The sequence below is a fragment of the Centruroides vittatus genome, unplaced genomic scaffold (genome assembly GCF_030686945.1).
Source record: "Centruroides vittatus isolate TY-2023 unplaced genomic scaffold, ASM3068694v2 contig_549, whole genome shotgun sequence".
Classification (NCBI taxonomy): domain Eukaryota; kingdom Metazoa; phylum Arthropoda; class Arachnida; order Scorpiones; family Buthidae; genus Centruroides; species Centruroides vittatus.
The window spans coordinates 5707576-5839557 of record NW_027122325.1 but is presented as its reverse complement, the minus strand read 5'-3'; the positions used below and the strand labels follow the sequence as shown (position 1 = coordinate 5839557).

General features: G+C 25.6%; 1 protein-coding gene across 4 annotated transcripts; it reads right to left on the bottom strand.

Moving 5' to 3' along the window:
- Positions 1 to 13264: 13264 nt before the first annotated feature.
- Ih (hyperpolarization activated cyclic nucleotide gated potassium channel Ih) lies at positions 13265 to 110954 on the bottom strand. 4 transcript variants are annotated; one of them, XM_067274547.1, is made up of 11 exons: positions 110755 to 110954; positions 100398 to 100934; positions 84154 to 84317; positions 81997 to 82061; positions 81787 to 81927; positions 77943 to 78026; positions 28467 to 28616; positions 16516 to 16734; positions 16291 to 16437; positions 15795 to 16038; positions 13265 to 15214 (listed from the first exon to the last, which is right to left on the bottom strand). In XM_067274547.1, exons 1-11 carry the CDS (start codon positions 110904 to 110906, stop codon positions 14757 to 14759), a joined length of 2361 nt encoding a protein of 786 aa, XP_067130648.1. In that variant the 5' UTR covers positions 110907 to 110954; the 3' UTR covers positions 13265 to 14756. The 4 variants fall into 4 exon arrangements, with proteins under 4 accessions (XP_067130648.1, XP_067130649.1, XP_067130647.1 ...); XM_067274548.1 differs by having other exon boundaries at positions 81787 to 81924; XM_067274546.1 differs by having other exon boundaries at positions 81787 to 82061.
- Between the last annotated feature and the right edge of the window lie 21028 nt (positions 110955 to 131982).

Sequence of the window (131982 nt, the reverse complement as noted above, 5' to 3'; positions counted from 1 at the left end):
ATTCAGAATGTATTAAATACTTGCGTGAATTTTAGTGTTTGTCATTAAAATAAACTAAAACATGTAAAAGAACATTTGATTTCTTGAGATATGTAAGTAATACTGTGTACTTAGAGTGATTATATTGTTTATCACCCAAACGAGGATAGCTTTTAAGAGTGAAAAAAGCGTCTAAAATAGCTAAACTTAGATTCTTTTCTAAATAATTATATATATATATATATATATATATACACTCTTAAAACTTGTATTAGAAGACATGTAAAATGCTTTTATGTCTCGGACATACTGGGACATAGGGCCACTGTCACTCTATACTTGTTGGGTTCAATGGCTTAAATTGGATGTACAGTACCTTCCGGAACAACTAGATATGAAATTAATATGAATTGTGATTTATATGAATAGAAAATATTGTTACACGCAACTAATATTTTTATTTATTTATTTCATATTAAACACCATTTTGTTTTAGTTACAATTTATACTCTCAATGAATAATAAGTTAAATTAATTTATATTTATTTCTGAATCTATATATAATAAATATATCAAAATTTTTGTGTTAAAATATTTACGCAATTTTATACTTTGTTTTATTTTGTATTTAGTTTTATTAAATTTCATGTAAACAATTGTATTTAGCTACAAAAATGTTGTAAATAATAATAATACGAATGTCTTTTTATACTGCTGCCCATAAAACTATCTTTGAAAAACAATTGACTAGATTTTTTCGAAATCGTCCACTTTTACGTTCTTTACCCTTTATATTATTGCTATTTTAATTACAGTAAAATTGTAAACCGGAGTAGTATAGTAACAAATTTTTTTCCGTTTCGGCAGGGTTCTATTTTATTTTAAATAGGTGTTATAGTACGGTATCCCTCGTATAACACGGTAGATGTTCCAAAAAAGTGTCGTGTTATGAGAATCCGTGCTAAACGAAACAAAGGCCAAATGCGAAACACAGGGTTCCAGAAGTTAGCAAAAGTATACTATTTTTTTTTATTACTGAGAGAAATGTGTTGACTAAAGCAATCGATAATTTATTTCTAATTAATAATTAATTAACAAACACAATTAAAAGTACTATTAATGTTAATTTTAGTTAAACGAGGGCGTTTTTCCTTTTATCAATTTACGTCATCTTCTGAGCTTTTTTGTTGATCTCGATCAGAAATCAACAAAAAAGTCTTTATTTTTTTATTTTTATAATTTTTTATGAATGACAGAATAAAACTATGTTATTAATTGATAATTTGTTCTAGAAAGTCGCGTTTGTTCAGTCGAGTACCAAGAGATTTTTTCCAGAATTTGTGTTCGAATACTGAGATACAGCTGTATTTCGTTCGTCATTTTTACTAATCTACGATTAAAAAAAGTTTAATAACACTTACCTAAAAACGTTTGAATAAACTTTATTAAATAGGTAGATTAATCTATAAAAACAAAACACAGTGACAGTCTTACAGGCTAAAATCTGAAAGAAACCTAGTTGATAGGAAAGCTAGGACAAAGAAGAAAAAAATTCTATTTTTAGTTTTCATTAAACCTGACGAGAGGCACAAAACAAATTGAAAATTTCAATATTATAAAATCCGTGGGCAAATTTGAGACAACACGCCGTGCTTACTTAAATATATAAAAAAAAAAATATCGAATAATGAAGTTTACACTTAAAAATTGTAAAATTGTACGGAGGATTCCAAAACCGTGTTATAGCGGACTGGAAATCGTGTTGTACGGGAGATATCCACAATTTTCAAATAGTATTGTAAGTGTACTGTGTTGTACGAAGGATCCCTGTACTAGAAGATATAGATAAATTTTTAAAATGATGATGCAGGAATTGTAAAATTTTAGATGACTTACACTATCGTTAGAAAATTATAAATATGTATATTAAATATTTAAGATAATTAATAAATTTTTATATATGTTATTTAATTGATTTGTATTCATCTCTATATGTTTAAGTGTATGGATTATTTATCTTGTACTCACACTCTCTTTGATTTAGTTACCAAAAATAAATAAATAAAATAATTAAAAACACGTTAATGACACAGAAAAATATTTTTAAAGCTTAACTAACATCTAATATGCGTAGTCCGTTAAAAAAGAATAATATAAAAATTTTAATGTCTCTATGCTATTGTTTAATATTAAAAACGAAACGATGAATAATACACTAAGCTGTAAAATATAATTTATAGACCAAGTAAATATCGATTTTTAAATAATAATAAGGTAAGTAAAATTACCTTGTTTGTAATGGAAATTATTCAGTTATATAGTCTACTGTTACTTTAAATTTACTGTACGATAAATTTAAATTTTGAATAAGTCAGTAATATATTTAATTATATTTGAGAAATAATCAAGTAGATGGTTTGTCTCTCTCTTTCTCTCTCTCTCAGTAAACATAATTACAATTAAAATACATACTTTTATGGGAAATTATAAATTATAAATGTCCCTAATAAAAGTATATATGACGCAAGCAGATAAAAATGTAAACGTATTTGATCTGAAATGAAAATCTTAATTACATCGTTTAGATTCTTATGGAATTTCTTTGCTCTGAAACACGAGGATAGATTAAAATACGAGCCTTAAGTAAACACTAGGATCATATAAATTTTTTATGCGTTTCAATTTTTTTTCGAATGAACAGTATATTCCTCCAAAGAAAAATCATCTAAAGTAATAAATTTTTGTACAGGTCTTTTTGATTCCGAGCAAAAATTTATGCGTTATATGCTATTCGTTTACGTAGAATAATCAATCAAATATTAGTATTTTCCCGAACATATTTATTTTTATCACGTAATATGCAAGCATCGTTTGTGATTTATAAATACATTTATCATGAAAGCAAGTTTACATACTAGAAATATATAATAAATTATTATTTTTTATATAAAATATTGTTATTTTATTGATTATAGAACTGAGAATTTTCATTCACTGAATTGGGTTCGAATTAACGTTGTCTTATTTTGCAGATATTTTTCAAAATAAAATAATTATAATAACAACAATAAATACTGTCTATAAATAACAATATTTATTCTTTTGCGAAAATAAGCATTATTTCTTATTTACTGTGAAAACTTTAAAAAATGTAAAGTAGATAAAATATATATGCCTACAATGTTAGTATAATGGTATAAAATATTGGAATAAAATATTATTCAGAGTTCAAGAATTATGTTTTATCGATAGATCATTTTTTAAAACCTTTATAGATACTATATTCAGCTTGAAATTTATAAAGTATACATTGTATATTTATTACTAATAGTTATATAATTAGATTTTACACACATTATGTTAACATAGAGTAAGATTAAGAGAGAAAACTCCCAGTGTGTGTGGAATTTAAAGTATGCTCTCGTTCCATTCCCCATACAACTAAATATTCTTTGTTCCTTCTTTTTTTTTCTATTTTTTTATGGTTAATTCGGCTCTGTGTTAACATATTTTAACACTTTAAAATTTTATTTGTTAATTATCTTTTCAGATTGTTACGAAACTAGTGACGCCATCTGTATTATAAAAAATTAATTTTTCTGTGAGAATAAATATTTTTAATTTGAAAAATAATAAATAAATTTTATAAAAAAATTAAAAAATAAATAAATATTTAAATTTATAAATTTATTATACATTCTGGTATAAAAAGATGAAAAAGGTAAGCCTTTGTAAAGTCACTGTTTTAAAACAGTTGATTAATTATTGGTAAAGATAAAAATAAAAACCCATATTTCTAAGTTATCAATCATTAGTAGAAGCGAGTTGATTATTATAGCTGATCAATCATTAGAAAAGCGAATGTTGATCTTTAATTGACCTTGAATTGATCAATTATAATTGAAGTAAGTTGATCAGGCAGATCAGTTACTACAAAAAAAGTCTAACACATTCTTTATTAAAGTTAATTAAATGAAACTTGTTTAAAAAATGTACATTTTAATCTTTAATGGTTATTTATTACATCTACAATGTTATTAAATATATTCAAACTTAAAAAGTTCTGAAAAATGAGAAAAATTTTCCAATTTTACTATGAAAAACATTTGATATTTTTTAGTTTTATTTTGAATATAACTGAGTAATTTTTTAATAAAAAATATTTATTTATTTTTAGATTATATAACAAGCCATTCTTAATTAAATTTAAGATTAATTTGTGTAATTACAAGTTTGTCAATTAGATATAAAAAAAATTATATAATTTGTTTATCTCTCTTCTATTTTTACATTCAGAAATAAAAATAAAAAAATTCACTTAGTTTTACTATAAGAAAAATTGAAGGATCAATGTACTTAGAATCATAAAGCCATTTATAACATGTTTTATTTGTATCTATGAAAGATTTGTTAAAGTACTCGACAGATTTTCTATAAATTTTGATAACTTACAATAACATTATCATTCTAGACACTTGAAATTTTAATATTAAAATGTTGAGTTTCAGAAATTTTTTTCCAGAAGAAATAAATGGAAAAATGGAAAAATTTTTAAAGTTATATAATTTCATATCATTTTGAAGATAAAATTTCATTCAAATATTAAATAAATCGATATTTCATTATACATAATCCACCAGTTTTGATTTTCTTTTAATTAATTATTTTAAATAAAAAATGTTAATCAAGAAATTTTAATTAATTCATTAAAAGTATTTTAAAAATGTAGAACAATGTTGATGGAACAAAGTTTTTTAATTCTATATTTTGTTAATGAAAATTTTTAAATTACTTATGTATTATGAACTTACTGAAATTTTAATTTGTAATTTTTGATATTTTTATATATTTTTTTATGTAATTAAATATTTGTAATATTTTTATAATGTGAATAAATATTTTTAATTGTATAATCTCTTTCTAATTATACAAATATTTTTATTACTTGTGATAATGTGGAATCAAAATTAAGTTATTTTTAAAACAACAATAAGACATTTTGATATTTGATTCTACGAAATGTATTCGATATGCTCAAGATACATATTGAATTATTTTTCTAATATACTGTACTTGATATTGTCGAATGTGAAGTTTCAATTAAATAGAAAGAAAAGTTCTAGCATCCAATTTGTATTTTAATTTATTTATTATTTCATCTGATATTTTAAAATAAAGAAATATTGCTTATTATATATGTTATTTAAGACTCGATGCTTGAAGTTTCTGTTGTAAACACTTGGTTTACCATTTTTTTAAAAACTGTATTAGGGTATTAATAGGTTTATTATACAAAAATTAAGTATAAACATTGCATTATTGAATAAGTTTACTTCTTTAATACTGTAGTATGAAATAGGATATGGATCTACGTAATACATATGGATATGGATATGGATATATCGTCATACATATAGGCCTATATATATGCATAACTTTTCTTATAATAATTTGATTGTATTTCAATCATTTTCATGTCCTAAGGTAGGTTTATTTTTGCAGAATGTAATTCGAAGAAGTAAAAAAATTAAAGAAATATTCATATCATTAATATAGCATGAATTAATGTTGCCAAATATGAAACTTCATATTTGGCAGTTTGAAGTTTTTCATATTTATAGTTTCATATGAAGTTTTATTGATGCTATCATATATCATGTCTATAGTTCATTTGACGTGATATATGACTCAAAATTTGATAGTATTAATTTTGCAGTGAATACAAAGAGTGTAAAATGCAAATAAGTCTTTACGTGATTTATATAAGTATCATTCGTATTTAAGAAAATACATTTCATAAAATTAAATATATAATATAATAAATATTAAAACAATGTCACACAATATAATAAAATATTATAAAAAATCGAAATTAGAACAAATTATACTTATAAAAATAAATGCCAAAGATAATTTATACTATAACAAAATAAGGATTATCACACCTTCATATACTACTTATATAAGCTATAATTGGAGATATTTTTTGAAATATCAGATAATATACTATAATATAACATGACCTACATGGTTCTATATTTAAAATGTTTAAAATAAGGTAAGATAGATTTATTATAATAGCTATTAAAGTGATATTCAAATCAGTTATAGTATATTGTAATTTAATCATTCGTATTGTCCAGTACAGTTGTTAAAAGTAATATAGTTATTGTAAATATTCATAATACGATAGTAAATAAAAATACAATTTAATACTACATATTTTAGTAGTTTTACATGCTTTAATGTACTCAATTAAGCTATAAGCGTTGAAAAATGAAAAGTTTAGAGTCTTATATTACAAATACATGATATAAGAAGAGATGTAAAGAAAAATATTTGAGTAATCATTATGATATATTAGTATAATTAAAAAAATAAAATGTATTGGCGATGCTTTCATATATCACGTGTAAAGTTTACTTAAGTGGTACACATAATTTCATTCGATAAAATTCTTTATTAGACGGTAGCTGATATCAAATATTTAAACTACAGAAAAGCCAACAAACTAAACTAAGCTTTTTCAATAAATATAATGCATTTTTATGTTGGACGTTTCTTTCTATCAATTACGATGCGGCTACGTTACCATGTTATTGAAGAATTTTGTTTGATCATAACAGATAACAAGAGTAAATTTAGAAGTTTTATACTTTATTCGTTTCTTTCCGAAAGTAATTGATTAACTTATTAATTTATTGAATGAAAAGATAATTAAAAATTTTAAATCATTTCTTTTGTGAATAATAAAATATGTAAATTTTAATCATAGTTTTCGTAACGTGAAAGCTTTAAGATAATTAAAATATATGATGTTGGATTATTAAAATTAATTTTACAAATGATAAAGTATATTTTTCGTTTTAAAACATTCGTGGACAGTATTATACTATAAATAAACGTTTATAAAGTAGAAACTTAAAGCTATTTTATTTATCTTTCTCCAATAACATCTATTAACTAAAAATGTTTAGAAAATATCCATTTCCATGTCGTATTGTTTGAATATTCTAGTTTAATGATACTGTATCATTATTATTTTATTAATTATCGATATTCCTTTGTCTTTTCATAAATATATTTGTAATGTAATCAAAGTATTATGTTTATATATTTTTAATATATATGTCATTAAATTTTAAAATTTTATTATTTTGTACGGATATTTCTTGAAAGATATTTTAAATTTTAATTTTTTATTACGTTATTTTCCTTCGTTTTTGTTTTTATTGTCTTTCCAACTTGGTTACTAAGACGACCACTCGGAAGAAGGGTAATGTCTATCCTAGACAGGAATCCAGATAGAAGCATGAATCGCTTCTTAATCAACACCCCATCATTTCTTTGGAGACAATAATCAAAGGTCACGGAGTCAACTTTAAGTAGACTTTCTTATTATGTTTATATGATTTTTCGATTAAATAATTAAAAACTTAAAGTCCTTTGCACTTTTCGATATTATAAAAAATGCAGAAATCTGGATGGATTTATTTTAATGAACTTCATTAAATCTCTTCTAAAATATAACGTTTAGCCTACACATTCTATTTTACCTTAATGCTACAAAAATTAAAAATCTATAATTCTTATTTCAAGAGTCATAATGTTAATTTCTGTAGTATTAAGTGAATATTTTCAAATTAATTAATAAGAGAAAATATAAATGATTAGATTGTTTTAGCATTAATTAGTTTTTCTATGAACCTTTCACATAAGAAACAATGTATGTTTATTCAGAATTTATCACAAAATTCATTAAAATTTAAAGAAACTACTGAACCGATTGGTTGTTATATAAATAAACTACAAAATACGAACTTAATGTATTTGTCTCTGATTATTATTATTTATTTTCTAAATTCAGAATATTTTATGTATGCCATGATATAAATTTTCTAGTGATAAAAATTATTATCGAAAATTTTCTATTCTACTGATAGCTAGCAATTTGTTTAACGTTGGAATTGTATACTGTTACTTAAATATGTATAAATTTGTTATTCTATATCTTATCGAGATTGTCGGTTTAATTATATTTCTCAATAAGCTAATCAGACATTCGATGTCAGAGTTCAACAACAACCATGTCATTATTACACTGTTAAAATTGGAGAATAAATTATAAAGAAATTTTGTTTAATTCGAAATATTCTGAAGAATTTCAACTTCAATTATATACATGCATTATTCTTCTCCTAAAATAAGTGAATAAAAAAATTACTTCTTAGATTTTTACCCATAACTGTAGCATCAGCATATTAATTATGCAACAAGGAAACATCAAATATAAATGATTTAAAACATTAAAAACCATTAGTTTTTTAAAATAAGTTTTAATTAACTAAAATCTAAGATATATAATTTTTTTATAATTTAATAAAAATGATGGTTTAAGTAAAGAATATGAAATGATGTTAATTAATATAGACCTTTCGCTAATTAAAATTATAAAAAATATATTAAATTAAACGAAAGATATTGACTTTTTACATCCAACAATATGTGTAAATCAATTACTCAAAATTCATTGCAACCCATTAAAATCAATGAACAATTTTTTTTATCCCTTAATCAGTGAAATACGAATCAAAATTAAATGTTATATTTATTTTACAGAGTTTATAAACGTGATAAAACATTCTCAACAGAAACAAAAATTCGAACGAAAAACTGGAATACTTTACATGTGAATTGAACTAATTAAGCTACGATTTTTAAAAATGAAACTTCATATTTTAGAATTTAATAATCAATAAATATTCTTAAAAATAGTAGAGTAATCATATAAAACAAATAGGTATGTTTTATAAGAATGAAAATAGGATATTCTTCGGTAAATGATTCTCGTCTCACTTCGTTGTCTCACAATTACGTTGTTTTTAATTAAATATTCATTTATTCATGAGAAACAGTTCTTAACTCGAACCATAAAATATAAAGAATATTATTTTCGTAGACAAATTGAAAATGTAGAGAAATCAAAAATGTCTAAAAATACTTTAAAATAATCAGGAAAATATTCTCAATAGTAAATCACAAAATTTTCCAGTAATAAGATAAAAAGATATTCTAGTAAATAGTATTAAATAGATAAGTTGTATACAATTCCAATTGCACATCTCACAATATTCTGATATTTTATATTAGGCTATACTTTTACTGAAAAATATTTTTTCATTTATAAATAAAAAGTATATTATAGAAAAAATTTCTGAAAAGTAAATTACTTATATTTACAATCTTTATCTGTCATTTTCATTTGTGTTCATTATTTTAATATTTATATAAAAAATAAATACGTTTTGTTCATAAGTATAGCATACATTAGCCTATACAACTGATTAAATGCATTTGAAAAAACTTACAAACAGAAGCTTACATTCTCATTTTATAAATGAAAGCTGTTTTTGATAAATTTGAATGATGTCAAAGATATTGCAATTACTTATTAAGAAACTTGTTTGTTTAATCAAATATTTTATGGTCTATTGTTATTTTTGTTTTATTATATTTATAAACATGCGTGCAGTTTGCAATTAATAGTCAACGTTTCTGAATCATCATTGTTAAATTAGTTGGAATAAATGAATCGGAATTGAATGTTGAAATTTACGGATCTTGCATAAAGTTAACACTACAAATATAAAGATTTTTAATTTAGGTCTCATATTTAACACATATTCTTAAATAATATGTGTGTTAAATGAAAAAATATATATATTAAAAATAGTAGATAAAGCGTAATAGTATTTTAATGGTCATAGAAAATGGAATTTTTAAATTTGAAATCAATCCTTTTTTATATCTTCTTATAGTAAAAATTGCAGCATTAAATATTCTTAAATTATTCGACTTCAATGTTATTTAAGTTTTCAGATTGTTTATAACAATTCAGAATTCTTTTTATTAGAAAATTGTATTTAAATTCGATACTTTATCGAATTTGAAGTAATATTTTAATTAATCAATCCAAAATTTCATAAGATTCAATGAATATTACAGTTTCTTAAATGAAAATCAATTTAATCTGAAGAATACTTTTTCTTTATTTTTATCATGTATCTTAATATTTATCTTTCGTGTATTTATAATACATGAATATTTTTTTGTAATGATTTATAAATTGAATTGGAATATCTATTCAAAAACTAACATAGCTACAGGAAAATTTATAAATACAATTTCATTAAAAATATTAAAATATATATATATATATATATAAATACTTTATTATTATTATTCTATTCAAAGAGCACTAAGAGACTTATTCTTAAATTTTATATTTTATAATTTCTGGTTACATATGAGCATTAAATAAACTAAATAATCAAACACTTTAAATTTACAAATTATTCATTATTTCTAAACTTTTATTGTAACTAATGCCATTAAAGACATTAACTTCTAAATATTTGAAGTATTTCATTAATTTCTTTTATTTTTCATTATATCAAATATTTCTTAAACTCCAAACAAAAATAATTAAATTTTCAAAGTTTATTATAAGTTTTTACATAGTAATATCATAATTTTTACTCTATAATTCAGTTATATAGTCTAAAATTTATCAGATTTCATCTTTATTCTGTAATTTTTGCTGTAAATTTATGAGTATTGGCTAAGTCATTTAATAGGAACACGTATTTTCAATATAAATACAATTCATTTTGTAAAAATACGTAATAATAAATACTTTTCCTTCCATTTAAAATCTAAAATGAAGGAAGAATATTTAGAATGTATGTTCCCTAATGTCATAATTGAACAGACATTCAAGTTTATATATGGTCAATTAGTAACCATTGATATTATCACAATTGTCATATTCATAATATATCCATAAAATATTCATATTATTATATTATTAATAATCATTACACGTCGTATAACTAATGTAGGTCCTAGAAATGATACAAAAAAACTGAAAATTATGAGATTAAACTAAATATTAGAATATGACAATAAATTTTTTATATTTTTAAAATATATCTAAAATAGATGATTTTCACATTATATTTACGTTAATAAATTGTATTTTATTGTATTCATTTTTGCAATAATTATTATTTTATATCCCCCATAAATGGGAAGATTTTGATTGTCCAATAAAGTAAAATCGAATTGAATTACATTAACATTAATTTTTAAATATTTATATTTAAATTTATACTTTATAAAAATACATTTACTTTCTATAATTAGAAAATTCTTTTATTGTTTTAATAATTTTTCTGTTTTCCTCGGTAAAGTTTTATTTAATTTATATATTCTTAATTGAAGTTTAGTTAATTTTGTTTAGCGTAAATTAAAACGTGTAGATTTATATTTTTATTATTTTTCAATATTACTTTTTTATGTAATAGCATTTATTTTTTAACGGTAGCACTTACATGCATTAAAGAATGTTTATCGACAAAATAAAATTTGTTATATCCTCGTATATAAAAGCATCTATGGCCTTAGAAATTGATAGATAAACGAAGCAAAGCAACGACTTCTTTTCTCAATGATCGTTTTGTTTGTTGTTTTCACTAATAACGAACAAATGATTTCAGTTTTTCATTGGAAAAAGCAGAAAAAATCTAAGTGTTACTGATGTAATAACAGCAATATAAGCTTATAAGTGAAAAAAATATACTATTTATATGGTTTTTTTCTATTAAATTTGAATTTAAGAAAATGTTATTTAATACTTTATAAAATTCATTTTATATTAATAATAATAATAATTTATTTCCTTAAAATTTTTCTATTTAACAACACCAATTTTGTTAAATGTAAAGCTTAATACTGTATTATTTTTTAAAGTTATAAATGTGATTATTTTAAAAATAAATTTTCAAAATTAGAAAATGTTAAATTTAGTTTTATTGTAAATTTCATTCGTTTTAATTCTGCCAAACTTCTCAAATTTCTTCATATATATTCAGGAAGATCTTGGTATATCTACAGTTGTATTAGATTAACTCAAACAAAATAATAATAAGATTTAACAATCAGTAATGTAAAATTACTAGAAAGATTATTTTTCCTTTCAATTTAAACTTTTGTACCTCATAAAATCAATGTAGAATATTAATTTAAATTTTTTTCTAAAATATTTTATTTGTAATTTTTACTTTTTAAATGAAATTTTAAGTTAGAAGTTAATTAGTGCTGAAAATGATCATATTGAAGACTTTTAGTAAGATTATTATCCCTGGTAATAATTTGAGTGGAGACATAATCCTCATTAAAACTTATTATCATTTTTGCAATATATTTTATTCATAGACTATTTCATAAATAACAAAACTTTAATTTCAAATATTTTCAGTATAAAATTTTATGGAAAATTGCATAATTATTCAAAAAACATTTTAAAAATTCATCAATGAAATATTAATAGTTTATTACAAATTAAATTTATTCTTCATATATGTTTTTAAACATCAGATTTAATTATCGTTATTTTTTGTTTAGCCTATACAGATTACAAAAAATAATAATTAAAAAAATTAAACGTTTTGAAAATACATATTCATTTATTCACCATTCAACACCTATTTTTTTAATATAATATATATATATATATATATATATATATTTTTTTTTAAATATATATTTTTATATATTACATTCCCTGTTAGTGAACAAACCACAGAATTTCTTAAAAAATAATTAAATGGCAGGTTAGGTTTAATTTTGAAGATATTACTTTCTTTCTTTTTAAAATGAAAAGTATTTTAAAAAACAAAAAATTAATGAAAAAATGTAATCAATCAGACAAAAATGAGTAACACATTCACCCCAATTTTCATTTTTAAATAACAGCTTTTTATTTCGTGAAGCAATTTCGTTTACATAAACGTTATTATTTCCCCTTTGATGCAAAAATAATTTTCCCGCCGACACATAACTAGGAAATGATGACGTTAACATGACGTATTGCTGACGTTGCTGACAATTAACATTTCCTGCCATTAGAATTAAAACAATGCTTAGTAAATCAGTTTGAAATTCGAAAAACTGTTTTACAAATGTCCCTTACAATGTCTTCGTGTTATATTCTCTTTCTCAATTTAAAAAATAATACTTAGAATGTGCGTAAATGTGCATTTCGGTATACTATGCAATTTTTTTTTTTTTAAAACATTTTCTAGCCTTATCTAAATTTTAAAATCGTTATTATATCATAAACATTTTTATCATCGCATACATTCTAATTCCACTCGAAAATATTTATCTTAAAATTTTAAATTTCTAATAACCTGTTATTATAAACTTTTTTTTATTTTACATATATATATATATATATATTATATATTACTATTTATACTATATAAATAGTGATTTATTAAAATACTTAATATATATATATATTTTTTTATTTTCGATCTGGATATGAATATATGTAATTTAAAACAGCAACTTAAAACTCTAAGGGCATTCGATTACGTCAGAACGTCAGCAAAGTCATTACGAGGATGATCATGTATGACTTACTTAAGACATCCTGCTAACAACATTCATTTATCATAAAAGTCGAGATTAAAAACTAAAAATTATGAGTATTTTCATCGTATTTTAGCTACTCATTATAGTTAGTTTTTTCCTCTTTTTTCCCCTTAAAAAAGAATAGACCCAAAAATTTTGTGCTAAATAAAAAATAAGATATGGGCAGTGCACAAGATGAAAAATAACAGCTCATTTCATGTGCAAAAATGAACAAATGTGAATAATAATATCCTTTCTAATGTATCAAATGGTTATATGATTTATAACTACAACGTTTTCTAGTATGTACACTTTATGAAGAACTGCCTTGGATTTTTGTATTTTTTTGTTTTTTTTTTCTTGTTTTATCATAGTTATCATTTACATAGCACATCACATAAGTACATTACCTATTTCTATGTACTGTACATCTCCTATGCTACTGCAGAAGGCTGCAAACAGCCTTGCACTGGCAAGACTTTGAAGCAGTCCTTTGTCTATATTCAAGTTGTATTGCTTTATTGCTTGCTAACATGATCCAGGGACCAAAGGGAAGATTGAAAAAGTTTGCATGTTAAAATTAGTCTTTTTAAAGAATATAAGTAATGCATTTTTTCTCCTATCACATTGTCATTCATCTTTAACAATCATTGTGCATTACAAGCAACTGAACTATACTAAATATGTACTTTTCCCTCGCTTCTTATGTTTACAAATTATAAAATAAAAAAACTAATTTAATATTCTCACACCCCTCTTAAATTTTATTTTTCTTCACTAATATCCAAATATTCCTGTCTTAATTTGATTAGTGAAAGCATAAAGGCCTCTGGGGTAATTAGAACACACTATGATGCCTAGAACAATATGACTAGAATAGCATACGATAGAATGATGTGTATCTATAGGTGCAGGAAATACATGAGTTTATGTCATACGTTGGCTAATATGTTTGTTTTGCAGTTAAATGCACGCTAAAGAATTATTTTCATTCCCTAGGGTCATTACTATGTTACTTAAGCAATGCTGCTTATACCAATTGCCTCGCCTTTTAAGTCAGCCTAGAGATTAAGGCTTTTGGTAAATGTGGCTTCTCGTAGAATATAAGTTCGGTCGAAAGCAGTAGCCTTGATTCTTAGCACCAGGAAGATGATAATTCTAAAGTTCAACAGTTTGTGTCGTTGGTATTAGACACGACAGCTTGCACCATTTGTATTGGGCATAGCCAGTTATAAGAATTCAACCAGCCATCCTGGCAATAAGACACCTAAGCCACCACTCCCGCCGTTAGGTGACTGTCAGGCATGAAACGTTGTCTCGGCTGGTGTACTGCTGCTAGATTGATAGAATGTTTCTGATCGATGAAGTGATGGAGCCTGCTCGGGTCTACCGAGGTCCATACGTGGAAAGCAACTTTCCGATTTGGGCCTGGGTATCGTGTGCTTCAAACCTTTAGCAATGGTCAACGTATTCTTGTCGTTACTTGAATCTTCGCTACTCTCTGGACTCTGGGCAGATTGCAAGAGTGCATTGAATGTTTTCAGATCATGCTGTAGGTCTTCCCGGTTGCTAACGATGCTTGGATTCTTGCCAATTTTGTTGAGTCGTTCGGCTGCTATCGACTCCATTGTTCTGCGCATGAGCGGATACAGATCAAGGACGGCGTTGAAGTGTTCCACCGATAAGGAGAAGAGATTGCAATATGTTTCTGCTCGCACGCTGGCAACTCTCCTAGCATTCGTTAACAAACAGATTTCTGAAATTAAAATGCATTGAACTTCATTATCAATCATTCCAATAATTACTATCGTGATAAAAAGTATCTTTACATTTTTCATCTACCTGCAATCTAACTAAATTGCTGCTGTAACGAATTCTACAAATTATCTTTTTCAAGTTTTGCAAATGGTTAATAGGATTCAAAGAACATTTCTTTCTTCTTCCATCTCTACTTTCCTATTTACTTATAAAATGACTAGTTTAATTGGGCGAAACTCTATGCGATCAGAAAGAAATTTCTTATACAAAATAAAAAAAATTCTCGTCTTTATATAGATTAGGAAAATAAATTATTAACATGATTTTATTTTTATGTGTTTTCTTTTTGCTTATTTTAATCGTTCCCTAACGCAACAACTATAAAAATTGATACAAAATATTATTTTGTGTGAGTAATAACTAGCCTCTGAATTAAATCAAATCTTTAAAACATATTAAAACAATACCGAATAGAATGCTTAAAGCTCTTGAACTGATATATTTTAAGCTTAACAATAAATATTATTTGCCAGCTAAATAATATTCTCCCATAAAAAGTATCGAATATCCGTACAAACCTCCAAAGTAAGAACCGTCGGAAAGACTAGTTGCCACTTCTCCATTAGTCATGACGATATCGACGATTCCTTCTTGGATGAAGTACATCTTTGTTCCCAACGTTCCTTCCTTAATAATGATATCACCTGGTTGGAAGACTTCATATTTTAACTTCGTTACCACGTCATTCACAAAATTTGGATCTGCATTGGCAAAGAAAGGAACGGAAGCAACAAGTGAACGGCAATTATAATTTATAACATCCTGAAAATAGAAAAAAAATGAATATTTAATGAATAATTTATTCACATAAAATAAAAGTATTCATATTAAACATTTAATTAAGCTATTTGATCAAATTATAGCAGAAGCCGTGTTCTATGAAAACACATGAAAAGTAACTTAGATTTCAGTTAACTACAATTTTATATTAAGTTACAATGCATTTTAAATAATTATTTCAGCAATATTATTTGATATTATGTAAATAAAATACGTATATAATTATTTTATTACTTCTCTTAGCCTTTCCGATAATTCTCCAAGGATCATCTCTTCATCGAAAAACTTTCCTTGGTATCGATGTTCGAAATAGTCAGTGATTCTTTGCTTCAAATCTCTTGGGAGCTTTCTGTAGGTCATGTACTCTTCAACTTGTTTTAACTTTTAAAAAATTGCATATAATTAATTATAAAATTATCGGGAGGAAGAGAGAATAAAAAAGGCATTTAAAAGTCTTACTTTTTCGCGGTATTGTCTCCTGGAAGAATCCAAGGATTGAATAAGATTGGTTGTATGGCCCAAAAACAGAGCGTAGCAAGTGGCTCCACTAATCATACTGAGTAACGTTAACCACATATCAGTCAAGCTCTGTGGTGGATATCGGCCGTAACCAATACATAACATGTGCGACATAGCTTTAAACAATGCCCAAGAGTACTGCTCTAACCAGAAGGCGTGCTAGAAAGACAAAAGAAAACTTTTATTTTAGGAACGGTCTCTGTAGTCCTTAAGAAAAATTGTCCCTGACAATAACCAATCAATGTAAAAGCAAGCTAAGCAACTTTTCATACTTTTAATTTAGATTAAGACTCAGAGGTGCGAAGAAACGATAACAACTGATTAGTTAATTAAACTTTATCAATAATTCTAGATATGATTAAATTACTCTCATCAAAAACAAAGATGTTGCTGTTTTTAGAACAGCACTGTTGTTGTCAGTTCAGTTGTATATGGAGCTTATATGTAGCCCGGAAGGAAACATAAATGATTTTGTAGCTCCTTTTTATCACCCACAGAGCTCTCCAGTTATCCAGAGGGCAATCGACGTCAACCGCGGGTGTACGAACTTCCCCAGTAAGATGTAAAGGAAAATTTATGTGTTATTCTTCTCAAATTTCAATGGTATTTTTATTTTTTATAAATAGAAAATCTTTAAAATGTTTTGAATAAACCAGATAAATTTTAGGAAATGCAACTATTTTATAGGCTGAAACTATCCGCACGTATCATGTTTAACCTGTTATATTCAAATGATATTTATACAATTATACAAGCTTATTTGAACATTCTAAAGTGTCAATTATTAATACGAAAATTAACTAATTGAATTTTTCCGAGTAATATAGCAGTGTAAATTAATAGTCACCTCATCAGATCATATTACTCCCCGATGAATTTGTTAATGCTTATAGACATCTAGAGGAACGTAATCATCACTCACACTCTTAATGTCTGATAATGATATTATGTTTGAATAAGTAAACCGAAACAATGATTATCTTAACTTTTTCTGATATAGGGCAATGCACTGTAAACATTTTTCTTTTCTAAAGCATTAACGATGAAAAATAATCCTTTGTAGTTCTTAAAAGAAACGAAGTCCTCATGTTTTATAAAAGAAAACATGGAAAATATTCTTTGTCAGTTGAGGAAAATGCTTTATACCTATGAAACTGCAATTCGATACATAAATAAAAATTGTAATTTTATAAATTCTTTAAAAAACTTGGAATTATTCGAGTAGAATAAACATTTATATTTATTCTGCTTGAGAAGTTTAAGCTTTTTAACAATTTACATTGTGCGATTAATTCTTTTGCTTTCGTTTTTATTGTGCACAATTCCATATTAAATTTAATAATCGATATTTATAAAATGAAAATTATATGAGAAAATTCGTGTTTTTATTATTCTTCTGGAAATCTTCGAATATCTAATGAAGCAAATTTTTAATACGTTTAATAATCTCTTTAAACCATTCTCTTAACGTTTCTTTAACATATATTAATTTTGAAATTTACGTGAAAAATTTAATAATTGTCATTTTATACCTGGAAAAATATATATTTTAGATAAAACCTTAGACATCGGACGAGTTTTTTCCGGAGATGGTTTGAATTGATTATTTCTTGCTCGCTGAATTATGAAGCATTCGGCATACATTCGGCATAATCGGCATTAATCGATAAATTAAAAAAAATAATATAAATATCATAAAAAAATCATTAATAAAAAATGCCGATAGATAATTTTTCTACATAAATATTACGACAATATAATACTGTCAAAATTGCCGTTTCATAATTTATTGATGTTAAGACACGTAAAATTAAGCAAGCTTTTTAAGATAAATTCTTAAGCTTTAGATTAATGATGTCTTTAATGTTTAACTTTTTTACTAAAATATAAAATTAAATAAGATAGATAGTATGATATTAAGAAAAGCATTACGGACAGTTATTTCATTAAACTTGTTTTTCTACAGTAAAATAAAGTAAACGTGCTTCTAGCTGGATTCGGTTCATTTATATTTACTGTGATCATTTTTTATAATAATCAAGCATTCAAAAATATTTATTACAGCTGAACAAAATTTTAGTTAATAGATTTCTCTGTATTGACTTAAATAAATTAAAATTTAACCGTTATTAATCTGTAAATTATTATTTTATTTATAATATAATTTTTCTCTTTTATTGTATACATATATATATATATGAGATTATAAGTTGGCGTGACTAAAAATACTCGAAAAATAATTTATATCATGAAATACCGTGATTATTTCTCTTATTAAAAGAAATATCGAAATTTCTTTAATTAAAAAATAAATAAATAAAAACTTGGTTTAGTAAATATTTGCAAAAATACGATAAATTCTTTCGAATGAATAATTTTGTTTAAAACAATTTAAAATATTTTCAAATTTTGTATTCAAATAAACGATTTAATAACATTTTTTTTCTATTTAATAAACAATTATAAAATTTTATAACAAACAAATTTATTATTCTTATAAAAAAAAGTATTTTTATGACTTAAAAATACTTTTTTCTTTATGTTTTTATAAAAACTTAATTAATAAAACTATATTTTATACATCATATGTATAATTTTGATAATAATTTCATTTTACCTACTGTATATGTCTTTATCTATATATATAATCGAGACGAGTTGATAATAATAATAATAATAATCAGTGCAGAGCCCAAACGGTTAGGAGTTGAAAGTTGAAGTTTGGTACACAGTTAGGGTACGTCACGAGAACGCACGCTAAGAAGGGATTTATCGAAATTCCTCCCCACGGGGGAGAGGGACAGGATTAAGTCTTAACACTTCCATCAACAATGGAAATGTCAAGTAACAATGTAAGGGTTAAGTAACAATGGAAGTGTTAAGTAACAAGGGAAATGTCAACAATGGAAGCGTTAAGAATGGAAGAGTCAACAATGGAAGTGTTACGTAACAATGGAAATGTTAAGAGCACAAACGGTTAGGAGTTGAAAGTTGAAATTTGGTACATAGGGTACGTCACGAAAACGCACACTAAGAAGGGATTTTTCGAAATTCCTCCCCACGGGGGAGAGGGACAGGATTAAGTCTTAACACTTCCATCAACGATGGAAGTGTTACGTAACAATGGAAGTGTTAAGAGAAAGCGAAGTGCAAGACGCAGATGCAGTTTTTTTCGAAATCGAACATATTTTTAGACCTATCTAAAAATTCTGTAATTAGTCTGGAAACAGGGAGGACCCAATTCTTGCATTCTGTGAAAACGGGTAAAGTTGACTATAACGTAATAATCTTAATATTCGCTAAAACGGTTAGGTGTTGAAAGTTGAAATTTGGTGCACAGTTAGGGTACCAGATATAAGTTCCGAAGTGTTAAGTAACAATGGAGAACAAGACAAAGCGACGTGCAAGATTTACGGGCTCTGGAAAAAAAGAAAAAAGAAAAAGAGTAATATGTAGGAACATATTCGACTTTCAAATTTAAACAGATTAGTTCGGTTTTTCTCGACCTTTCTTCTTTAGAACATTCGATGAAAATCGAAGGATATAATCAGAACACGTCGTGAAAATCGAACAATATTAGAACATTTGATTTTCAAATTCGATCTTTCTTTAGAAATACTTAATTCGTTGATGAAATTACTCTCTTTTTTTGTGACTATAATGTCTATAGTGACTATCTTAATCTTCGCTATCGTTACTTTTGCCCGAGCAACGCCAGGCCTACTTGCTAGTTTATATATAAGCCTAAATGTCAAAAGATAAACGACAATAATTACTTTTCTGGTCGATTCTATCATCTCGTACAACCCTCTATTAGGAAACGATTGCATTTTTCCAAATTGTAAACTATTGTCTTGAAGACATTCTTGCAATGAGATAAATGTTTCGAATTCGTTACATAGAAATGATAATAGTTTTTTCATGGTTAATGGCTCACCTGTCATATTATTTGTTCTAATATATCTTCTTGACAATAACAGTTGCAATAAAGATGAAAAATTATCAATCACAATGGAATATAATCTATACAATACTCTTTATCTTAATTAATCTGTTTTTCTTAAAATTTGTGCTCCTTGTTTATTTTTATATTTTATTTGTCAATGTTTTGTCAATTACACAATTGCACATATTCTTAATAAGGATAAATTTTTGTTTGTTGTAATACTATTGGCAAATAACTGCATAATTCCCGTTGTGTTATCAAATTTTTACATAGTTTCTTAGAAACTCGTATAAAATATGTCAAACAAATATAAATTATTACAGAAAATTCAATCATATAGGCATATTTCTAATTTTCTGTTTTGAAATATCAGTTGTCATTGTTATAGAGACTGTTGCTATTGTCGTTAGAAAGTGCATTTATATCATTGTTACAACTAGAATCCAACAAAAACTCGTTAAAATCGCCATATATAGCCTATTGCTTTAATAATTCTTATAACAGAACATTTATTTGACCATTAAATTGCAATTTCAGTTAATACCAATGGGGAACAGTTATTTCAAATAAAAAAGTTATTTATTTTTAAATCTATATAAACTATAACCCTAAAAAATATTCTTGGAAATATTAAAGATTTTTGTTTAAATAAAAGAATAAAAGTAATTTAATTATGTTAATTTTCATGATTTGAAGAAATACAGTATTTGTAGGAATAAGTTATTGTTAGCGTATTAATAATACTAAAACAGTAATAAATTCTTGTATATTGTATATTATTTATTTTATTTAGTGTTTATTTCATTTATCGGCCGTATACAGTATAATAAAGGGAAACTTTATTATACTGTATATGGCGAGCGATCAAAAAATGCACCCGAATATTTTTATATTTTGGGACTCAGGGGACCTTGAAACGTTGAGAAATGCAAATAATTTTGAGGATTTTTTTTATATGTATGGATGTTATTGTGTGTTTGGGTACACAATTTTGATCACTCACTTTAAAGCGTAATAACTTGTGCCTTTTGTCGAAAATTTCTGAAATTTTGCGGGGAGGTTTGTATATTAAGAGATTGAGGCTATTAAATTTTGGTGAATGAAGGTCGAGAGGATGGAGAGATGGATGGGGATATTGTGTCATATCTCAAACAAGGACGGACTTAATAAGATTTTACTTGTTATCAGCATTTACGATTTACTTTTTAAAGATAAAACTTATCTCTACTATCAAATTTAAGCTTTTTGCCATTTCATAATAATTAATAATATAAAAAGCTTTTGTAAATAAAATATCATAACAGATGGCGGCACACACAATTTCAACTCTTGCCGAGAAAATTACGCAACTCGTTGCTGGAAATTTTTATAATGCAATGTATTGTTTAAACTAGTGCAGAGATGTACTTGTAGCTTGGTTTTTGTAAAGTTGGAATTTAAACCCATACATTTTTAGCCAACTGTAATATAAATACTTAACACTGTCGGTATCAAACGTATTGCACAGTTGTTACTGCTTAATTCATATTAACTAGAAAGCCAATTTTCATTTCGATGGGAAATTGTACAAAATGTCAACTACTCTAAACTTTCCCCGAAAATGGGCAAGAGCGTACCTTTGAGTTAAAAATGCTTTGAAGCCTTGTTTCATATGCTATGGAACAAGAGCACAACTATTAACAAGTCTGCTATAAAATGCTTTTTACTGCATTAAAATATGTTTAATTTTATGGTTATCCATTTTTAAACAAACATAGACTTTTTGCTGAAATATAAAAGGGGGTAACTTAATATAACCTTACATCAGTATTCTTTATACTTACTAAAAGTAATTGCACGGAAAAACTAGTGTCTTTCTCAATAAATTAAAAAAAAAAAACAAAATAAACTGCTTACTCAATGCAAAATTACATCAATATCCTTTAAACATACCAAAAGTAACAACACAGAATATAAAATTAACTTAAGAACTATTCGTGTTAAGGGCAACCTCAAAGTTGTGTATGTATGTACTTTACTGAGCCTATGTAATAATAAGTTATAAGAATAAGTTCTTCTAATAACACCATTGTAACTGTTACTTCAATGGTAGTGTGAAAAGAATTAAAGATAGACTCAAAAAATATTATATTTTTTCGTAAATAGTCTAAACTTCAAAATTGAAAAGTTATAAGTTTATTAAGCCTTATAGCTTAATTAACTGATACATTTATTTTATTAAATATTTTTTTATTGTACGTTATTTTATTACTGAACTCTTATGTTGTTTTAAAATTTAATGCAATGAGTACTTTTCTTATTATGACACATGACTTATATTTTATAAAATATTAAAATATGTTATAATACCGTTAAAATCTATTTATAAAAGTTTCCAAATTGATTTGACTTTAATTGTTATGTTATCTCATTTAACGTTCATACAATGAATGGTTCCATTTCTATCGATATCAAAACTTTTAACGGTTATTGCTCATTACATTTCGTTAAATTTGAAAAAAAATTAATGAAAATTTAAATAAATGCTATGTAATGTTTATGTAATCTAGGTAATATCAAATCTATATCAGCTTGAATTCAGATTTCATTCAGAAACCTAAAGTTTTTCTGGACAGTTTAGTTTTAGTTTACTTACTTTCTTAGTATATAATTCACACAAATATCGTAAAGTGAGAAAAATTCACAATCGGCAAATAATACTTGGCATCAAAATCAAGTAAGTGCTACTCCAATTTCAATGGTATAGAAAATTTTATCCACATTAGCTGTCTCTTTTCTGGCATTTCCTCCTAGTATTTCTTTCATAGAAGAAATGTTACGAAAGAGGTGATTTATCTTCTTAGAGAATGTTAAAGAAAAAGCGTCATCTTATTTTTCTATTGCGTTTTTTCACCTTGTGAGTAGTATCTAAACTGTGGTCAGATGGCCAAGTAACTTTTCAATACCCATTCTGTTTTTACAGTAAATAACTTCATTGAAAAAAAAACTAAGAAACTGGAATATCGTTTCACTAAGAAAACAGCAAAAAAATTCAGTTTCTAAAGAATGAAATATTGATTTCATTATAAACTTTATTATTAAAATATAAAAATAAATTTAATTTAAAATTAATATTAAAACATTTAGGTTTTTACTTATTCTTCATAAAATATAAATATTCGTTACGATAGAAAAATTACATCATTATTAAAAAAAACAGAAGTAATTAAATGTTTAAAAGAAAAATGATTAAATCGATCGTAACACAATTTAAAGTTAAAAGAAAAATTTATTTTTTTTTTATTTATATACTTTGGGATAAAAAAGTTTGGAAAATAAAACTATCTACAGAATGATGTTCTGTTAACTCTAGCGATAGTTATTCCGAGTTAAATTGATCCACTGATTCCAATTGTTTCCACGAGAAAAGAACTGGATGAAGTTTTATTTTCCCCCCTCCTCGGTGATATATACGTATCACACAACATTTCTAAACTTTAAATGAATATTTCGTGTTTCAAAACTTATTTAAATTTTGTTGTGAGGCGATGATGATGATAATAATTAAAAATTCATTAATTTAGAATTTGAACAAGTCAATTTAGTTGCATTCCACGCCAACAATTCTGAACGCGCAACTCATTTTAATTTATCACTCTCTGTCGAACACTAGAAGCGAAATATTGTAAGAAACGGAAGAAAAGTGGGTTACAGCTGTTACTTTTCCGTAACGGTTAATCATAACATAATATATTTTTGATTTTATATTTTTAAAATGCGACATTTATTCTTGAAATATATATATGTATAAACCATTTGTAGATATTTACAGATTAACATTACATTGCTGTTGTTAATACGAATTAAGAGAACAAGAACGGCAATGATTTACAGACATCTTGATGATCTGTTGCGGCTGGGAACTAAACATTTGGAACAGTAATCAAGCTTTTAATTTTTTGTTATTTGTTGGATAATTCTCTAAGAGAGTTATGTTGTTCAGAATGCATTTAATTGATTGCTCGATGTCATAATATTACGTATTTTATAGCTAATTTCACAGTTAATAAAGTAATATCCGTTGAATAATCTCTGAATTGTACAATAGTAATATAAGACATTAAGTTATACATCATATAGATTTATATAACTTTGAAAGGACTTATATCTTTCTCATGAAGGATAACCAACTTGTTCCATGCTGCTTTATGAAAGCAGCTCCATTAGTCTTTCGGGCTTTATGAGAGCTATGTTAAGCATTCACATTTATAACTTAAGAGATTTCTTTTATATATTTTGTTTTTATTTTAACTCATAAAATAATACCGTAAATTACACTGGATTCATTTTATTTATAAATTTCTTTCATTGTATCTTAATTTTAAATTAACTAATAAAATTTTTAATTGCCGTGTATACGAGCTATTCTTTTAATAATTCTATTTGCAATTATTTTATGAAATTATTATTCTTTTTTGGAAAATTTTACATTTCAATATGACAAAAATAGATTGTTAATTACTAAAAGAATTTTTGTGATATTAATAATAGAAGTCGTACAAAATCCAATCAAGTTTTTTTCTTTCTCGTTGAAATTATATCAAAGATAATGTAAACATATGCAAGTATTTCATTTCAAAACTATTCTTTCTCCTTTTAATTTCATAGAAAAAATTAATTTTTTTAAAAATAAATTTTGAAAATATTCTATAAGGTGATTAAAAGTAAATATTTACAACATTAAATAATTCGTATACAAATACCTTTGCATATAACTTATTTTAATTTTTGAAGCTAATTAAAAAGTATTAAAAAGTTTTTCAGATATATTTTAAACAAGATAATATAATTTTTTAATAATTTATTTTCTAAATATGATTGAAACAAATTATAGAATAATAAAAATTTACAACATAACGTATCATTAAAAAAAGTGTTAATAAAGTATTAAAATACAGAATAGTTTATTACTAAATTAATTTAAATTATTATCTATGCAGTAAAGAATAAATTAGATAACTTAAAATATTTTAAAAATTCACAAAACTTTATTAAAGTTATTAGAAAAGTATTTTATTACTTGGCAATAAATTTGAAGCATAGAAAATAGCTTAAGCAATAAAAAAAAATCTAATGTCACGATGATTCGATCAAGGTCATATTAAATCCCCTTCAAAAAATAAGATAATTAAATTTAATAAAATCATTTTTAAAACCTAACTCTAATTATAACAACAGTAATGTCTGCACCATTATTCTTCTATAAATGTATAATAAGAAAATATCCTATTAAAATAATTAATTACAAGATTAGATATCTTTATAGTGAAAATCCCCCAATTCTATAAAAGAATAGCAATTTAATCAAGAATAATTATATTGAAAGCATATTGATGTGTGAAACATCTTTCATTCTATTTCTATTTTCATAAAATAGAGGTTGAGTGACCTTGTATTATTGAAATTTCTCCTAAAAATACGACTGATGTATAATTTATAAAATTAAAGTAAGAACTCGATATATATATAATATATATATATATTTGTAAATAATTTAACAACTGTTCTCTGCTATAGAAATACTGAGAATAAATCGATCTACACTGTCGAAATTCCCAGTCTCAATTCGCTGATGAAACAACTTTATTGAATACCGTACTGATTGGCATGCAGCACAATCTCAACTTCACAGCTTCGTCTTCCAGTTCAAACTACTTTCAGATAAATCCTATAAAATTCAAAACTATAATTTCCAAAAGAAGAAGGGGGAAAAAAACTAAATTTAAGCAAACTTTCATCAAGAGTTTAATCAAAATCTTAGCGAATCAACTCAAATTTCATCTTTTTCAAATACTGTTTTAATATTCGCGAGTTAAACCGAATTTTTCAATGTAAATATGAAATGATAAAATATATGTATATATTTAAATTTATGTAATATAGATTATATGCAATAAATAGGTGTAAAAAATCAGCTTTGAAGCGAACTTATTTGAAAAGTACATACAGTTAACAATAAACAATGATTGTCTGTACTATCGTTACATAAAACTACTGGGAGTAGCATTAAACAAACATGTAACAGGACAACATTAATTGGGGCTCAAACGACATTTAACCGGCCTATAATCGCGATTAAGTAACAGATATACTACTGTAATTAGCGTTTATGTATATAATGAAAGTTTCATGTGTAAAAAGTTTATTATTTTCTTATTAATTTATAGCATATTATTATACTATTACTATTAATTGTGTCTTCATTCTTCTGCTTTATGTAATTTCTTTCATTTAAATACGCTAATCGAACGTACGATATAAAAAGACAATGTATTTACACAATATACAAGAGCAATGAAATATATCTACTTTATATATTATAATAAACCGTCGTATAACATATAACAGATCTACTATAAATATCAAAGGTTAAATTGTGTATTAGTCAAATAAATTGATTTATAAGAATTTTATTTTTCTTTAAATTTAAACAATTTAAAATGTTTAAATTAAAATTTATTGATTGTCATTACAAGAAACTTAGAAATGAATTTGGTGAAAACTTAATAAATTATAAATTCCAGTTGAGCAAGCAATTTTCATTACTTTTATCAAATTTTTAAGTATAATTCCGGTTTCTATAAATAAATAAAAGCATCCCCCCAGAGAATTTAAAAATTCTAATTTCTGGTGACGTCATTCTTCTGATAATTTTAATGAATTTTTATTTTTTTCCTCCAAGTTTTGCCCTTTTTTTTATTAATAAAAGAATGCCTAGGTTTAAAATTAATCGATTTTTTACATTAGCGGAATCAATTAGCAACGCAAGATATACGTTAATATAGATCTATAGTAATTATTTCTTTCACTATCCATATCGTACAGAAATAATTAGGAGAAACAGTTTATTGTAAGGAATATCCATTATCCAAAATTTCTCCAACTATTAAATAAATGTTGTAAATTAAATTTAATCATCACTCCATACGAATTTCAAAATGTATCAATCATAATCGTTATCATTATCATAACAACACAATTCGAAAAGTAGATTTATTTATTATTATTTTAATTTCTAATCTACGAATTTTGCAATATACGAGACAAGAAAATAATCATGAATATTTAAAACTATCAAATTTGAATAATTGAAAAACTTATTTACTATTTAAAACCTAAAAAATGATCGAATCTTTAATTGTATAAATGTTGGAAAAAGTCGATTTTTTATTGGCATCAAAATAAAATATCAAAGTATCTTACAAATAATATTGATCGGCTTAAACACGATCTATTCATTTAAATAATTACCCATGATATACTACAATGTTGACAAGCTATCTACTAAATCAAATTTTATTAAAATAATGTTACACCAGCAAATACCTATTTATATAATATAGATATATATATGTTCCTTCTTTCCTTTTTTATAAGTCATACCTTCCTTGTAAACATATAAATTTTTAAAATATCACTAAGTTAGTTTACATAAAAGTAAAAATAATGATAATATAAAAAAACTATTCTTGGAATGAAAAATAGATTTAAGTAAACGAGTTTTTTAATACATATATGTATATACATGTATATAAAACCTTGCATGTGTTAAGCATTAAATAGACTACTTATACACATGGCTTCAAAAAATGTATTTTAAATCATTCTTAAAGCAGTAAGTGGATTTTCATTAAAAAATCTATAAATGATAAATACTGAAAGAGTCGCCAGACTATCTGCATTAGCCCTAGAGAATATACAAGTCATCTATAAACCGCATTACTTTCTACTTGTTATTTTTAGACGGGGAAGTACATGTGATAAAAATCGATGACATTCTACAGTATAAACAGTCAATGTATGAATTTACGTATGAAAAAAACGATTTAAAAATTATTTCAGTGTAATTCTATAAACTAATGCTTACGTTATAATTTATGCATGTATTAACTATATTTGTTCTTACCTGTAATTCATTTACTGCAACCCAAGAATTTGTAGGAAAGCCTTGTAACATCGGTACTAGGAATTGTAAACAACCGCTCCAGTGTCCAATTAGTAGCATCATACAAATAAGATTAAATATCTTCATGAAGACGCTTGCCATGTTAAAGAACTATGAAAAATAAAATATAAAGCAATCACTAAATTTTATTATATAAATAATAATAATAATAATATCTATTCAAACTAAAGTATTATTATGATTATTATTATTTAAAATTTTGTAGTATTTGCCATAAATTACTTTCTTTTATTTATAATTGCTTATATAGAAAGTCACTTTCACACGAGAAGTTTCCAATATCTGCTTCGTAAATCGATACATAAATATCAAAATCACGAATGAAAAATTATGTTTTTGTAAATTTAATATTTAAAAAAGAAAAAAATAGCAATTTTTTTCAAGAGCTGTTAATTTTATTCGTATCACGAATCCACTTTTTATTAATATGACTTTATATTTTCTATGATAAATATAAAATAAATTTTCACCATATAAATTAAATCATAAAAAAATCACAAATTTAAATATTAGGTGATGAAATGTTAAATTATTTTCTAACAGTTTGCAGTAATTAAATTAACCCATAAAAAATGTTTCTTATGCAAACAGCGTTAAATAGAAAACACGCATTAAAAATTTAATTTATTAAAAAAGAATAATTTTAATTTTAATTTTAAAGGATTATTTTTCGAACACGAGTATTATGATTACTTAGGAAGAGTAATTCGAGTTAGATATTATCGTAAGATTAGAAATTAAATAAAAACTGCCGTTTCATCTTATGTCATTCCACTAAGATAAAGAGTAGAGTTATAAACTAGATTAAGTCTACAAATGATAAGAATTAAGCTTCAAGAGAAAGAAATATCTCAAAGAAATCAAACAAGTCCTTGGAACAAGCTGAAACCAATTCAACTTTCCTATGAAATATATCAAACATTAAAAAATAATAATAATATTTGTGAAACTTTAAATTATATCTTTATTGAAAAATATATATTTGAAACGAATTTTTTCTAATTACAATTAGAAAAAACAAAAAAATAACGTCAAATTGTAGGAGAAAACTTTTAACTCAATACGACGTGACGCATTCGTTTCGTCAGAATAGTGAACACTTTTACGTCAGTTTGATGTCATTCCTATATATATATATATTTTTTTTTTGTAATGGGGAAATACAAAATGACGTCAAATTGACGTAATACTGAGTATTATTTTAACAGAATAAATGTGTCTAAGATAATTTTATAACAGTTACTCTATAGTATATTGTAATATAGAGTAGTTGCTTGATAACGCTTCATTTAATAATAAAAAATTAATAAATAAATAGTATGTAAGAAATGTTTCCTCCGTATCAAATTAATATAATTATATTTATATTATAAATATAAAAAATGGAATTTTAAAAATCGTTATTAAACATAACACTTAATGATCTTCCCGAAATTTATAAAATATTCCTAAAATAACGCTTTTCGGATGAAATTATCTTTCTAAATTAGAAATATTTTGCAGTATTTTTTAAATTCTAAATTCGTATTTATTATCAAAACCGTAAATTAGTGTAAGTAAAAATGAAAATTTTCTTAATACAAAAATTATTTTCGAATTTATATCACGAAATTTCTTTATTTTTAATTTGAAATGACTTTTTAAGTAGTTTCCAAATTTCAAAATTAATATGAAATTGATGAAATTTTATTAATACCAAGAAATGTATTCGCCTCCCTCGAAAAGAATTCATATTTCTGGAAATTCCGAATGCAAAATACTTAAATAAAAACTTGAAAATAAATAGATTATTGTCATAATACACGCGCGAATAATAAACGGTAATTAAGCCATTTATAATGTAATTAATACAACAACAGTATATAATATTTTTTGATAAATTATAAAAACGCGTAAAGCTTAAAATGCAATTAAATTTGCTTCATTATTGAGACGCTAGAGATAATTGGAAATCTTAATACTTTTCCTTGGAATATTCATTTTCATAAAACGATCGATATTCTTCGTCTGTTACAAGATGGAAATCGAGACTAAAATAACTACCGCTTTACACACTCAGCTACGAGGTTGATTTAGTCCGGTCATTCGTATAGTAATAAGAATATTCATTGCTTTAAATAATGAATATCCACCGTCATCGAGTCACCGTTTGAAGCATCTTGCAAGAAATTTTTATAGTTTTAATCTTGGTCGAGACGATATTATTGCTATTTATATCACATGCAACTTTTTATCTTCGTTTATTCAAAATCAATTTGAAAGAAATTAATAAAACAAACGATGCATTTTATGGTCTTATTTTAAAATATTCTAAGTTTTAAATTTTATAAAACTTGGATTTTTTTTTTTTTATATTCGAGGCTTTTAAACGCCGGATTAAAATGAGTTTGTGTAAAGTTTTTATAGATTTAGGTAAGCTGTACTAAGGAGAAAGTACTAAACTTGATGACATTATAAATTTTTCCCCTAAATCTATGCAATTATTCTTTTTTAAGTTTTAAAAAACATTTTTAATTTCTACTCTCGTTCGTGCAGAAAGCACTTAATGATTTTGCGAATAACCGTTCGCTTGAAAAAATCAATATGTTCTACTAAAAATTTGATATTATATTATGACCTTCAGTACAAAATTTCACAAAAGCTTTAATATTGAACGCAACAAATGTGATTGGATGAATCTAAATGACGTAAAGAAGTGTCGATTTCTTATTTAAAATGTCAAATTCTTGCGAGTGAACTTCAGATTTTATTTTCTTACTTATTATTATTACAGATTCTTAAAACGAAAACATTCTTTTCTTGTCTAAATCTGTACGTAAAAATTGTTAAAGATGCCAAGTCTTTAGAGATAATAATTTCGTTTATAAATATTAAAAATATATTTTAACCGAGATAAAAACAATAAATATACATCTTATCGAAATTATTTCTTAAACATTTTAAATAAAAAATGAATTACTGATTTCTTTCTGTTTAGATTTTTTTAAAAATATCATGATGATAACACGCAACGATTTGAAATTAGCTTCTGGTTTGTTTTAAAATAGGCAATAAAAAGCAAACGAATAAAAATTTTTATTTTTGTTCTCTTTTTTTTAAATAATAAAAACAATATGAATTTCATGCATATGCTAAACTTATCAATTTATAATCTAACTCTTCTGTATTATTGCAGATGGAAACTTGTCTATTTAAATACGTAAAATCTAAATTGTTAAATTATCTGAATCCCTTAAGAGTCGTGTGATTTTTAAAGTTAACGATAGAAAATACATAAGATCAACACTAAATATTAAAGAGTACAATAGTATAAATATGTATATTTTAAAAATTTTTAAATTTTTATTCGTATATCTTTGAAAAAGTCGTATATTTTACCGTCCAATATCATATAATTTAGTATTTTAATTATTAGTTTGTAAACTATTTATTTATTAGAAGTTTTGTTAAATCTGTCCTTTCAATCAAAACTTTCTTATATATTTTTAATCAGCTGAACCATTTCTAATTACTAGTAACAAGAATAACTTATTATTACTAAATCGAATGAAAGAAATTTCAATACAATTCTTTTTTAAATTAAAATTTTGGAGAAATCTAACAAGTAAAAAAAAATTATTTTAATTATTTCTTTTTAAAATCGATCATCAGATTTTAATTATTTTTTAAATTTTAATCGCGCTTACATTTAACAAAACGTATCATTCAATATATATATATATATTTATTTATTTACTTATTTAAAAGCTAGTACTTTACAGTGTTATAATTGAAAAATAATATAAATTCAAACAACGATCCCGTGTTCATTAATATTTATGAAACTTTTTTGAAAAATCTACAGAAAATACAAGATTAAAACAACGTATATATACAAGAAAAACAGATTGCAACGTGTAGATTTTAAAAAGGAACTCTAAACAATGTACTAATCGTGCTTAAAAATTTTTCTTGAAGAATTCTTTTTAGAATATAACGAACTTAATTGGCATTCTTTGCATTCGTTTGGTAGAATTTCCGATACAGATTTTCATCGCATCAAAGTGACATAAATTAAAATATTAAGAAAGATTCTTGGTTGCGTGACTTAAAAAAGGAGAAGTACTGTACCTTTGACTTGCTGCAAATCAGTCAGGTACTGTACACGATATACAAAACATCTGTTCAAATAGCGTTTAGCGTGACTAGAATTCTCTCTTAGAGTTACAAAGTTTTCAAGCATTGTATTAACTATGACAGCTTAAATCGATAAAGATTAAATAACAAGATTCTTTTTACTTAATTATATACGAATTAGATTTTGTTTGTTACTATACAAAATAAATAAATATCAAGGATTGCAATACAAGAAGGTATCAAAAAAAAAAGATAATTTTTTGTAGTGTCAATTGGAAAAAATATATCACTATAACACCCACGCTCAAATCACTAAAGGAAGAAAAACTCTTTCAATTTTCGAACGCATTTCTGTTCAATTGAGGTTGAGATTTGCCAATACTTCCTTCAACAAAACGATTTTCTGTTCAATGTCTATCAATGGCGATCGTTATTCTCAATGGTTCCTTACAATTGAACAAACATTTTTCAAATGTGCGAACTAACCTTCATATTGATTCTTTACAAAACAGAATATGTATGTCTGTATATATACATATTCTTCCAGAAATATATTCGACAGAACGTATCATACATATTGAATTATTTATAAAAGAATGTAATTTTTTTAAACCCATACTTCAAATCTTAAAAATCTTAAATATACACACTATCCGCTTAGAATAAATAATAGGTAAATATCTGTTACGTATATTTATTTTTACTATTATATAGATATCATTAAAACAAAGAAAAGTCAATATGAAAGAATTTTTGAGATAAGCAGAAAATCAATTATAAATTAGGCAACACCATGCATTCCTAAAACCTAATTATAAGATTTGACGATAGAATGCAATTTTTTTTTTTTTTTAATTTCATGCCCATTACGTAAATGATAAAACACAATAGTAATTTTATTAATAAAATTATTGTAGCCTTTAAATAAAAGAATGCGTATTAATAATCGGTTGATCAAATTAAAATTGATTTTAGTATCAGAAATTTGTAATATTTTTGTGATGAGACTTATTGATTTACTGAACTATTCAACACCGGAAATGGAAGTTGGTATTTTTGTCTTTCATTCGCGTCGTATTGCCCGCATCCAGTTTACGGTTAGTTATGTCTCGTCTTATGCGCAATTCTCTTCCTATTTTTTTTTTTTTTTTTTTTAATATTTAAAAATTATTTTAACTATATTTAATTACATAAAATTTAAAATTTTATCCATTTTAAATAATATTTTTATAATCGGGTGAATTTTAATAAAATCCATATTTACAAAATAAAATCTAATTGAATTTAACTAAACGTGTTAAAGAAAATTAATTTTATTTAAAAATTTTTAAGTTATAACGTTTTAAAAAGTATATTATTAACATATGAATATATTGATAATATAATATTTCATAATATTGCCTACATAAACTATGCTATAAACCTTTACTGCGTAGAAATTCTTTCGGTTTTCTTATTGATTTTATTCAATATAGATGTAAAAATTTAATGCTGTTGATGTAATTAATTTAAAGTAACTACTTATAAATTCGTATCTCTATTAAGAATTCAATTAAATGCTTAATAATGTATTTACTAATGTAGTTGTACCGATATTTGACTACTGAAAAATTTCGTATTCCGGATAACAAATATACAGCATTAGAAATTTTGAATTCTTACGGTTGTATCGACAGATGTAAATTATAGAAATATAATTTACTATAAATATTCTAAATTTATTTATTAGGATTATTTTAATATCTTGATAAAGATTAAGATATATCTTGCCGCTATATTTTCATACTATTGCTTGTGAGAGCAAAGTATTTTCTTCCTTAAGGATATTTTCGACGTAGTTGGTTACTTGGGATTTCTGATTTAGATATTACTTGGCATCATCAAATGCACTGGCTTATAGAGACCTGATTCTTGTTTTATTCATCACACACGGTCAAATGAACTAAGTTAATGTTACACATCTAAGAACTTCATGTCACATGTACAGTACAAGGTAATGCTGTATTTATAAATTCTAACATTCCAGAACTATGATTTAAAATAATAAAGGCTAATTATTATAAATTTACGAATGTAGATGTTGTAGAAATTATAATTTTATATGTAATTCTAAAACTAATTAAGTAGATATATATAAATTTATAAATGGTGTACATACACTGTTTTTCACATCGATAAATTTATCCTTTAGCAGTTACATTATTTACAGAAAATAAATTATTTAAACTTAGTTGTAAATAAGATACTTATATGTAAAATTATTCGCGTACAATAATATTTTTCATAAATAATTATTGTTAAAGGATTAAGTTTAGAATAAATTAAAATTTAACGTTTTTACTTATAAGAGATAAACGAAAACATTGGTCTAATCTAGAACACGAAAACAATTAATATGTCGTAATCTCTGTATGTATGAGTAATCCCTCTATAGTAATTTCAGCAAAATTACTTCGTATTGTACGATCGCAATACAAGTTAATTTGACAAAAACGAGTGAAAAGCGTATTGTCACAAAAATTACTCCTTGTGATGATAGCTAATAAAATTACCAATGGGGGAATTGTTCCGAAATTCAATTTCTGTCAAGGACTGCATGAACAATTACAAAATCTTTACTATCCGTTCAATGATGGCCAAAGGGAGTTTTAAAAAGTTGTATTTTCTTGGTAATTTTGTCTATGTAATTTTAGATCTTTTGCATATTGAATTGTTTTATCAAGTGGAAAGACTTTCCAATTTATCATACTTGAAACTTGAACTAAATGAATGGCATTCCATGTGTTTCGTAGGCCTATTGTAAGTAGATTATAAAATTATTTTGATCATTAAGTGGGTTACATCCATTAAGACGTTGGCGTACATAAATTTAACGATTACTTATATTTATTCATATTAAATCATGCATAAAATTATATGTAATAATTACTTAATTAATATGTTTAATATTTTTTATAAATGTAAATCAAAATTTATAAATAAGGAAATAAATGTAAATTATGCAATAGTTTTTGTTGAGAATAATTAAACATAATTAAAAACATAAATTATTATAATGAATGTTTATATATTCTGCTTAGTAATAACCTTAACATACTGATTAAGCATCATTGAGAAGGAGTAAAAGAATAAATGAATGAATAAATACGTTGAAATTGAGAAAAATACACTGACAATAAAACGTTTTCAAAATAATTATTATAATAATTAATACTTAAAAAATTCTAAAATGCAAATAATAAAATTACAATATACCTCCCTATACTTTGTACAGTACATAAATTAGTCGATATAAATGATTAGAATATACTTTATGTACAGTATAAATGTATATAAATGCCTATATTTACAATTGATTTTAGTTTTTGTTATTAAATATATATCTTCGTTCTGAAGATTTGTTATCAAGATCTTTTATCTATTTCCACTTGTAGGAGGTCTGGGAAACGTACGTTGGTCCATTGAGAAATATTATCCTTCTATCTCAATCCGGATTGTCTACTTCCTCCTATGTCATTTATTTTCTCCAATAATGTCATCTATTATTACATCTATTAGATCAATTACATCACTTGGACTTAAAGGCCGTTTTATTACCGTGTCATTAAAAAAAATCCCATAATCAAATTAAGAGAAAACATGCAATTTTAATATAGTCGAATGATGATAGCAAACAAACGAAAGAACTGAACGAATTCAAATTGAAAAATCGTTAAAATGAAGTGTGTTGTAAGCTAATTTGTATCGATTATATAAACAATGTTCTTGAAAATAGTGAAATTGTTATGTTACCTTTTTTCATTACAGATCTTTCTTTGTAAAATGATCAAGGGAAAAACTTAGTAAATTGCTTAGTTTAAAATAGAAATGAATCATTTCATCATATTTAAGTAAAACTTTTTTAAAATTAATGAAATAAACAATTTAAATTCAAAAATAAGTTTTACTTCTAAATAATCATTAGAAAAATTTTTCAGATTCTTAAAAAAATATTTCACTTTTTATTATTTATCAATAAAAAACAGATTTTTCTATATTAAAATGAGCTAATATATTTCTAAAATATACAATAGTTGTAATTAAATTTATTTTTATTTATGATTTATTTATAGAATATCCGAATAAAATATATTCTATGTCAAACCCAGATTATCTATATCGCACCAATAACAATTGAAAATTTAAAATAAAAATAAAAAATCTCACAGAAAAGAAATTTTCAATATTATTACTGCCATTGTGAAGACATAAAAATCTACGTATAGTGGCAATAGTGCCATCACACGTCTTCCTTACCACTCTCGAAACAAATTTGGCAATTGAAACAACTATAAAATACCAATACAGTAGCATAGTGAATTCTTGCCAAGATGAAACTGGTGTCATATATTCATTATTCAATTTATTCATGGGGCTTTAAAATTAGAGTATTCTAGTAGTGATAAATCTTAAATGTTTATTTTTATACGGACGGAATACATAACAGAAATTCATAGCGATATCAATAAGTATTGCATGAGAATCGATGAGATGGAACTAAATGATGAAAACATAGAAATAAAATTTTCGCTCAATTTCCTGTCAGCACTCAATTGACATAATTTAAAAAGTTTATGAACCAGTTAAAAATATTTTTATTCTTATTATTTTTTTATTTAAATATATGATAAATATAAGAAAAAAAATTATTTAAATTATTAAATAAATTTCTATTATTCGTAGCATTATTTTGAAAAGCGAGATTATATGATAAAATTTTATGCGTTATTCAAATTATTTTATTTCAATAAGAAGCTAATTTACGGGATAATTTTACGTCTTTTATTATAGACATTTGGAATGAATTGTTATCGTTATCCGAACGAAAAGACGATTACTTGATATAAAATAAATAGAAAAACATTCCATAACATTTTTACTTTTGATATCGAAAATGTCATCTTTTGTACAATATAAGGGTGTAATTTTCTGAATACTATAATCTTCAGTTTCAGAAATAGTCTGACAACATAAAAAATTTATTAGAGAAATATTTTTATTGGCAAAAAATGGCTGGGAAACAACAAAAAAATCTAAAGTGAATAAGTTCTGAGCCATTTATTTAAGTACGAACTAAATCTTGCACAAGATAATTTTGTAGTCACTTCAATTTTTGTAGTGAAAATGTATTTCATGTACAGTTAAAAGTATAAAAAAATTACTTTTAGAAATGTTTATTACACAAAAAATTATTAATTTCTTTTAAGAACATTGATTAAAATACAAATTTCTTCCTACAACTAACGACTGATAAAGAGAATGCTATTCAAAATAAACCACTTTTTATAAGTAATTATAGTTAATTAAATTATTTATTTATGTGTATATTTTTATCCGTATTTTTTGAGTATCTCCACTGGTAGACTGGAAAAACTTTTATATGATTAAAACGTACCAATGCATTGAAAAGTGATAACTTTTAAACCACGTGTAATGTTTTTTGCACAATTTATCAGTAAGACGTCTATATAGAAAAAGATTTTGCATGTCAGCTACTAAAGTTACGTTCATTTTTCAAATAAAGATATAGGCCTATTCTTTAGTTATATTTAGAACTTATCATTGCGATACTCTATGAATAATATTGAGCAACTAAATTAAGTAAATATGATAATGATTTATCATTTCAAATATAGTAAAAACTCCAAGCTAACGATTTAACAACAATTCAAGACAAATTTGATGCTTATTTAATAAGTGCACCCATTAATGTGAGTTTTCATATGGAACCATGTATTAAAAAATGACTCTTAAATTAATTTTTTGACGTATTGGCTCAATCAATTTGAAGAGATGCCAAATATGAGAATGCTTAAGACTAGTTGGAAAACTAGGGTAACAGTTATTACTGGCAATTTTCCAAATACTCAAAAGAGCCACGTTGCTCGAGACAATATTAAAAATATGATCTTCCAGTTCAAGTGACCATCTAATGAGAGGATAACCCCGGTTCAAATATAGTAAAGGAATGTTGCCAAGGTTTCTTCGTGTTTCTCGTTCATGCAAATCGACTTTAAAAATTCGAATTTTAACTGACATCTTTATTCATGCTTCCAACGCAACACTCCTATCGCGTTATTGTTTATTATAATAGAAACAGCTCGTTTCCTAAACATTTTATACTGAATTACTATACTAATGAATGTAAATTTCCGAAAAGATTTATCATAAAATACGAATGACGTCAATGCAAATTATGTAAATCATAATAGTATTCAAAATAATATTTTCGTGTTATGTATTTTTATTTATATTAAGCGCATTCTTTAATATCTCCGTCTGAACAAAACCACAAGATTAAAATATCATTTAGAACTTTTTACGATGTACGAAACTGGTATCATAAAATCTTAGAAGCTCGTTTTTTCAATACAAATGTCTAAATCAAAGAATATTACGAAACATTATCAATTTAACTTCACAGAATATCGTTTCATTTCATCTTGTGCATCACGTGTAAAGTATACTGTAAACATTTTTTATATCTACAATATTAAAGTATTGTTGCATTTAGTAAAATTTAATAGACTCTTCGCTTCTTAAATTAACCATATCCACCTTCTTCATTACAACGAAGACATTAACATTAATAGAATTTCAGAAGGATTATTATATCTTATTTTTATTAAATATTAAGAATATCGTTTTATATAAATTTTTGTGAAATTTTCTATATTTAATATTCAATAAAATAAGACTTGAATATCTTTTAAAAATTAGTTTATTACTTACTAAATTAAATAACTAACTTTCTTATTTACAATTATTAAAATTTTCATATGTAATATAAAAAATGATGTTACGTATTTGAATTTTGTGTATTTTTATCATTTATAAAAATAATTTATATCAGAATAATAAATTTTCTTTTAAATTCTATTTTTTCCTTGTTATTTTCAAATCATAAATAAAAGCCAAAAATAAAATATTAAATTTAGAAAACTTAGAATGTTTAAATATAAAGATTTGAAGCAAAAAATAAGATTTTCGACAAAACTAACGTAGAAAGAATGAAGATTTTCGATTAAATTTGACATTATAAAATAGTCAATTTAATCTTTTTTTCACTGTATATACAATTATGTAAATGGCTTGAAAACTAATAAAATACTATTCAGTGAATGAAACAAAAAATTACACATAAAGTATTTAATCTACAGCCATGAGGAATCCGCGTTCAAATCCTATCCGGACTTCTATGATTTTACATAGAGTTTGACTAAGATGTCTTCCATCTCTCACCTATGTCTATCCGATTACGTATGGCCAAAATTGACGTCATCCATAAATACTCAGGATACTTGCATGAAAACTTCAATCTAATCCAAATTAATACCCACCAGTGGTCGAATGGATAAAACCATTGAATACTGGTAGTCGGTCGTGAGTTTACGCCTAGCCAATGGGCTAGCCATGTGGGTTTACTGGGTTTTCTTTACGTTAGTAACACTAAATAGGGCCAATTTTCCATAAAAGTCCTTTCGGAAATATCCCCCTCAGCAGATCGCCCAAGTGTCGCGTTGCCGTATACGAATAAACGAAACCAAATAATTTTTTTTAAAAAACGACAAAATAAGAATTATGTATATAAAAAGAAATTGTTATTTTTTATTTTTACTCGTAAAAATGATTTGTCAGCCAAACAGTCGTGCGATAAGCTAGCAGCCTACTGTTGTATAGACACAGGTTCGAATCCAATCTAGACTATTATAATTAATCACGAATAGTATGGGTTGGGATGCCGTTCCGTATCCCTCACCTATGCCAACGTTATTATTGCGGATATTATACTCTGTATGCTAGTAATTGGCCAATAAAAAATTAATAATTTTGATTTTATATCAAAAATAATAATATTTTTATAAATGACTTCACGACTAGCATCGATAAAAAAATTAGTAAGAGAAATACTAATGTTATAAAAAAGATGGTAGATATGTCTCAAAAATTCTTACCCAAACATGAGTCTATGGTCATCACCTCCATCGTATTGTTATTAGTAGGGCAATAAGTGTTAAAATTATTACTATTAATGGTATAGTATTATTATATTAGTCAAATATTATTTAATGTGGTAGTTAAAATCACTATTTCTTTCTAATACTTCTTTAGAGAAAGGAATTGTTGGGAAATGGTAATGAGCTAGCAGTTCAGAAGTTCGAAATGGGATTAGTCTTTGTATACTCTGGTGTTCTGTTTGCTTAGATTTATTATCTTATTTTTGTTTTTAATATACTTTTACGTAATTTTTTAATATTCTCATACAGATTTTGATACTTTATTTATGACGAGCAGTTATGATTAATACATTAATCAAACAATGAAATATTTTCATCATCAGTAACCTAACTAATAAATATTAGTTAGGCTACTGATGTTGAATAGGTTATGATAATGATGAAATAGAAAAGTTAGGTTATTATTATTATTAAAGTTCAAATAGTATTACAAATCCATTATAAAATGAAAGAAAGTTGGAATAAAAAAATAAAATTAAAGAAGGAAAAATTCTCTTTTAGTTCAGGCTAGAATCTCCAAATTAATGGGAAGAAAAATAAAAAAAAAGGAGAGGCAAGTATTTATTTTATTTTTGGATTTATTTCGTTGCAAAGTTCTTATATAATAGAAACAAACAGAAATTTTAACTACATAAAATTACAACGAAGTATAAATTTCTATTTTTAATCTTTATTCCTATGACAGTTCTATCCTCTACTATTATGTAACTATTACTTTTCACAGAAAAAGCACTTACGAATTTGAATAACTACTTTCAAAAGAATATTTATATTAAATAGTTTTTGATCCCGGCCACAAATCGAAAAATAATTTCATTTCGTAATTAAAATCTACAAAAAAATGTACCTAAATGACAAAATATTTTTATGGCGGAAGACATTTCCCTTCTAAGCTAAAGTAAGGATAAATGTTACGAATAAGTCATTCCAAATAAGAGATTTTCATTTTAATTCATTTCCACGTAAATATTTCTTATGTTATTTATGAAATGCTTTGACAAAACCGAATAAAATGACTTTTATCAAAAATATCCAATTTTTTTCTGAAAAATCTTTATAAAATAATTTTTGATATGAAGAGAAATTAATTAGAATATTGTTTTAAGCTAAAACTAAAAAATATTGATTGATGTAATACATGTGTTTTTCGTATTTTGTTTTTAAGTATACTATAATACATATTTATTCACTTCGGTTAGAAGCGAATAGACAGACATTTCATAATTAAATTCGTAAATTCTAATTTGGCAATTTTATCAGGTTTATAACACTCCCCTCAAACGATTCTAATGTATTTTCATATTTAATTTCATCGAGGTTAGTAAAGTTTAAGCAATTGTATACTAATTATTGTTTTTAAATTAATGATTGTTCAAATATTCAATATCGTTGCTTCTCTATAAGGGGTTAATTATTTTCTGCGAAGTTTTTTCCTCAACTTTACTACTACTTTGAAACTATTTTCATTAAGAAAATGAAGTAATTTAGTTAAGTGAATTCTTCACTTATTTTGTATTTATTTTATTGTCATACCAAACAAACACACGATATTTGTTTTTATTTTACGAGTTAATTATAAGACAATTAAGAATTTATACAAACATTGTAAATTGAATACAACTAATATTTTGACAGTCGAATTAGTTAATCTGTTGGTAAAAATTAAAAATTAATATTTAAAATCCTTGTCAAATTTTTATTTAGCTTAACAATCTGCAATATAATATAATGGATTTGCAACAATCTTAAATGATGGCTTTAACAGTATTTAAACATTTCAGTAAAAGTCAATTAAAGTTCAAACACACGAAATAAATTTCGTAAAATAAGAAAATAGTATATAAAATAAAACTTTCACTTTTCGAAATTAAATTTGGTATATTTATTTGCTAAAAATAATTAATATTTCCTAAGACTAAATACAGTATTATTGATTATTTTCAACTTTTTAAAAATTAAAATTTAAATTGTTATTGTTTATTTCATTTTAGTTTTTAAGAAATGGAAGAAAAGACTACGCCGTGTTTCAAATTTATATAAAAATTTCATTTTTTGATGAAACATTCGAAGAGGGAAAAATTAAGTAAATGACTCTCACTCTATTTGATATTAATATTTAGCCAAGATATTGTCCTTCTTAGAAGAGAACAACCGATTTGAACTAGAAGTGTTTTTTGGAAAAAATCCTGGCACTGGCTCTGTTTTTGATTACATTTGTTTTATTAAAGATTTTTTAAAATAAAATATATTTTAAAGAGAATTTAGTAATCTAATTTCAAATGATATTTAAAGTTGTTGAATATTTTATGGATTTTACTATAATATTTGCGGCTAAATTCATATCGTTAACCAGCTACCTCATCCAACTTTTCAAATGATCTTTTTATTAATATAAAGAGAATATATGTATTTTGTAAATCAAATTCGTGTTTCTAACTGTATAATTTCAATTTATATTAAAGTATCATGTTAATTCGTCAACTCGCATTAGAATAACAGCATTTTGATTTCGAAGAATATCTGTTATCAAAATCAACGAAATAAAATTTTCTCGGCAAATGCTTTCATTTATATTTGAATTCAAAATAAAGCCAAACAGTTAGATAGTCGGGAGAGGGAGACAAGTTTCTGTAATGGGTTGAAATTACTTGTGTGAGATTATCTAAAGATTACAAAATTTTATTCTTGGAGTATAAGTTGAGATGAAAAAAAAAATTTTCATATAAATTTACAAACATTGGAATATTTACATAACATATGAATTAAAAAATTCTTTTAAATAGTGACATATAGAAAATATTTACTATTAGGAATTTTATGTTAGAACATTATTATTAAGTAAATATAAATACAGCAATTTTAATAATTATATTAATTTAAAATTAAGTATCAATAAAGGAAACTTTATTTTAATTTTTTTAAACGATAATAATTCCATATTAAAAAATATTATCATGTGTAAAAATGAATCATTTTATATGGAAACAGATACAAACCAAAACACTCTCATTAAAATTGCCAAAAGCATTTCACCAAAACATCTTTAAAATCTTTCCAATATACCGATTGCCGTTTACACAGGCTAAATAAAGGTTATTAAGCTAAAGTATGACAAAGTGAAAGTATTGCTAATGAACTGGAAATTAAGATTATTTCTGACACCAACTGATAGAACACCGTTTAGTCTTCTCTTCTTTAAGCATGACTCCATGCAAATAACATAATTATGAAACCATTTAAAGAGCAAGAGTTCAGGATCTATGAACCAGAAAGTTCAATAAGCATTTAATAGCATTCAAACGGAAGAATTTGTTACATGTCCTAAGTGATTAGAGAAATTTATTTAAACGACACAAAATTTATCGTTTTGGTATATAGATAAGTATTTTAACATCGTAAAAGGATTGTAATTATTTTGAATTTTAACACTTAATTATAACATAATTTATACTAAAATTCTATCTAGGGAAAGTTTTTCTGAAACAATATTCGTTTCATATTACTCTTATTCAAAATTATTTAAACATCTCTTAAATTTAATATTCTTAACCTATTTACTAAATTAATTTGTATTTTTTAATGCGTCTATTCTCATTAGTGTGTAGATAAATATATAGTTAGTATATTATCTCTTATTACATTTGTATGTCAATTATTTATTAGGTAATTCTTTTTCTATGAATAGCCTAATCGTGTAATAAAGTATTCCTTATATTATTATAAGCACTTTTAGAATCTCTAATTCAACATAAAATATAAATAAAAATAGATTTTTCAATATGCAGAATTATAAATAGAATTATAATACAAAATGTAGTTATATCTTTGTATAAAAAATTATATATAGAAACAATAGATTGAAAATAACGAGCAATTATTTATTGTGACAGCGCCACAATGCCGGATTGCAATTTTTAATCATATTTTTAATTTATTTAATTTAAAATATATGTTCTCCATCTCAAATTAGTAGTGTCTTGTCCCTGTACCTCATACTTTTCCGTTAGCTTTGGAGTCGTGCCGGTCATCTACCTAACTCCTTTCAGAAGAAAACATTTAAATTGAAATAACGTGACTTTTAGTTTGCATTAAAAGTTCTTATATAGTTCCTCGGGGCCTCCTGCTTCTACGCTTTCCATACTTGTCTCGTCTTTCATCTATCAAACTATGTTCTCGAGATTACGGTAGGACAGACAAACAAACGGACGGACGGACGACAATAGAAATTTATAGGTTTACAATTTTTTTCAAATTGCAGCCTAATTAGGTTATAGAATTTAATAGTTTTTGATCAATTAATGTTTAAAGTTTAAAATAAATCAGGAGAATAAATACAAATTTTATCTCTATAAATCTTAATAATTGTGTAATTCCTTATTTAATCATCAGACATTATTATACTTTATGCATAACCAATAAAAATATAGTCGAATATTTATCTGCAAACAGAGAAACTTATTGGTAAAAAAAATTTTATACATTATTTCGAACATATTATTTTGAATTAGAAAATTTTACTTTCTTTTATCAGTTGATACAAAATACTAATAATATCAAAATTTTACATTAAGAAGCTTTCAAGAAGTTTCAGCCAAAATATACTAAATTATTTTATCGACAGATTGACATAAATCTTCAGTAAAGATACAGACAAAAATATATTACTAATAACTGGAAAAATGTTTTAATAATTTATAAGAAGCAGATTATCCAATAATTATTATTCGGTTGCTTTATTGCTTAGGCTATATTGAGAAAAATTCTCTCACGTTCTTCACATTCGTACTGATCAGATTTATATTTGAGTAATTTTAATCTATTAATCTGTTATAAAATTTATTTATAAGGCCGCAATCGGTTCAAAACAATAAAATTGAAAATATAATGATTATATACTTTTTGTACTGAATATTAAATATTTTTCTGAATATATTGTTCCCGAAATTTCAATAGAAACTTAATGTATAATACAAAAAACTATTGATATTAAAATAAAAAATTCTAGAATACACTGATTGTTATTGATAAAATTTATCTAAAAGGCAATATCCCTTAATGTAACATCATTAAAAGTAATTTCGAAGCTAATGGAAAATCATGAGCGATATAGAATATATTATACAATAAATATATACTGGGTGTCCGAGAAAAATCTTTATTATTATATAAATTCATAATACAAAAACGAAGCGGTCTATTGAAATGTCGCTTGAGATAAAAGAAATAATAACTTAAAAAAATTAGTGCAAATATTTATAACGGTTCTAGAGGTTTGAAGAATAGAAAATGGTGACAATACAGGAAAAAGCGCAACGTGTATTGTTGTTAGCTGAAACAAAATCTCTATAACTGTACAAAGAATGTATCGCAGGAAGTACGAAAAGATGTCCCTTCCATTTATGCTTTGAAGCAGAAATTTAAAGAAACTGAAAGTGTTCAGAATTCGAAAGATACAGTAGACCTTCGACATCTAATGAATCTGTAGAATAGATTAGAGAAGCATTTTATAGAAGTCGTGGAATTCAGAGGTTTATTAGAAGTATGCAAATATAAACATTTTCAATTATTCTTTCTTTTATGCAAAGAGCTGTCGAATTTAACGAAGCTGTCTATTGAAAAGCCGTTTGCGGCTTTTCAATAGACAGCTTCGTTTTTGTATATTAATAAAGACCTTTCTTGGAAATCCTGTATAATAAATATAATTTTAAAACTACTTATGTTATATTATTCGTCTTAAAATATTATTTATTATAAGTAATGAGTTAATGCCAACCGATGTTTGCAAACAAAATACTTCAATTGATTATATATTTAACTTTCAAGAATTGATGTAACGAACAACTTATCGAAAGTAATAGTATTTCCAAATAGAGCAATAACGATCCAAATTCGTGAAAGTAATTTCTATTATCCTATTGAAGTCCATTGACAAAAACATTTAAATGTTTTATAAAAATAATGAAGACAACTAAACAATTACAAAGACAATACTTAAAACAGTAATAGATTATTACTTTATTTGTTTTGCAAAATGTCAAGCAATTTATTTTAATAATAAATATTAACCGATAATTTTGATTGAACGAAAGAAAATTACATTAATACATGAGTATTGTAGATGACATAAATCTATGGCTATTTAAAATACATACAAATGCATAATTATAACTTACGTAAATAGAAAAAAAGCAACAAACAGCCGAATAAATGACGATATTTGAATTAGGCCTACGTGAACAGTCAAAGTTAAAACAGAATAATAATTGACAGTAAAGATGAATAATTAATTAAATAAAACTTTATATGATAAAAGCGTACAGAACAGATAATACAGTTATTTAATTGATCAGGTTAAATCATATAATCACTCGAAGCAATCAACTGAATGGGAGTCGAATAAGTTTCATTGGTTACATTTATCCGTAGGCAATATTGAACTATAGGCTTTATGCTCCTCCTCAGTTTGGACCGTTACAAATAAACCATTATCCACAGCGATGTCATCTATCATAAGTGAAGGACGGAATACAACACCCAATTCGAACTATCCATGAAAAATTATTCTGGACTGATTCAAACTCCACGATTTTTCACGGAGATTTTTTTTAGAATAAAATGATAATCTAAATTAATAATCTTAATTCACTGCTACAATGAATTAACAATCTTTACAAAGCAAAAATTATTTTCTTTAAAATTTTCAATCTGCATCAAACAATTTACAACCGCAATTCATATAGGCTATACCTAATTTGGGATCCAAAGAAAGGTGTTTTAATTATAATACATATAATACTTAAAATATACGTATAATATAAAATATAAGTATTATAATACATATAATACTTAAAATGTTAGCATTATAATAAAATATTCAATTAAACAATTATATTTTATGAAATACTGTGTTTTGAGTTACAGTTAATATATCTACTTGCAAGTTGCATATTGGATATTGGGCTGATGCAGTCTTCATTAAGCGAAAATACACGAGCTTCAGATTTCTCTTAAATTTTTAGTAATGGAGAAATGTATACAATAAATACATATGTAATTGTGTATTGATAATATAAACGCATATATTATTTATACGCGTTTAAAAGCCTGTAAAATATTCACAAAACCATTGGCATTATTAACCACATTGTATTGAAAACTGCTTAAAATAAGGTTGATACCATTTGCAGTTTGTGATTCTGAATAAAAATATAAAAATATGAAAAGAAATTTTGAAAACGTTTTTGACAGAATACACGATTCTATCTGTTCATCAAATGGAAAAATAGCTATCGATAAATGTTCAACATATATAGTTGTCTAGAGAACAGTAAACCGAAACCTTATCAAAAAATAAATAACTATGCTTGAAATGTTTTCCTAAAAATATGAATTAAAAAGCTTTTATACCACTTAAATTATAATAAATCATTAATTGTAGATATCGGATAACTTTAATATAACGTAAATTGGATATGAAGTAATATTTTCAGAACTTACTATGGAAAGTAAATCTTATTTTCGGGACTAACGGAGTGGACTTTAGAACAATGGACTAGAAAGCAAAAAAGGATAATTATCTGATAAAATTTTAAAATTACATTTAATAGACGGACTGTATTAAATAGTACATATCTTTAAAAAGTAAAAGAGAAATTAAATCAGTTTGAACATCGCTTTTTATATTCATTATTATAATTATTCTTAAAAAGAAATAATTTTTTTTTAATTTGACCATGTAAAAAATTAGAATTGGAATTAAGGTATTGTTCGTATTCATGAGCAGCAATAAACTTTTACATATGTTTGCATAATTCTAGATGTCAGTAGTAAAGTGTATCTTGTCAGCAATGATACAGAAATATAATTTTAAAATATATCTATATTGATCGAATTTGTCAGCTGTATCAATCAATGCATCAATTACATCAGAGTTGATAACTGTTAACAATATTTCTTCTTCATTAAAAAAGCTAAATTTATTAAACCAAAATGTAGATACTATGCTATTATAGTATTAATATATTATTGCCATTTATTTTTTCTTACATGTTAATTGAAATTTTAATTCTATCTGGGTAGTCGGCAAGATGATCGCGCAATAAGATTCCAGTCTACTACCATAAAATTCTGAATTCCAATATTCGTTATATATCTACAATAGTGCAGGTCACAATATTGTTCTTCATTCTTCACTCACCGATCACTGTAGCCAGATCCGTACAATAGGTTACGTGTGGTCAGTTTATAGCTTTAATATACTTGTGCTTCGCAATAACAAATCAATTAGCGCATACAAATATGTTCGTATTATTCACTATAAATAATTTCTTAAACGAGTGAACAAACCGTCCATCAAATTTCTCAGATTCAAATTTCAACCTTTGGAATGTTATGAATTAATCAAATAGCAATGAAATCAACTATAAAGCGTGCAAGTATGTAATTTTGGATTATTTACATAACAGGTTCAAGTTCCTCTATAACATCATCATAGATTCCGAAATAATGAAAATGATATCATCAATCTGTTAGCATTATTAAATTTCAAGTTGTTTTTCTGCATTATAATCTTCCATTAATTGCTATAAAATTCATTTTCTCATGCTCCAGAACTTATCAAAGTTTAATTTATCCGATAATCAATCATACCGAAATATATCAACAATGATAATATCTGCTATCAAAAATATATTTAAATGTTTATATGACAACGTGACTCTAAAATTTATGTCTTGGTGTAATGTTTTATCATTGCACTTTACTCTTATTTATCATCAAGTACAGTATCATACAAAAATGCATTTAAGAAAAAGTATAACTAAATAGTTTATATTTGCGACTTTTACAAAATTCGTGTTGGGAAATTCTTCTAGGGAATAGTAAAATATGATTAAACGAGCAGCGTGTTAGAAATCTCTATCCCAAAAGATTATAAATGCAATATTTGAAAGACTTTTTCGGCTTATTTCTGTAATATTTAATACAGTTACATTTAATAATTAATGTAATTATTAACAGTAATTTTGTAACAGTTAAAAATTGCAGTTTTATTTCAATTTATTTAAGATGAATAAATAAAAGTAGTTTTTTAATTTTGTGACTTTTTCCAGTTATTATTAGTGAACTGTCTAAACATTCTCGAGGCAAAACATCGAGGTATGAAATATCACTGACAGAACGTCAATGTGAGAACTTCGACATTCTCATAACATAGCTATATAGAATATCATTGATTAAAAAATAAATAACATTAAATGATCAAAAATATCTTCAATAAGACATCGTTAAAGAAAACAGCTAAAAAAATTATATGATGCAAAACATCTCATCAAAACAAAGAATGCAAACTAAGCTAATTTATTTATTTTAAATTCTAGATAACTGATGATATATATATATATGTTAGCATCATTACTATATTGGGTGGAGCCGGGTGGTCGGAGTGGGTTAAAGAGTAAATCTATCGCTATAGGAACCGAATTCTGGAGATCCATCCCAGTAAGTCCCGGATATATCAGGCCCATTCCTTACTACCTTATCCCACTTTGGATTGACTTAATCGATAATGGATATAAAAAAAGGGCCTAAATTAGAGAAGAGCCAAAATTAATAAATATTCAATCATTCTGGTATTCTGGTATACATATATATATAAATTCTGGTATAAATGTACCAGGATACAAAAATGATTGTAATTAAACTACCACTATTTAATGTCTAAAGCTATATTTAACAGTCCAAATGCAACCAAATCTGCTATGTTATGGTATCATTTCAGGACATGTAGGAGACATTTCCGTAAAAATAAATTAGTACTAAAACTCAGTTCTATGCACTTTTGGCGCTAAAAGCAGAAAAAGTAATTTTCTTTGAATAAGTACAGGTGTTGCAGCCAAGTTCTAAATATAAAAGTAGTCACAACTGTTGTCTATTATTCTTATAAGCTAAAATGGATATCATCCTTCCGGAATGCGCATTTCTTGTCAAGCTATTTTATAAAAACAATGGTAATGCTGTGGCTGCACTTCGCAAAATTCGTCGTCGTAAGAATTTACATCGACAACCTTTCACTTCACTAGCTCTCGGGAGAATGAGCTCTCGATTATAGGAAATTGGATGTCTGGGAGTTTAACCCTGTCCAGGGCACAAACATATCACTTCACAAGTCGTTGGAGATCTTACCACAGCTGTTATTGAACAGGTAATGAATAATGTTGGAGGTTCCAGTAGTGAACGAGCCGTGTCACGACAGTTAAGTGTATCCTATAGTACAGTGGAAAACACTAAAAAAATTGGTGCGTTTTATAAGATCAGCCACAACAAGTAGTTGCTTGTTGCCGACAGACAAACTCGATTAACTTTCGCGTTGATCTCTCTTGACAAAATGAAAATGTATCGTGGCCCTGGAAAATCCTGTGAAGTAACAAAGCATATTTTCACTGTAATTGTCCGTATATCCGTAACTGTCGCATTTGGGCCACGGGAAATCCCTTTCCAGCAGATTCCACTGTACTTGCGTAAAGTTACAGTCTGGTGTAGAATCGGTGCCATTTTATCCTTGGATTGAAGAAGTTAGTCCCATTGGGCCTAAGACATGATCTGTGACAGCCCAGAGACATCGAGAGATGCTCAACGTCGTATCCAAATTGTAACAGCAAAATGCCTTGAGTCAATCACATACAAGATGGGTCCCCTCTTCATAATGAATGCTGCCTGTAGCAATTTCTGTAACATGTTACCAATAATAAGAAATTAGTCCCGCGTTTCCTACCGCCTGGCAATCTCGTTCTCCGAATTTTACTGCCCGATTTTCGGTTATGGAGACACTTAACTGTAGTTTATTGAGGACATGTTGCAAATTTGGAAGTCATATGCCCATGAAAAACATCAGAGAAGATCAATTACGGTCGGCCTTTAAAAACAATGTTCATAGTCTTTAGGTTTTCAGAATGGGAGCATATTATACAGTATCGCCTACATCGCTAAGCACGAGTGCCTTGTACAAATAGAATGTTTGTTGCTTGTAAGATCAAAAATGCCATAATGGTGAGTTCTGGTACTAATATTTTATGGAAATGTCAGATTTTGTTGCATTTGGACTGTGGACAGCATTAAGCAGAGATATTTTAATTACGATCACCTGGCGTGTCTGTTTTGCGAAGAAAAATATTTGATTATTTTTAATCCAAAAACCTACCATAAAAGTGGAAAACGCTCCTACATCTGTAGCTAATTTTTTCAAATTGTAGTTTTATATTTGTGAATTTCATATCTTAAGAAATAAAAAATTTTAATATTTTTATTTATTAATTAAAATGTTTATATATATATAAACGTTTAAAGTATTGAAAAATATCTTAGTTTCGGAAAAATTGTACTTTGAAATTTTATTAAACTATATTTTGAAGAATAAGAATAAAACCAATGTGCTAAATCTTGAATGTGTATCACCGTCTCCATAGCTAAGCAATGAAAATTCTTTGAAACACCGTCATAAGTCGTTGTGTAGCTTTATTTTTTATAATCTCAAATTTTGCAAAAATGAAATTTCAAATAGATTACAACAGTTTAAACATAATTTTCTAATATATGTTCTATACATGTTATGTTCTACTTCGTAATGATCACAAAACTATTTTGCTTTGTTTGTCAATTGGAGAGATATTCGGCAATTTTTGATAGAATATGAATTGTATTGTAATAGAATAAATATGAGCCATATATTTACTAGAAAATACGATGATAGCCAAATTCATGATATTGTTGATGTTTGTTGTTGCTTTGTTGTTTGTCTTCAACAAACACAAAGCTTTTTTTTTTTTTTTTTATTGCTATGTGTAACGACTTTCCCAATCATAGCAATAAGAATTATGGTAGCTTTCTCAATATATACTGTTTATTTTTCTCAGATGATTTCTGATCAATGTTCGAACCAGAATTGATATATTCTGGTTAAAATTTTGTCATTGTCAGAATCAAAATGACACGCTAACCTTCAAATGACTTTAAATACAGAGTACTGAAAATGTATGTAATAATGAATGAAAATAAGAGACAGACACTTCAGCGGTTTTGAGAATCCAATTCTTCTCTTTCGAATGATCAGTAAAAATGTAAAAAGTACAGCATCACTTCAATAACTAAAAAAAGTTGATCTCCCTGCCAAAGTCATTCATCAAATCTGCTCGTGTAATTTTTCATTCGTGTAAGATTTAGCATTAGATTTTTGATTATTTATGCACTCAAATTGAAAGACTAAGAAGAAAAATTCATATTCATAAAAATTGAAAATTCACTTTCCTATTCTTCCTATTAACATATACCATTTGTTTAATAACTTGAATAATATAGAATAGCATAAGAAATTTGAATAAATGATATAGTTTACCATAGTTCGTGTGGATATTAATCCAAGAAAAACATTTATTAACAAAAATTCAAAATTCAGTGTTTTTGTATAAAGTATAGAAATTTCAGCTGTAGAATTAGTTCACGATTAATATTGTGCGTTTTTTAAAATGTTTTATATTCCCTCAAAAGTCAATAATTGCTACCCTCCCTCTAAGCATTGTCAGTCACATATAACGAAATTGCACATCACGTTTATGTTCCAGCTTTTAGTTTCTCTGGTGTATGTAATTTAACATTTTTTGTTTTTAAATTAAAATCTTTAATTTATATTAGATAATTATAGAATATATACACTGCAAATTTGAAACATTTAAAAGTATACATTAAGTTATAGGCAATAATACAAACTACAGTATAGTCTTGTCATTGGCCCCCCAGTAGCTGAGTGAATAAAACCATTTAACACTGATAACTACGAGTGCTCAGTAGTTTCGGATTCGCAACTAGCCACGTGATGTTTTTCTAGTTTTATTCAAGTGTCTAAGGTCGCATTTATGCAGACGCAAGAGGGGAAAACAGGCGAAAGAGAACTTTTGGAATCGGAATTCGCACTCTCGATACAGTTTATGCAAAAAAGAGAAACGGAGTTCTCGCCTGTTACGTGCAAACACCGTTTTCCTCTCCTCCTGCTTTTCTCTTTCCTCTTGCATTTCTCGTGTCTGCATAAACGCAGCCTTAACAGGGGTCAGTATCCCATAGAAAGTCTTCCAGAGAAGCATATCTCCTTGGCAGATCGCCCACGTGTTGCCTTACCCATCAAATCAAATTGTCTCATGTCATTAATTTCATTAATTAATAATTATAAAAGCTTTACACGCAATACATTCATTCGCCGCAAAACATTATGTAGGCCTATATATGCATGTTTGTGTGTTTGCAATATTCTCAGAGAGTTGGGAATAGTAATGCAAGGAAAACAACTATATAGTTAGAATTATTAATAACTATCTTATAATAATTTTTGTAACCTCATAATAAATTTGTTCGAATATCCACTTTTCAAAGGAATAAACCGTCTTTGCCTGTAAGAATTACTACCACAAATGAACTTTATCTTACTAATCCTAGACACTAAAATTTAGCAATACAAAAGTCAACGTCAGTTACAGTAATGAATTGTTATAAATTGCAATGATTTTGAAAATAAAACAAAGAAAAATGTAGAGAAATTTAAAAACAAAATAATTATAATTACTAACAAATATTTCAAATCTATAGTCTATTTAGATACAGTCCGAATAAACAAAAAATAGGAAATGTCAATATTCAGTTCGGCAACTAATGTAAAGTCTAATCATCAATGAAAAAAATCCAGCAAAGAGTTGCTTAACTTTTCCGGAGACATTTAGTGGCGCCATCTGTTATTATACTTTATTTTTAGAAACTTTTTGTATTTTTAGCTATTATAAAATGGCAAAAGTTTAATTTTAAGGGATGAGTTTTATAAAAAAAAAATTGTAAATGCTAATAACGAGTAAAATCGTCATTAAGTCCGATCCTTCTAGAGATACACACGACCCTTTTTATATATCTATCCCCTCGACCTATAATCACTAAAATTTAATAGCATCAATCTTCCTAATAAACAAACCTCCCTGAAAAATTTCAGAAATTTTCGATAGAAAACACAATAGTTATTAGGATTCAAACGGTGAACAAAATCAGTTTTTTTGCATTTCTCGACGTTTCAAGGTGTCCTAAGTCCAAAAATGTAAAAATATTGGGAGGTGATTTTTTGACCGATTGCCATACTTTCTCTCTGTTATATATAACAACCGGGAAAATAATAACATTAGCGAATAGTCCATGAATAAAAATTAAATAATAAAAACTTACAATTAAGTAAATTGTCGGTGACAAAATGTTTAATTGCGTAGAATATGCGTAACGATATTTATTGCCAATAACTATGATTCTAAGAATTAATGTTTCATTGAGAGAAATTATCAGTGTCTGTGTTAGTTTTTGGAAAGTGTTCAAACAACTAATCATCAGTATTTTCGAGAAGCTATTTCAAAATATTCTCGATGTGCCAATTAGAGAAATTATTAAATATAATTGGAAAATTCATTGAAATATTTCGTTCTATCGTGTTCCAATTTAAGATACAAATTCCGGTTAAAAGTACATTATCAGTTCCACGTAAAAAAACAAAAAAAAAAAATTACAAAGGTTGAAAGAAAAGACGAATGAATTTATAAATTTGCGAATTTTTTCTGTAAAACCAATATTTACAATAAATAAACTAATATCATGAAAACATGTTTAGGAAACACGAAGGTAGTACTTCCCACCAATTATTTCTCAACATTGACGGATATATATACTATTTCAAGTTATTCAGTTTGATAAATAATAATCTAACACCTTTATCGTTGCCGAGAAAGGTGTTAGATTATTATTTATTATATTTTGCTGAGCACGTTCTATTTCAAGTTATTCAGTTTGTTTACTATTAAATTTATTCTTAACCCAAATAGACAATAGACTTAAAATACTTAAAATTCAAGTAGACATTTTATATATAATTCTCAATCACATCAACGGTTTAAATCTAAAATAAAAATGAAAATGTTTTATTAAGTTGCTCCTATAGAATAAAGTTTAATCAATTTTTTCGCAATTACTTTTACAAATAATATTGCATTATATATTGTATTATATGACAAAGAAACTGAATCCTTAAAATCCATTTTACACCTCTATCTATATAAAAACATCTTAAGAAGGATAAATCATATTAAAACCTCTTATGGAAAATATTAAAAATAATATAACTCATAGAAAAATAATAATATATATTAAATATTTATTATATATTATATTGTATATTAAAAATTATATAGTTTATAATACATACTATACATTGTAAATAGTAGATATAGCTCTTTTATATATATATAAAAGCTAATGAATATTAACTTTCTATGCTTGCAATAATATCTACACACAAATAATATCATGTCTTACAGATATTTTATTTATATAGTATAGATTTTTTAAATAATATTCCTATAATTTTAAGAAGAGAAATGAAATTATTTTTGTCTTATAAAACTCATAGAGCAAGTCCTAAACTTTACTAAAATATCATTAATCATATTTCCATTTTATATTTTCATTACGTCTTTCTTTTTAGTAGTTCCATAAAGATTCTTGAAATTTACTTAAAAACATACTTTAATATTTGAAATTTGATTATTCTCCCAATATATTAGTTAAATTACATGAAATTTCATTCCATTAGAATAAACGTATATTTAATTGAAGAATATGCAAATTTCTATTTTATTAATCTTTTGTAAATAACGAAATTATATAATTACTGCTGCTTTAAAAATATCATCATCAAAATACAATGTAAATAAATATAAATAGAAATTATAATTCTAAATTTTGTAGTTATTAGGTTTAGTTATTGGCGATTTGTTAAATTATGTAATTTATTTTAAAAGAAAATTACAAAAATATTTTATTTTCTCTAAATAAAATAAAAATTTATTCAGCTACTTTAAATTAAATGAATTAGTTTAGTTCAACAATTATGCCCTTTTTTTTAGAAAATATACTTATTAAATTACTATAATATTCTTCCTCGAGAGAATTTAATTTTTCAGCAGCTAAAACTTTCCTAAATCAGATAAACACAAACAAACAAGCGAAAATGAGTTAATAAAATTGAAATATATTGGCTTTTGAATATTTTAACGTGAAAGTGTACATACTTTAACCCTATTTGTCTATTATTTTTGATTCTGTTCTTTAAAAAGGAACTAAAAATTTTGAAACTAATATTAGATATTTGTCCTTGACTAAGTAAGGACAAAATGTACAATGGATCTTTTAGATTTGTTTTGCCTGTACAATAGGGACAAAACTATTTTGACCCAACTTCTAAAAATCACGAGAATCTATATCAATTAAATTTTAAAGTTTTCTGGTAAACTATATTCATCGAATTGTCTAGGTTTTACTACAAATCTTAGTAAAATTACATTTAAAACAAATGAGTAATTATTTAAAAAAGAATAATTAATCACAGTAACAACAGAATGTTTTCAAATTTTCTGTCTACTTAAATAGTATTGATTTATTATTTTGTTTTTTAAATAATATCTTAGTAATGAATTATATTCCTTGATGAAAAACATTTTCATTTTTTCACTAAAGTTGATTTGGATTATTGTATATATTGAAAATTAGATTACATATAATCGATTTTCTCTAATTTATATATTGGATTTTTCTTATATATTAGTTTTTAAAGACAGATTCTGTTTTAAAATACACGTAATTTTTAATAATTTTAATAACATTTTCTATCGTCTTTTTTTTATTTTTTTTCTGAAATATATATTTTAAATAACTGCGGTTATTCTAATGGTTATTTAATGGAATTATTAAGATATATTTATATGAAATGTATGTTTATTATAAATATAAATATTTATTTGATATGGCGCTTACATCAAAATATATTAAATATTATTGAATTATTATATATACATAACAATATCCTGATATACATTATGGTAGAAAGTTAACCATAATTCTTGTATATTTTCAAAACTAACATTTGCATTTTCTTAGCGTTTGCCTTTAATTTATATTCATAACTAAGTACTGTACAGCACAGTACATTGATGAATACTGTATGCAATAATTTCTCGACTTGTATCTTAAGTTCAATATTTTTGATAATAAATATTTTGATGTGATTTACGATATTAATTAGCTATTCATCGTTTGTGGAATGAATTACAATCTGATTATTGAATGAGTATAGAGGTAATCAACTGAAGATGTAAATGTATTTAATAAATAGAGATCAAGGAAACCAAAATAACAAAATATTGTATATGCAATGGTTAACTTGTTAACTTTTGCTAATGTATATTTTGATATTGTTCCTTCATTAGAATTCCTGAATGATTTACAATAACAAAAATCTGCTTCTTTACGATTGACTTTTCAAAATTTATGTAAAATTTGTCATGGCTCAAAATCATTCACACTTATGGTTTTAACTCATAGTTTCGACTAAACCTTTCTGAAGATTATAAATTGAATTCATGAAAAATTAATGCAAATGTAGATTAAATAATTTATTCTAAATATTCTTATCAATTTACATTTTTAATTTAATATATTCGAAAGAGACAGAGTTTAAAACGATCCACAAAAGCATTTTAAATTATTGTAATAAATAACATTATATGAAATTAACCTAAGACATTTCCCGAGATCTTTTACCCAGTCTCATGCAATATAATTTTTCTGCAATTATTATTTAAAATGTTTTCTAAATTGATAGAGAAATTTTAAATTAACTAAAGGATGCAATTGTTAAAATTGTTTTAATGCATCAACGTTTCATTTCATACATTATTAGAAGCGAACTATATAATTGCAATGTAGAAGGCAATACTATTGAAAAGATTAATTTTAAATGTAGCAATGAATTATTCTCGAGTTATTAGCTCCCAGATTCTACAAATATATCCAATAATTTATTTTGCCGAGATAGACCAAATTACATTGAAAAAATGACATGTATTTCAAATCTTTATTACAGTTCGAAAATAACGAAAAAGACTCGAGAAATGCATCCTATCCATATAAGTCGGGTGGACACAGAATAGAATAACTTATAATAAGATCATAACTTAAATCAGCTTATTTTTCATAGACAGTTCAGCTAAGAGTTTTGCCACGCCCTACAACTGTCACTCACTCTTCCAGCATATTAGAATATTAGGGTTGTTTCTAAAAAATAAAATTTAAAACCGAATGTTATAATCCATAATATGCCAATAACTGCCGAAAAATTCAAATCTGTCCGACCAGTCGTCAGAAGCTTCGAGTTGAAAGAGTAAATACATTATACACGCATGTAACTGCCGTAAACTATGTATAACAAATCGAATGCAATATGTCATACATTTTATGTAAAAAACTGAAACTTGATACAGCAAAATGAAACCTTAATACTGCAATCATCCAGTAGATCTTAGAGGTTTCTAGAAAACGTAACTTAAAGTACAATATTTATCACAATATCATAGCTATATATCGTCTCAGTTTACAAACCTTCACGCCTCACACCAATTACATTAAGAAAAAATTCTTATATTAGCACGAGTGACCCAGATTTAAATATAATTCTCGTGATCTTTTTATGGGTAATTTGTAAAAAATAAAATTTGTGGGGTGGGGTAAAATTTATGGGTAATTTGTAAAAAATAAAATTTAAAACCGAATGTTATAATCCATAATATGCCAATAACTGCCGAAAAATTCAAATCTGTCCGACCAGTCGTCAGAAGCTTCGAGTTGAAAGAGTAAATACATTATACACGCATGTGACTGCCGTAAACTATGTATAACAAATCGAATGCAATATGTCATACATTTTATGTAAAAAACTGAAACTTGATACAGCAAAATGAAACCTTAATACTGCAATCATCCAGTAGATCTTAGAGGTTTCTAGAAAACGTAACTTAAAGTACAATATTTATCACAATATCATAGCTATATATCGTCTCAGTTTACAAACCTTCACGCCTCACACCAATTACATTAAGAAAAAATTCTTATATTAGCACGAGTGACCCAGATTTAAATATAATTCTCGTGATCTTTTTATGGGTAATTTGTTCTTTCGTGCAATACAATGTTAGTAGAATTGTTTTTTTTTACTCTTTTCGTCTTGTATTTCGTGCCTAGTCGAGGTCATTTGTAATTAGTAATTGAATCTGTCTAAATTTTACTTATTACAGACATTTGTCGGAATGCCTGTAATGGGCAAAATTTCTCTGTAATTTTTTGTAATGTCTGTAATCGTAATCATTATACTGTAGACCAGTGATTCTCAAAGTGGGGGTCGCGACCCCCAAAGGAGGTCGTGAAAAATATTTGGGGGGTCGCTGAAAAATTGATGCCAGATCAATTTTTTCAAATATTTTATAAATTTACTGGTATGTATAATATGGATTCATAATTTTATAATATGGATTCATAATATGGATTCATAAAATATGGATTCATGTTTAGAGATAATAGAAATAAAAAATATATAAAATAATTTTTACTTAAATAAATTGCACATATAAATAATAAAAATAATATAAATATTTAAATACGAGCCTAACCCCCTCCCTCCGGGATGTTTTTTGACACATACTTATTCTTCGGGGGTCCTTTGAAATTTTTAAGTGCAGAAGGGGGGTCGCGGTCCAAAAAGTTTGAGAAACACTGCTGTAGACGATGTGTCAGTGTGAAATGCGTTATTATATTTATTTTTATTTTAAAGTAACAAAACCGATTGCCCAAAGACTACTTATCTAAGTTGTTTTATGCTGCATAAATTTTATGAGGCATTTATTTCAAAAAATTTTTTACTATCTGGATTTCTCCATTTAGTAATAGCTTCACTTGTATTATGATAAGAATCAGATCTACATTTTATTTTTTCTATGATTATCTTCATAAAAATAATCATTTTCATAAAAAATTTCACTTTATTTTTCAAAATTTGATGGCAGTACTGATTATTCATTCAATAAATTTATTTCTAAAAATTTTTTTACTAAACAATGTAAAAATGCAACACCAAGAAAATTAATTTAATAATTGCATTTAGAAAAGATTTTTATTAAAATAATAATAATAGTACACAGCCACCGGTGTTAACCGAGTATATCTCACTTAACCCAACATAATAATAATGCACTGAAAAAATTAGCAAGTACACAGAACTCGCCCAGGAAATAAGGCATCTGTGGAGGATGGATAGGGTGCTTATTGTACCTGTTGTTCTCTCCTCTACAGGTGTCATACCACACACACTACACAAAAGCCTGGGCACATTACAATTGAATAGAAACACATACATCACACTACAGAAGGCCACTATATTGAATACATGTCATATTAGTGAGAAAATTCCTGAATACAGACACACACACTGAGACACTTCTTTAATTTCTGTTTTGGTTACTATGCCTTGACTTTGGTCCGGCATAGTACACAGCCACCGGTGTTAACCGAGTATATCACACTTAACCCAACATAATAATAATAATAATAATAATAACTCTCCCATGGTCACCACCTGATCGTGGTGGGAGAGCCCAGTAATTTTACTGATCCATAGGGCAATGCAGGCTGGAGCACAAGCTCCTGGTAGGGACACCCATGCCAGTAAGGTCTATGGGGAGAAATGAAGCTAAGAGTGACCACACACCCACATTCTGTGGAGATATGTATCATGGTAGTAACCAGATCTAAATGTGATACCGGCTCGGACGTCGCCCGGGTTAACAAGGTCCGCGTTCGTGAGTTAGGCAGAGGCTCACGTTCGAAAAATAGGCCACAGTCTCCCTTGGTTACCGGTGGCGAAAGCAGCACCGGCCCAAGCATGGCTACTGCAATGCCCTCAACAGATGTGAGGAACCAACCCAGCCTTGGTGTTTCTGTGGCAATGCATCCACAGACCACAAAGGCTGGAAAACCACGCCAACGGATGAAATGGACAGTAGAAATGAATGAGTTTATCATCTGTACTTACTACACGATCACAAAACTCGAAACAAACATGACAGCATACAGACAACAACTACACCTTAGATTCACACAACAGTATCCTCATCTCACTGTCACCGAACAAAGGGTTGTTGATGAAAAAGAACAATTATACACAACAACCTTATTTCACAAACAACACTTGAACTTATCAAACAACAGGTTGCTGATCAAATACATCAACAGACAGAAACATCTAACATTAATGAAGATCATGTAACCTGTCAGGATAATCCAGGAACAAGCATTGATAATAACACACATACAACAATTACCACTAATGATACTACAGACACTTCCTCATCCATCACTGATAACATAGACATGGATTTAGTTAATACGCTCTCACTTATATTTCAGGAAACACTCACTAAATATACAGGCACAGATCCCACACAAAGACCACGAATACCAAAAATCAACACGTCGAAGGAAGTAGGAAAAACACTAAATTATGTAAACACTCACTTACTACCACACTACATTCATTCAATTTCTACACTCTCAGACATTCATACATTAGTTTATGCTGGGGCAGTCACAGTAGTGACACAACATGGACTGAAAGTACAATCACAGACAAATACACAGAAAACACAATTCTATCACAAACCTGCCTGGCAGAGAAGAATAGAAACACAAATAAATGACATTAGACAGCAATTAGGCAGGCTGACACAATACACTAAAAACAACATAACACCCAAATTAAGGAAACAGCTCAAAAACATTTTCAAGAAAATAAAAACACACACAAAACATGAACATCACAACACACGCATTACAGAATACATTGATACACTAAAACAAAAACTTGCTGCCAAAGCACGTAGACTCAAACGATACAAAACATGTACACTACGAAAACAACAAAATAAATTATTTACAAACAATGAAAAACTCTTTTACAGACAAATTAATAACAAAGCAAACACTGATACACAGCACAGTGGCACACCAACAGAAGAAGAACTCACAACATATTGGTCTTCTCTTTGGTCCAGTGCTGTCACGCACAATGCTGAAGCAGGCTGGATCGAGGAGGAGAACAGAAACTTACACAACATACCAACTATGCCCTGTGTTGAAATAAGCATACATGATTTCCAATACACTGTTAACAGAACACACAACTGGAAGACACCTGGTGTAGACAACATTCACAATTTCTGGTACAAGAAGTTTACATCCCTGCACCAGGAACTAGCTAAACACCTAACACACATCATCATCAATCCACAAGACATGCCAAATTTTCTTACTCAGGGCATCACCTACATGAAACCTAAAAACAACAATACCACAGACCCCACACAATACAGACCAATTACATGTCTTCCAACACTCTACAAATTATTAACATCCTGTATTGCAAACGAAATATACAAACATGTTGAAGAACACGACATTCTAACGGAACAACAAAAAGGTTGCCGTAGAAATCACAAGGGATGCAAAGAACAGTTACTCATAGATTCAGTCATTCTACGGCAAGCACACAAACAACACAGAAACATACACATGGCATATATAGACTACAGAAAAGCATTCGACAGTGTTCCACACAGTTGGCAGCTACATATTCTACACATGTACAAAATACATCCATCACTCATTACATTCTTTCAAAACGCTATGCAGCACTGGAGAACAACACTACATCTCAGGGTTCATAACACTTCCATACAAACAAACCAAATCTTTATTAGGCGAGGAATTTTTCAAGGAGATTCCTTGAGTCCTCTCTGGTTCTGCCTAGCCTTGAATCCATTATCCAACATGTTAAACAACACACAATATGGCTACAATATCAGGCATGAAAAAACAACACAGTATACACTGTCACATCTCATGTACATGGATGACATAAAACTTTATGCATCCACACAAAAACAACTTCATCAACTCCTACAAATCACACATTCATACACCAAGGACATACAAATGGAATTTGGCCTAGATAAATGCAAAACAGTTCACATAGAAAAAGGAATCCTGAAGAAAGAAGATTTTGCACTTGGAAATGGAGACGTTATTGAATCCATGGAAGAGGGCGAGTTCTACAAGTATTTAGGATTCCAACAGGCCAAACTAACAGAACATGCACAAATAAAGCAAAGATTAATTAAAGAATACCAAAGTAGGTTAAATGCTATTCTCAGAACACAGTTAAATGCAAAACACACAGTTAAAGCAATAAACACATATGTCATCCCAGTACTCACATATTCTTTTGGAGTTATACATTGGACTCACACAGATCTTGAGCAACTCCAAAGGAAAACAAGAACTACACTTACTAAGCATAAACAACATCATCCTAAATCCGCCACAGAAAGATTAACCCTTCCACGTAAAGATGGCGGACGTGGCCTGATTGACATAGTTAACCTTCACTACAAACAAATACAGTCACTGCGAGAGTTTTTCTACAAAAAACAAGAAACATCACAATTACATAAAGCAGTAACTCTAGCAGACTCGAATAACACACCATTAAACTTACACTCACATCATATGGACACAACACAACATATAAAAAGCATAGACACCATTAAGCAATCGTGGGCTCGAAAGGCACTCCGTGGCAGGCATCCTTATGATCTGGCCCATGATTTTGTTGACAAAACTGCGTCAAACAGCTGGTTAGCTCGGGGATGCCTCTTTGGGGAGACGGAAGGATTCATGATTGCCATACAGGATCAGGTCATAAATACTAAAAACTACAGAAAACACATACTCAAAGATGCAACACTCACAAATGACACATGCAGAAAATGTCACATCATGCCAGAAACTATACAACACATCACCTCTGGTTGCAAGCTCTTGGCACAAACAGATTATTTACACAGACATAATCAAGTAGCAAATATAAAACACCAAGAGCTTGCAAGGAAACACAAATTAGTAGACATCCACGAACCATATTACAAATACATTCCACAGACAGTATTGGAAAACAACACGCACAAAATGTACTATGACAGAGCCATAATCACAGACAAAACAATTTACCACAACAGACCAGACATCACACTAATTGACAAACACAATAAAATCACATACATTATAGACATATCCATTCCAAACACTCACAATATACAAAACGCATGCACTGAAAAATTTAGCAAGTACACAGAACTCGCCCAGGAAATAAGGCATCTGTGGAGGATGGATAGGGTGCTTATTGTACCTGTTGTTCTCTCCTCTACAGGTGTCATACCACACACACTACACAAAAGCCTAGGCACATTAGAATTGAATAGAAACACATACATCACACTACAGAAGGCCACTATATTGAATACATGTCATATTGTGAGAAAATTCCTGAATACAGACACACACACTGATACACTTTTTTAATTTCTGTTTTGGTTACTATGCCTTGACTTTGGTCCGGCATAGTACACAGCCACCGGTGTTAACCGAGTATATCCCACTTAACCCAACATAATAATAATAATAATAAACAAGCGAACATTGTTTTAATTTATTAAATGTAGAAGTATAATAACAACAAATTTTTATATGAAATTTAATGCAAAATCTCGCTTTGCAAAACTTGTCATTTTAATTAATTATATAATGTAGCTCCTTTTGCTATTTAAATAGAAAACGAATTTTTAGTTTTTTTTGCCTCTTTTTATCTTAATCCTTATTATGCAAATGAGGACCAACAGGCTAAACGCACCTCGACCTAAAAAGCTGAAGGTGCGTTTAGCCTGCTGGTCCCCTTGTGCATCAGCTTGATTCTTATATACGTAAATATTATTATTTTTTGTTACAAATATTACTCTTTAATATGTTTTACTAACTAAATCAATTAGAATCTAACAAATATAAATTTATTCAACATATAAAATGAAGAGAAATTCAAGATTGTGTAGAAAAATTCAATTGTCTATATAAGATACTTTGTGCAGAATAAACAAAAAATTTTTATATGGTTATTGGTAAAATTGTTTTTAAGCGATCAACATGAAAATAAATTTGATCATTTAATTATTTTCAAAAATTATCTAAAGTTAATTTATATATTAAGGCCATTAATATTAATCCAAACTGAAAAACTTGCGAGATGTTTAAAACTCAATCTTTGATGATCAAATGAATTAATTAGAGAAAGAAAAACATGCATGCGAATAGAGGTAATTATATTTACAGCATTTCTTTTCCAACAAGGAAAATGTAATAATATTTATATTTGTTTAATTTTTTCTTTACGTATGAAAAATTTTAATTTGAGAAATTGTAACCTCAATTTTCATGATATGTCAGTAAATTATGAAAATAAAAATAAAATAGTAATCGTAAATATATTCATATATATAACCTATTCGAAACAAAATGTATAAATCTTCCTTAAAACGTCTACAAAATTTTATTTCGACTGTCTGAAAGTAGAATTTATAAGTTTCTTGTGAGAAACAAATCATTCAACAATTTCAAAATAGAATTCTTTTGTATCCTTGGGTGAAATTAATAATTTTAAAAATATTAATTTTATATAAAGACATTGTTGAAAACAAATGACCATTGGAAGAAATATTTTTAAACGTTTATCGAAGAATCACACAATATACATTCTTGAAATGAAAACATTATATTATTAACTATGTTCAAATTTCAATTAATACCATGATTTATTTAATTACCTGAGAAAATCTGAATAAAATATATTATTTTAAATTGTTTGCATTTTATCCTAACGAAAAATAACTTTTTATTTATAATAAAATTGACCAATCTCTTTGAAATAAATTCATATAAAATAAGCTAAGATATGCCGATTAGCCCAATAAAATATACGAATTTCATTTAAACTTCCCAACACTAATTGAATGTTACTAAACAATACTATTATTCAAAACATTTGATAATATAAATATTACAAAAATATTAAATTAAAAATAATAAAATACTACAGATATTATAATATTCTATCATCGTGTCTCTTCTATTTATTCCATAATGAATTCAACAAAGTCATTCTGACAAAGTAAACGAAGTTAAAATCGTGATTTAATTTCAATTTATATTATTTTCAGTATTTTATTCTCGAGTTCTAAGCTTTGGCATACATAAATGTTTTTACAATTACATACGCTTACTTTGACACACAGCTAGATTGGGATATATAGACCATAAATTAGGAACTATGTTTTAATTGGAAAGCCATATTTTATTTCAGAGGACTCTCATAAGGACGCATGTTGAAGACTGCATAAGTATATATAATCATCATGCTTGCACAAAAAATATACGTATATTTAAATAGGTGTCTTTATTGAAAAAAAGAAGATACGACATATTTCTTTTCGTTAATTTATGTAAAACAAGAAGGAAAAACAAAAATTTAAAATTTATTTTTATATTACATCATTTTAAATTTATTCAGAAGTTACTAACCACGAAAAGCAACTTATGGCCTGATTCCATCAGATTCCATAGATAAGTATTCCAAACCTACGACTTAGGTTCACACTATATTATTTTTAATATTTGATTTTTAAACTCATAGCTATGTGAAATAAATGTTGGATTTTATTATCATTTCAAAATAAGCATGAAACCATTAAAAGAACATTTTTGAAGATAAATTCCAGAGAAAATCAATTAAAATTTCAAAACAACTTGTTTTAGAATAGAAATTGCAAACTACGTGAACATAGTAAGGTGTATATGCACATAAAAATATTAGACTTTTAGACATAATTCAATTTGATTGATTGAAAAGAGACTGTTGTATGGTAATAATCACTCGTTTCATTTCATATATTTAGATAAAATATAGAAATAATTGCATTTTAAATCAATGTCAACATAACTTATTTAAATTTATATCCCTCATCATTATTTGTATCATGAAATATTACTTGTTTATAAATGAAAATTATCTGTAATAACCTTATGCAAATTAGATGTTATGAATTTTTTGTTTTGTAATATCTATTTGCATCAGATTTATACTTTAACTGGAACATGTTCTGGTTAATAATAGATTTTTAAAAACTTGTAATTTGATTTCATTTTGAATTTTTGATATGGCTCATCAGTCGAGGCCTTATATATAAAACATTGGATAGCAAATGTTAGTTTTAAATGAACTTGAATGTTTATTAGCATTTGTATTGAATTTTGGATAATTAAAATATAATCTTTATCTCCTTAAGATGTAAAGAAAATTAGTTTAAATTGTTCATATTTTTCTCCAATTGAAACCTCTATGAATAGTTGTATTTTATTTGCAAGCTCCTAATCTATTTTCATTATATTTAAACATTTTTTCCTCTTCAAAACTCTTATAGCTACTGAAGTATGTAGAAGAAGAATTTTTACTAATAAGCATAATCTTAGTAAATTTCATTTCCTAAAATATCAAAATGGAGAAAAACAATTATCATAGGAATCTTTCTTATTATCCTCTACAAGCGTAAAAGCGAAAATAGTACTAAAGCCCTCACATTAGACAAGTTATAAGCAATAAAAAAGAAAATTTAAGAAAGTAAAATTCTTTCAAAATATTTTTAACAAAAGTTTCTTAATATATATTCTTTATCCGTCATAAAAATACCCTTTTTATAATTATAATTTTAAACATTAAATTCCAATTGTTTGCTAATTTTATCATTTAAAATAACTTTTATTAGTTTACTTCTATTGATAATTCACAATATATTTACATAATTCTAATACCAGATAAAATCTTATTAAAATATACTAAAATGTTTGAAAATGTATACAAAACCTTTCACAATAAACTTAATTGATGGGTTTTCTTCTCCAGAAAATCGTCTTTTATCTTAATTTAATAAAAAAAATCGAATCAGTTTTTATATCATGTTATTTTTATTTGCTTCTAATAGCTCGTTATTCCTATTTTTTAATTATATTACAATAAATATGTTTGGTTGAGTCTCGTATAAAAGTATTTATATAAGAGACCATCAATGCAACGACGACTCATTACTACAGTACTTAAAAGTATTGTGCTTTTTGTATCGGAAAAAACATTTGTCTCTCAGCCAAGAATAGTTCCTAAGCTATTATAATTAAAGTTAGTTGTAGATATTTTTTAAAAGTTTTTATAGATGAAGGAATTATATTATATAAAACAAATATATAAATATTGATACAAAAACAAAGAGATTAAATGGCATTACATTAACTAATTTGAGTCCCATACAGAGAGAATTTTTAAGTAAATTTTGATGTATTGTAGTTCATCAAGGAGTTAAAAATATCTAAAACCTAAGAATACATTTCATAATAGTCTACGGCATTACTAATTCACTATCTTTGACCATTACATTTCAGAAAAAAATAATAAAAAAAAATGATTTGCCAAAAGGTACGTTTAAATTATAATCTAGCAACAGAAAAATCAAAATTGCCGAATCTAGAAAAGTAAGCAATTTTATATTTTTATTGAACTTTCCAGGACTAATCTATAATATTCCTGCTTCGCTTTCTCGTTTGATTTTATTATATCCGTTCATTTAAACAAAACATAACTTCGTTTCGACCAAATTTTCTACAATTAATGAAATGTAACTTTGCCTAAATGAAGTTTAATATAAAAATGAAAAATGCCCGCTATATATATAATAATAATATATAAATTTAATTGACACTTTATGTAAATTAAGTTAATAAGTATCAAAGACGTATTTATATAAGATTAATTGACATAATATACTAATTAATCTTCTGTAAATAGGAACAATTTACTATTTTACTTCTAATCCGTACGCAAACGTATCTAATTTTGTAAAGGTGTTAGCACGCATCTCATAGTTTATTCTGTAATTTGTACACTTTTATTTCTCGAATTAAAATTTCAAATTACACACTTCAGGATTTTTGTGATAACTTAAACATTCAAAAATGGGTTTCAACACGCTAAAATGTAATCATACTAAAATTATTATGAAGCTTATTCCTTCTATATGATATAAATCGATAAATGATATCAGACAAAAATTACTTCTATGTTAGACTTTAAAAATTTGCTAATAATATAAAAATAATCTATTGATAATTATACTTTATGATATATCAATAACAAAATTATATTCTTTCGTGTGATCTATACAAACAGCGTTATATAAACGACGATATTTTAGGTATTTATATACATTCTAAACAGAAATTTTCTGAGCATGAACTACAATGAAATACACGAATAAGTGAGCATCATAAAAACTATTATCGAATTTCGAAAATAAAAATATTCTACTTCAAAAACCACTTCCATCAATTGTTCATAGATTAAATTTTTATAAAAATCATCAAATATCAATCACTAAACTACACAAATTTTATAAACATAAAATCTAATAGATTTTTTCCGAAATTCTTTTTTTTTTCTCCTTTTAAATTATAATTTCGGATCAATAATTTGTTTTATATTTTAAAAATAAATATGGCCTAAAACATTTTTTAAATCGTAATAAAAAATTATTAAAATAATGATATTTTTTTTAAAAAAATATTTATTAGATTTGAATTTATTTCTTCTGAGAATTGAAATTTCACGTAGGTTTATCTTTTACACCCGCATACCGAGCAATATGCTTTTAAAAAATTATTTTAAGAAGTCCATTAAGCAAAAACTATTTTTTAGGTAAAATTTTTGATGGGAAATTTTATGATTTGGTAAATAAACTTTTATGAGTTTGCATTTATATAACATAAAGTTTATTAAATACGATATTTCGAAAAGAAAAAAAAATTAAAAAATTGCCGAATTATCATATATAGGAACAGACACTGTTATCCTGTAAATATGAATAAAAAATTAAAATCAAATTATTAAATTTGATATTTTAAAACTAACTTTAAAATTTCAAATCTAAACTTAATGATAAATGTAATTAAGTACTTGAAATCACGCAGTACAATTACTTTTTAATGGTAAAACCGTAAATGATAATGCGCTATCACACAAACTAGGCCTGTATATTTGCATTACAAATGACAAAATAAATAAGAAGTAAATCGAAATTTCAAACATTTACTAAGTAAAGAAATATGTTATATAATTCAGTTAATCAGAAGCAAAAATATATATATATATATCCATTTTAAAATAGTTTTTTAAATAATTTATGCGAAAATATTAATTAATTTTATAATGGAATTCTATCAATACAATTTAATTATTCTGAAGCGATAATTGAAACTTTTTATAGGCTATATTTATAAATTAAAAACTGAAAAGATCTTTAATTTTTGTATTTTAGAATTAAAATCAAAGAATACTTTTGCTAAATCAATTTTTTCCACCGTTAATCTAGAAAGCTTAACTCCTGAATAATAATGATATATTAAATTAAAAGATAAATCATTGGTTTTTTTTAATCCGCGCTATTATCGTTTCTCTTTTACTGTTATTTAATAAGTTAAATCTATATGTTTTCCCGGTTAATTATTCAATAATTATTAATTAACATTTTATCTGTTATTTCTTATCAGTCTTTTAGCTTCATTTACATTAATTTATTTTCATAAATAAATAAACACATTTATAATTCTTTTTTTAAGTTTGATTTCATTAAAACATCTTATTAATAATAGTTTTAACTGAAATTTCAGAATATATTTTGCAAATTTTAGTTAAAAACACATTCTTAAAGCTACGAATAACGTAAACTGTTAAATTGTAATGATTTCGCTGAATTCAAAACAATGTAAAAATTAAGCATTATCAAATTTATTTTATTGAAAAACAATGATGAGTTCAAGCTTTAAATTAGCTTTGAATACTGTTAATGATAATTAATATTCATAAATAACAAACTGAATTTGTAGACAGTAAATTATTTCACAGATCATAAATTGTCTTTCTAAATTAGTAAACAAAGTTCTTCTAAATAACATTTCTCTTTCGTGTAACCATTATGCTAATTTAACATTATATTTTCAAATAAACTATGTTAAATAAAATTATGCTCCATAGAAAATTCAAAGATTATGAAGAGAAATGGTGAGTTTTTTTTTAATATTTTCATCTCACCGAAAGACTCGCAACATCATCCAAAAATTATATATTCTTTCCTATGAAAACAAGCAATTTTTTCTCTCCGTCTTATGACTTAAACAATTTTTCTTGTGTAAAATGAGAATATCTGTTTATATTTATTTTAAAATATGTTTATTTATTAGTGATACGTACACAAAACACAAAATTGCACAAAATACAGTAAATAAAAAGCAATCTTTTGCTGAATCACGTACCGCTTTTATAGAGTCGTGTTTGCTTAGTAATTCAGCAAAATTGTTCAGGAAAAATTCCAATCCCATTCACAAACACTGAGTGATTCCATTTGAAATCTTTCTACTCGCCAACTACATTTTGCATATAACGAATTTAAACCCAATATATTTTTAAAATAAATCACAATAGCCACGAATAGCATTAACGAAACGTATACATAAGATTGTTAAATCTCTCGCACTTTGAATTATAAAATTAGATAAATATTTAAATATAAGATTTCAATAAATTGTTAAAAGTTAATTTGTTACTAAATATAAACAGTAGTATAATATCCATTCGTGAGATATCCGGTTTCACAGATGTGTAATTTCCGGATATGAGATTGGAATCTTAACTGAGGAATAAATTATTCGTTTTATTGTATAATATTACTTGTCGTATATGATTATGAATTACAACGTTTTACAACAAACTTAAGTATATTCTTTTATATTTAAAAATATTATAACTATAAAATTTATTCACTAATTTCTTAAAAACTAGTATGAACTGAATTCTTTATAATATATTTTTATAGCCAGAAATTTTTATTTTCTATATATTACATCATTAATTTTTGTTTTCTTAGAGTTTTTTTTTCTAAAAATGGATTTGTTTCATTTTAATATGCTTAAACTTTCTTTCTTTTTACTACTTTCTAAGGTCTAATGTAGGAAATTATAATGGAGTTTTCGTGCTGGAATTCTGTTAAAGTAATTTTCTAGAAGTTCTTGCATTATTATAAGAATTCTGGTAAAAACAAAATAGATTCTTTACTCAAATAGCTAGTAAAGATCTTTTTTTTTTATTGTTGAAAGATTAATGCAGTGATTAAATAAAAAGTTTTACAAAATTTTTTTATTTATTTTGTTTATTGTGTAATAAGGTTTATGTCATCGCTCATTGGTAAATTTCACATAAATTTCAAAATATGAACTTAAGTAATTTATGAAAATAAAGTATTTATTGTAATTGTAAAAGCTAGAAATTGAAAAAACTGACTATGCATAAAATAGCGGAGAATAAGACTAAAAAATGGAATTAATAAGCCATATATTTAGAAATTTCACTTCAAAATTGTGAGATTTATTGCAATGTTATTTAAATTTTCGAATTAAATATAGTAAAAGATAAATACATGTACGAATTGTTGTTTCCATAACTAATCATTATGTAAATATGCGCATTCTAAATCACTTTCGGATTTATTCACATTTCCACATTTAATAACTTTATAATGAAATTTAATCTGAGAAAATTGAAGTAAGGGGTCAAATGGATATTAATTTTAATCAAATTGATATCCATTATCTGTACTAATATTTGATGGATATATTAAAGATAAGTATTTATTATTATTTGATATTTGCTTTCAATATTTCTTTTTTGAAAGATTGAGTTTTGAAGTTATAAAAATGTGAATCTGAAAATCCTTGTAAAATGTTATTTTTCTTCTTTTTATTGTTGTTTTATGTCGCTTTCTATTACGTTATGGTCAAAGAATTGGCTAACTTTAAAATTTCTTCAGCTAAGGTCCAAATTTGGTATTTAAGTCAGGCGAATGGCTGTTCTGTAGGAAAGTTAAGTTATTAAAACAAACTACAGCCTACCTTTTCAACTTCTTTTTTAAAGATTTCTTTGTTTCGGGAACGGCGAATCTCTTTAATTTCTTTTTTGATTTAATCCAAAGTTCGTGGTGATATTAAAACAAATATTCGGGCTTTTGCGTGTGTTGAATTGGTTACTCCATTCAGTTCTTCAGTATGCTAGAAAATCTTTTAATTACATACAACTTTAGGCGAATGTCAAAAGTTTTATGTTCGTAATTTAGTGAATCAAAAAATAGGATAATTCAAATGTTATTTACTGAACCAAATGTGGTAAATGAACAATTTTAGTATTTCTCTAGTAACGTTCAACTTAATATACATTTTACTTTTGACATTCAGATTTAGAGGAATTTCATATTCAATCTTTAGTTCTTTGTTTAATGAATGTATTTACAATGAAAATTTCTTTTTATGCTCTATCGCCCTATAGTTAAAATCTTCAATAAGTATGTATAATTAACTCTTCCATTATTTGTCGAAGAATGATTTTATGAAGAAAAAAACTGATTTTAATGTTGATTAATTCGAAAAATGTGCGTAAAATAATAAAAATATCAATCTAATGTATTGTAAATAATCTCAATACATTGGTATATGATACTAACCTGTAAGAAGAGTAATAAGATAATATTCTAGCTCTTTTTCTTTTGAAGAAGGAAAACATTTAAATAAAATTTGTATAGGAAAGGAAACTTATCAAAATCATGGAGTGATAAAAATAATAAACAAAAGAGAAGAAATAATTAACAAAATAAACTATTATTCTGTAAGCATTAAAACATGAAAATGTTTTGTAAGTCTTTCTTAAATCATCTGTTTTCTATAAAAACATTTCAAAAGGCTAAATTTCTGCATTAATCGTTATTAATTTTTTTCATCAAATGAATAAAAACAATATCGAGATTTTTCGAAAAGTTTTAACAAATAAAATAAAAAATCCTTTTGCATTAAAAATAAACAATGCCTGAGCTTATTTTTTTCTATATTTAAGTATAGGTTAAAACTATTTTCAAGCAGAAACGTAGTGGTGTAAATACTATGATTTCAGAAAGTTCTGTGCAGTACAACGGTTTTAAATATATTTAATTTCTTTTTTTTAATTTATACTTTTACGAATTTATGTTACTGTAAGCTAGCCAACTACTAAACTTCCTACTAATATAACTCAAAATAAATACATAAAATTTCATTTTTTAAACTAGGCTTTAGTTTACTCTTCGAATATTATTTTTATAAAATTTATGAAAACTGATAATAAATTTGTTTTTTAAAATAAAAAAAAACTATAAGAATAAAATCAACAAATAAGAAGTATGAGAAAAATTTTATGTTAAAAAGAATTAATAAAAATTGAATTAAAAAGAAATAACGTTTAAGTAAGTTTATGAAAATTTTATGATGATGATTCATTTAGTAAATAACACTAATGTATGTTAATTTCGTAGATGAATGGAAGAAGTTTATTTTTAAATAATTATTTCTAGGTAATTAATTCTAGAAGTGAATATATTTCTTTCAATTCTAGATGATCACACTCAAAGGTGGAAAGTTAATATTCTATTCGTTTTCGTCGGTTCTACTTTAATACTTTGTCAAAAAATAGAAAATGATGACAAAGAAAATTCGATATATTTCATTTGTGTTTTGGAATAGGAAAAGAGAGAAAATTTAGACGCCAAATGCTGAAAGGACATTTCTAATATTTAACATTCAATTTTCATAAAATGCAATACGGTATATAAATATCTAACCTATATTCTGCATGTTTAAAATCGATTCTGCACCCATTTTTATAGATTTATGTGTATGAATATAATGCAAAGATTTTCAGATTTCTCACTTATTCAGAATATTTTTGATCGTTTTATATCTTATTTGAATATAATAATATTAAAATATAAATATAATGAATAAAATAATATTTAATTTACTATAAGATAACAAAATATTATTTACTCAATGAAATAAAAGTACTTGTGATTTGCCAGAATAAAAGCATGAATATGTCATATTTATTTATTTACAAATGTGTTTTTAATTAAGTGTTTTATTCTAAATTATGCATTTTTCTTATATTTTACTTTGTAATATGTTGCTACTGTATGGTAATGACAATGAAGTAACATATATAATATGGTGCGGCATATTATTAAGATTTCTTTCTAGCTTAGTGTTTAGTTGAAACTATATCATTTTATTTGGAATGGAAAATATTTCTTCAGTTTTTTAAATTTTTATAAGCATTAATTGCGTTAGTAATTTTATCTAAATGTATATTTTAATGATGATATTCTTGCTATTCATCCAACTTTGAAATTTTCTGTTTTAATATTAATTTGAATTCTCTAAGCATAAAATTTCTTATTTTATTGTAATAAATTTTAATTATATAAATATTTATTTATCGAAGTTTTCATTTAATTTAAATATTTTAAAATTAAAGTATCTTTATATAGTTTTCAAAATTTTTGGGAGGAATTTTCTCTTCTTTCAGTATAGAAAAATTTAAGTATCAGTTATTGATTTTAAAAATACAAGCACAATTAAGCTGCATTATTAATCAAGAGATCAACATGTAAAAAGTTTAACAAAGCATTTACAAAATTTAATTAGTTTCATTTAGAAGCCTTTCATTACATTTAATAAATGCTGAAATTAAAGGAAAAAATATATATTTTTTAAAGTTCTATTTTTTATTTAACCCATAAAATTGCCAAGTAAATTATTAAAAATAACTTCAAATAATTATTAAATTTAAATTTGGATAATAACAGAAGCTATTCGTGCACATCTATTCATTTATTGCTTTAAAACATTGCATAGAACGTATTTAAATTCATCATAATAGAGAGGAAAGTGATAAGATGTAATTTAAAAAAAAATGTTCTTGCATTTAAAAATGTATAAATAATGTACTGCACATCTGAAACAATTTTAATTGCTAAATGTTTATTTATAATTAACTAATATTGGATTATGTCTCTACATAAACTGTATTATCTACATTTTTCTGTTGAAAATTTGTTTATAATATTTTAAAATACTGAATAAAAGTGTTTGATAAGTTAACTATAAAAACAAAAGAATTTTTATGTCTATAGCAATAACCTGTACAATTATATTGAAGAATATAGTATTTAGTCAGTTTATATTATTATTGTGTTTAAGAAAATATAATGCTTCTAATTCTAAATGATATATCTTACTTGGAAATATGTTTTTGTGAATTTTGAGAAAATATATAAAATCTTTCAACGTTAATTATTTGTTCAACATCCTGTGCTTATTAAAAATGAAAAGGATTCCAAATTATGGCTGTTTATTTTGATAAAACTGAAGTGGCTACACAAATAGTAACAGTAATTTTTTAAAATAAAATTATGAAACATTCTTTGGATAGTGTTCTGTAAACTTTTATAGCAAAAAAATCTACGCCATAATACTAAATGTCATAATTATTGTGTATGTTGGAGCATTTCTGATTTATGGCATAAATTATAATATTATCTTGTACACAAACCCTGAGTGTAGGTGAATAAATGTAATGATAAATATTCTGAAATTCCTGTAAATTATCCAAAGTTATCTTATACAAGATTTTTTCCATACGTATAAACATCTAGGAGTTAAAAAGAATATTCATAGCATCTGTATATACACATATTATAAATATATATATGATTTTGTATCTTTCATCTTGATAAAATATAACAAACATGAAAAGCATACTACCATGGGAAATTTTCCCATAAACTAACAAACATATCAAAAAATATACAATTGAGGTAAAAACCGTCAATTTTATTTTATTTTATTTTATTTTTTATAAAGAATTCAGGCTTTATATACGTGCTTTCATAAATGTTAAAATTGAGAAGAGAAATATAATGAATAAATTATGAAGTCGTGCTATGTTATTCAATTCATCAAGCAAAAATGAATGAAGTATGATTAAAAGAAAATAATAATAAATGAAATATATATATATATTTATATATCTATATAATGAAGAATGATGCAAAAAATCCATGCAAATCCTAAATAATCCAAATTTATTTTTAATCATTTTTAATGAATAAAATTTAAATAAATAATTAATTTTAGTTAAAAAAGAAAGAATGTAAATGATGCCAATTGGCACTAAAATTATATTAGACATGCCATTTTTTTAGAAATTTTATTAATAAATAAAATCTTTCACCATATTAGTTTGGTGAAAAATTAACAAGACAAAAAATGAATGAAAAAAGACAGAGAGAACAAGAAAGACATTGAGTAAAATGAGAAGAAAAAAGACCCAATAAAAATATTATCCAAATTTTTATTCTCCGACGAAGTAATCTAACTAAATAAATCCCCAAGCACCCACCTTCAAGGCACACGCTTCCCCACAATAATCAAACAAATAGCTGAATGGTCCTGTTGTCTGGGTTAAGGTGGCCAAGTTGTGCATCTGGAAATAGGGAGAGATGGAGACGGCTCAAAACTGGTCAAAAATTAGCCTCGGCTGTATATTACGTGATTTTTTTTGCTCTACCCTGAGTGGCGGTTACGTAGATGTATGTGCATATACTATATACAGTAATATATATACAGTATAATTATTAAAAGATAGAGCGTAAAACATCCCATAATATAATTAAATTATAATCTTCAATTTTTAAAGAATTACAGTGATGGGGGTGACATGCTAATTAAAACAATTCAAAATAGCAAACAATGTGCCACAAAACAAAAACAGCATGGTGCTAATTTTAATATTTATCCCACTGAAAGCACGTTATCGCCACTCAAGGATTAAATTTACAACACAAATTTACAACAAAGGGCGTGCAATTGGATAATTTAAAAAATGCGCATTATATATCATAAAACATGCATAATTTACATTTAAATATTTTTTTTAATATTTTAAAATTAAATTTTATAAACATTTAAATGTATATTTAAGAAATATTTTAAGAAAAATATTTAATACACAAAATATTTTTAAGAAAATATAAGTTATTTAATTAACTACCAATTTTCACATATACTGACATAACATTATAATAATGCATCATTTAATATCTTATTTAAAGTGAATCATGCTTATTAATATCAGCTTTATTACTTTTTAAATAACTACTTCATGCTAGCGATTGTGCAAATCTACTTATTTATATTTATTACTAAAACTAAAAAAAAGAAATTATTTCTTAAAACTATAAAATAAATATTTTAAAAGTTGAAGATTATTAATTTTTTAAAAAAATTATTTTAAGAAATATATGAATAAAACATGGCTTTTTTCAGTGTTCAAATGGTATCTGAAATGGATCTGGTAGCCATTTTGTGCATCTACAATTCTACTATGTGAGATAAATTTAGTAAAATACCTACCAATAATTATAGGAAATATCATATTTTCTATATAATTTTCGTGAAATGCATTATTAAGTTATTTTTCAGTACAAAAATAACGTTCAAAACTGATATTATTTTAACAAAATTTTGATATAATTTTAATCAATGAAAATCTGTAATTGTTGTACTCAAACATCCTAATTAGGTAGAGAAAATAAGCAAAGCAATTAAATCAGCAGTGCATGAAATGATAAGAATATAATATCCCAACTGGATATTTGTAAAATTTCACAAAATTTTCTTTCAAATAATTTTTAATTTGTTTTGAAAAAGAAGCAGAAGCTTATATTTTTAAATAAATTAAAAAATAAAGGATTATAGCATGTTATGAATATTCAAAAATTAAAAAAAAAGAGTTTTCTTTTTTTCATACCAATCCAATTAGTAACAAAATAATAAAATATATTTTTATATAAAATTTTTGTAAAGTCAACTTCTAAGTTATCGACGTTTCAAGCAATCGATATCTTCAATAATATTGCATTCATTCGCTAAAGAAGAAAAGACTTGTTTTCCCTTCAGGATAGTTGTTCTTTTTCTATCTTAAATACGGCCCTTATCTAGATCCCACAGAGTTACTTGTAAGTTATTTTGGTGATTTTCTTTGTCACGTTTTACAGGAAATGATTTACCATCTCTTGTTTTAGTTTGACTGACATTTTTTAAAAATCTTCTATTGAATTCCTTGTTATTGATCGATTAGAACTTAAATATCTTAACCTTGAACCGAAACGAAAATAATTTATATAATTAAAAAAGTTTCATCTTGGATAAAATAACTGTAAAATATATCTTGCAGATGTATAATATCAACAAAATTGGAAATAGTTTCATTATTTATGCAAACTAATCGAGATGTGCTGTTGACTATAAACAAATGAAACTTGACTATTGATAAGATTCGTTTCCACAGAAAAATCTGCATTGACATCAAATATTTCTTAAGGCACTATTAGTAAAGTTCCCGAACTAGTGTTTAAACACTCCTATCAGGAATTTGCATCTATATTTAATTAAAACTGAGAGAATTTAAGAATATTTACTCTGATTAATTCTATGGTGGAACAATTCTTTCTGCTTATAACATTAAGAATCCGTAGAGTTCTTTTTGTCTTTTTGTCTTCTGCGTGAAAATTATAACTTTATAATAACAAATAAACGCAAATAAATATAATTTTAAGAGAGCCTATTATATTTATAACGTAAAAATAAAACTCAAACAATTTTTTTTAATATATAAAAACTTATCATAAAAATAAACAGAGAGGAATGTTTACCAGTAGATTATCAATTTATCAGAGTTGCTATAAGCACTTTCTATTTGAAGAGTGCAGAAAATAGAACAACAAAAAACAAATTCGATGTTTCTTATCGAATGTTGAAGGTGGATAATCCGGCGAGACATTAGACTTATTCCACTTTTGAGAATAATGCAAGTTGAATTATGTGACAAATGTTTTCGTGAATGTAGAATAAATCTATCCAAATTCTCCAAATTCTATAAGTTACTTGTATATTATTAAGTCCCATGATAAATTTAAAATTTATATTCAAACCAGTTTATATTTCTAATAAGATTTTTTAAAAAGTTTTTTTTCAATAAGAATCTATTTCTTCTCAAGATTAATCGATTGATTAGAAGACTTGAAAATCGTAGACCACATTAAGTAACAATGATATAATGCCGAATCTTTCTGGTTTACTAAATAATAAATACGTTGTTTGGGGAATTAGAGAGTAGTTGGTAGCGAAATTTTAAAGAATTATTCATTCGTTTTCCAATAACATCACTTAATTCTCTCTCCATTTTCCTGTCAAAATGATGCCTAGAAGCGTTTTACGAGGAAAAAAAAAAATATATGATTGTCTGTAAATTATTTAAGAAAATAAAATCCGTTCACAAAAGAACTTTAACTCTTATTTATTATTATTATTATTTTGAATTACAGCTTAAGCAGAAGTTTTTACTAGACTTGTTTCGTTAATTAATTAGTGTATTTTTAGTGATTTTTTTTAGTGATAGTTTTAGTGTTTAGTTTTTTCCTGCTAATAATGTTAAGAAATTTAAGAAAAATATGTATAAAGACACTACAGATGTCCAACTTTTAGTACAGCTTATAATAAAAAACTTTTCATTTATGAACATTCGTGGAGTCTGGAGTCATTTATTTTAATTTCCATAACATCTGTTAGATTATTAGAATACATAAAATCAAATTTCAGAATTCGAAAATCGTAGAGAAGTTTACTGAAATCTCATTCCCAAAAATTGTTTGAAATAATACAAAAAAATGAACAATAAAAAAATCAAATATTAGTCACAGATGCAAAAAATTATAAATTTTTCTCATATTAATTTTCCTATTGCTAAAATGAAAGCTATCAACAGAATTCAATTTTATTTAATTTAAATAAACTTTTTTTTTTTCTTCGTTTATAGTTTATTTAAATTACTTTTAATATAAAAATTTTTGAATTGAATTTTTTTCAATAAAAATAAATTATTAAATTGTGAGCATGTTAAAAATAGGATCAATTAAAAAATCTAAACTAAAAGAAAAAGTGAATAAAATGATGCATAAGAAATGATAATATTATTCCTAAATTAAGACCTAAGGTGTTATTAATCTTATATAATTTAAAATCCAAAAGCTAATTTTATAAATTTCATTTGAAAGATGGATTTTTTTTTTTTTTCTAATATGAAATATTTTCCTAATCCTTCTTTCACTCGATATTACCACCAGAAGCCGTTCTGATACCTTGAAAACTTTTAAATGTAGATGTATGTTATCGTTGATACTTACATATACTTCTTCCCATTGACTGACATAACGCACAAGCCGAGATAATCTAAGCAGGCGTAATAAACTGAGCATTTTTGCAAACCGTAGGATACGCAACGCCCTTCCTGCATGAAGGAGTTGAAAGTTATCACTGTAGTCCTGCTGAAAGATAAGGAAGATGTAGTCCAGAGGTATAGAGCTTATCAAATCCAGGAAAAACCACGTCCTCACATAATGTTTAGCTATAAGTTTAGGATCCAATATCACTTGCTCGGAATTGTCTTGCTGCATAATACCTGTAAAAATAAAATTTCATTATTAACAACTAAAGCTCAGCCGTAAATTTTTGTCATAAATTGTTATTAGAGACTAATAAAATGCTTCTTTGTGGTTATTTTGATAAGATATTATTTTACAAAATGCGGATTAATGTCTCATACTTTCAAAACTAACGGATCGTAAATTTTTCTCGAATGCTCGAATATTTATACAGGTAAGTAAAAAATAATACGCACGCATAAAAACGCTCATTACCTTTAATATATATTTTAAAAAAACATAGGAAATATAGAGAAGAGTCTGGCACTTTAGTATCGAAACTGTAAGGAGGTCGTAGCTTATCATAGCAAAGAAGCCATTCTTGTTCATCAAAAAGGGAGTTTTTGAGTCTGTTGAACATCATCACGATAAAAATAATAAGTCAAAAAATATGTCGGCCTTCCATCAGATTCCCATTAAGTTTTCAACAAGGACATCGTCACAATAGAAGATCGTTGGTTTGACGTCATCACCCATAGGTCACTTATCGTTTCAGTTCCTTTACGACCACATCGAATACTCATTTAAGAAAGTCACGAAAAACAGCATCGAAAATATGATTATACTTTATAGAAACATATTTTATTAGCATAACATCTAAACTCTAGCAAAGTTTCTTTGCCGTGTACAAAATTGATTTTTATTTTCCAATGAATATACCGTAATTTATTGAAAAATATTTTTATCAGTAACCATATTGACGGTACTTCTCAAAGTCTGCCTTTTAGCGAACAATTTAGATACAGCACAGTTTTATCTCGTTAAACTTTATACGTTCGGATTTTGAATGATAGAAATCTGCTTTAAAAGGAAAAGAATATTATAAGATAAAAAAGTTGGAAATTTCTTAAATTAGAAACAGAACGACCAGCTTATTTTATCAGCATTGTGTAGCTGGCAAGGTATAAGATATTTTATTTTTATAAATGATACTTATAATTCTTCATGTTTATTTATCGTTTTACGACATATAAGTTAAAATAGTTTAAAATGTATGATTACATTCAATTTATCATTATTTTATGTCTTTAATAATTCATACATCCTTCGTAATTTATAAATGATAATTTTATCATTTTTATACTTAAAATATGTACAATAAAATCAATTTGAAATGCATTTTTGAAGTGCACTATTTACAAGATAACTGGGTTAAGTTGCGAGAGAGATTCTCGTAAAAAAATTTATTTCAAACAATAAATTAACTTTAAAAAATTTCTACTTAAATGCGTTAAATATTTCGAAATTTACATGACGACGAACAAATTCAAGTTTAATATTCTTCAAAATTCGGATAGAAGAGGATTGATAAAGAGATTCTTGAATCATTCGTTGATGTTTTAAATAAATCTCGTAATATCAAGAGAGAGAAACCTCAAATATATCATAACAGCAACCGATTTAAAGGAAATGCGATTTCAATTGAATTTATAGTGGTTTTATTTCTTTCTTTTGCCAATTTTCTTTATGTCTTTCAACAAACAAAAGATCCAGAAATGTATGGTTAGATGCGTCAATAAGAACACGAGAAAGACGTCCGTGTTGACACCCTTGGGATCTATGTGATGGATGAAAACTGAGTAGAATTACTTTTGACTATAAGAAGTTCCTTTACAGGTACTTTACACGGGAAAACATTGCAATGTTTAACGATTTTTAACTTTGACCTGTCACAGTTGACAAATATTGACGTGGATGTTAATTATGCCATAACAACTTCTAGATAATTTCTTCGTAAATTTGACATGTATTTTATCATCATTTACCATGTATTGGTTCATAAATCGAAAGTTGTAGTGTTTATGAATTTAAAATGTCTCAATTTTCTACGATAAAATTATTATTTTGAGAAAATAAACATTAAAAAAAATAAATTTCAATAAACAAATTCTTAAAAATTATTAAACAAGACAACAAAAAAAAGGTAATGAAATTTGCAATTTAAAATAAATAAATAAATAATGTTAGTGTCGAAACTTGGCAAGTCTGTCATAAATTTTAGCTACGATGACAATAACGAAGAAATTTAGAAAGTGATGCAAGTAAATTTGTCTTAAGTTATTTACTCACCCGTTCTAAAGTTGACGACAATGTCTAAGAGAAAGATGGTATCTGACAAACAATTGAAGGCTATCCATCTCGCAGACAAATCGTCATTGAAGAAAGAAATCGCCACGGGAAGGATGATGAGGTTAGCTACAAGTAGGAGAAGCATACAGAGGTCCCAATAGAACCTAAACATTTCATAAGAAAAAAAAGTAAAAAGCAATACTTGTTATTTATAGTTTGACAAGTAATTTATTACTTAATAGCTTTACAAATTATTAACTCTTGAAATACAATATAATTAATAAATATGCATATTAATCGAAAGAAATAAAAAGCCACTTAAAACGAGTATTTTTAATTAATTTTAATTACTAATTAATAAGATTTTCATTATTTTAAACATATTTATCTACGTAATTTCCATATTAATAAGACGTTGTTGCATTTAAACTTTTAAATAATAAAATTAAAGAAATTTCATTTTTAACATTAAAAATCAATTAATATTGTTCTTTTTTCGCCAATAAAATTTTATTTTATTTATTTTTTTTCAAAATGTTAAAATCTTGTAATCTTTGTACAAGTTTATGTAACTTATTATAAACGACAATAAGTTTATATATTTTAATATAGTTAAAATCTTTATAATTTACAACTTAAATTATCATATCTAAATGTCGAGAGATCAACAATTATTACAATTCGATTAGTTAAACAATATAAATCAGTCATTACATCCTAAAAGCTTGCAAATATCTAATATTTGAAATTAAAATTCTATAATGTCGTGTATTACTATGTTATATTAACATTTTATTTAATCAATAGTCATATATTGAATGAATATTATCAATTATTTCTTTAAGTACAATACAATATCTTAGGAAATGTTTTTATAACTTGTAAGGTAATTACATATAATAGAAGTTGAATACAAGTAAAGGCTATAAATAGAAATCATTCCTCGTTTTATAGTTATTTATATTCTACATAGAATAAAAGAAAAACATACGTTATAGAAGTGATGTAAACATTACAGGGAAAAACTGTTTTAGAATTTGTAGTTATAATGGAAATTTATCTACTCTATGATCAATGTTAATTTAAAAAAATTGAAAGTTATGGGAGATTTAAAAATATACAAAGTGATATGAAAGATTAAAAAATTATTTAATCAATATAATTTATATGATATTCTAGTTTAAAATAAATATATTGATTATAATTGTAATATCTACTCTATATAACCTATAACCTATATACATATATATAAAAAAAACTTAGCTTAAAATCGTCACGACACTTTTTCGTCACGAAAAAGAAAAAAAGAGAAAAGAAAAATTAGAAATGACGATACCGAGAATCAATTAATCAACAGAAAATGTTTGAACAAATGGACGAAGCTGCCTAGATTAATATATAAAAAAGAAATCATAGAAACTTTTGAATCGAGTAAATTAACCATGAAAATCTTTCGCTGAAAATTAAAAAATAAACATAAGTTTTGATAACTGTAATGCAGAATTTTAACACAGTGCTCTTTATAAATAACTGCAGTATATAACAGGACTACTCAATAAAAGTTTTTTGTATTTTAGAATATATATTGGAAGAAAAAAAATGATCGTTTTATTATAACGTATGTGTTTCCTATTATATCAAATTTATTTTCAGTTGTAATCTGTAAGAAAAAATTCCTAAAATATTCTTTGTTCGATTATCTATGTATCTACTTTAAATATTTTGTATCTAACATAATACCTTCACAATTAAAAAGTTTTATATTTTATCTGTAATCATTTTAATAGAATATTTTAATAATTTCTACATTATTAGACAAACTAGTTAATTATTTTGGACTAATTAAACCGACAGTTTCGCAAACCAAGTTATTCTCCTTTCCTGTGATAATTCCAACGTTGCTATTTATTGTTGGAACAAATCTACACAACGTAGAAGTCACATTTAATTTCCTAATTTCCTACTAGTGGCAAAATCACATATATACATGTGTATCGATGAAATGAGCATAATTATACACAATATATATAACTGCATTTAAAAGAAATCTTTTAAAATCTTTATGTGAAATTTTCATGGTTTTAGGAAGTGAGAGAAACTTAATTTAAGACTTCTAAATACCATATAATTTTTATAGTTATAAATAAATTTCGTTTGGATGCGATTCAAAATTTCCCGAAGATTTATTGTTTGATTAAGTATTTTACTATGAAAATCTATAATAATCTTCCATTTTCTGAAACTTTAAGCGTTAGCAGGTATCGCATTGGATGCAATCCAAACAGCAAATATCAGTTCGAATATCGAAATCTATAATCTGCAATCTTTAAACAAAAGCAATGAAATCCTATTCGTATTGTAATGATAAATACGTACAGTACACATTTATCTTCTATTAGAAAGTTTGTTCGATTCAAAAGTACAAAGATGATGTAATAAATGATTCTTTATTAAAGCCTGATATATTTTTATTGATAGACGAATACTTATTTTTAATCTAAAATAAATGATTTATTTTTGAACAATACTAATTTATTTCGGGAAAACGAACGGTTTCTTCTTGAAAGAAACTTGTGATTGACCTCAATGTCTCGTCGCCAATTAATTCTTGCCTCAATCGTTCGAGTGGATCAATTTGGGTCATCCTCACTTCACTTTAAAGTACTTTATTATCTAGTTGTCAAATAGCATTTTCTAATACTAATTTGTCCGAGTGATTAATCTGAGTTTACTATTATAATTAGTGCGGAAATTTCGAACATAATATAAAGTGCAATAACTGAATAGTATGAATCTAATTTTCAAAGTGTATCTCCCATTAGAATAAATATATTTGCTGATCTATCATTTATATAGCCCAATAAGTTATTCTGTCGCATTTTGAATAAGAGTCGAAAGCGATATGAGCCATGGTGTATGTGTCATGCAATATTCCCATAATTGGAAGTAACCTTGTCCTATTTTGTTGATGTCATATTATTCTGCCATCGAAAAGAAGTTTGCGTGCCAAAAATCGTAAACTTTTACTTATGTAGTATGCAACACACACATAAACTAGAAAGCAAAGGGACAGATTCCTAATTTACATTCAGTGGGAATTTAATATATAAAATAGAAAAAAAGCATGCGTGATTTGAAAATTTATAAGGAATAAAAATTCGAAATATTACATAATATAATAAACCTTATAAAGTTCTGTTACTTAGATACGTCATCGTGATCAAAAATACTTTTTAAAAAATTTAATATTTATAAGTTACATTTATAACTCAATGACCAAGAGAGATGGATATAAATTATTTTTAAACATGTATAAATAATACTTATTTAGAAATATAAAAAAAATTTCTCCTAGTAACAGGTATCGATTTTGAACCATTATGGCTCATACGAAGAAAGAAAGTTTTTAAATGATTTTATAACCAAACGAGTTCCCTAAAAACTAATATCACTAAGACATTATGGCTTTTAATGATCAAATAATATCAGAGAAGTAAGATCAAAAGTTGTGGGTACTTAGAATAAGTATGAAATGGCAGTATCATCAAAACTTCAATTTCTAATCATCCTATGAATATTAAAATATTCGTTTGGAAAACTTTACATCGGAGATTTATGACTAATCATTAGATAAATTCTGACATAAGTAGCAAATCCCGTGAGAATATCAACATTCGTATTCATTTGCAAACGTAGAAGACCAATCACTTTCTGCTACAGCGGCTAGTGAATAATGTTGTTAGTTCTTTCATTACGGAATTACTGCTTTGTCACCCATCTATAACTCTCGTGACGTAAAATATCATAGGATTTTTTTAGCTGAATCAGACGTAATCTTATTCCCACCAAAAAAGTAAAAGTCAACAAAGAAGCCCGAAGTTTGCTTAAGTTTCCGAGGAATAAAATTTCTTAACCGATTCTTTTTTCCTTCTATTTTCAAATTATTTATAGAAAGTTTCGTATATGAATTAAATAATAAAAATAATAATATTTATTTTATGTAAATCATTATCTTTTCCTTCAATTAAGTTCAAATCTAATATTTTTCTCACTACTTAATTGCATTTTTATTCTTGTTTTTGAAGATTGATTGTTCAAAGCTAAATTTCCAAATTGCGTTTTCTGATCACTTGCACATTAGTAATTGGAAACTAGAACAGAAAGCATTTTCTATGTTTAATTAAAGTATATTAAATTTTAACGGAGTTTTATTACACTCGTAAATAGTTAATTGTTAATGAAGACAATGATTGAGCCGAGTGTTTTCCTATCAGAAATAATCATACCCTAAATTAACATATAAAACAATTTCTATATTTACCTCTACGGCATATAAAAAGAAGGAAAATAAATTATGTTATTTTGTCATTCATTGAATCTTGTCTCTTAGGAACTGTTAAACCTATTTTTATGCCATTATATATATTCACAGTAAAGCTAAATTATAAACAATTCTCATGGGCATGATTTAAATTTAATGCGTTACAAATTACACCTATTTATTTACATATAAAATTTTTTATTACTTAAATTAATGTTGAGCAATTAGCGATTATTATTTCCCAACTTTAGACTCTCCAATAGTCATATAAGCAAAGAAAATTATTTTCGGTTTGAAGCAGCCATTCTTTGCAGCTAGTTTTGGTTCAATTGAACCAATACTAGGAAATGACGTCAATGAAACACGTGATATGCCTTTAACAGTATTACTTCTGTGGATCCGATCAATACCTAGTGCCAGTTTTCAGAAATAATAAATTTAATTTTTTTATCAGCATCCGTAAGAAATTCGCTAATTTTGTGGGTTTATATTTAACATTTAGCAATTTTACGTTGATTTAAAAAAGTGTGAAGATACATTGTGCTCTTTTTTCGTTTTAAAGGTGACACATCAAATTGAAAATTATATTATGTCAGAAACATATTTTATCTAAAAGCATTGAAGGACTGTTCAGTCTACATTTTTAAGTTGCTCTCTGACAATGCTGATTGAAGGTTCAATTAATGTTTCATCTAAAAAAATAAAAAAAATAATTTTTCTAATGCATTTATTTTACGGTTTGATGGTAAGGAATGTGATAGAGTAGCTTAAGAGACTCGAAGAGAGATGGAGAAGAATATAAAGAGCCGGCAAATATATGGTAGAAACTTAGTTCATGGGATGATAACAGCATATTGCATTCCAATCTTGTTATCATATTTTCGTTTATTATTATTAAATATATAAATTTACATAATAATAATGGTATAATTAATAGATTTTATGATTAAATAACTGGATTACCATTTTAAATCTACAGCAAAAAATAAGTTTTCGATTATAAACTATAAGAATAAAGTATACATTTTATCTACGTAATTCATTGAAATACATAAATACAACATCATACAATATAATCAAATTTCTATGATAGTTTAACTTTGCAATTGACTAATTATACATAATACGGATTTGTGGTTTTAAACATTATTTTTATAAATTTAATAATTTATTGGAAAAATACTAGAAAGCCATTAATGTATGTTAAATTAAATTTTAAATTTTGTTTGCAGAATTCTTTCTTTGTACGAACTAACATCTTCTGATAAGAAAAGTCAATAAGAGAGTTTGGAAACATCTTAAAATCACTTTCTTTAAAGGAAAACAATAAAAAGCAGAGACTTTTTATAGGCGTATCGATTCATTTGTGCTTTTTTACATATTCTTTAAAAATATTAACATTTAGGAACGATTGATAATTGTAATTTAATGACCTTCTCATTGACTTGATAATCTAATTTCATTCGAAATTTGGATGAAATAAAACAAAATCTTTTAATTTTCATTGCGATATTTATTGTAAGGCAGTTATCTTCTAAGAAAGAGATTTGTTCGCCAAAAAAATACCCCATTAAATGTTTTCCTTTTTTTTCTTTTTATTCTAAACTTTAACGTTTATTGATTACTTTCAACATACCACATTCTTATTATTTTCAATTTATAGTGCTCGGTTTATAGTTCACGGAAATTGAAATGGTTAAAACAAAGTAAATTTAAACTTTTAAAGAGTAAATATCTAATTTATAACATCAGATTAGTTTGTTTCACATATAAGATAAATGCCTTAACAATTTTTATTGAACTTAAAGATGTAGAGATTTTTTTCATTTCCTTTTCTCAATCTCTATTTAATTAATGGACTAGTAAGGAACTTTAAGTACAACTAAACTTATAAAAAAAATCAGCATTTAGTAGTTTTCAGTTTGCGAACTACAAATAGTTATAAATTAAGAGAAGCTTTACAGTTATACTTAATCCAGCGTAAACGTTGAAAAAAATCGAATTGCAATCGTCCTGGTCAACTTAGGCTGATATTTTTACCTTTGCAAATTTAATACTAATGTTACAGCTGAAAAATATAGTTATTATATTCTTTCATGGAGTAAGAATGAAACCCATGTTATTATATTTTATTGGTTTTCAATTTTAAAAAATTATAGACCTATAAATTCCCATTGTTGTCCGTCCGTCCGTCTGTCTATCTTTCCTTAAACTCGAGAACGGAATTAAATAGACGAACGTCGAGAAGAGAAAAGCTTAGGGGCAGGAGACCCAAATTAACTATACACAAACTTCCGGCGCAAACCGAGTCTTGTTATTTCAATTCAAAAAACTTCTCCTGAAAGGTGTTAGGCACGACTCTATTGTTAAAGGATAAGTATGATGTACAGGGGCAAGCCATACTAACTTGAGGTGGAAAGCATATATTTTAAATTAAATAAATTTAAAAAATATGATTAAATAAAAACTGCAGCCCAGCAGTGTGACAATGTTTCAACTTGACTTGTTCCGTTCGTTGCTTAGCTACTGCCGCGGCGTGATACATATTCAAAAATCAAGCACATCGGTTCCATTCTTATTCGAGGAAACTATGGTAGTTTTTATTGAATGAAAATGAATTTAATTTATAAAATACCAATCATTTTGTGTGTAATTTTTATTAGTTTTTAATACTAATAATAAAAAAATTATCATATAAATATTATAAGCGATACTTGAAAGCTTTTTAAACTTCGGCGAGAAATTGTTAACGACAACTGGTGCACCAGACGGGATTTAAATGGATGTAATGATAGTCACTATTTTGAATAAATATTTTCGAAAGAAAAAAAAAGGAAGGGTATTATCATAAAATACAAACCGCTTTATTAGTGATAAAAATAAATTCAAAATGCATTTATTTTTATAACGAAATTTTAGAAGATTGTCGAGCAATTTAAAAAAATAAAATATGTATATTTATTTTTTATACGAATTCTTAAGTTTTATCGACATCAAAGCATTCTTTTTTAATCTAGATTTTGGATTTGGTTCAATTATACATATATTTATAATTGCAGAAAATCTGATAAAATATTTTCTTTATTTTGCATAAATTTTAAATGACAATGAGCTCTGAATAATATTTAATACGTTCATAAATATCCGGGATAAAGGAAAAACATTTGAAATAAATTATGAAAATGTTACAGAAATGTGTTTATTTACACTTATAATAAAAACATGAACAGTTTTTCATGTTTTATATGTATTTACACATACATATTCTGTTATAAAATGCCATAACCAAAAATTATGGAAAAACTAAACTACTGTGATGACTGAATACGATATTATTTAATGTATATATTTTTATAAATAGTCGTCGGAAACTGGAATCTCTCCAGATTCAAGTAGACGTGGCTAGACAACTCAGTGTAAGCAATGATGTTGGTCACTGATTGTGTACCCGTTTTCTACAAAGTAGAATAGACTTTATAGATAGAGAAGGAAAAAAAAACAAGACGAGTTATGACTTTTAAATCGATCTATTTGTAAATTCATTAGCTCAAACACAGCTAAAAGTAGCCAAAGTCTAGATCTTTATATGGAGAAGTTTGACCATATGAGAAACAATTAGCATAGTTACTTTGATATTAATAACACACAGTACTTTAACACAGTAATTCAACATTTTTTATGCATGAAAAACTTCTAGCTTAAGTCGGGATGAATGGATGATTTATATTATACTCAAAAAAAAAAAAGAAAAATTTCAATATGAATAAAATTTAACCGGAAGAAATTAGGATCATAATAGTAATCGTATCTAAACGATGATGGCATAATAAGATTTTTTAAATTCGAATTATGGTACTCAATTATGTTCTAAGGAGCATTAGAATTCATAGATGTTACTTACATCAATAGGAACTTTTTATAAGGTATTGTGTAAATGCAATAAGTGATGGCTTTTTTTGTAAAATAAATAATGCTTTACTTCATTGGTCTTTATTTAAAGAAAAATTAAAAGTATAAAATACAGAATGGTTAACATGTTCTTTTCCAATTTCTTTTGAATATTCGTAGCAAAAATAGCATGTAGCTAAATGCTGTTTTTGAATATAAGATTTATATATGAGGAGTTTATAAACTAACAACCACATTAATTTTAAAATTTAATGAAAAAGTCTGTCTTATTTTTAATGTGTATTTTACTTCCAATTGCATTATTACAACTGATAAACTGGTAGAGAATTTGAATAATTTTTAATGGTTTGTGACGGATAAATAATTGATGAGATAGTTATGGACTTACTTGCAAAACTACAGTTGTGGAATCGCATTTTAAAAAATAATGTTTTTGCGTTATTAATTTTTAATTTTTTCTTTTTACCATTGTGGTGAAAAATCGCTTTAACTGTTTGAAAAAGTACCAAAGATGTAACTAATAACAATTATTATTTATTAAAATTACTTTAGAATAAAACAAGATTTTATTAAAGACAATATTGTTATATAACTATTGTCTTTGAAACTTTATGTGCATGAGTTTTACAAGAGCAATACTTGTTAATATTCTTTTCGCTTGGAAGCACGAATAATCATATAGATAATGCATAATAATTCTCGTAACATAAAGTTGAACTAATCCAATGTAAATCCTTTATTAATGTAATAATATTTAAGAATTTTCTTGCATATATAAATTTCAAGTGGCTATTCCAGATAACAAGAAAAAGGATTCGCTAGAAAGATATTAAAAAGTCAAAAAACTAAAATTTGGATAAGAGATTAAAACTTTCCATAATTTCCGAACGAAGCCATAGAACATTAAATTGAAACTTTAGAGAGTTAACTTTTTTTTTAATAAATCGACTTTTTCTTAAATTCATAATAAATACTTTTATTCCAACAAAATTTTTGTGGTGCTATTGTTCTATAAAATATTTACGTATTAATCCTTAGCCGACACTAATACATATAGAGTAGAAAGTTGTTTTCGATTTTGAAACCGTCATAAATAATGAGAAATTTCAGTTTTAATCACAGCTTCAATAAATCAAACATGGAATCTCTCTTTATCCTGTAGCTTCATTTTATGGGAAATGTGATGAATGGTTTCCTGCATTTTTACGAAAATTGGTTTCTTTCTTTGTTAGGTTTTGTACTTTCTAAATGCATTTCACTTATACAACTGGGTGTTGTCTAATTTATAATAATCCATTAAAAATATTAAGTACAGTTCGAAATGAAGCAAAAATATTTTATTTAGTTCTTTTTGCATTTTAATTTTACTTAATGAACTGCACTTTGAGTAGGTTCTACTCTTTAATAATGATAAAAATAATAAATTCAACTTAACGTTGATTTTTTTAAATCTTTAGAATAAACTTGTATAAGGAATTTTGAATACCTTATATTTTTATTCATTTTTTTTTCTTTTTTACTCATATACTCAGCTAGTTTCTGTTGGAAAAACAGAATTCAAACTTCATAAGTTCGTGTTATTTAATAAAAAACCTTTCTGATAATATAAAATAAAATTTTGAATTCTCTCTTAAAATATACGTTATCAAATAAACTAAATGAAGTAAGAGTTTCATGATAAAAAAATAAAATATATTCAAAATTCCAAAGTATAAGTTAAAAATATCTTTGCTACTAAAATTGAAGTTTTCTGTTAAATCAATTTGTATAAAAGAAAAATTGTTGATAATAAATGTAGTCATATAATGTCAGAAATTAAATTTATGTGTTATGAGAATGAAAAATTATTTTTTAAAATAAATTATAACGTCTGAGAAGGAAAATAAAACTTTATTTTTGTAAATAATAATAATGTAATGATATTGACAATAATTTCTATAGTAGTAATAATAATCTATATAAATTAATAACAATAAAATTAGCAGTTTTTCAATTTGTACAGGAATAAAGACATGCTCATAAAATACATATTTTAATAAATTACATGTTTTAATCATTTTAAAAGTGAATTTATATAATATGTAAAATTATTTAGTACGTAATGCTTGTGTTATTAGATTATATAAAGGAAAAAAAAAACCTTTATGGCTCCTAACTGAATCATAAAGCTTAAGTTTAATGCGAATTTTATTATATGTTTATATCTAAACTCGTGTACAATGATTTATCTAACCTTTATTATCGTTTTTATTTTATTTATATCTTAAGATTTGAAATAAGTAATTTAAATGTTTACAATTTAAATCGCCATTTTTTTAAAATTTTAAACAAAATTATATATTATTCGCTTCGAAATAAAATAAAATATATTTTAATTTTATTTCTTTAATAATTTAGAATAAAGGAAGCAATTTTGTTTTATTTTTGATTCTTATTTCTGAGAGCAATTTAATATTCTAAACATAAAATCGAATCGTATTAAGCATAAAATATAATTTTATACATATGTATGTATATATATCTTTGGTCGCCTGTCTTGTAATTAATAAAGCTCATCTATTGTTATGTAGATGTTGATGTAGTGTAGAATGAAATTTGTGGTTTTCGGTCATCAAACAGTCATATTAAATGTTCCTAGTCAAACAAAGGTAACAATGGATAATTGTTTGAATTTTGAATCGAAACAGCCAGACCATCTCCATAACAACAAAATTCGTAAAGTAATGTTTGATGATGGAATAGAGAATTTAACAAGCCATAACTGTTAATGATAATTAACAAGGCTTCATTAAGTTTTCGCCAATGAAAATAATGCCATTGAGGTACAGTAATTTGCCAGGAGGACTCTACTCTCTTTGGAAGCGAGCCAATCGAATGTAATAAATTAACAGGTGGTTTTGTGTAGGTCAATAAAAAAACAACAATTTTTAATATTTTATGATGTAAAATTTAAAAATATGAAATAAAAATTTATTATTATTTTATTCGGTGTTTATTTAAAACGTTAAACGATGAATTATCGTGTATATATATATGAGTGTAAAACACTAAACATATGACTAATCTAATTTTATGCATTGTGAATAATACGTTAACTGCTAAATTTGGTTTCTGTATACAAATTCTTATTTTTTATATAATAATTTAAATGCGTGTTAAAAAATGAATCGACTCGAAAGAATTTTTATTGATTTATTTTTACGAGAAGATTTAAAATAACAAGAAAAAAAAACCCTTTGAATTAAATCTGAAGAAGATTGACAATAAAATATTATTATAACAAAATTTTGCTATTCTTCAGTAGTGCTAAATTTTTATTTAACAGGTATTTTTTATCATTTTTTTAAAGCTGGTATCGAAATTAGATTCAAATTTTGAAAATATATTTTTAATTTTTTTTTATTTCAATCCTTCACGTGATAAATAAGAAATAGATTTTGGTTTTCAATTTTCTAAAGTATTTTATAATTTATTTCCGATGCTTGTTGCGAATAAACGTAAGCCTGTCAAGAGCGTTTTATATAGTACTTTACGTTGAAAAAACAGAATAGATCTATATTCTTCCACCTAGAAAAAAAGAGATGCTGAAATATAAATCTCCATTCTAGTAAGTATGGAGTCGATCAATAATTCAGAACATCAATACATATTTAATCAAAAGATCAATAGAAAGCAACAAAACTTCAGGTTGAATGGGTTCATTATTTTCATATAACCTAAATACTCGTCTTTGCTCTTTAACCGTTCGGCAATTTGTTCGGAGAGGAATGAACTTGAAAAACAGCAATAAATGCCATGAAGGAGTGACAAAATTTTGTTAGATAAATGTTTAAGTGCTATTTATCATAAGAACTTTTAGAGCTTAACAAATTCCCATTTTTGAAGCTTTAATACTGGTAGATAATTATATCATATAATTTTCAACAAGTTACTAAACAAATTAACAAATGTTGCATGTACCTCTATCGATTGAAGCTTAAGTACATTCTCTCTTTTAAGTAAATCTTGAAACATTTTGGCTTTTGGAAAGTTTTCTGTCTGGTGCTGTATTTCAAGTGGGTCATTCCACAATAGACTTGAGATACTACTCCAATCGATAAAAACAACAAGTAGTGACAGTTCACACAACAAAACCTGTGTTCGGAAGGGAAGAAAACTAGTTAAGGAGACTTCTGACAAAAATACTTAGTCTTTTACTATTTATACAATGACATAGAGTAGATAGCAACTTCCCCAGTAATCGACTCATCAATAACAACTTTAAACGATTGGAAAAATTCGCTCTCAACTAAACTATCCATTAGAAATTCTTAAACTCTATTAATTTATTATCAACAGATTTGTGTATTCTATATTAGTTAAGTATACAGAACCTTTTGTGCTTCAATACGTTTTAAGATATATTGATGTATAAAAGTAAAATAAAGACGAAAGAAACTAACTAAAAATGACTGGAAAAGCAGTTATGAATAATTTGCAAATTTTACTTTTTTCGGTTCTAAATATTATTTTCTTAAATTTTCAACATTTTAAATATATTTTTATAAATTAACTTTCTGGGCATGTCTTAAATTTAAAATTTAACTACTAACGTGTGACATAGATAACGTTTGACGTGTAAGTAAATCTTAGATTTAAACTTACATCAGGCTTCATCTTACAGCATTTAAACTTTTCGAGTATCGAATGGTGATGGTTGGAAAGAGGTCAATCTAATTCCTGTCCCGATAACGCTTGATTCTCAATCTTCCTTTCGAATTTCCTTACAATATACCTGTTCCTTTAGTACTCGAGTAGTTGCCGAAGTAAATTAATTTACAGTTAGCATGTATTTTGAGAATGCTCCATATAAAATACACCTTTGGGCAATATAATTAGTAAAGTTATCATTGGAATTTTAAATGATTTTATTTCCACTTTGGACAATTCGAAAAAAAAATAAATAAATAAAAATACATGAATGCCACAGCCTTCTTTCTCACAACAAATCTCTTTTCGAAATCACTGAATACAAATGACCCAATCTAAAATGGGATTCGAATCCTCTAGCGAATAGGCAAAGAATTCGTTATTTAACAAACAGTATTACTAAGTTTATACATATTAACAGAAATAATAATAAATTGAATATTTAGAATTTTTGATAATCCAATTTTTGTATTTTGTTATAAATATCTTAGAAGAAGTAGAGGTAGAATCTAATTAGAATAGAAACTTGTCTTGAAATAATATGAATTGCTGATGTACTAATAAATAATTAATATAGTAAGAAGACAACTCTATTAAAAATTATAATTTTGACATTTTCTACAAAATATATAAAATAATAGCTACGTAAAAAAGCTCACTTCATTTTTAAAAAATTTTTATTGTTCTATTAAATTTAAAAACATGACAAGCTAAAACTTATTTTGCTTTAGGTGATTTTTCCTAATTTAATCACCACAGCTCAATCATTTAAATATTTGACATAAATATTTACAGAATTTTAATGTTCCGAACTAAGTAAAAGTATTTTTGGTAATATTTTCAGCTATTTTAACATTCCCGTGTTAATAACATTTTATAATATTAAACAGAAATTTGATTGTTTTTTAAATATCTTCCTAAAGAAATTACACGTGTAGATCTCTAATATATACATTGCTCCTAATTACAATTTACTTCTAATAAAAACAAAAAATCAATTTTGAAGAATCAATTATGATTTTAAAAAGTTCTTCCGGATATCGTTGGATGTCGCACACGATAATACCTGAATTTTGATGCATTAATTTTCTTAATAAGCAATTATTGCGCCATTTAAACAAAGATCATTTAGCAGGTGCACATCAATTATTTTTAAAAATTTATAAATGTAATTAATTTAAAACTGATAAGTATTATTTAAATTCTTAAGGATTATGCTCTTTCTTTAAGAAAGTTCATTTTAAAAGTTATCAACTCTTTCTTAATGTTAAGCTGATTATTCTCATTCATTTTACACGCAAACCTTTTATTTTCTATTTAAGAAAGAATCAAAGAATCTAATTTCTCTTCGAATATAAGGAATTTTCTAATATGCAAATACAGTAATTAATTTGCTCATTTTTATGTTTAGCTTTAATATCAATTAATTATTTTTAAATTAATATCAATTGAATAACAAAATAATAATAATATTTTAATGTTTGGTAATTATCTAAAATGAGCCATTTTAATATTTCGAAAAAAAAAAAAAAAATTCCGTAGAAATGTTGTCTAGAAAACTAAGATATAAACTGTTATTTATTTATAAATTTAAAACTAAATAAAACAATTGAACTTAATTTTATTTATTTAATTTTTTTTTAGTTTTTAATTTAATAAAATTGAATTGTAAGATTTTTCTGCAAAGTGCATAATATACGAAATATTTACCGTTTTAAGTTACGTTGTTTAGTAATAGTAAGCCTATATTACATTTTAAAAAATAATAGCTTAAATCGAGGGAAAATCAATAGGTTAACTTTAAAAAAAAACACAATAAAAATTATCCTTTCAAATTTTTTTCCATTTCTAAATATAAAACTGTATTCAAATCCTTATTTAAATGATACGAATTGCCCAGTTAGGTTTCAGTTTATAGTTAATTTGTTCAATGACCGCACGAATCCATCTTGCTACTAACTTAGCCTTGACCTATTTTAACTAAAATTACTCGCTTCGGGTCATATTCGGTCAAGTTTTCTTTCGTCGATTTTCGAAAAGTTGCTAAAAAATAATCTTTCAAACACGCAATTAAATAAGCGACTTTTCTACTCCGAATTGATTGCTAAAAATAGCAAACAGCTACGGAAAAAAATTACCTCGTTAATCAGTAAGAGTGGCTTCTAAAAAACTACCTTATATATTAAAAAATTATTTTGAGAAGTTCAATATTGTGCATATAGAGCACGATATGTGCACAAAAAGAGCATCAAAGCATAAAATCTAGAGCATGAAAGCGCACAAAACGTATTTTGAATATTCGCCATAATCGGTAAATGTTCAAATAAGTGTATAAGCATCATATAAAAGAAATTAGTCAGTAATTTGTGCATAAAAATCGGTAAAAGGGAAAACGGCTGTTTTGCCAAAGGAGTATATAAAGGCTTCTATGGCACACCAAAAGTTCCATTATGTACAAAGTATGGAACGGTGAAGGACTATCTTCCAGGAAAGCCGATAAGTCCACTGCCATTACTCACCGAACAAACGCAACATTGTCGAATGAGCTGTCAAACTGCAATGTATTATTCATCTTTGTTTTAAAAATATTCCATGTCATTTCAAAGTATGCAGTCGACATCTGAAGAATACTTACACAACAAAAGTAACGTTATTTTTTAAATCTATTTTATATTATTCTTATCAGTTATATTACATTCAGTAGGTTAGAAGCTAAAATCAATATATCATTCTGCTACAAATTACATATTATATCCTTATAAATGTAATAAGTCTATTTATTCGCAATGTCTGAAATTTTATAACGAAGAGCTTACTTTTTATGCACATCTCCCATAAAAAAAAATAAAAAATTGCATAATATTTAAACGATTCGGTTTATAGTTTCTGATATAAATCAGTTATGTAACTTCGATTCTTTTTCAATGCAATTTTTTCCTAAATTTTATGTAAAAAACATATTTTAATTCATTCGGTTCATGATTTTCAATTTTACAAATTAATTTGATGAATTTTACCTTTCTATTATTTGTACTGTACGTCTTTTTAAAAATTAACTTTTAATATTTTTAAGTTTGCATTTCATTATTTTTAATCAGTTAATTTAGTTTCTTGTTAATTTTTCTTTCAATTTTATGAAAAATTATTTTTACTTCCTTTTTCTTTTGGTGTTAAATAATTTTACAGATGCATTTTACTTATTTTCCATTCAACTTTATACATATTTCTTGCATAAATTACTTTCAAGTTTCATATTTTTAAACTAAATCAATCATTGTTAATAAAAATTTTGCATAAAAAGTATGTTAGAGAGTTGAAAACTTACCTAAAAGTACTGCATGGATGGATGATCCAATGTCCCGCAGCCTTCTGTCTGATTCTCTCTTTCATAAGCGCCTTTTTGCTTCCAAACAATTTCATTGCTAACTTATTATCCGATGGCTGAAACAGTGCTTCTAATTGGTTCCTCATGAAGGAAGCTTTAACTTCAGACAGTCCCGGGCCGATTTCTTCCTTAGGAGTTCCATATAGACTAATATCGTCCTTATCACCATCTTTGGCTGCACCGGCAGCGGTGTTCACTTTTGAATCTTTAAAATTCATTTCCGGGGATATATAATCACTAACTAGAGTTTGATCGTCATCAGCTGCAGTTACTAAAGAATCTGAACACGTATTAGTATTTTCAATACTAATCTTAATTGAGTCTTCTTTATGGAGACTACGAGGGGAACGTATTTCTTCTTCAGACGGACTACCATAGTTAATCCTACCATTAGCTAAACGAAGACTCGGTAACCTCTGAGCACGACGCACCTTTGTATTGTTGGCATTTGAGTCCATATCGGGAGGATCCGAACCCCTGGGAGGAGAGAGGAAAAGATTATTAGCCAATAGGAATAAAGTAAGGCAGTGACGTCACAAATTATCAATACTCTTCTACCTATAAGTGAGTACCTATCTGTTTTGATGTCATTTTTCTATAAATGTAAAATATTCTGTCATTAGCTTTTCATGTTTCAAGACGTTATTACCGTGACAATACATCTTTTCTTGATTTTATATTCCGTTCGTATATAAAATATAGCAACAAATGCCAATACGGAAATAGCAAAATGGTTAATTTAACATAACAAACATCTGTGGATCAGTAAAAAATATTACAACAAATTAAAACCGTTCATTTTTAATCTCTCTTCAACATTTTCTATCTTCAAATGTTCTTATTTTTTAACTTTAATTCCATGCCATTTTCCTGGGCAGAGTATTTAACTTTTTAATACTTTTTATATCAAGTAAAGCTCGTATTTTTTAATCAAAAAGTACAAAATTTAGAAATATTTACACAAGCTTTTTATATGCATACATCTAATCACAAATTTAAATCATGATTTATATGGTTGTGAAAAAATTAAGATAGATTGCATACTTGAAATGTAAACATCAGCCAATTCACAAGCAATAAAACTAACACCAAGTCTCTCCATACTAATTCAGTAAGATGATAGTTCTGCTTCTGATTGTACCAAACAATTTATAGCCTTGTTTGTTTCTCTTTACTATCTAATCCTACAAATAACGGCTTTAAGTTAAACACGTTTCTGAGAGATTTAATTGTATTCTTGTTATCTACATATTATATAATTAATGAAAACAATAGTCATTTTCTCTTATTTAAACTGAATATATGTTATTCGCATTAACTAAATTGTGGAGTGCGAAAGCAATTAGTCATTTTTATATCGCTTAATGACTGATTATCCCTCTTAGTAATCTGAATATAATATTTTTCTCGCACGGTAAACGCTCGTGGAAATTAATATAAACATTTTATAGCCTTTAAAATATATATACTTTTTTTAAATTTAAAAATATCTTTTCTTAACTCTTCATTCGTTTTATTTAATATCGTTCATTTCAAAGCTTTCGAGAAGAAACAGCCTTTATCACTTCATGTATTAAAAATGCTTAATTTTTTCCACAAATAAATGATTTAATTTTTATTTCATATTAAAGATCTTGTGTTTTAAACTTGTAATAGTTTATTCGGTTTTTCCGTCCGACAATAAAGCTTGCTAGAAAGACAGGTTTACAGGCGTTGCGATAACAATCTCGCTATTGGATAGATATTATAAACACATTACAAATACGACAAAGTTAGTTACGAGTTCATGAACGTAAACGAAAGCTGAAAAAAACGGATCTTTACGTAGTTTATTTACAAAATGTTTACTATGGCGCGAAATTTCTTAACAGATTAATGAACTTTATAACTGTCCTAGGAAGTTTCGTTTGGGTTAAATGGTAAGCGGTTAGGCCTACGTATTCAACTCTAAAATTTGCACTTTCCGCGTGATTGGTTCGAAAGCCGACATTTCCATGACGTCATTCCTGCAGTGGCGCTGCTGTCGTACACCTTTAGGACGGTCGTAGGACATATCAATAAATCGAGCAAAGTTCCTTGTGACGCCCACGTCCCACCTCCTGCCATGGTCAGCAAAAACTGATCCAGCCCTCAGAGTTGTTAGCGAAAATACGATGGTTCGCATAACCTTCTTTCTGAAGTCTGTTATCATACAAATCCTGTTCTATTATTTTTGCCGAAATACAATATTGATTTATATTTTCAACCGAGATTATGGAATATATTCGATGATAGGTAGTATTGTTCGCTAAATGCATCTGTGTAATTATAATTCGATTGATAAATTATTTAAATTTTACTGTCATCTGTGTTACATCTGTGAAATGCTCGAATCTGTATAAATGTCACTTGTTTTCATTTTTAAAAGTTATTTTTATTGTTCAAATACTGTTTCCTGTCTTTTATTATTATGACTATATCTTAAAAAATTATTTGTTGAAATAATAATATTTTTATAATGTTTTTTTTACATTAACATGTTCTAGATATGATGAAATTTTCGTATCCAGAGAAAGTTATTTTAGTTTTGTAAATCAATACAGTAGTTTGATCAATATGATGAAGAGAATAACGATTTTATTTTAGGATAACTTGCATTGATTAAAAACAACTTTTTTCTATGAAGTATAATTATTTAATATAAATTCAGTAACAATATAATAGAACGGTCTTCAAAATTTTTAATAAATTTATTACTTAACTGTATCCTTCTTAGAATGTACAGTACATTCTTTTACATAAAAAAAAAGTTGCTAAAATTTTGTTAATTTAAATTTCTTTTTAAAATTCTTATTTCTATAAAAATAAACGATTTAAGTGGGGTTACAAGATCCTGAATAATCTCTTGTGTTACATAGATAATGCCACGGCGGTTGAATAGGCCTATATAAATATTTCACCTGTATTGTTCCTATGTTCATAGTGATAGAACAGTAACGGTTGGAGAGATTCCAGGAAAGTGCAGTAGCTAATCTGAAAGCCTTGTATTATCAGTTCTGTATAAAAATGGGTAAAGTGCTGTGAAAGGTTAGTGAGTTTTGTTTATAGACTATATATAAAACTATTGGCTTTTATATGTGAAGTTCGTAATTTATGAATATTAATCGAGCTAAAAATAACTGGAAATTACGCTTGTTCTATAAAGATTTTATAACTTGCATGTCGTTTAATCATTTTTATATATTTTCATATCGAACTACACTTATGTTTGCTATGCGAAAATATCTTTTAGTTAATAAACGAAACTTTTGTGGGCGTATCGAATTACGTCGAGAGGAAATTTTTAATGGTTTAATGTCTGAAATTTTTTATTTGTATTAAATGATTTAAAAGTAAATTTTATATATACATGCAGTCTAGTTGGCGAAACGGATCGTCACCTAGTCGGCCGCTATGTCCTCCGTGACCTATGCGAGGTTGAAGGAGAGTTTTATATTGATTGTCTGCGTGAGGTTAGCTTTGTTGAAGGTATACGAAATTATTCGCTTACAACTAAAATTCACCTAGATAAGGAAATGACTGAGACATTCTGTTTTCGCTAACATTTCGTCTTCAATTATTCAATCGATGCAAGGGACTTTCTAAAAATAGATCAACCGCCACTGCTGTTTCACGGCTTTCGAAGATGACCGACTCCTTTCAGAATCCTAGAAATGACTTTTAATCTGTTAAAAACGTTATTCTAAACTAACAATTGTTATCCCTCGATTTTAATCCCAAACTGTTATCTATGTACACACATATATATACGTAAATGGCCAGCTTTTTTTAGTTTTTCTTATTTTCTTTTTTTTTCTTTAAACTTAAACACTTACCCCGATATTCTTCTAATAGACATGGTGATTGTTGTAACTAGCAGCAAAATATTTCTGACACAATATACTTAATAGAAGTGGCACGATTGTTTGAGGCACCTGGAACCGTTACTAAGACATTCATAATTAGATAACAACACAAAAAGAAATATTCAAAGTAAGCGCTATATTCAACTGCACCCATATGATGAGGCACACAGATCGGTTAACTGTATAGTGCGTGCGCTGCTTTACAGCCTCTCCCCCAGCTTCATTTTTCCACAGCGTCATGTCTGTAATCCACTGCCTCCGAAAATGTCCGATAGAGGGAAGTGGCAGCGCTGTGTCCTTAGCGCCCTCATTTCAAAGACGTTGCGTAAATTGTTATGTTGCTACAAATAAAATTGTTTATTTTATTTCTATATTAAAATTATTTATTGTAAGTATTTTTCCATTTAAATTTAAAAACGAGTTAAAATTTTAATGTATGTCATTAAACCGCCTTGATCATTTTTTCCTCAAAAATGTCATATAGTTTTTAAATGTCACCTTTGCTATTTAGTTAAAAATCCCGAAAACCCTCGCTCAAGCTATACTTTAAAATGCCACAAAAATTATTAATCGAATTTAATAATAATTTCGTCATAATATCAAATACCGAAATACAAGCAAACATTTGAATTTTTTTAATGTTTTTATAAAATAAATATTAACGACAACAAAATAAAAGTGGATGTAAAAGTCTTAGGATGTACTGTATACTTTTAAACCCGGAAATTAAATTTCATTATTTAGTATTGTCGGTTTATTTCCAATAATATATGCTACTTTAAAAAGTACACCCTCAAAAACTATAAAATTCACTTTTTACTTTTTCATTAAATTAGTTATAATACATTCTTACTAATCTCTATAATTTAAACAGCAATAGCCAATATTGTTGTTCTGGTTTAGGTGCGATTAAGATGCCAACAGAGTTATTAAGTATCACCATTGTATACTTGAAAATTTCATTAAAGAATCCTGAGGTGAGAATAATCACTAATTTGCTGTGAGCGTGTAAATGCTGAACTGATAGCTTAAACATATTATTTTTACTTTATAAAACTTTATTTTTTTTAAATTAATATTTTAATTTCGTGATATTGGGAAAACTTTGTATATGCTGAGTTATAATTTAAATATCTTTATTAAGTTTTAAAAAAAAAATTTTTTTAATAATTTTGTTTTTAATATTTAAATTATGCAAATAAATGTTAATTTTGCAAACAGTGTGTTAAATGCGCAAATTTTAATAAATTTTCAATGTAATTATGGAATTTTTTAAAAATTTCATATTTTTAATTTGGCAATTAGTTTCAAAGATGCTTTTCACAGTTGAAACCAAATAAATATTTCCTGGGATTTGGAGGAAATACATTAAATTTTATAATGCAAATTATATTTAGTGTTATTCTATAGAATTTTCTGTATATCATATGCTAAAAATTGTGATTCTTTAGACTATATAAAAACAAAATATTATCTTAAAGATATGTATCAATGTACTAATGAAGATACGTTCCGGATTGTTTTATTGTTTGCAATATTTAATTAATGTATAAAATGTATAATGTCTTGTAAATGTTCACAAATAGGAAACTCTATCCCCTGTAACATAGTTATTCCCTAATTATCTAGCCAATTTGTCTTTACAAGGTAATAATTCATTTCTGTTGTTAAATATTCTTCATATATTTGTGTAAAATGCCTTCACTGTATGTATTGATATAATTATATGATATTTCTATGTATATGAATATAGCTGTTTTGACTCTGTTTATTAAAAAATATTATTGTAGTTCAAAAATAAAATAATCTAACATGCAGTATAAAAATAATAATAATTAAATGATTATATTTTACTAAATAATTTCAATATGTCATTAGCACAGTAATACTCTATTTGCAAACATCATATAGCAGTAAACTTTATATTTTTAAGAAATGTGAATTGCATTTATTATTTATACTTTGAAATGATTAAAAAAATATATTTTAAAATATAAATTCGGTTATTTATTTATATTTAATCTATAAATGAATAATGTCATTTATTTGTTTTTAATGTAATTAACTGATAGAAACAATGTTTTACAACTATTACGAAAGGAATTTTATGACTTTTATAAATTAAAAATCACGGATTATCTATTTAAATTATTTTTATTTTCAGTAATTAAGCTTTTCAAATGACTTTAAAATATTACTTAAAATATTATAGTAAGTTTTTTGAACCCATTAGAAAATATAATAGATAATTGTGAAGCAATTTTATTTAAAAGATAAAAATTCTTAATTCTAACGAAACAAGGATGGAGTTTTAAATAAGTAAATTATACACGTGTATATATAATTTATATCTATAAATATTTGACAGTTTGATTGTTACTTCCTGTGCATAATATAATCAAAGTGTTGTAATTATAATGAGATCTGGACTTTATCTTAGTAAATAAACGGAAGAATGCGAGTTATATCACCAGAGAAATTCAGAATTTCGTACTTATCATTACAAAGAAACAGAATATGATATAGGCTTTCAATCGATAAAAAGTACTTTTGTATAGATGGACCATATAGTTTAACGAATCGATCATAGGCTGTAGGCATGCGTTTAATTCTATGACATGAGAAACGTATTATAAACTAATTTGTTTGATAATTAATAATTACGTAAATTTGATTATATTTTTATTTTCTTAAAATATATTTAAATATATTATAAGAAAGTTTAATAAATACTTTAATAAAGTAATGAATTCATTAGTGGGTACGCATAGTGCTTAACTATTTAGATCAATATTTTATAAATTATTTATGCAATTAAGGAATCTTATAATTTATATTCTTACATGTATATTGATAAAATTATATTTAAAATATTTATGTATAAATTTTAACGATTTCATTGCAAAATTTAATTTTCGTGTAGCGGATCTGCATTTTTAATTTTAAATAGTTATTATTAGATAAGACGCCTGAAGATAATTAAAACCGCAGATTTAAAATAGAATAACTGGAAAAATGTTTACAAAATATTGCTTCAATTTAATTATTTCTACGTCTCTAAAATTTTAGTGCATTTAACAATGATATATATCATTTAATATTGAATATTTCCGGCAAAAAATAGTTTAAAACTAAAAAAAAAATTCAACAACCTCACTTTTAGTTTATAAACATTATTAACTTTGATTATTAATCTTATTTAAAATTAAAGAGTTGTAGTTACAATAAATATATTATGTGTTAAAAATATTATATATTATACTTGATACGAGTCAACGGTCAGAGAATTTATGTATTTAAATATTTTTTTAAGTTAAAGATGATTAATAAATTACTCCAATAGAATGAAAAACTACAAGAAGAAAGAATGATTAAAGTAATCATTTTAATCCAGATGAAGAATTACGATCATTAATTCTAAAACAGTTAAAAACTTAATTTGAAATTTACATTTGTAAGCTGAGCTGCTGCTAGAAAAATTTATTAAGATTGAAAAACTCGAAAGTTTAATATGAGTAATTGCGAAAAACATGAGTACTTTTTGGCTCCGAAAATTTTGCTCGATTCCTCAATTTGTCCCAGGTATTTCAATTTTTTTGGCATATCTCTCATCTAGTTATGAATATTTTATAAATTAATATGCTAAAAATATCATACAGCCATCGATAATTTTGGATTGGGAGGAATATAAATTTACTAGAATCGTCAAAATGCCATTGACCTTTAAAAATCATCTTGTGAAGAATCCAAACACATAAACTTACTAAATTCGCTCATCTAATGATTAATAAAATATTTTAACACATTTTTAGTATCGGCAATGTTTTGGTTACAAGCACATTTATCTAAAAAGACTTTAATCATTTTGTAATTTATCAAATATTTTATTATAATTTGGTTTAATTCACTAGACTCAGACAATTATCTAACTTTAATTTGCTTAATGTTTACTGTACTAAAAAATAAAATTTTTTCGCTTTCTTAATAGAACTAATATTAATAAATGTTTAAATTACATTTCGGGAAGTTAGTGACCCAGGAATACACTATAATTTATCAAACAATAGTTAAACAATTATAAAAAAAGTCCGTGCAAAATTAATTAAATTACATATTATATACCTGATTCTTGCTTATATTTTATATTCTGTTTTTCATCGTTCTAAATTATTATTTTAGATTTAAATTCAATTATGATAACGTTCTAATATTCAGGTTAAAAAAACAGAATATGTTATAATATTAATTAAATAATTTTTAATGTATATAAATAATAATTTGATAAAAACAGTTCATATTTTATTAAATGCGCAACAGATTATTAAATCACAAATTTCAATTAATATACCTTATATAAGCTAATGTATACAGTACACTAATATTTAACATAATCTATTCTATATCTTTTTATATTTGCCTTTTTGTACTTAAGAATTTCCAATTTTATTAACAAAGTTTAATAGAAATATTTTAATTTTACTGAATGACTAATTTTATAAAATAAACTCTTCTCTTTACCATTATTATACTTTAAACAATGATTCTTACTTGTTGAATATAACGTTTATTCATTTAAATTTATAGGAAAAAATATATATATATTTTAATTTTTTGATTTGTCATTTTCGTTGGGTATAGAAAATAGTGCAGATTTATAAAATTATATTTGTAATGGCAACTTTAGTTAAGGTCATCTAAAACAAAGTATGATATTTAGTCGCGTAATTTTCTAGGAATTTTATATTTTTAAAACGACTTAGAGTAAATATCAGTGAGATATAAAACTGGAATTCTGCAGCTTAAAATATTACATTAAAAACCATTAGACGCGTTAAAAATAATATTATTTTTGCTTATATAACGTAAATAGTCGGAATCTATTTTTATAACTACTTTTAAAAAAGGAAGAAAACAGAAAAAATAAAATAAATGATAAACAGGTATTGCTTCTTGTCATTATTTTTACATTTACTAATATACATATATATATTGCATTTTGTATATTTAAATTTTTCTTTTAAAAATAATAACGCATTAAATGTTGATGACTATTTAAAGTATTCAACAATTTAGAGTAACGAAAATGATTATTAAAAGTAAATGTATTTTTCTGATTAATCAAATATGTTTGGCTCGTAAAAAACATAATTAAAATAAATGACTATTCTTTATAACAAAGTCAATTATTATGATCAGATTTAAAAAGTTAAAGAATGGTATTTTAAAATTATCTGAAGTTCTTGTAATAAATATAATGAGATGAAAGAATCATTAACTTTTAAAATATATATATATATATATATATATATATATATTTTTTTAATTTTGTGTTAAATATAATATTCTTATTAATAATTAAACTTCTTATTAATAATTGATATTACACGTTTATCTTTGATAAAAATTTTTTTATCAAATATTAATTGCAATATTTTCAAAATAAACTTTCTTATCAGAAAATTTATGCGACGATTTTTATGGAGTAAGAGATTAATATTGATAGATTAGAAACTGTTTTTAGTTTTTGAAGTCATTTAAAAATTTTTATTTTTGCTTTGAAAATTTGTAGTTTGTATATCAATATACCGGTATACAGATTTATTTAGCCTTCGTTTCTATGTAAATAATAATTTTTTGCATACCTACACACAACAAATAATTAAAATTTATCTTATATTTTAACATTCCGATCTGAATGATGTTATTTTGGTGAATATAATTTTAACATGTTAAATTTTTCGATATTTCTTTAGGTGCAATAATTAGAAATGAATTTTAATATCAAATAATTTAAAATTTTTAATATTTTATAAATTTATGTTAAGGTTTATCTTGTAGAAATCTAAAAATCGTAATATGAAATGTGGATGTACACAACATAATTTTGAAATTTTCGCTCTTTAAAATTACTTTCATTATGATAAATTACGATAGTGTTTCCCGATTTACAATTAATTTTATTTAATTCTTAATAAATAAAAATTTTATTTGAATTAAATATAACTATTTTTTATAATTTAACTTATATTAGAAACTAAAATATTATTATTACTAGTCAGGGAAATAGTGAGAAAAGAAGCAATTTTCCTAATGAAAAAATTGTTTTAATATCATCTGTTAATTTACATCACATCCATTATTATGTAACATTTATTAAAATCTAATTTTTATTTTCTTATAACAGTATATGTTAGCATTATTAAAATTTATTGACACAGTTGAAATTTTTTAAACGATTTAATAATAAATGGAAAAAATGTACATGTAGGATAATGCATAATTGGGGAATTATATATAAAAAGAGAAATATATAAAAGCAAAGCCATGCATGGTTATAGTGTTAGAGTGCAGTGATATATGGAAAAAATACATATACATAGGTGCTGTGCTGTGATACAGAATTAAGTACATACAGATTACCACTGCTGGCGGCATGTCTAGGTTGAGGTCGGGGATTCGGTACTCTAGATACGAGTTCGTAACGTGAATTGGCATTAGTTGAATGCCTCCTCCTCTGTCCTACAGAAAGGCGTATAAGACGAATGGGGGATCCCCATCGTACCATCGTGTCTCGTATAGCTACCGAGTACTTCTGTGCAAACCTAAAGGCTAAACGCTTAGTCTGTTCTTGTTGCCTTAGTGACCGTTAGTTTCATTGATCGCATACTAGAACCGATTTTTCTTAGGGGCGGCGCACACCTGAGTAGAAACGGACCTCGAAAGTTGATTGGCCAGTTTGTTCGTTACGTCACTATTCTCTGTATCGGTTGTTTTATATAAAAGGTATAAACTTTTTTGGGACCAACTTATGTCACTGACATTATGGAAATCTTATTGATAATTCCGATAACTTAACCATTGCTAAGTTTCCATGGTAACAGCTACGGTGGGGTGAAAGGAGGAGGACTAATCGATCAACTTCTATAACGGGGCATATAATAGAGCGAGTGAGACATTGGGTGGAGCCGTATGTGTCCTACATTTCTAATATTAGCGCACTTTTTACCTTTGTACTATCTGATGCGACGTCATAGATCTCATAACGAGTAAACCGAAATTCGAAATAATACCGACAATTTTATTTGAACTTTCGTACGTCTTTGGATTGTTAAATACTTCATTCGACTTCCGGTCACATCGCAAATTTCCCTGCTCTTTTCTACAACCTTTCCCATCCCAGAAAGATAGAAATGGGTACCATCCCACGACAAATGGCGTCAATGGATTTTCCAGAAACCGATAGACGGCGTGTTGTAGTACGGTATGCAACTTCCGCCCCCGTACTTGAACTTATGGATCGATTAACCGGACGTCTTAGTGACGTCAACCTTCCGGTTTTATTTAATCGATGCAACCAGTCGATAATATTAATCTTAAAATCTAGCTCAACCGAACATTTTAAAGATATAAGTTACACAAAACAAAATATAAGTTAAAAAAATACTCATTTCCAGAAAATGACATTTTCTCAACTATAAACAACGACGAGTATAAAAAAGTAATCAAGTGATAAAAGGAAGAGTACCATCAATTGCTATCACACAAAAAGAAAGTCAATTGATTTGAACCTAATGGATAATTTAAACGTTGAATAAAACTGTTAAAAAGCACTTAAGTTCAACCACTCTATACCTATTTTATAAACATATTTATACGTAATAAAAACTGAAGAACACTTCTAATTTGTTATATTTCTAATAGAAACTTAAAAAAAGGATAACTAGTTTTATTTCGATTAATGATGGTAATATTCTCAAGTACAGTAGTTTTTTTAAGAAAAATGTATATGAAAATGTTGTTATGCAGTGATGGATGACTTACGGAAATGCCTTCATTATCTTCCTTCTTTTTCTTCTATCTGATTTTTAACCCCGATAATATTTTTTCCTTGCGAAGAAAATTTTATAGCAGTTTAAAATCTGTTTTCTCCTTTAAAATATAACGAATTACAGACAACAAAAGAATATTTTGTACATTAGATATGTAAAATTATTGTACATAAATGAATATTTTACAATTTTAAAAATTCAATAAATATTATTTTAAACTTTTTCGGATATAAATGTATATTATGTATTAAAATAAATTTACTTAAAACGATGCACGACTTTTAAAACTATGTTATTGTTAAATTATTTTTATAAATAAATCATTTTACGTGTTTTTAATGTATAATAATTATAAAAATATATACTTTATTAACTATTCTTAAAACTATAAATTTTACTCTATAAACCAAAATTTATAAGAATTTCTGCATTTAAAATTACGAAATATATTCATTTATTATAAATGCCATGTCCATTCATATAAGAATAGTTTATAAATTATATGAATAATGATTTCTAAGGCACTTTTATAGGAAACAATTAAAAAATTTAAGGCTGTCATATGTCATTGTTACATTGATCATAGTTTTAAAAAATTATACATTTAATCAATCTTTAATTTATTATCTTAAAATACCACTCAAATACATTATTTTATATATTTAGCAGAAAATCGTATATATATTCATAAAAACATTTTTAAAATTTAATTTTATTTCTTCTAACGTTTTGAAAAATCATCGCATTTAATAATAATTCGCTGTGTAAATCTATACATTTGTTTTATATCTAGCTCTGTTAATATCATTTAACGGCAATTTTAGAATCTATAATTTTAGGTTTATTTAATATTTGTTAGACACATTTCCTTTATTTCTCTTTTACCACACGTATAAAAAATGATTCCATGTACTATAACAATTTTTTATATAATATTTATGAATGAGGCGTCACGCATTCTATTATAAAAATTGGGGCTACGTGCAACTTTAGTAAAAAACTTACAATTACAAATTACAATTATTGTAATTTTTTCTACTTTTTTTTACTAGTTTTTTACTAAGTAATAAATGTAGAAAAACTTGTTTTATTGCTGTTTTATCACAGCATGAATCTTCACAGGTTTATGTAGATTTTATAATGCTACTACGTGGAACAGAATAAAATAAATGTGATATGATGCCTAAATTTAGCCTATACTAAAAAGTAAGATTTAGTATAAGTTATGTGTTTGTTTATTTATTTAAAACAAACAATAATTTCTACAAAAGTGTTGCGTATAAAGAAAACAAGAAAATCGTTAATATAAATATGTTGATTTTATAAAATACGATGTACGGATGTATTCGAAACAATTAACACCATTACACTTGGCAATATAATTAATTGAGATTTAGATCTTAAGGCACCAAAGAATATAATTATTATTACTAAGTATTCTATTCAACAAATACAAAATGTTCAATACAAAGTATTAAAAATTAAGATACATAAATATACAATATATACAAATTTATTTCTAATTAATCTATACAAACAATGGCAAATAGCGTATTTTTTCGGGTTGAGAATAAAATTAATTATCAATAATATTGATGTATATATATATATATATAGGTGGCGCGTTGACAAACGACGTGATTTGATTCGGAAATTATTAATACTTGATCGGTATAAAATTAAAATATTAATAATTTCCGTTTCTGCTGTTGAATCGCTCTTAAAATCAATGGGTCTCATTTTACGAATATGAAAAATATCTGATACAAAATCGTTTTCATTTACAAGCTGTTGTTTTAATTATGATAAATGGATTAAATATCCACCACGGACATACATTTGTATTACTTTAAAACTAATCAAATAGTGTTAGGAACATTTACTTTCTTTACGGGAATCAAATTCTTAACGTCAGATTTCCCTTTTCCATGCAAGTTTTATTCTTCTCTTATGTATTGCATACGATTAAGTTATATTGAACAAAATAAAAATAAGAAATTATGTTCACCAGATGGCGTTCGTTAACAAAAATACAGTACCCAAATTTTCTTTTAAGTACTGTATCATGAATTTTTTTTTAAATATATATATATATTTATTTATTTATTAAATTTTTAAGTAAAATATTCATCTAGCTACTTTATAAATAATTGAAATTTTAATTTAAATTATCATTGTGTAAATATTTAGTAATTTTTAATATAGATAAACGATTTAATAGCTAATATAGTATAGCCTGATAGGGAAGGGATTAGCTTTAATTTACACTTACTAGCACCTCGTTTTGTTAAATGTGTTAAGGGAAGAATAAGTTGCTGGAAGCGTTTAATATGCATATAAATATAATAATAATAAAAACTTATAACACAACAACCAAATGCCAAATTTATGCTTTATGAATGGCAAATTTTGCCGCAACATGATTAATGAACAACTGGGATATTTATAAACCACAGACTTGTCCTCAATTTCTCTCATAGGACTCTTATCAAAATTTATACGTTTAAGTCGGATACAAATAAAACAATCCTGCTATTAATTACAATTTATTAAATTACTTTATTTTGTTTTATTTTTATCAAAATTTTAATTAAACTTACCTCATAAGAGGTCAGTATTATGCGATTGAAACGTCATAATTCTCGTAAATGGAACGACGTCACTTTATGTTCATTGTATTTTTAAAATGTTATTAAACCACAAATGGAAATGTTTTATCATAATATTTTTTCTCAGATATAAATTCTCGTACAAGAAAAGAAAGCAATTATATTTACTGAAATAAATTTTTTACGTCTATTTTAAATCCGTTAAAATTTCAAACTGGTAATATCATTAGATTATTGTTGGTCTTATTTGTATGCTTCTCATTATATTAAAATGCCCCTGAGATAAAACTAGTTAAAAGCATTAATTGATTTCTTCATAAAAACACGATAAATTTCCTCTCAAAAACTTCTAAGAAGTTTCGCTTTACATTTTTAGAAAAAAGGCTTCTTAAATTTTTAATTTAATCGCTTTAAATTTATTATTAATTACAGAAATGTATAAATAATTTTTTTGTTTGTTTTATAACTTATTCACAAGTCTACAAGAAAACGAAAAGGTCAGAAGAAGAATATAATTAAACATCTTGGGACAATTAAATATCCTAAGAGAATTATGAAAATATAATAATGAATAATAATATCATTTTTCAAATTGCCACAAGCAAATTGTATGACGAGAGTAACACCTCTGTTATTTTCTGAAGAAAGATTGCAAATTTATCTAAAAGCTATTTTCCTATCCTGCCACTTGTCAATTGAATTTTTATAAGGATTCTATCTTATGGTCGGTTAAACACAAACAAAATCAATATTATGAGAGTTTTCTATTATCTAACACTCGCATTTGATGTCTTTTTTTTATTGTAACAGATATATAGAAGCTACAACAGACAACACCGAACGGGTTATTTATTATTTACTATTTGAAAATTTAAACATATTTTTTATAGATGAAGTAATCATTTTTATAGAATTCGTAATATGGAAACTAATTTAAAATTTTCTTAAGTTTTTACTTGTACGTTTAATCATATTTTTCATGTCACTTTAGAATATATGTTGTTTCATTTTCTTAAAATATTTATTTTTGTATTTATGTTCCATTTCCTTTATTGTTTTTCTGTACTTATATTCAATATATTATTCTTGTGTACAACAATTTCTTGAAAACTGTAACTGTTTTATGATAAATAACTTAAAAATACTGTCATGAAGTTTTCCACTAATCTCTTATTCAAAAGTAACTTTCAAGATATGAAAATACCTGTTTAGAAATAAATACCAGAAGTTTTATTACCTTGATTCGATTAATGTAATGTAAAGTACTGTACCTCTACAGATATGAATTGTAAAAACTAAGCTATTAACACTTAACAGAATATTATTATACTAATATTTCTTTATCTAAAATATTGGATTTATATGTATTAATTTCGAAAAAATCCAACGGTACAATACATTACTCTGGTTAATCCGATCTTTGAAAGGTTTGTCTAATGTATTGCATAGCAACTATATATTAATCTGGCTTACGAGAAAAACTGCTACAATGACTATAGAAATTATTTTTCTCTAATAGAGAAAACAAATAACAATTATCTTAGACTAATACTCACATATAGAAATATGTTACCTGACGAAATCGGATTAAAGAAATTTTCACTTGTGTGAATGATTTTTTATTTCCCAGAGGATAAAACTAAACAAATATAATATTTTCTAAATATATATTTTTTGATATTTTATATAGACTTATTCGAAAAATATTATTGGCTATTATCAAATTATATTATATTTATTTTGCTTGTTATTTTTTATGCAGTTATTTTCAACCGCTTGGGAAGAAACAAAGAAAAATAAATTAGTTTTAATGTAAAATTTGTATTTTTTATAGTGATACATAAATATATAATCAGAGGAAGATATTAATTTCCAAATGTCCTCAAATATCAACAATTTTTATATTATAATTTGTTTTCGTTAATAATAGATATTTCTGAATGATATACGGCATCAATTAGGAATGAGTCAGTCAGTATAATTATATCAGAGTGAGTTTTTCGACGTTACCATTATTAATAAACAACGATTATTCTAACCTTCTGCTGAATATAATTATATTATATATTGATAATAAAATTTATATTACCTTGCTGAAATCAATATAAAGTCGAAATTATCGCTAGATAACATTAAGATATTGTTAATACGATTTTTTTTAATGTGTCAAAGCTTATTTTCGAAGTAATAGATGATGAAAATCTTTTATAAATCTAACAATTGATTTCTTACAATGCTGGCTTATTGCCTAGAGTATTTTCTATTTAAACTGATTATCGACTACTGTCGTTTAATTCACTCCATACCTTCTCATAGGTAAGGCTTATAAGAATTTTCTACTGTAATCCAAATCTTAGCAAACTGACGATGTAGAATAATAAGATCATTCTGAACAGTAAATATCTAATCAGTTGGATTGAATCCGCTTTAGGTCCGAAATAATAATTAGACCGAGATAAAACTAATTAGCACTTATTTTTGCATACGCGATTTGATTATGATGTGAGATTTCTTTAATTATCCAAATTAAAAATCAAATTAAAAACTGCGATTGCCAATCAAATATTATAACATTTCAGTACACTAATATAATTAATACGCCAAAAATTTTTGAATATTAATTATATATAAAAACTGTTTTATTTAAATTAAACATTTTACATTTTAAGCTTAAAGTGTTTTAGAAAAGAAACGATTTGAAAGATAACTGAATGTCAAAATATCAAAATTCAGTAGAGTTTACATCCTACAATAAAGTCGATAGTAAAGATAAAAGAACTGAAAAGACGAAGAAATGGAATTGTTGGGAGAATATATAGGGAAACAATATTAAAATGTGAATTGCTATAATGCCTTGAATACTCAAATATAAAAAGAGATGCACACTCCTATGAATAGCATGTTGATCGAATGCATAACCGTGTGTTAAAGTATAGTAGAACCCGAGATCAAATTCTATTCGATTCTGTTTTTCATAGATTTTTCATTATTATTTAAGATAGAAATTTCAGTTTACGTGCTTTCCATATATACTATTTCCATTGAAGATCTGACCAATTTATATTTTGTGGCTCTACTGAAAGCTGTAAAAATCAGAAAAAGCTACTTTACTACTGTTAACCCCTTCTACTCTGAATATCGAAAAATATCGGTCCGAGAGAAGAAAGAAGAAATCCGCTTCGAGCTCGGATCGAATATAGAGTGAACATGGAGTGATGTTTCTAATCCTCTGTCAAGCACGAAAATAAGAATGTAAGCAACAAATATAAGATATCTTCAGATAAACTTCGAAAAGATAATTCAATTAAGAAAATGTGAATAATAACTCTTTTAAAAATGTGTTTGCAAGTATAAATATCGATAATTTTCTTAGATGAGTGCAGTTTAAAACGATTACAAACTCTATAAGTATTAGAAAAGTATTCATATAAATTCTCTTATTCCATCTTCTCGGCATCAATTGAAGCTATGCATACTGTTCCTATTCACACACATACCATATTTACGTTTGAATTCGAGTTATGACAATCCATTTAAGTATCGCCTGATTGACAGGTATTTTATATTCACAATGGCCTTTCCTATCTACGCTATTCGATTTAACGCATTTAACAATAGATATTCTACAAGATCAGGGAATGAAAGAGAGCATTATTATTATTTCAATAATTTTTGGATATATAAGCAATAACCAATGACCAATTCAATAAATATGTTTAATGTTAATAAGATAAATTATTTAAATACATTGATAACTATTTCTAATTGTTTTTAATGTAAGCTTATAACTAAAGACTTGCAAGTAATTTAATATCGAAAATATAATCATTCAATTTTAATACATTAATAATACTAATATAATACTAATTTTTATGAGTTTGTAATTTTAAGCACGTCATCATCTCTTCGTGTTGATTTAATTATTGTTGTTGTGTTAATCTCAGGTATTTTCATCATAAAATTGATATTATTTGACAGCAGAAATATAATAAAGATTAAAACGAAGAAAAGATGCATTAAAAGCAGTAACGTAACAAATGAGGAGCCTAGGAGGATCGGCTCCTTATTTATTAATAAAGGTCTTTATCAATAAATAAAGAAAAAAATATTTGAATGTGAAGTCATACACATGCATATAAAATATTTAAGCATTTACTCTTCATTCACAGTGGTACAGAGCGAATGTAGGTTTGCCGTTCTAATTCAGACCCCTCACATTGATTCTACTTACGTTACTGATTACAGGATATATTCTTTAAATTTAGATTATATTTAATAATTTTTGGATAGCGCTAATTGAATTAACAATAAATTAACAACGACACTTTTGCATTACTTACATTTGCATAAACAATTTCGTTCTGAGTAAATGGATTTTAGTGAAATTTAATATTAGAAGCACATGATTAAGTTCATATACACCAATCAGCTTTGATTCATATTGGATAATTAAACATATCAATCTCCGTTATAGTCAATGATTGATCAACGTTTTAAACTGATAAAGTATTTCAATTCTATCGAGTTTAACAAACTTTTCAGATATTTTTATTATATTAAAATTATATAAATATTTCTACATTATATAAATTAAATTCGTTTGATATTATTTAGAATTAAGATATAATAAAAAGATTATTTCTCTCGTTAAGTAGTGGTACAACAACGAATATTATTTACTTATACTAATGATCAAAAGTATTTTGAAATGTATACAGGCGAACGAAAAGAGAAAACCTGAAAATTAAAGAGAATTTTTTATTGGAAATAAACACATTAATAGCATTATCACATTGAAATGCCGTATTACTTGTTTTACATTTCCGTTTTTCCATTCAATTATTACTCAGTCAATTCTAATAGAAATTATTCTCTTGAATAATTTCTATTAAGATAGGTTTGAAATCAATCGTGTAATCATTAAGCTATATCAGCGATGAATGATCGTTTTGACTTAAATTACTTTTATGTAGTAAGTAAAAAGAAAAAAAAAATTATTGATGTAAATTTAGTTGGAAATTTGAATTTTCTTCGTTTATAAGAACGCTCATTTTTTAAAAAAAGCTAGAAAACTTTTGATTGATCATTGTTTTTCGCAATCTGACCTCAAGCAAAAGAATATAATGACGTGACAATCATATGGCGCACTATTCTAGTAATGCAGTTGACAGATTGACAAATAAGATTTTATGCATTGCCTGCCCGTTTATATAAATCTAAATTAGATACGAATTTATTACTGAAATTCCATATCAATCACATTATCATTAATAATAGTTAAAATTAAATGGACGTTTATAAGACTACAGGAATAGCAATAACTGAATTAAAAAGATTATCTTATTGCTTTATTGTTAATTCTCTTAAGGTAAACATAACATAATTTATGTTAATTTTATAGATTAAAGGTTTCTACAGTTGTTTAGGTTATAGATAAGAGAAATTTTGAAAATATTTGGATGATTTATATATATAATACAACAAAAAAAGTTTATATTCTAAATTGACTCTATTATATTTACTGAATACTTCCAAAAGAAAACTGCGCTATTTATTTATTTTTTTTTATAAAGAAACCACATATCAGAATAAAAAGATTTATTGAGTTGAAAGGTTTCGCAAAAAAAAGATGCTTTTTTCTCCCTTATAATCTGATCCTTACAATAAAATTAATCTTTTGTAGTTTAGCTGACAGCTAAGGAAATAACCAACATTTTATAGATTATTATTTCCTATGGGAATTTACACTTTGTGTAGTGATAAATTAACAAAGCATAAAAAATTAAGAGAAATGTTTATATATAAAGTAAATCTTTTATTTAAACTTTTATTTAACTTAAAATATATTTAATAAATTGATTACTCGGTTTTATAACTATTTATTTTTCCACTCTTTATTTATAAAATTTGATTTCTTTTTTCGTTTATAAAATTATTTCTCCACGCTTAATTAACGTTGTGTTTTCTTTATTTCAATAATTTTGTTAACTAATTATAATTTGTAAGCATTCAACTTGAAAATTAACTTCACTTAAGTGTTCTTGTCTGTCATAGAATTTTATCACATATTATAATTATTGAAAAAATAATTAATTTTAATCAAATATTCCTCTAGTTTAATTTGTATTTAGTTTATTTTTAAATATACTTTCTTTGAAATTATTACATAAAATAATTTTTCAAATATTCACTTATTATTCATTTAAAAAAAGAAATAATTTAAAAATAGAATTTCTATCAAAATTTTTCTTTATTGGAGTGATTTATTTTTATATTGATTAATCAATTGTCAAATCTAAAAATATAAGAAATTACTAAAATATTTATTTAAAAAGTCTGGATTTTAGCAAGAAAAAAAAATTAATTATGTAAATGTTATCTGGATTTTATTAAAATTATTTAATGTTATTTATTGTATTATGAATTGTCATTTAATATATTCGTTAATAAATAATCATCCGTATAATTGCTAATTCAATGATTAATTCCAGATGGGTTATAAGCATTATTCGATATTTTCTGTATCAATGAATAATCAAGATTACATCACAATTATAGATTGTGCTGACTACATCCATCTTATTTTCTTGCTCTTATCCTCTATTCTGATGCTTAATTTGACATTGAGCGGATAAATGTCTCCAGTTAATCCGTTTAAATTACGTCATGATTGACGAATAAATTACGTCAGAAGCCATACATATTTACAACTTAAATATTTAAACGCTTCAAAGAAGAAAAAAAGAACAAAAAATAGACAATTTTGTCACGTCGCATCCTTTTGAATTACATTTTATCATCAAGTAGTTTTGATAACTTCTACCTCTAATGGATAAGAATGACGTCACAGTCATGTGATCCTAATCGATGTCCTTCCGGCACCATACTTGACAGAAGAAAAGTATATTTACCTTGGCCACGTCTCTAGACATCTGTTCTGCATTCTTTGCTATCAGATATACGAGCGAATGAATGGATTTATTCGTATTAAATATTTTAACAATGACAAAAAGCACTCAAACATTAAAAATATAAAGCACTCGTGTGCCTAAAAAACTCATTTCTCTTTACATGCTCTAAAATTACAAATCGTATAAATTCAATATTGAATGTTCAAGTGTAATTTCACAAAAGAATGTCTCTTTGGGTAAACAAGTTATAAAGTCAGTTTTTGTAATTAAATAATAAATATTTATCTACATTAATACGATAGTGATTTTTTCTCTCATTAGTCTTCTTCCCATTTGGCTTCTGTCCATTTATACTGTATTTTAATCGTTTGTATTGACCTAACAGAAAATCTGTTTTAATCATCTTACCGGAGGAAAAAAAAAGAAGCTATTTTTAAAGAAGATATTCTAAATGTATATATTTTATCGGGATTTATTTAAAATTGAATTACTATTTTCAAATAAGCATCGACAAAACAATGTCTAATGCTATTTTCTCGTTAATAAAATGATTATAAATTTATAGAAAATAGATTTTTAAACGCTTTTAAATATTTAAAATATTATTAAAGCTATAAAGCGAGACTATTTATAATTTGATTCATCAATCTTCTCGAAAATTTTACAATAATTCATGCTTTTTAAGAGCAATTAAGTGTTCTTTTAACCTCGTATCAAATCGAGAAATATGTAAAAATTAGATGTGGATGAAAGCAAAGAATTAACGTGTTACTTTTTATCCTTTAGAAAAATATTTCATATAAAAAAAATGTTGAAACAAAAATTCGAAAGAAAAAAACGTTGAAAGATTATTGTCAAAACGGAATGATTTATTACGGCATTACAGTTCATTTTTTCACAATTTAAATTATTTTAGTAAACTCTATCCATTCTTATTTTCAAACCAGTTCGACTGAATAATTGTGTATATAACCTTACTGACCCGAAATAATATTTATTGTGAATAGAGACATAAAATATTCAAAGTCAATTTTTCAAAATACCATATTTAAATATAATGATTATAAAAAGACTATTTTTGTTTTCTGGTTTTTTTCTTACGTAATAAATAATTGCTTGCCTCAATTAAATGAATCTTTTAATCTATAATAAAGTAAAGTTACTTTTAGTTTAATCTTGTGTACAGGAAATTTGTGTTGAAATTAATGTGTTGTAAAATGTAAAAAAATGAAAATGAAAAATTGTACTCTGTTTAATGGATTTCTGAAACAATTAAATGTCATTCAATGAAATAAATGAAATAAGTTAAATTAACTTATAATTTCGGGAAAGAAGAATAAGATCAGAAATTAATACAAATTAATCTTTGTTAGTAAATGACAATTCCTAGCACGTTACTAAAGTAAACTATTAGATTTTCTTCTGCACTTAACTTAATAATTAAAGATCATAAATAGCCCATAAACAAACGAATCTATATAACTGATAGTTGATAAATTGAGAATTATCGACTTATTTGTCATAGGAAAAAAAGAGAGAATTAGATCCAGTAACTGAAATATTAATTTTTATTTAATATCCCACTAGAAAAAATATAAAAGAAATAATACCCTACTATTAATTTCTCACAACTTTTTATCCAAATTGCAAACTATTCATTAAAATATTTTACCTTATTTTTTATTTTATAATTAAAGCTAACATTCTGAAAAATTGCGCAAATTTTAAATCTCTTTTTAATGATTTTAGTGCGTGTGTGAAGGAATATTTTCTTAAAATTCTCTTACGGTTAATCTTTCTCGACAACTTTTACGAATCAGTTTGCTGCTTATTTTATTTAACGAAAAATTCTCTTTTTTTCATACGAAATTTCTTAACTTCATTAACGTTTTTTAACATTAATTTTTTTCCATATGTAAATGATACCTTTTAAAAAATATTTATTCTGACACGAGATAAAGCAAATAATTAAAAAATTAAAATTTTACTTTAAAATTAATTTTCTGAGAACTTAGACTAATTAGTGTTTCTTAAATGAACTTTAAATTGCACATTTTTTCCCTAACCTTGACCATAGAAGAGAAAGCAGTGTAGGCATCTGATTTATGTCTATCGCTGCAGATAATAAATTATCCTAACCAAAAATAAAAACTTTTCTAAACAATTGGAATGATTAAAAACTTTCCTGCGTTTTGTTTATTGACCCTATTAACCAAGGAAACATACAAAAGTTGTAATATTTATTGAATTTTTCTGTAATCTTAATGTAATTAATCCTGTAAAGCCATTAAAAATGTTCTATGACATTTATTTAAAATATAATATTAATAATTATGATCATAAAATTAATAAATTACACTAAGTTTAGTCATCTGTACAATTCCGAAAGGTAATAAATAATAGAGCATGGTTTTTTTAAGAGTTAATATTTTGTCGAAGTAATAAATTTAAGCGAGTCCTTGACATACGTAAGTTTCTTTAATATATACTTTATTAGATTTTAACCATCTGACAAAAATCAGAAGGAAAAAACCGAGTACGACTTAAAAAATACTTTTTAATACGGATGACATACGATCAAAATCATAGAATAAATCATAATGATAATAAATTACGATAAGCATCCGTACAGGAAATAAAGCGTTATATTATTCTTTAAATCTAATGCGATCTTCGGAAATAATCTCAGAATTTTCAGTTTATAAACGAGATAAAATAAAAACATGCATTAAAATTAGCAAAAATGAGGTTATTACAACATCCTCCATATTTTTTTTTTTTTTTACAATGTATAAAATTTACATTGGATTTAAGAAACCATAATGTGTTTCAGCGTTAAAAACACGAAAAATAAGATAAAATACGAGCAGTATAATATGAAATAAATACTGTAATTTTAAAAAATCAAAGGTATTTTTTAAAATTACAAAGCTTTAAAAATCACGTTGTACAGTACAGTGCATTGAAAATCTTTAAGAAATAGAGAGTTTTTAAACTATCAATCAAAAGACATTCGGCATCCATAGAAATTTTTAAATTGGCTACTTTATTCTAAAAAACTTGTAATGAGTTCAAAATTATTTAGCTTTAGTACATTTGTGTTTACGAAAATGCATGTAATACTAATTAAGGTTAATGTTATTTATGGTTCCAAGATGGCAGCTCGTTTCTGATTCCAGCAAATAGAAGAAGGGAAACAGTGGGGATGCACGTTCTAACCCGACCTAACCTATTCTAATAAATAACCATAATTATTACCAACAAAATTATTAGAAAAGGTTAGGTTAGGTTAAAACGTGCGTCCCCACTGTTCTTTGCTGGAATCAGACGAGCCGCCATCTTGGAACCATTGGTAACATTAACCCTAATTAATTATTATTATTTCATATTCTTCCTAAAATAAACCAAAATGTTACTGATAACATCAACTTTTTAATGATACAAAATGATTCTAATATTGTATTATTAAATTTAACATTTAATCATATGGTATTAAAAAAATTGATTTTACAGTATCAAAATTTTCGTTTATTTTAGGAAGAAAAAATAATTTTTTTTTTAAAATAAATACACAATTTGTGTTATTTATGTTAAAATAGAAGTTTAACTATTGATTGTAAATAATAACTTCTATTTCATAAAAATATATGCTTTTATTTTATTTATTTAAAATTCTGTAATTTTCAGTTTTTAATGTTATTAAACGACTTTATGCCTGTAAACTATTGTTATATTTTATTAAATATTAAATATATACAATATTTCAATAATATTTGTTATTATTGAGATATATAACATTCAATAACAATATTTTTCCAAATTGATGGAAATAGAAAGCTAAGATGATCATTATGTTGCTATTTTCTCAAAATTTCAACTCCAAACTTTTTCAAATAATAATAAAAAATTGAATAAGATTAAATCTATATAAATAAAGCTATATATTTATTTGTATGGATAGATATATTAAAATAAATATATTGAAATTTAATCATTAACTACAGCATAACAAAGATTTCAGCTTCGTTTGCCTAAGAAAAATTTTATCTTTCTTTTTTATATTTTCCTTTGGGATCAAATTATTTCAATATAAAAGCATTTTATATGTGAAATGTTACTGAAAATATATTTATATATATTTGTAAAGGTATAAAATATCTAAATAAATATTTTCCCTTTTATATCCTTTTTTCTCTGGGATTTTAACTTTAAAGAAAAGAAATTGCCCTTTTAGCTTACATGTGCGTGTTTATAAGGTTTGGCTGATGTTTACAATACAATTTCCGCTCTTCTTATTAAAAAACAATCTTATTTTATAAATTATTATTTCTGTTGAAGCAATAATCAGGAAAACCCAATACATTAATACATTTTCTTAAAAAAACAAAAAGTAATTTAAAACAAATTTAAAATATTTCATTAATTAAATGTTGCATATTGTGGCCGCTAAAATTATTCTTCATCCTATCTCCAAAATTATTTTAATTACTGTTACTAATACAAACATTGATTATATAATTTTAATAATGTAATTTTTATTGATAAATCAACCGTAAATTTTTTGAATAGGCTTTATGAAATATTTTTCGATCAATTAAAGCTATTCATCATATTGTAATGAATAGTTATATCAATAATGATGGTGGTTCATTAATTGAATGAATGATCATCTGTCTGAGAAAAAGAAAGTACAAGCGAGCGCTTTTTACTAATACATTATTTCTTTATTCAATCTTTAATATTTCACAAAAGATTAACTAACTTTCATAAAATAAATATTATTAAATTTTGTACAAAAATATCTTGTTTAACAGATTTTTTATATATTATCTTATGTATTCTACTTACAAATAATGACTTTGCTTCTATAATTTCTTGACAGATTTAGATTATTTTTCTTAAAAAGTTTTATAATAATTTGCTATATCATCGTAAAATCTTGTTTCCACGCCATTCGAAACACAAGTGCACTGTTAAAAGTGGCTAGTCAGCCGAATAGGGAGATATAATATAACCGGAAGTAGATACCGAAGGAAGCGAGTAGAGGTTCTCTCACTCTTCTTATTGTCAATCTAACAGGGAAAAAGCTGAATATCAAAGAAAAATGAAAGAAACAGAGTACGAAGGTTTGACGCTGACTAATGACTTTTTAGATTTAACTGAAAAATCATATTATTGTATTTTTTCCCCCCTCTGATTATTGCGCCGAATAAATTTTTGTTATATCGTCTCAACCATCTTTATTAAAAAGTACAAATTTAAATATTTATTATAAAATATCTAAAATTGTAAAGCTTTATAAATGCAAATCAATTGTAGAACTTTTTAAAATATGTCGCATATTTAAGAAATTTAAAATCCTTTGGTAAAAACTGAATCGAATACATTTCCATTATCAGTTTGGTTATATAATTATATCATTTTCTATGTATTTAACTATAAACATTACATAAGATAAAATATTAATTGAATGAATTAGAATAGTCCCGCAAGACTTATCGCTATCATATTGATAAGTTATGCGTAAGTAGATTTGTATAAAAGAATAATATTTACATAGTTTACATAAAAGTATTAATATATATAAGTTATTATTATTTGTATTAAAATAGTTATTAAGTAAACAACTATGAGTTAATTAAGAAATGGCTCAAAGTAGCTTCAATTAACTTTAACAAAAAGATAAATGGATTAGATTTCTTAAAGTATTTTTATGTTGCATAAATACTTTGAAAATGTAACATTTTTATAGACGGATAGAAATATTCTTACGTATTCCAGTGATATGTTTTGTTTGAAACTAATAGATTGCGAAGACTGCCGCTGTAACTACCTTATCTATCCATCATTGTTCTTTTATTTTTGTTGATAAGTCTATATGAACAATAACTTTTGTTCGGTGTAAGATGTTTATATTGGAATAGCGAATTGTCTATGAAATATTTGCTATGTGTTCTTTGTCGATTAGTGTGATGTTTGGTCAGTTATGATGTATTGTTTGTCTGAAAAAATTAGACCTCTAGACATAATTTTACACGTTGCCACTGGGGATATTATCTGAAATAAATTTATAAGTTTCCATTATTTGTTTTTAGAACTTGTGTCTTATTTTAATAGATACTTCTGACTTTGAATAATATTTGTATTATTAATCTCACTAAAAAATGATTATGTCTTTGCACCAACATCATATTGTCATATATCATAATAAAACACCTGTATATTTGTTGTAAATTTACATGTTTTATTTAAATTGTAAATTTTGTCGATTTATAAATATTTATTTATTAAGTTAAAATTACACTAAATTAAAATTAAATCAAATTATAACAACATTAAAATCGAAAATAAAAAGACTGTTTACATGTTTTTTTCTAATTTAACAGCTAAAAATGTTTGTTTTCTATAGTTATAGTGTAATTGATCTAAATAAATTTTGTAAAGTTTATGTAAATAAAAATTATTTCATTATTCAAAAACATTTAAAATTATTATTTAAATTAATAACGCAACACTTGAGATTTCACATAAATTCATAAGTTTAAATTATCTTAGCCTCTATATATATTATAATTTATTAGGTCGTTATGATAATTTTGAATGTATTTAATCAATTTTTCCATTTATAAAATTAAATTAATAATATATATATATTGAGACATTTCCATTACAAATATAGAAGACATTCGATTTTCGTTTATTTTTATTTAATAATAATAAAATACAAGAATTAACAGAGTATAGCATTCTGATAATTTTTGTAACTTAATAACATCGAATTTCTGCGAAATAATTTAGAATACCTCACACTTAATTAGTGAATAATATAATTAGATATTAGATAATCCAATTTTTATATTAATCATTGCAAATAATTTAATATTAGATTCAAGTTGCTGTAAAATAATTCAGTATTGAATGATTTAAATAGAAACTATTATTTTGATCTTTGCCATTCTTCTCGCTTACTTCTTTCATTTTTTTTAAACTTAAGCATATTAAATATATTGGAAATTCTAAAAAATATTCTTAAACCCCTCTTCATTGAAAGGCTTTAAAAAAGTTTAAATAATGAACTAAAATAAATTACATCTAACAATTTAAAAATATTATTAGTTAAACTTTATATAATATAAAATATAAAAAGATACGTAGGTTAATACAAGATTTTTAATTTAATGTTTAATAAAAAAAATATTTTATCAAATTCCACAGATAAATAAAGTATGGGCTTATTAAAGGCTAAAAAATGTTGAACATAATAAAATCGTATATTTCAATTTTATTTATATGCAAACAAAAAATAGAGTTTATAGGTTGTAACATATAATTTTATTGCAATAAGAAACAAAGTGCACAATAATTGACGAAAATACATCAAATAAAACTTTATATAGAGTAAAAATAAACGATGTAGACAAACATTTTGTATAATTAAAATGCAATATATAAACAATCGTTGACTATTACAGTGTATCGATTTCTGTTCTGTTCCCTGATTCTGTTCGTAAAGCTTCTTTGGCATATATATGATCGATTGCACCACACGAAACATAATTTTCATTTCTGTATATAAATACAAAGGGATTTCGGGTATCTACTTTACGTTAAAACTGATTATAGAACAATAAAGCAAAACGCTAAAGTTAATAGCAAAAATATATTAAAATAATTTAAAGTTCCATAAAATAACACTCGTAATGCCTAATTACTATACTGAAAATTTATTATTTAAAATAATTTTTGTAAAAATAAATTTAAAAAAAAATCATTTTATTACACAATACGAGATTACGAAATTTAAACTGCCATTTAAAAAATATTTTATAAAGTTAAAATTTTATTTCTAATATAAAACCTAATATGTTTATACTATAAATAACTTATTTCCGGATATGTAAATCAGTATATTAACTAATGACTTGTGACATTTTCAATAATTTAAATTAGTTTTCATTTGCTGTAATGCAAATTTAAATACGTGGCTTGCAATATTTTAACTGCAAACCGTGACATACTGCAATCGACAGCTCGAGACTGAAAATTACACTACAGAGAAACGCATTTTTTATGGCTACTCTTCAATCTTGAACTTTATATTTCAATTGGAATTCTCTATCAACAATGATTTCGACAGGAACCAATCAGGAATCTTTAAAAAATCAAATCACATATTTTGATTAAATTCTTTGTGTTATTTTGATTCATTTGTCTCTCTCCTAGTTTGGTTTGTAATTGAACCGAAAATATTTCATTTATTTTCTGAAATATGAAGTAATTTTATTAAACTGTACGAATTTGCTCCTAGAGTTGACGACCTTGTACTCAAATAAAACATCGTCGACCTTTATGATCTAGTGTGATCCTTTCTAAAGTCGTTAAATCTCGGAATAAAACATTTCTTCCACTTTTGTCTCCTAAATCCTTGTTTCTCGTAAACATTGGTCGTACAACTTTATCGGATTGTCATATGAATTCTCCTTGAAAACCTGATAGATTTATTTCAGACTCTTGGGTGCAGTCCTCTGAAGACGAAGGATTATCTGTTGAATATCTGAATTATAAATCAAAACGAGAAACATTATGTATTTCATTTACAAACTAGACTGTATCATAATAACTAGTTGCACTCTTCCGACAAATAGGTAGAAACAGAGATAGAAATCGATTCCAATTCTTTTGGTTTTATCTATGAACACTGTTATCTTATTGGATTTGTTTCTCATAACGAGCTCTATTTTGCTGACTCTCTAGAGGAGTGCAAAAGAATATCGTTTATGCCCTTCCTAGACAATTGCACAAATATTCCTCGAATTTCTACATTTCCATTGGCTTTTTATAGCGACAAGCTCTTTATTCGAAAATAATTTTAAATTAAAATACTCGCTGTAAATATTCCTATAGATTAGGAATATCTATCATTAGGAGTATATTCGGCAAAATTCTAAAATATTAGTGATGTTAAATAAATGTCTTTTCTATTGAATTCTTCCGAGAAAGTTGGCGAAATTAGCGCAAACTTCTGAAAAATGATAGAGTAATGTAATATAAATAAAATGTATTCAGAATTCAATTTGTTTTTCTTCTTCTTTTCAAACATATGAATATCATATCAACAAAATTAATTTTTTGTTTTGGATATTTTGTTCTTATAAGTAGAAAAATCAATCGTGACAAAGTGCAGTTTCTAAAAGACTTACTAGATCTATTATTCGAAACCAGTAATTAAACTTCTTTCAGTAAAGCTCTCTTCATCTCTTTCGGTATAAAAAAAAGCACTCAAATAAATAGAAATAAATCCAATTTAGTGCAATATTCAGAACAATCTCACTCAACTTCTGTCTGCATTGTTTACTGCTGACCGAAATTGAAAAATTTCATCTATTGCAGTCGTGCTCAAACTTCGGCTACCGGGCATCTGGTCCGTGAACATATTTGAAACATCACTTATAAATGACAAAAAATAAGCCTACTTTTGACATATGTAGAAATACAAAACATTTATGGCCCGCCTACCTACGACTTTATGCGCAATTTGGCCCAATAGAAAAATTTGGATACCACTGATCTAATGTATTATCATTTGTCTTGTTTCAAACCACTGTGAAATCTTTCATTTTTTAAAATAATTCTTAAATCCACTTATTCTGTTGTTAGTCTGATATTTATATACTCAATTTGGTCATAATTCATATGAAAGTAATGAACAGAATAAAATATGAAGAATCAGATCATAATGTCCATGATCGTGGTTGTGACAGTTTCAAATTTAAATTTCTCCTTAACTCAACTGCTTAGGTAATATAGTAAAATGTTTACCTACTGGATTTTTTTCTCGTATTTATTGATCTACAGTCAAAAAGACTTAAAATATTAATGATAATCTAATAAAAATGGTTACTATCGGAAAAACTACCACAAAATATGACTGAAAAGGTTTCAACTTCGTCGTTCCCGTCTTCATTTTTTGTTGTAAAGAAACCAATAGATATACATAAATGTATATCTATTGGTTTCTTTCTGATTTTTCCAATAACAATTTCTTTCTGATTTTTTTCAATAACCAAATGTTTGAAAATATTTAAGGACTCAAAGAATTCAGTTCGTTTATCTTCTTACACGCGCACTTTTTTGTTTGACACTGTACACTTGCAACTGGCGAATCCCAGTCTTCCAAACTTTGATTCTTTCGCCACAGCTTCACGTAAAGATATATATATATATATTAGAATGTCTTTAAGAATTTGCGTACCAGAAATCTGAAATTCCTTTTTACTGAAATAGATCTTACT

Excerpts from the sequence above, each read along its gene's own strand:
- Ih (XM_067274546.1), bottom strand. The coding sequence starts at position 110,906 with ATGGTACGATGGGGATCCCCCATTCGTCTTATACGCCTTTCTGTAGGA. Across the intron at positions 82,062-84,153 it reads TGTCGTCAACTTTAGAACGG|GTATTATGCAGCAAGACAAT; the intron begins GTGAGTAAATAA and ends TTATTTTTACAG. Across the intron at positions 16,735-28,466 it reads TTGCAGTAAATGAATTACAG|CACGCCTTCTGGTTAGAGCA; the intron begins GTAAGAACAAAT and ends TTGTCTTTCTAG.